Genomic DNA, 141,549 nt, shown 5'->3' with positions numbered 1-141,549 from the left:
ACTATTCCCTGTGGACACAGTTTCTGTAAGGTGTGTATTAACAAATGCTGGGATCAGGAGGATCAGACGGGAGTCTACAGCTGCCTCCAGTGCAGAGAGACGTTTGCTCCAAGGCCTGTTCTATGCAGAAACAATGTTATAGCTGAAGTGGTGGAGAAACTGAAGAAGACGGAGCTCAGAGCTGCTTCTCCTGCTCACTGTTACGCTGAACCTGGAGATGTGGAGTGTGATTTCTGCACCGGGAGGAAACACAAAGCCGTCCAGTCCTGTCTGATTTGTGTGGCATCGCTTTGTGAGTTTCACCTTAAACCTCATCTTGAAATTCCAGCCTTGATCAAGCACAAACTGGTCAAAGCCTCCCCAAAACTACAAGAGAAGATCTGCCCTCAGCACGACAAACTGATGGAGATCTACTGTCGCACCGACCAAACGTGCATCTGTTACTTGTGTACGATGCACGAACACAGAGGCCATGACACAGTGGCAGCTGTAGCAGAGAGAGCTGAGAGACAGGTGAGAGCTGCAGTCTTTCAGAATCAGTAAATATTATTGTTTAAGGATATTTCACTTTAATATTTCCACTATTGGATTAACGCTATTCAGTTCATATGAGGACATGTTACAGAAATGTTAATGGACTCTCTGTAATTAACCAGTGGAAACCTGTCAGTAAATATTTGACCAGAGATGTTCAATAAAATGTTCTCAGAGTCAGTTAAAGGAGGGGCGAGGGGAAACAGAGCAGAGAATCCAGGAGAAAGAGAAGCTGCTGCAGAAGCTGAAACAGGCTGTAAACACTCTTAAGGTGAGTAGTGAACACCCCTCAGTCACTCTCTCCTCCATTCAGATAGTGACCCAGTGGACAATAAGACGTCTAGAGACACAGTAAGAGAGCGAATGACAGTTGAGCTTTAAACAGACCTCCATCTGGTCGCTGTGTGTCTAACAGAGCTCTGCACAGACAGCGGTGGAGGACAGTGAGAGGATCTTTACTGAACTGATCCGCTCCATTGAGGAAAGACGCTCTGAGGTAACAGAGCTGATCAGAGCTCAGGAGAAGGCTGAACTGAGTCGAGCTGAAGAACACATTCAACAGCTGGAGCAGGAGATCTCTGATCTAAAGAGGAGAGACACTGAGCTGGAGCAGCTTTCACACACAGACGATCACATCCAATTCCTCCAGGTAACACTCACTGTCTGAATCACAGAGGAACTCCATCTTCTTTAATGTTCTGTGTTCCTTATGTTTCACCAGAAATGAATACGAGGGAGTTGTGTCTGTTCACAGAAGTGTGTAGTTTGTCTGTAGCACTTTATTATCATAATGTATTTCTTAAATTGATGTTGATTTGTGTAGAGTCTACAGGCTTTTTGTGTTTCTTCTGGATCTGAGGACTCCTCCAACATCTTCATCCGTCGAAGTCCCTCATTTAATGAAGTGAGCAAATCTCTCTCTGAAATGAAAAATCAACTGGAACAATTCTGTGAAGAGAAACTCAACACAGTCTCTGAACAAGGTGAGAGTGTCCTGCTGTTTGATCAGTGACAGGGTGAAATGAGTGTGTGGAGTGTTAGAGTTTCTACACTAGAGACTGACACAGAATCAGAGACACATTTCCACAGTCTGTTGTATTTAGGTTGTTTTAAAAGTCTGGATGGGGATTTTGAACTTTACAAACTCCAGTAAACTACACAAGTCCTAAACACACAAGGTCTACATGAGAAACTGTCTGCAGTGCCTCTATAGCTGGAGGATGTAGCACTCCACAGTTTAGTGTTTCAGCTTTAAATCTGTAGAGTCTGATTCACTTTCTCTAACATCTGAAAAGAACATAGTCTCTGTTTTTCTGCTGTTCATTCTTCATTGTGTTGTGTCTCCACAGCTGCAGCCGTTCAGATTTTACTCTCAGAGCCAAGAACCAGAGAAGATTTTCTTCAACGTATGTAAAGCACACACACACACACACACACACACACACACAAACAACATAGACACACACACACAGCACACGCACATAAATGTGCGCCCAAATTATTTTCATTTTGTAATGACTGTATATTAAGGTATTCTTTGTAATATTCTGTATTTTTATTTGGAAATATTTTGGATTTGAAGAAATTAAAGAGTTACCTCTGATGAATCATAATAACATCAAGTTCATTTCTTTACCTGGTAAATTCATATCAATATTATATTTCTCAAAAGGGTAAATCTTACTCCCAAGAAAATATATATCATCCAGAAATTTCAGGAGATGGGCCTTTACTCTGTTTTGGACCTCAGCCCTTCAAGATTTACAATTGGATCATTGCAGAGTTTTGTCTAAATAAAAAAAAAAATTGCACAAAATAATAAGAATAAAAAAATATATTAAAAGTTTACATTCAAATAATTAGTTTAGTCTGGGTTGGAAATAATGACATTTAATGTTATGAAAATATGAAAAACATAAAATATTACAGCCATAGAAACATAAAAGTATAAAATAAAAATAAATGCTTAAAAACATAATACTTACGTGTGCTTTATTCTTCTGTAGATTTCTGTCGATTGACTCTGGATCCAAACACAGCTCAGGAAAACCTCATTCTGTCTGAGAACAACAGCGTGGTCAGTCATTGCCAGAGTGTCCAGCCGTACTTAAAACATCTAGAGAGATTTGACTACTATTATCAGGTTCTAAGTAAGGAGAGTGTGAGTGGACGCTGTTACTGGGAGGTTGAGTTGAGCAATAACAAACGTGTTTACATAGCAGTCTCGTATAAAGGGATCAACAGGAAAGGACAAGGTAATAATGTTTGGTTTGGAGGTAATGATCATTCCTGGAGTCTGCAGTGTTCTTCCTCTCTCTCGTTCTTTCACAACAACATTAAGACTAAGATCTCAGCCCCGTCCTCCTCCAGAATAGGAGTGTATGTGGATCACGGTGCAGGAACCCTGTCCTTCTACAGCGTCTCTGACACAATGAACCTCCTTCACACCGTCCACACCACCTTCACTCAGCCGCTCTACGCTGGGTTCTGGATTCATCATACTGGCTCCACTGTGAAGTTCTGTGATCCAATATGAACATTAGTGAGAGCTTTAGTGATGGAGACTAACATCCTTCTGTTAAAGAATAGGTTCATAAACGGCTCATGGCTTTTGCATCTTGAAACACTTCTTCTTCTGTTGTAGTTCTCACCTTAATGAAACAAGTGAGGACAGTCTTTCCAAAGATCAGACTCTAAGCTTCTGTTCTAAACAACGTCTTTGTTTCTAAACAGCAAATATTTGTATGAGATTTTGATTTTGAAAACGTACAAAAAATAATATTTCAAACCTATATTTCTATTAATTTTTTTTTTGACATTCTGTGACATTATGAAGAAGGTATTGAGTTTCTGTAATTATAGTACATGTAATTAATTATGTAACTCTGTATATAATCATGTAACATTGTAATGACCTGCAAATAACTAATGTCAATCACACAGATCAAAGCAACAATGCTTCAGTCATCTAAGGGTTAACAGTGATTCTCTTCATACGTTAATAAACTAATAAATGAAACACTGCACTGTGTCTGGTTCTGATTGGATCTGTGTAGAACACAATAGTGTCTCTACAGGTGTCTGACTGTATTCAAAGTACATTCTCAGTAAAAAAGGTATGATAGAGGTACATTATTGGTTACTAAAGGTATAAACGCTGTAAATGAACATTTAAAGATACAACAGTGCTGTTAAAGTCCAGTTGTGTTCCCTAAAGGTCCACTACAGCCTCTTTCCCAAAAGGAGAGGTGAATATTGGTAAGATTTCTTTATAAAACTGTGGTAAATAAAACAACATAAAATCAGTCCTGGAGATGAAATCAGGCGAATGAAATCAACACACGTTTGAAAACTACATTTATAATAGAATAAGGATAAATTATGTTCCCTAACTAAATAAATATATGACCTTGAGGGTACCACCACAGTGAGAATTTTTCTGACAGTGTACAATGTGAGACTTCACTGCTGCTCCAGTGTTGATTTCAGAGTTTGTTGAACAGTGTTTACTCCTTCCTCTGGTGATTATGTCCAGCTTCAATGATTTGAGTCATAAGCAGATAGTTATCCAAAGCAGTTTGTACACTGACACGTATTGTGAGAATGGGCAATGTGGCTTTAAAACAGACACTCCTACTTAGTAACTCCATGTAATTTGATCCGGCTCTCTCTCTCTCTCTCTCTCTCTCTCTCTCTTCTCTCTCTCTCTCTCTCTCTCTCTCTCTCTTTCTCTCTCTCTCTCTCTCACTCTCTCTCTCTCTCTCTCTCACTCTCTCTCTCTCTCTCTCTCTTTCTCTCTCTCTCTCTCTCACTCTCTCTCTCTCTCTCACTCTCTCTCTCTCTCTCACTCTCTCTCTCTCTCTCTCTCTCTCTCTCTGAAACTCAGAATCAGGAAGCCACTCCTCCTCAGTTCAGAGGAAAACGAAACTGAACTCAGAGTGCTGCTCTCTCTCAGTCAGTGAGTGCAGGACAATGGCAGATGCCAGTATTTCAGTTGATCAGGATCAGTTTGTGTGTCCAGTCTGTTTGGATCTGCTGAAGGATCCAGTGACTGTTCCCTGTGGACACAGTTTCTGTAAGGTGTGTATTAACAACTGCTGGGATCAGGAGGATCAGACGGGAGTCTACAGCTGCCCCCAGTGCAGAGAGACCTTCACTTTGAGGCCTGTTCTACGCAGAAACAATGTTATAGCTGAAGTGGTGGAGAAACTGAAGAAGACGGAGCTCAGAGCTGCTTCTCCTGCTCACTGTTACGCTGGACCTGGAGATGTGGAGTGTGATTTCTGCACCGGGAGGAAACACAAAGCCGTCCAGTCCTGTCTGATTTGTGTGGCATCGCTTTGTGAATTTCACCTTAAACCTCATCTTGAAATTCCAGCCTTGATCAAGCACAAACTGGTCAAAGCCTCCTCAAAACTACAAGAGAAGATCTGCCCTCAGCACGACAAACTGATAGAGATCTACTGTCGCACCGATCAAACATGCATCTGTTATTTGTGTACGATGCACGAACACAGAGGCCATGACACAGTGGCAGCTGTAGCAGAGAGAGCTGAGAGACAGGTGAGAGCTGCAGTCTTTCAGAATCAGTAAATATTATTGTTTAAGGACTTTTCTCTTTAATATTTCCACTATTGGATTAACACTGTTCAGTTCACATGAGGAAATGTTACAGAAATGTATATGTATAACTCTCTGTAGTTAACCAGTGGAAACCTGTTAGTAAATGTTTGACCAGAGGTGTTCAATAAAATGTTCCCAGAGTGAGTTAAAGGAGGGGCGAGGGGAAACAGAGCAGAGAATCCAGGAGAAAGAGAAGCTGCTGCAGAAGCTGAAACAGGCTGTAAACACTCTTAAGGTGAGTAGTGAACACCCCTCAGTCACTCTCTCCTCCATTCAGACAGTGACCCAGTGGACAATAAGACGTCTAGAGACACAGTAAGAGAGCGAATGACAGTTGAGCTTTAAACTGACCTCCATCTGGTCGCTGTGTGTCTAACAGAGCTCTGCACAGACAGCGGTGGAGGACAGTGAGAGGATCTTTACTGAACTGATCCGCTCCATTGAGGAAAGACGCTCTGAGGTAACAGAGCTGATCAGAGCTCAGGAGAAGGCTGAACTGAGTCGAGCTGAAGAACACATTCAACAACTGGAGCAGGAGATCTCTGATCTAAAGAGGAGAGACACTGAGCTGGAGCAGCTTTCACACACAGACGATCACATCCAATTCCTCCAGGTAACGACCACTGTCTGAATCACAGAGGAACTCCTTTATATTAACAACAGTGATGGTGATTTTTCTTACACAATGTTTTTTTGATATATTGCTAATTATTTACACCTCAGTAGCAATCAGTCAGTCAAATGCTCTGATGGCATAAAGAAAAAGGTTATTTTCTATAAAGGCCACAGGACTGTAAAACCCCATCCGATCATTAAGCTCTAAATGAATTAAATTATTGTAAGCATTACCTGTCTACACCACCCTGCCCACATGTGCAGAGATTCCACATTCACACACAGATAGACAAACACATACCACTGAAAGCTGGATGAATGGCAGAGAAATGTACAACTGCTTGCACTGCTGAGCAAATAAAGAAAAGAATAATGGAGGTAGAAAAGTTTAACAACAAAAAGGGGCTGAAAAAATTCAGAGGGCAAATCAGACATAAAAATCAGCATAGTTTTCCAATGGTGGAGGAACCTGGGCATGGAGAAAGGCTGTTTTTCTTCTGGACCAATAATTATCTCGTTTGTATTGTATATGACAGTATATGAGTATTTACGGAGCCCCTAAAGGGACTGGGGAAAAAAAAAAAAAAGACTATTAATTTTGTGTTCCATCGCAAATACTTTGTGGGCTCCGCAGTAAAGTGCTTGCTGTTGATTATGTGCTTGCTGTGTGTGTCAGGTGAACTATGGAGCAGCTCGTTGAATTTTACTTTGGTCTTGGACTGAAATATAAAAACATAACATCTCTTCTCAGCAGAAAACATGGATGTGTCATTGGGGAGCGCCAACTGAAACGTTTGTTGCTGTGTTGTTAACTGCTATGAAGTGAGGATGAGAGAATTTAAAGTGCAAGCGCATGGACAAAGGTTACGTGAACAGTACAGAGACAATGAACACAGTTTCCAGTCAGTGGGAGAGAATGGAGAATGAACACCCGAATAAATGTGTAGCTATTGGTAGTGTATCTATCGCGAGCTCCACAGCCGTGTCTGGAGTCAGCGCACTGAGCCACATCTCTGTAAAAATCAGTCCGCAACGTGCCCTCAGATCTCTGTGCGTTGCGCCACTGCCTTACACCCTCCATCTTGTTACTGAATGACCGGAGTTTAGCGAGAGACTTTGCTTGGTAATGGTTTTACATTAAGATTCTTAGCTTGACCCCTACCCCAGTCAAAAACAATAATAATAATAAAACAAAACAGCCATCCACACTTTTACTTTCTTTCACGAAGCCGCCTACGTTTCATACAGCGGTTACTTTGGAGATACGTGCAGCTGCAGCGTTCTGACTAGCACTTTCAGGATGCTACTGAGCGTATATACATTTGTTGTTCACAACTTCCTCTGAAGTGAGGCAGTTCCTTACAGATGTATGAACAATTCGCACTGGCAACGAAAACTGTGTGTTAGTAGAGATAAATAAATACATATATAATATCTGTTTCAAGTGGCTGAATTTCCCTGGAAACTGCAGGGTCCTGATGTGTTGACTGAGCCACGAAGACAATTGTGTATCATAAAACATTTACAAAGGAGCGCAATGTATTTGCGAGGGAACGCAAAACTATTTGGGAGGGAACACAAAATCAACTGTCCTTTTTAATTTTTCCCCCAGTCCCTTTAGGGGCTCCAAAAGTATTTGATGTGTGTATTAGGTGATTTATTACATGAGAATGAGACATCAGGTAGGTGTTTGAAAATAGTGGATAGTTTGCACCTATCTCTCTCTCTCTCTCTCTCTCTCTGTCTCTCTGTCTGTCTCTCTCTCTCTCTCTCTCTCTCTCTCTTTCTCTTTCTCTCTCTGTGATTAATCAAGCAATATATGTTCATGTGTATTAGGGTAATAATAATAATAATAATAATAATAATAATAATAATAATAATAATGATGATAATAATAATATATTTCATGTATAAAGCACTGACAATATTAGGACAAAAACAAAAACAAAAATATATATCAAAAGACACGGCAATACAAAAGGGTACAAAACAGATCACACACACAAACTAAATGAAACATCTGAACTACAGGGCTACTTAAGATCGACAGTCATTGTAGCAGTTTTAGCAGCTGGTGGAAATGGACCACCATGGAACCAGCAGTAGCACACGTTGGTGAAGTTTTAAGGAAGTGTTCCCCCAGCCATCAACAGGAGCAGCACCAGAAAACCCTCCCACCACAGAGCACCGGCACAGGGACGCACTCCTCTGTCGAATCAGCAGCAGCTACCACCAATGTGAACAAACACTCCCTCTGGGACATTCAGCAGCAGCCACAGCAGGACACCAAGCCCACGCAACGGCAGCAGGCTTCTCTGTCTTCAGTCCTAGACAGTGTTAATTAAACAATAAAACGACTGAACAAACAAAAATAAAACAAGTGTCAGACACTGGCAGAAGCTGCAGTCACCAGACGGACGCCAGCGTGCTATGACCCAACATTGAAGAGTGACAGACAGACAGTAATGGATTCAGAAAGAGGGCTCAAGTAGTGGGTGGGACTTAATTTGTTCATTTGTATTTTTTACAAATAAATTTACACTTATTAGTTTCTACATAATCACCTACTCCAGCTTTAAATGTTCTGTGTTCCTTTCAGTGAGGAAGGTTTTATTTTCACCAGAAATGAATATGAGGGTCTTGTGACTCTTGCTTTTATGTGAAATCAATGTTGATTTGTGCAGAGTCTGCAGGCTCTTTGTGTCTCTTCTGGATCTGAGCACCCCCCCATCTTCATCAATCAAAATCTCTTGTTTGACGAAGTGAGCAAATCTCTCTCTGAACTGAAAAAGCAACTGGAACAATTCTGTGAAGAGAAACTCAACACAGTCTCTGAACAAGGTGAGAGTGTCCTGATGTGATGTAAATTGTTGGAAATTGAGTTTGTGCGACATTGTCCTCTGTAGCTGGAAGACATCTGTAGAATTCTGTAGAGTCTGATTCACTTTCTCTAACATCGGAACAGAACAGATTCTCTATGTTCCAGCTGTTCACTCTTTTATTGTGTTGTGACTCCACAGCTGCAACCGTTCAGATTGTACTCTCGGAACCACAAACCAGAGAACATTTTCTACAGTGTATGTAAAGCACACACACACACACACACACACATTCTTATTTTTTTGTAAGAATATTGAATATGAATTTATTTAACAATTACATCCATTCATCCATCCATTATCTGTACCGCTTATCCAATTTAGGGTCGCGGGGGGTCCAGAGCCTACCTGGAATCATCGGGCGCAAGGCGGGAATACACCCTGGAGGGGACGCCAGTCCTTCACAGGGCAACACAGACACACACACATTCACTCACACACTCACACCTACGGACACTTTCGAGTCGCCAATCCACCTGCAACGTGTGTTTTTGGACTGTGGGAGGAAACCGGAGCACCCGGAGGAAACCCACGCTGACACGGGGAGAACACACCAACTCCTCACAGACAGTCACCCGGAGTGGGAATCGAACCCCCAACCTCCAGGCCCCTGGAGCTGTGTGACTGCGACACTACCTGCTGCGCCACCGTGCCGCCTTAACAATTACAGCAGATGAATAATTATCGGGTCGTGTTGGTTTTAAAGCGTGGACAGTAATACAGCTGTCATATTTATAATATATGGGAATGTTACTCAAAGCAACACAACAGACTTAAAAAATTCAGGAAAGGGGTTTTACTGTGTTTAGGACCTTCAAGCTTTACAATCAAATCACTGCTGACTTCGGGGTCATGTTGAAAGAACAAACAAAGCATGAAATAAGAGCAAAATAATAATAAAATCTTAAAAATATGACTAAAGACACTTTGTTCTTCTGTAGATTTCTGTCGACTGACTCTGGATCCCAACACAGCTCAGAAAAACCTTGTTCTGTCTGAGGACAACAGAGAGGTCAGCTGCACTGACTCTGTCCAACCATACTCTGACCATCCAGAGAGATTTGACTACTTTTATCAGGTTCTGAGTCAGGAGAGTGTGAGTGGATGCTGTTACTTTGAGGTTGAGTTGAGTGGGACAAGCTATGATTTTGTATCAGTCTCGTATAAAAAGATCAACAGGAAAGGACATGGCAATGATGCTTGGTTTGGAGGTAATAATCAGTCCTGGAGTCTGCGGTTTTCTACCTCCCTCTCTTTCTGGCACAACAACATTGAGACTAAGATCTCAGCCCCGTCCTCCTCCAGAATAGGAGTGTATGTGGATCACGGCGCAGGAACTCTGTCCTTCTACAGCGTCTCTGACACAATGAACCTCCTTCACACCGTCCACACCACCTTCACTCAGCCGCTCTACGCTGGGATCCGTTTTTATTATAATGACTACACTGTGAAGTTCTGTGATCCAATATGAACATTAGTGAGAGCTTTAGTGATGGAGACTAACATCCTTCTGTTAAAGAATAGGTTCAAAAACGGCTCATGGCTTTTGCATCTTGAAACACTTCTTCTTCTGTTGTAGTTCTCACCTTAATGAAACAAGTGAGGACAGTTTTTCCAAAGATCAGACTCTAAGCTTCTGTTCTAAACAACTTCTTTGTTTGTAAACAGCAAATATTTTTGATTTTGAGAACTTACAAAAAAAATGTTTCAACCCTATAGTTCTGGTAATATTGTGTTTGTTTGTTTGTTTGTTTTGACATTCTGTGACATTATGAAGAAGGTATTGGGTTTCAGTAATTATAGTACATGTAATTAATTATGTAACTCTGTATATAATCATGTAACATTGTAATGACCTGCAAATAACTAATGTCAATCACACAGATCAAATCAACAATGATTCAGTCATCTAAGGGTTAAACATGTTTCAGATTTACACATCGCTCTGTGATTTTGGTGATTATTCAATAATTATTCAGCTTCTTTCAGAGGTGTCACACATTCATCAGAGTAAAACGACAGGTGGAGTCCGCTTCATTAAAGCTCTTTATCCACTACACGTCTTCACAGTGAACACAGAGAACAGCAGCTGTTCTAAAGCACCTTCTTCCTACAGACTTCCAGATCTTCCACAGTCTTCCCATGTCATGTCTTTAGGGTTGGGGTCCTGTGGTGTGTTCCAGGTCCAGTGCACATCTTAATATTTCTGCTGCTCTACCACACCTCACTGAAGAGCTTGAACACTCAGGTTCTGTATTCTATAGACTATTTATTCAGCTCCTCTGCTGTGTGCTGTTCCTAACAGAGAATGTGGGATGTATCTGTAGGACACTGATTCTCTTCATGCGTTAATAAACTAATAAATGAAACACTGCGCTGTGTCTGGTTCTGATTGGATCTGTGTACAACACAGTAGAGTCTCTACAGGTGTCTGACTGTATTCAAAGTACATTCTCAGTAAAAAAGGTATGATAGAGGTACATTATTGGTTACTAAAGGTATAAACACTGTAAATGAACATTTAAAGATACAACAGTGCTGTTAAAGTCCAGTTGTGTTCCCTAAAGGTCCACTACAGTCTCTTTCCCAAAAGGAGAGGTGAATATTGGTAAGATTTCTTTATAGAACTGTGGTAAATAAAACAACATAAAATCAGTCCTGGAGATGAAATCAGGCGAATGAAATTAACACACGTTTGAAAACTACATTTATAATAGAATAAAGATAAATTACGTTCCCTAACTAAATAAATATATGCCCTTGAGGGTACCACCACAGTGAGAGTTTTTCTGACAGTGTACAATGTGAGACTTCACTGCTGCTCCAGTGTTGATTTCAGAGTTTGCTGAACGGTGTTTACTCCCTCCTCTGGTGATTATGTCCAGCTTCAATGATTTGAGTCATAAGCAGATAGTTATCCAAAGCAGTTTGTACACTGGCACGTTTTGTGAGAATGGGCAATGTGGCTTTAAAACAGACACTCCTACTTAGTAACTCCATGTAATTTGATCCTGCTCTCTCTCTCCCTCTCTCTCTCTCTCTCTCTCTCTCTGAAACTCAGAATCAGGAAGCCACTCCTCCTCAGTTCAGAGGAAACGAAACTGAACTCAGAGTGCTGCTCTCTCTCAGTCAGTGAGTGCAGGACAATGGCAGAGGCCAGTATTTCAGTCGATCAGGATCAGTTCGTGTGTCCAGTCTGTTTGGATCTGCTGAAGGATCCAGTGACTGTTCCCTGTGGACACAGCTTCTGTAAGGTTTGTATTAACAACTGCTGGGATCAGGAGGATCAGACGGGAGTCTACAGCTGTCCCCAGTGCAGAGTGACCTTCACTACGAGGCCTGTTCTATGCAGAAACAATGTTATAGCTGACGTGGTGGAGAAACTGAAGAAGACGGAGCTCGGAGCTGCTTCTCCTGCTCACTATTACGCTGGACCTGGAGATGTGGAGTGTGATTTCTGCACCGGGAGGAAACACAAAGCCGTCCAGTCCTGTCTGATTTGTGTGGCATCACTTTGTGAATTTCACCTTAAACCTCATCTTGAAATTCCAGCCTTGATCAAGCACAAACTGATCAAAGCCTCCTCTAAACTACAAGAGAAGATCTGCCCTCAGCACGACAAACTGATGGAGATCTACTGTCGCACCGATCAAACATGCATCTGTTATTTGTGTACAATGCACGAACACAGAGGCCATGACACAGTGGCAGCTGTAGCAGAGAGAGCTGAGAGACAGGTGAGAGCTGCAGTCTTTCAGAATCAGTAAATACTATTGTTTAAGGATTTTTCTCTTTAATATTTCCACTATTGGATTAACACTATTCAGTTCACATGAGGAAATGTTACAGAAATTTATATGGACTCTCTAAATATTTGAGCAGAGATGTTCAATAAAATGTTCTCAGAGTGAGTTAAAGGAGGGGCGAGGAGAATCAGAGCAGAGAATCCAGGAGAAAGAGAAGCTGCTGCAGAAGCTGAAACAGGCTGTAAACACTCTTAAGGTGAGTAGTGAACACCCCTTAGTCACTCTCTCCTCCATTCAGACAGTGACACTGTGGACAATAAGACGTCTAGAGACACAGTAAGAGAGCGAATGACAGTTGAGCTTTAAACTGACCTCCATCTGGTCACTGTGTGTCTAACAGAGCTCTGCACAGACAGCGGTGGAGGACAGTGAGAGGATCTTTACTGAACTGATCCGCTCCATTGAGGAAAGACGCTCTGAGGTAACAGAGCTGATCAGAGCTCAGGAGAAGGCTGAACTGAGTCGAGCTGAAGAACACATTCAACAACTGGAGCAGGAGATCTCTGATCTAAAGAGGAGAGACACTGAGCTGGAGCAGCTTTCACACACAGACGATCACATCCAATTCCTCCAGGTAACGACCACTGTCTGAATCACAGAGGAACTCCATCTTCTTTAATGTTCTGTGTTCCTTATGTTTCACCAGAAATGAATAGTAAGGTAGTTGTTTCTGTTCACAGAAGAGTGTAGTTTGTCTGTAGCACTTTATTATCATTGTTTGTTTGTTAAATTGATGTTGATTTGTGTAGAGTCTACAGGCTCTTTGTGTCTCTTCTGGATCTGAGGACTCCTCCAACATCTTCATCCGTCAAAGTCCCTCATTTAATGAAGTGAGCAAATCTCTCTCTGAACTGAAAAATCAACTGGAACAATTCTGTGAAGAGAAACTCAACACAGTCTCTGAACAAGGTGAGAGTGTTCTGCTGTTTGATCAGTGACAGGGTGAAATGAGGTGTGTGTGGAGTGTTAGAGTGTCTACACTAGAGAACAGTGGCGGATGCTGGCCTTTCAAGGAGGGGAAGCTCAATTTTGGCCTACATCATAAAATGTGTCAGTTTATTTATACGTAAATTCTACCCTCTGTTTCTTTTCAAGAAAATTATCTGTGACCCTGTCGTACCAACAGGACGTCTTTTCCAGGGACTTGACTAGTGTCCTCTGAATGGCTAGCAGAGCTAGGCTGCTTAAACGGCCTTGGCCCATGTGAAGTGTGTCCGCCTGTGAGTGCTTTGTGATGGTGAAGGGGCTCAGCAGCACCCGCTGGACAGAAACTGTGATAGAAGTCAGAAAGATTGCTAGAAGTCAGTCTCCAAACACAAGCAGCTACAAACCCCCCACTAAAATAGAAGCTTGATTTGTCTCTAGTAATTTTAAACAAAGAAAATGCCTCTAAGAGGTTTAAGAAAGTCTGGTTCAACTCAGAACAGAATGAAAATTTAATGCTCCCACGGATCTTTACACCAAACGATCTCTGATTTTGCTGTCAATCAAAAAGGGATTCAGCCTCAGACAGATCATCCAATCATCTTGCAGAAGCTGAGCGTTCGGGCCAACCGAGGCCAGCCCCATGCCCCATAGACCCCCAGAGACGCTGAGCGTCCGATGGGCGGGACAAAGCCCAGCATTTATCCAATGACTCATCTCGTTTCGCTGCACTTCGCTGCTTCGCTATTGAACTCTGTGGAGGCTCAGCTTCTACACTGTTTAAAGCACTGTGAAGCTGTGGGAATGATTGAGAGGAAAGCCGCGTATTTTCCAGTGATAAGAAGCTGATTCTGAACGAAAGTTGAGCGTGTTGTAGTGCATATTTATTCAATGACATGTACACACAACAGTATATATTTGATCACTTATATTTTGACATTTTAAGGGAAGCTGAGCAATCGCCTCTGCTAGAGACTGACACAGAATCAGAGACACATTTCCCCAGTCTGTTGTATTTAGGTTGTTTTAAAAGTCTGGATGGGGATTTTGAACTTTCCAAACTCCAGCCAACTACACACGTCCTAAACACACAAGGTCTACATGAGAAACTGTCTGCAGTGCCTCTATAGCTGGAGGATATAGCACTCCACAGTTTCAGCTTTAAATCTGTAGAGTCTGATTCACTTTCTCTAACATCTGAACAGAACAGAGACTCTGTTTTTCTGCTGTTCATTCTTCAATGTGTTGTGTCTCCACAGCTGCAGCCGTTCAGATTTTACTCTCGGAACCACAAACGAGAGAAGATTTTCTACAACGTACGTAAAGCACACAAACACACACACACACACAGCACACACACACAGCACACATGCACACACACACACACACACACACTTTTGTAATAACTTTTTTCTTTGTAATATTCTGTGTTTCTGTTTGAAGGGATTGTGAATTTAAAGACATTAGAAAAGAGCAACAGCTGATGAATTGTAATGAAGTTATGTAATTTATTTACAGGGGAAAGACTTTTAAAGTAGTTTTCATACATCTCAGACTTAGACATTTTAAATGTATATATTACATCAAAGGAAATGAGGTAAAGTGGTATTAAAAGTATAAACTGAAGTCTTGTTCTTCTGTAGATTTCTGTCGACTGACTCTGGATCCCAACACAGCTCAGAAATACCTCCTTCTGTCTGAGGACAACAGAGAGGTCAGCAGCACTAAGTGTGTCCAACCGTACTCTGACCATCCAGAGAGATTTGAACACTATTATCAGGTTCTAAGTAAGGAGAGTGTGAGTGGACGCTGTTACTGGGAGGTTGAGTTGAGCAGTAAGAGCTATGTTTACATAGCAGTCTCGTATAAAGAGATCAACAGGAAAGGACAAGGAAATAATGTTTGGTTTGGAGGTAATGATCAGTCCTGGAGTCTGGAGTGTTCTACCTCTTTCTCTCTGTTTCACAACAACATTAAGACTAAGATCTCAGCCCCGTCCTCCTCCAGAATAGGAGTGTATGTGGATCACGGCGCAGGAACTCTGTCCTTCTACAGCGTCTCTGACACAATGACCCTCCTTCACACCGTCCACACCACCTTCACTCAGCCGCTCTACGCTGGGATCCTGATTTATTATACGGGCCCCTCTGTAAAGTTCTGTGATCCAATATGAACATTAGTGAGAGCTTTAGTGATGGAGACTAACATCCATCTGTTAAAGAATAGGTTCATAAACGGCTCATGGCTTTTGCATCTTGAAACACTTCTTCTTCTGTTGTAGTTCTCACCTTAATGAAACAAGTGAGGACAGTCTTTCCAAAGATCAGACTCTAAGCTTCTGTTCTAAACAACTTCTTTGTTTGTAAACAGCAAATATTTGTATGAGATTTTGATTTTGAAAAAGTACAAAAAAAATATCTTTCAACCCTATATTTCTCGTAATTTTTTGTTTGTTTGTTTGTTTTTTACATTCTGTGACATTATGAAGAAGGTATTGGGTTTCTGTAATTATAGTACATGTCATTAATTATGTAACTCTGTATATAATCATGTAACATTGTAATGACCTGTAAATAACTAATGTAAATCACACAGATCAAATCAACAATGATTCAGACATCTAAGGGTTAAACGTGTTTCAGATTTACACAACTCTCTGTGATTTTGGTGATTATTCAATAATTATTCAGCTTCTCTCAGAGGTGTCACACATTCATCAGAGTAAAACGACAGGTGGAGTCCGCTTCATTAAAGCTCTTTATCCACTACACATCTTCACAGTGAACACAGAGAACAGCAGCTGTTCTAAAGCACCTTCTTCCTACAGACTTCCAGATCTTCCACAGTCTTCCCATGTCATGTCTTTAGGGTTGGGGTCCTGTGGTGTGTTCCAGGTCCAGTGCACATCTTAATATTTCTGCTGCTCTACCACACCTCACTGAAGAGCTTGAACAATCAGATCCTGTGTTCTATAGACTATATGTACAACTCCTACTCCTTTCTACAACGTATGTAAACACATACAGACACACACACACACACACACACACACACACACACACAAATTATTTCATTCATTTTGTAATGACTGTATATTAAAGTCTTCTTTGTAATATTCTGTATTTTTACTTGGAAGAAATTTGTATTTGAAAAAATTAAAGAGTTACCGCTCTTTGATTGATGAATCATAATAACGTCAAGTTAATTTCTTTAACAGGTAAATTCAGAAAATTCAAGAAATGGGTTTTTACCATGTTTTGGACCTCAGCCCTTAAAGTTTTGTAATCAGATCATTGCAGAGTTTTGTCTGAATCCAAGAAAAATAATAAAGCCCAAAACAATAAGAATAAAGAAATATAGAAAAAGTCAAATAATTATGGAGTTTAGTGTTTGAGATAATGACATTTCATGTTATGAAAATATGAAAAACATAAAATGTTACAACCACAGAAATATAAAAAAACATAATACTTACGTGTGCTTTGTTCTTCTGTAGATTTCTGTCGACTGACTCTGGATCCCAACACAGCTCAGGAAAACCTCATTGTGTCTGAGGACTACAGCGTGGTCAGATATTGCCAGAGTGTCCAGGCGTACTCAAAACATCTGGAAAGATTTGACTACTATTATCAGGTTCTGAGAAAGAAGAGTGTGAGTGGACGCTGTTACTGGGAGGTTGAGGTGAGCAGTCAGAACAATGTTTCCATAGCCGTCTCATATAAAAAGATCAACAGGAAAGCACAAGGTAATGATGCTTGGTTTGGAGGTAATGATCATTCCTGGAGTCTGAAGTGTTCTTCCTCTCTGTCTTTCTGGCACAACAACATTAAGACTGAGATCTCAGCTCCATCCTCCTGCAAAATAGGAGTGTATGTGGATCATGGTGCAGGAACTCTGTCCTTCTACAGCGTCTCTGACACAATGACCCTTCTACACACCGTCCACACCACCTTCACTCAGCCGCTCTACGCTGGGTTCTGCCTTCCTGCTATTAAGTTCTCTTTGCAGTTGTGTGATCCAAAATGAACTTCACTGATAGACTGATGGAGACTAACATCCTTCTGTTGAAGGATAAGTTCATAAACAGCTCATGGCATTTGCATCTAGAACAAACTGATTGTGCTGTTGTTCTCAGCTTATAGAAATAAGTGAGGAGAAAATATGAAAATACGAAAATATGAAAAACATGTTACAACCACAGAAATATAAAAATATAAAATAAAAATAAACGCTTAAAAACATAATACTAACATGTGCTTTGTTCTTCTATAGATTTCTGTCGACTGACTCTGGATCCCAACACAGCTCAGAAAAACATCATTCTGTCTGAGGACTACAGCGTGGTCAGATATTGCCAGAGTGTCCAGCCGTACTCAAAATACCTGGAAATATTTGACTACTATTATCAGGTTCTGAGTCAGGAGAGTGTGATGCTGTTACTGGGAGGTTGAGGTGAGCAGTCAGAATAATGTTTACATTGCCGTCTCATATAAAGGGATCAACAGGAATGCACAAGGTAATGATGTTTGGTTTGGAGGTAATGATCAGTCATGGAGTCTGAAGTGTTCTCCCTCTCTGTGTTTCTGGCACAACAACATTAAGACTAAGATCTCAGCCCCGTCCTCCTCTAGAATAGTTGTGTATGTGGATCACGGCGCAGGAACTCTGTCCTTCTACAGCGTCTCTGACACAATGACCCTCCTTCACATCGTCCACACCACCTTCACTCAGCCGCACTACGCTGGGTTCTGCCTTCCTGCTATTAAGTTCTTTGTGAAGTTATGTGATCCAAAATGAACTTGACTGATAGATTGATGGAGATTTCTGTTGAAGGATAAGTTCGTAAACAGCCCATGACTTTTGCATCTAGAAAATCGATTGTGCTGTTGTTCTCAGCTTATAGATATTAGTGAGGGGAGGCATTCTAAATATCAGGCTCTAAGCTTCCAGTCAAAACCATGTTTGTGTTTCTAAGCAGCAACAGAGAACACTGAATATGATTCATTATCTGTAACCACTTATCCAATTCAGGGTCACGGTGGGTCCAGAGCCTACCTGGAATCATTGGGTGCAAGGCAGGAATACACCCTGGAGGGGGCGCCAGTCCTTCACAGGGCAACACAGACACACACACATTCACACCTACGGACACTTTTGAGTCGCCAATCCACCTGTTTTTGGACTGTGGGGGGAAACCGGAGCACCCGGAGGAAACCCACGCGGACACGGGGAGAACACACCAACAGTCACCCGGAGCGGGAATCGAACCCACAACCTCCAGGCCCCTGGAGCTGTGTGACTGCGACACTACCTGCTGCACCACCATGCCGCCACACTGAATATGATCTGATTTTAAAATCCTACAAAAACAATTTCAGTCGTATTATTTTGGCATTTATTTTCTTTCATATTTTAACACTCCACGCCATTGTGAAAAAGAGAATTGGGTTCCTGTAATGGTATTACATGTAAATCATTGTGTACTTTTGCATTTAATCATGTAACTGTAGTGAAATAATTATGCCCCAGGCTGCGGCGGCATAAATACTACATACCGGAGTCCATGATAATTATTATTTGATTAATTGTTAATTATTTAATTCATTTAGTTAAGCTCCAGGTTTAGGAGCCATTAAATGATATGTAGTGTCTTTACCTGTCCAATGTTAGACAATTTTAGAATTAAAATTAATTAAATATGAAATTATTATTAATTATTAGAATTAGAATTAATTATTATTAATGACTTATATTCATTGACCTGCTGTAGGTTCTTGGCTCCGAAATTGAATCTGAACTAAAAGTAATAATTCCGTACAAGAAAGGTGCAGACAGAAACAAATAACCAAAGTTTGGTTTTATCACACGAATGGTTTATTAATTGTAATATCAAATAATGAATATTGATTATACATTCATATAATGAAATAGATTACAGCGATACATGAGCGAACAGGGAGATCAATATATGAAGGAATTTCTCTATGATAATTAGCCTAAATTCGAAATGGCTATAGATTATCCCAGCAAAGCATTCAGCACCAACCTCCTGAGTTATGAAAGAAATGAAACCGTGTGACCTTACGTATCCCTGGAGATGGACTGGAGATAGCTGTAGATGTCTCTGATGCGCGGTGCTTTCCGGCGCGGATGTCCTGCAGCACTGCAGATGCAGGCCTCGTAGCATTGCAGTAGCGTTCCTCTCCTCCCTCTAGGCCAGAGACACAGCGACCACTCCATTGGAGCTGGTGGCATCCTGAACGTCTCTGTGGGAATTCTTTGTCATCACTGATCTGCCTGCTGGTGAGAAAGACGTCCTTGCAGGTCTCTCATGGGTCTTTGCTCAGAAGGTAATTCTGAGGTTGCGTGTGGCCTCCTTCTCTGTTGCTGATCCTGAAGCTCTTGTTACAACTTTGTGGGTCAGAGGTCTGAGGTCTCCTTCATGCTCTGGGTGTGGCATTGAATTTTGCTGGAGTAAGTTATAGCTCTCTTTTCTATATTTTTCTACTAGAAATAAAAATAAAACTTCTGGTTGGAAGTTCTGGGTTTGTTCTGTCTGGACCCTGCTTGAGGAGCCCAAGACAGTTTAAGGGATAGCCATAAGAAAGTCTGACACCTTAGAGATGCCTGCAGAGAGCTGGAGAGCTCTAGAGAGAGCCAGTGCTCTCCCTTAACTGACTACCCTAGCTGAGAAGCATTGCCAGCTGGAAGCAGGAGAGAGAAGTTCTTCCTACATTTTCTTTCTGTTTTTCTCCTGTCCTGTCCTGAGAGTGAGTTTGAGTGCGAGCTCTAGAGATTTCTCCCTTGTTCTAGAGTAATTTCGCACCACTGGTGTCAGGAGCGAGGGGCGGATTGAGGGAGGCGGACGCACTCGCTAAAACACAGTATATTTAATAAAGGATTATAACAACACAACGAGACTTAAACAGAATGAAAACAAACGGAGCAAAGCAGGCTAAATTAAACACGGGTAACTAGACAGGGTAAGCGTGACAGATGGACAAAAAGCGAAAACAACGACAAAGGAAAAGAGACGGGGAGAAGCTGTGGAGACAGACGGACAGACAAGAAAACACGACCGACTAGAGACATGAGAAATGTGAAAAATGTGAAATGTACGACAAACAGGACGTGAAACAAGAGGGCTTAAATACAGACACAAACGAGACACACCTGGACAGATAACAAGGACGGGTTAACACATGACACGGACGAGGAGGCGGGACGAGGGCGGAGACAAGGATATAAACAAAACATAGCCATGTGCTAAAAGCACATGGCTGGGGACAACAGACATGACAGGACGAAGGCGTGACAGATGCCCCCTCCCCATGAACGCGCAACTCCCGGGCGCGTACTCCTAAACCCCCCAAGAGCTGGCACAGGAGAGGGCAAGGAAAACAAGACAGGACAACAAACCAACGGGTGACAGGACTCAGGAAAATACGGGAACAGACACTGGAGCTGGGGACACAACAGAACCGAATATACGAGACGGGACATGGGACATGACAGGTGACTGACAAAGGGAGGTAACAAAAGACTGGAACGGACTGGACATGACGGGAGTGGACACATGAGACTTGACAGAGTTTTTGACATTGGACATGACACTGGATGGAAACAGGGACTGGACAGAAGACGGGACATGTGACAGGACTTGGTGCTGGGACTGGATGGGAGCAGAGACTGGTGACAAGACACTGGACAGGATAGGAATGTTAGACTGGACAGGGGTACGTGACTGGACAGAAGACAAGACAGGTGACATGACACTAGACTGAAACGGAGACGGGACTGGAGACTGGACAGGGGATTGAAAGGGAAACTGGACCGGAGACAAGACAGGTGACTGGACATTGGACGGATACGGGAACTGGACGTGAGATAAGACAGAGGGTTGAAACGGGGACTGGACAAGACTAACAGGGGACTGGACATGAGACAAGACAGAGGGTTGAAACGGGGACTGGACAGGAGACTGGACAGGGGATTGAAAGGGAAACTGGACCGGAGACAAGACAGGTGACTGGACATTGGACGGATACGGGAACTGGACGTGAGATAAGACAGAGGGTTGAAACGGGGACTGGACAAGACTAACAGGGGACTGGACATGAGACAAGACAGAGGGTTGAAACGGGGACTGGACAGGAGACAAGACAGGTGACTGAACACTGGATGGATACAGAGACTGGACATGACTAACGGGACTGAACATGAGACAGGACAGAGGGTTGAAACGGGGACTGGACAGGAGACGGGACTTGAGACTGGACAGGGGTTTGAAACAGAGACTGGACAGGAGTAACAGGGGACTGAACATGAGACAAGACAGGGGGTTGAAACATAGACTGGACAGGGCTGACAGGGGACTGGACAGGACTCACAGGAGACTGGACTGGACTTGGTAGGGGAACAGGGACCAAGACATTCAGGGGGACAGACACAAACACAGTGACAGAGACTGGGACAGAGACAAAAGCTGACACGGGTACTGGGACAAGGACAGAGACAGGAACCAAGACAGGGACAGACAAGGGAACCAATATAACAGGGGGGTGCCCAGGACTGGCTAATGTCTGTGGGGCAGTCTGAGGAACCAGCCTGGGCACAGTTCTGGGGATCGGCCCTGAAGTCCTTCGGGCCGACCTATGGACATGGACAGGAGCGGCCGTAGCCACAGTCACGGGGACAGGAGCGGCCGTAGCCACAGTCACCGGGACAGGAGCGGCCAAGGCCACAGTCACGGGCACAGGAGCGGCCGTAGCCACAGTCACGGGGACAGGAGCGGCCGTAGCCACAGTCACGGGGACAGGAGCGGCCGTAGCCACAGTCACGGGGACAGGAGCGGCCGTAGCCACAGTCACGGGGACAGGAGCGGCGGGTGCCGCCATCACCGAGACAGGAGCGGCGGGTGCCGCCATCACCGAGACAGGAGCGGCGGGTGCCGCCATCACCGAGACAGGAAGCCCTGCAGCGACATCCACGGAGGCAGGGGAACCTGCGACGACGTCCACGGAGGCAGGGGAACCTGCGACGCCGTCCACGGAGGCAGGGGAACCTGCGACGTCGTCCACGGAGGCAGGGAAACCTGCGACGGCGTCCACGGAGGCAGGGAAACCTGCGACGACGTCCACGGAGGCAGGGGAACCTGCGACGACGTCCACGGAGGCAGGGGAACCTGCGACGACATCCACGGAGGCAGGGGAACCTGCGACAACGTCCATGGAGACTGGAGAACGTGCGACGACGTCCACGGAGGCAGAGGAATCTGTGACGACGTCCACGGAGGCAGAGGAATCTGCGACGTCGTCCACGGAGACAGAAGAGGCGCGCGTCGCGCTCACGAAGACAGGAAAGGCGCGCGCCGCGCTCACGAAGATCGGCGCAGCTGGAGGCGCCGCGCTCTCGAGGACAGGAGTTTGTGCTGCTCGCCGGGCTCGCGCTGGAGCTGTAAAGGGTTTAGGGGGTTTCACAGGCGCACCCATTAGATCCCCTCGAGGTGCGCCCCTGTTAGCCTCACCTCCGTAGCTCTGAGGTCGGAGGCTAACAGCCCCTACCCTTAATGCCCCCCAAAAATTTCCCCGGAACTGAGGGGGTAATCCCCCAGCGAGGGGGGGACTCCAGCACGCTTCTTCCGCCAACTCTTTCGACTCCCGCTGGCGCAACTACTCGATTCACGAGTCGACTCCTCCGGTATATGAATCGGAACAGCGCCAGGCAGGAGCTGGAGCCGGCGACTCCATTCCGAGGCCGCTTTCAAAGCCTCCCCCACAGGATCTTTGGGGCCTGTGCGGAATGGAGTCCGGCGAACGGCACACCCCTTGAGGTAATAGTCCGTGCTAGCTGCGTCCTGGGGGTCGTACATTCTGTCAGGAGCGAGGGGCGGATTGAGGGAGGCGGACGCACTCGCTAAAACACAGTATATTTAATAAAGGATTATAGCAACACAACGAGACTTAAACAGAACGAAAACAAACGGAGCAAAGCAGGCTAAATTAAACACGGGTAACTAGACAGGGTAAGCGTGACAGATGGACAAAAAGCGAAAACAACGACAAAGGAAAAGAGACGGGGAGAAGCTGTGGAGACAGACGGACAGACAAGAAAACACGACCGACTAGAGACATGAGAAATGTGAAAAATGTGAAATGTACGACAAACAGGACGTGAAACAAGAGGGCTTAAATACAGACACAAATGAGACACACCTGGACAGATAACGAGGACGGGTTAACACATGACACGGACGAGGAGGCGGGACGAGGGCGGAGACAAGGATATAAACAAAACATAGCCATGTGCTAAAAGCACATGGCCGGGGACAACAGACATGACAGGACGAAGGCGTGACAACTGGGTTTTTAACCAGAATTTAGAAAACCCTCCTTGAATTCCTGATTGGTCCTCAGGGATTGAGGATTGGAACATCTCTTGCTCCTGATTGGCTGTTTCCTGTACCTTGGGAGTGACATCACATAAAATATATGACACTGAACAAGACAAAGACTTGAAGATGATCCCTGTTGAATGAATATCCCAGAATACCCATGCATCATACTTTTGCAATATAAGAGATTATATGCTAACACAAAGTAATATCATTCAGACAAACCATGTTTACATAATTCTTAGCCAAATAACACACAGAGTATGTGGGTACCTTGGTTCCTACATAAGTTCATATTTAAAAAAAGAATATTTTAAAAACATGCAAATTGATTCCACTCATTTTGATTGTTCGAATGGAATTAATTTCACACAGTTGTACCCATATACAGCGTGTTAACCAGGTGAACTTAGGAATTAAGGAATGTGTGTTTCTTTTGGTTTTAACAAATGTGTAAGAGGACATGGGATAAAGGTGGGTCTGTGTGTCTCTGCATTCTGCATTTGAGTAGAGTTGCATGACCCTCCAAGACCCTGTGTCATAAACTGTCCTTGAAAGGGCCTGTAGTGTCAGTTATATGACTCTCTGACACAGACCGTCAGGCACAAATATGGGGCCAGTTCTTGCTGGAAGGCTTATCTCAAATTCTGATGAACTTGTGTGATGAGAAGAGAGACTGAAAGTGGAGAAAGGTCTTTCTGCATATTAAGAAAACTTTCGGCATATTAAGTCACAAAAAATATAATATCTTTTATTAAAAATTAATAAAACCTATTCATCTCCACTACATATCCCCCTTTTGGTTTGATGTTTTCCTTCTGGAAGCTGCAGACCAACAATATGGAGATGAATGTAGTTAGTAACTGCGTCACCCACATTTGCAATAGTTTGTTGTGGCTTAATTCAATTAGCTGTGCATAGCAACTGATTGTGATACACCAGCTAGAATGGAATATAATGCTTATAAGTAGAAATTAGATTTTTACTTCTAGATTGATATACCACGGATTACTTTATCAGGTGGATGCAACGTGAGTACAGATGAGAGTTTGTTTGTTTTGTGTTTTTTTATATACTCAGGTGTGGAAGATGACGATTAATACCATTAAAGGTATACTGGGTGTCTGCTGCTCTTTTTGACTTAACAAGGGAGTTGTTGTTCCCTACAAGTCCCATGGGGATTTGGTGAAGTTCCACCTGGCTGTGGTGAACCCCTTTGAAGTCAGCGCTTTGCTGATCTTTATTCACTTTCCTGCATACAAGAATGATGGGGGAAAGATTTAGGACCCTGTGTGGGTCTGACCCATGTGGCAGGAGCTTATGAGCTTGTTTCTTACTTTTCATGGATTTTGGGCCTGTTTAATCAACCTGTACTTTCCACTTTTCCCCCCTTTGCAGCCTATCACAGAACACATTTTGGTCATAACCATTTGTGCATCCCATTTTTGCTCTTTTCCAGTCTCTGCTGGCTGACTGTAAATGCGGCTCTGAGGATTTTTGCAAACTGTCCCTATCCTGTTGTGTGTATGTATTTTGCTGGACTATATGATGTTTTGCTTTAGTCCCTTTTTGTCCTGCACTGTCCTGGAATTGAATGGGATTAAAATCACATTGGATGTTTTTGTGGTTACCCTGGTTTGTCAGAACTTTTTGTTTATCTCTTTCCAATTTGGCATTTGGATGGGTTTTAGGAAATGAAGCTGTTACTGTTTGGACAGTCATTTTTTTACCATGAGCTGAGATTCTCTTGCTCATGGCATCCTTTTTGTCACTGTTGGATTGTGAAAGGTGTTGATAGTCTCTGTGGGCCTGGTGTTTAGATGACAGGACTGAGCTTCAAGGTTATGTGAGTGTGAGATGGGCAGGGGTTTATGAACTTGTGCCCAAATCTTCAAGCACTTGAAATCAATCAGTGGCTCAAGCCTGTTGAGCAGGTCCTTGCCAGTAAGGAAAGGAATGTTTTCAATAGGAGACACATATACAGGGTGAACCAGACTTATAGGCCTTATTGTTATGAGCGCTCTTGCCACAGACTTTATTTTGATGCCAGTGTATGAATAATGCACAATTCGGAGGGAACAGTTTTGTAACTGCAATCTCTGTGTGGCATGGTGTGCCGCAGCCCACACTTCATCAGAGAGTGTGGATGACATCAGAGTGATGTCTGATGCAGTGTCCAAGAGAGCTTCTTGTATAAGCTTCTTTTCCAGGACTGTGGTCAGGTGTAATCTTCGAGCACCCCCTTTTTCTTTTAAATGACCCAGGAACTGTAGTGCAGAAGGATCACCTTGAACAACCATGCCATTAAGAGGAGTCTGATTTTCACCCCCTGATTAAATTGTTCAGACATGCCAGTCTGAACTGCAGGGGTCCTTGGGACATGCTCAGTTTCACCTGAGGTGTCTGAGAAGAGGTTAGCTGTCTTTACACAGTTGCAAAATCACCTGTTCAGTGGTTTCTGGAATTTCTGTGCTAATTCCAAATACGTCTGACTTATTCGCATTGTCTGAGCTTTCACACTGGTGCCAGTTCTCATCCCTGTTCTTGTTAGTTGAGTTAGGACAGGGCTTTTGTCTAGGGTTTTGTCATGTGTGTGCAAATTTTGGGGACATTCTTAGTCCACCATATTTCCTTTGGTTGCAGGATTCTCATGCCTACTGGCAGGGAATTTATTCTGATGTTGCCCTGACATTAACTGATTAACCCGGGGGTTTGAATGATGTTGGATTTCACCTGGAGTGAGGAGAAATCCTTTTGGATTGCAAAGGTTTATTATTCTCCTGATTTTCTCTAAGCCAATGAGATGGAGCAGGTTTTGGACACCACGATTCAGCCCTAGTGGCTTCTTCTAGCTCTATAGGAGAAGGCTGAGTATAACGGCTAAAATTTTGTGGCATTTCTGGCCATTGGTTTAAAGTTTGCTGGTCTTTTAATAAGCCTCTGAGTGCTAAGTCACACAGCTGTTTTCTAGACAAGGTGCGTGGACATGCTGCAACCCCTAGATAGTAACTGGTATTGGGATGGAGATTTAGGACAGTGTTTTGAAGTCCACTTCTTCTTCCATTCCTGGTTCATTTTTGGGCCCGAAATAAGCTTGTCTAAGGCGGTGATAGTACTGATTGGGTGATTCCTGTCTTTTTTGTTTAACTTGCAGTGCTGTCATCAGTCCTGCCTGTAACAGCTGATTGGAGAACTCCAAAGCGTCACAGAGCACATCATATTGTTTCCTGACATAGTTAGGTTGCCGTTCAAGGAAACTGCTGACTTCCCTGCTGGATGTCATTCTGATCAGGTAGATTCTGTCATCTACCGTGGCTCCGGGGAACCTTTGCAAAAAGAAATCTTTTAGGTGTGAATAGATTTCATTCGAGCCATCCGGCTTTGGCTTAAAGCGTGTTATGTGGTGGTGCAATTCTGTCCAGGTCCCTGTAGGAGGGAGTCTGGTGATGTGCTGAGGGCACATAGCTAAACTGAGAGAACCTATGTTCAGCGGTGTTTGGGAGGACTCTGTTAACCTCCAGTGGTGGAGCTGGTGTAGGGGCTGTTGGTGCTGGGAAAGGTGCCTCAGAAATACCTTTGCACTTTGGATTCTGCAGCTCCCTATGAATGTCAGTAGTTCACTGTTGGTTGCTAAATAGCTGTGAGCGCATCTGCTCTACCTCTGCTTTAGCAGTGTTTAGCTTGCTTTCTGTCTATGACTGCAGGTGCTGAGTTCATCTTTGACTGCAACAAGTTCTGCTGTTGTTTTTGCTTGCAGTGCCATTAACTGATCAGGCTTTTTGTGCGCATTTCTGATGTTCTCAATTTTTTGGCTCATCATTTGTGTGATCACTGCTTCTAATTCTATGTCCTGGACAATGTGTTTAAGTTTTTCTATTGCTAGTGTAGCCATTTGGCTGGCTACCTTTATTAAGGCCTCGCCTTTAGTTTCCTCCATTAAATGGAGGGCCATTAACTGCACCATGTGAGAGGGCTCAGCGCTTTGAATCATGGCTATATATTATGACTGTTGATTCTGTTAAGCTTCTGTTGAGCTTCTGTTCAGCCTTTTTTCAAAATGGCGGCGCCCTGTGTGCCTACTCTATCTCCCGTTAATGATGTGCGTTTTATGTTAAATGTACCTTTTTTTCAGACACAATGTAATTTCAGATTAGTCTACAGTCGCAGCATTTTACTTGGATTTCATAATACCAGTTAATTCCGCGACTTTAACAGCAGATTGCTGCCATTGGGCTTATAACACTCCGTGAGCTCGGGATTACGCCCGAGCAAGACCCAGCGGCCTGCACAGCAGCGGTCTTGACTACCATTACCGACTGCCTGAGGAGGCGACGCAAGCGGTGTGAGAGATTGTGCAAGCGTGGCTCCCGAGCCAGCATCAGTGTGAGTCTTAAAGTAAACCCTCACAGAACTGTGCTTCCATCCATTCTCCTGTCTAATGTCTGCTCACTGGAAAACAAAATGGACCATCTCAGACTGAAATTAACCACTCAACACAAGATGAGAGACTGTTGTGCTTTCATTTTCAGTGAAACATGGCTAAATTTAGATATCACTGATAGCGCAAATGGCATTGACGGGCTAACAGTGTTAATAATACATTTTATTCGTAATGCACTTTACATTTCAAGGAAATCTCAAAGTGCTACAGGATAATCAGAAGCAACAAAATTCTATTAAGAGCAAGTAAATAAAAACAAGATCAGAAAAAAAAATTAAAATCCTAATAAGCCTTTTTGAATAAAAAAGTTTTTAGTTGTTTTTTAAAAGACTCCATGCTCTGTGGAGCCCTCAGAGAATCTGGGAGTGAATTCCAAAGACGTGGGGCAACAGCTTGAAAAGCCCGGTCTCCCATAGTAGAAAGTGTGGTCCGGGGCTGCTGAAGGTGATTGGTATTGGCATTGGTATTGGTATTGGTGGAAAGGAGATGTCTTGAGGTATTGTGCTGGGTAAGGAGCTCTTTAAGGTACAGTGGGGCATTTCCATAGAGACATTGGTGAGTGAGAGAACAGATTTTGTACTGAATTCTGTAGTGGATGGGCAGCCAGTGATGCAGAGATTTTAGAATCAGTGTAATGTGCTCATATTTCCGCTTCCTCGTAAGGATTCTGGCAGCATAGTTCTGAATCTGCTGGAGCTTCTGCAGGCTCCTGCCAGAGATACCAATGTGGAGGGCATTGCAATAGTCCAGCCTGGAGGAGACAAAGGCATGGACCAATTTTTCAGCATTCGGTAGGGGGAGGTAAGGACGGAGTTTTGCTGTTTTTGAGATGGAGGAAAGTGACTTTGCATAGATGGCGAATGTGACTGTCAAATGATAAATGTGGGTCCAGTTTGACACCTAGATTTGTAACAGAAGAAGTGAGGGGAATGCTATGACCAGAGACAATAATATTACTGATAGAAGATGTCTTAATCTGATGTGGAGTACCAGTGAGGATGACTTCTGTTTTACTGCTGTTTAACTGAAGAAAGTTCTCAGACAACCACACCTTTGCCTCCTCCAGACATGCTGTGAGAGCTGGAGGGGTGGCTGAAGTGGAGATGGAATCTGTTCTTAAATAAAGCTGGGTGTCATCTCCATAAGAATGGAATGATATCCCATATTTCATGATGACGTTGCCCAGTAGGAGCATATAGACAGTAAACAGAGTTGGTCCAAGCACTGACCCCTGAGGAACCCCACAGGTGACAGTGTGGGGAGATGACCTCACCTCCCCCAGGGCCACATACTCAACTCTGCCGGTGAGGTATGACTGGAACCATTGGAGGATGGTCCCAAAGAGTCCAGCTGTAGTGTGGAGTCGATGCAGGAGGATGTTATGGTCCACAGTATCTTGATTCAGTAGATTGAGTGAGCATGTAGAGGACCTCATTTTCTCAATATATCCCTCCACGTCTCTATGTGTAGTATCAGTGAAGTGTATGGTCTCTGGCTCTGAAGTCTGTATCACTGATACAGGCGAGGATGGTAATGGAAAGGCAGAACGGATGGATTCTACCTAGTTAGAGAAAAATGACATAAACCGGTTACACTGTTCTTCTGTGTGGTCGCTGCATGTATGGGTTTGGGGTTTCAGGCAGTGACTTATTATAGAAAATAGCTTTCTTGAGTTTCGAGAGTGATTATTAATTTTGTATGAATAGAATTGAGACCTAGTTGTGGCCAGAGCTTTAGAATAGGCCTTTTGATGGGCACGGTAAGCCTGCTTATGGACTTCCAGTCCTGTGGTAAAATACAGTCGCTCAAGGGCACGTCCAGTTGTCTTTATTCTCCGCAGCTCATCAGTGAACCATGGGGATGATCTGAAAAAAGAAACTTTTCTTGATTTAAGTGGGGCATGGGACTCAAGAATGTTGTGAAGACCAGTATTATAAAGGTCAACAGAGTCACTAAATGATGTATAGTGTGCAGTAGTTGACAGTTCTTTCATATCCTGGCTGAGAGAAGCAGAATTTATATTTTTCAGATTTCTGAACCAGATTAGGCGTTTTGGTTTGGAGTGTAAATGTGTTACAGACATAGACATAGAGATAACCTTATGATCAGATATGCCCATATCATACACAGAGAGATTTGTTATGGGGGCAGAACCAGTGATGACCAGGTCAAGTGTATGCCCCCTGGTGTGTTTAGGCACATCAACATGCTGCTTTAGATGGGTACACTCAGGAAGCTCCAGAAACTCTGCAGTGAATTGACTTGTGGGTGAGTCTACGTGGATATTAAAATCCCCAAGGATAATTACATTGGATGATGTTGCACAAAGTGATGTCAACAAGTCCTGTATTTCTGTGATGAAGCCTGGGTTGGATTTGGGGGGGCGGACAGTTGCAGGTCTGCGTGATAAATAACTGCCAAGCCTCCTCCACGACCGGTGCCCCTGGCCTTTTTCAAATATGTATAACCTGTGGGACAGGCCTCATTCAGTGCAGAATAGGACTCTGGTATGTGCCAGGTTTCAGATAGGCACATAAGATCTATTTCCTTATCAAGAATATGGTCCTGTTTTGGTCCTGTGTTCCATGCGGACAGAAGCCACGCACTCAGTGGAAAATCACGAGGAGGTGGAGTGTGCATCTACATCAACAACAACTGGTGCACAAATGTTAAAACTGTCTCAAGCCACTGTTCACAGGATATTGAATTTCTCACAATAAAATGCAGACCTATTTACCTGCCAAGAGAGTTTACTGCTATTTGCTTCATAGCTGTTTACATCCGCACTGATGCAAACACAAAAGATGCACTAACCACACTTTACAGATCTACCAGTTTGTCCCAAAATTCCAACCCGGACTGTGTTCATATCATTGCTGGAGATTTTAACCAGGCTAAACTGAGGACTGTACTGCCACATTACTACCAAAATGTGGAATTTGCAACAAGAGGGAAAAACATACTGGACCATGTTTACTGTAACATCAAGGGTACATTCAGGGCAGTTCCATACCTGCACCTGGGGAATTCAGACCACATCTCTGTCATGTTAAGACCAGTATACAGACCCCTGCTTACTAGAAACAAACCTGTGAATCCATGAAATCCATGAAGCAGATAAGGTGCTGGTCAGAGGGAACAGTTTCAGCTTTACAGGACTGTTTTGAGTGCACAGACTGGATTATGTTTAGAGAAGATGCCACTGTCAACCAACTTATCATACTTGAAGAGTATGCTGAGTCAGTAATCGGATACATATCCAAGTGTGTGGAAGATGTGACAGTCACCAAAAACATCACCACACGGGCTAATCAGAAACCCTGGTTCAACAGTGAGGTGCACGCTCTACTGAGAGCACGAGACACTGCTTTTAAGTTTAGAGACAAAGATGCACTCCGATCTGCAAGAGCCAAACTGAATAAGGGTGTGAGAGCTGTTAAGCGTGCCTATGGACAGAAAATCCAGAGCCACTTCACTGACTCAAAAGACCCCAGACAGCTGTGGCAAGGCATCCAGTCCATCACAGACTATAAGCCATCCACTTCACTCAGCAATGCCAACATTGACTTCCTCAACAAACTCAACATATACTTCAGTAGGTTTGATGAACCTAACACCACACCAATAACAAAAGCCCCTTTGGATCTGGATGATGGAGTACTTAGATTAGACCAAGCCAAAATACGGACAGCCCTACACAGGGTCAACCAACGAAAAGCGGCTGGTCCTGATAATATATCAGGTTTTGTTTTTAGGGAATGCACTATTGTCTATAGTTGATTGTGAGTATGTCTATTTAAATTACGTATTGTCTTATTTTGCATAGCTCATTGAAGTTTAGAGAACCGGAATCTCATTTAGTTGTGCACTGCTGTGTGTTGTCTAAATGACAATAAAGTTCACTTTGATTTTGACTTTGACTTCGACTTTGAGCTTGCTAGTTCCAAATACACCTCAGTCAGGGGGTCTTACCACTGATGCTTGGTGACTGGGTTGTATGCCAGATTTAATACTAATTAATGTTTAATTAGATATGCAGTTTTATTTTATTTAACCTCAACAAATATAGATTTTATAATCAGTAATTGGTTACTTACACTTATACAAGACTGAGTAAAGGACAGAAGCAGTACATCAAAAATAACTTACAATTTACATGCCAGTTTAGTATGCCATATGAAAGACAACTGCCTTTAATCAACTTGCACTTACACAAGTCATACACAAGGGTGCACCAGAGAAACTTTAAATGCAGTAGCGCAAGTCATGCGAAAGGGGGCACTATAAATTAACTTCAGTTGCAAAGTTGCAATAGCACAAGTAAGGCACAGGGCATCTGGTGTTTCCAGGGCTGGGTCAGTGGTGACACTTTATTAACTTAACTTAACCCCTCCTCCCGGGGTAGGTTCACTGGTTTGACTTAAATGGAACCACTACAGTTCGGACACTGAAGGAGCAACACACACCTTTGCCAGTTTTAAGGAACAGGGACCTTTTGTTTTGGGCCGTTTTAGAGTTCACTATTCACATTGTTTTACAAATTCAAGGCATGAGATTCTGCATGCAATTATGAGCAAGGATTCATGGTCTCAATACTCAGGGGTTGAATCAACGCTGCTCACAAACAATTCCTGCATTTATAAACGTATTTTAACAAGCCATATCTCAGAGGTACAAAATAATAATAAAAAGTAATAATTCCGTACAAGAAAGGTGCAGGCCCAAACAAATAACCAATGATTTGTGTTTTATCACACAACTGGTTTATTAATTTTAATATCAAATAATGAATATTGATTATACATTCATATAATGAAATGGATTACAGTGATACATGAGGGAACAGGGAGATTAATATATGAGGGAATTTTTCTATGATAATTAGCCTAAATTCTACACGGCTATAGTTTATCCCAGCAAAGCGTTCAGTATCAACTTCCTGAGTTATGAAAGAAATGAAACCATGTGACCTTACGTATCCCTGGAGATGGACAGGAGATAGCTATGAGTTTGTCACTGATGCTTTCTGATACTGCACTGATTTCCTGGAGGACTGCAGACGAAGGCCTTGTAGCATTGCAATAGCGTTTTTCTCTTCCCTCTGGGCCAGAGACACAGTGACCACTCCGTCGAAGCTGGTGGCATCTTGAAGGTCTCTGTGGGAATTCTCCTTCATTGCTGATTTTCCTCCTGGTCAGAGACATGTCCATGCAGATCTCCCCTGGGCCTTTGCTCAGAAGGTAACTTTGAAGTTGTGTGTGGCCTCCTTCTCTGTCGCTGATCCTGAAGCTCTTGTCACAACTTTGAGGGTCAGAGGTCTGAGGTCTCCTTTACGCTCTGGGTGTGGCATTGAATTTTGCTGAAGTAAGCTATAGCTCTTTTTTCCAAAGTTTTCTACTAGAAATAAAAATAAAACTTCTGGTTGGAAGTTCTGGGCTTGTTCTGTCTGGACTCTGCTTGAGGAGCCTAAGAGATAGCCATAAAAGAGTCTGATGACTGAGAGATGCCTGCAGAGAGCTGGAGAGCTCTAAAGAGAGCCAGAGCCCTCCCTTAACTGACTACCCTAGCTGAGAAGTACTGCACACTGGAAGCAGTAGAAAGAAGTTCTTCCTACATTTTTTTTCTGTTCTTCTACTTTTCTGTTCTGAGAGTGTGAATAAGACTGCGGGTTCTAGAGAGTTCTCCTTTGTTCTAGAGTCATTTCGCACCACTGAGTTTTTAACCAGAATTTAGAAAACCCCCTTGAATACCGGATTGGTCCTCAGGGATTGAGGATTGGAGCATCTCTTGCTCCTGATTGGCTGTTTCCTGGACCTTGGTAGTGACATCATATAAAATATATGACACTGAACAAGACAAAGACTTGAAAACAATTCCTGTTGAATGAATATCCCAGAAAACCCATGAGTCAAACTTTTGCAATATAAGAAATCATATGTTAACACAAAGTAATATCACACAGAGTATGTGGCTACTTTGGTTCCTACCTAAGTTCATATGTAAAAAAAAATAATTTAAACACATGTAAATTAATTCCACCTATTTTGATTGTCAAAATGGAATTGTTGTACCCATATACAACGTGATCACCAGGTAAAATTAGGAATTAAGGAATGTGTGTTTCATTTGGTTTTAACAGTCTTTCAAATGTGTAAGAGGACATGGAATAAAACTGAGTCTGTGTGTCTCTCTGCATTCTGCATTTGAGAAGAGATGCATGACCCTCCAAGACCCTGTGTCGTAAACTGTCCTTGAAAGGGCCTGTAGTGTCAGGTATATGACTCTCTGACAAAGACCTTCAGGTACCAATATGAGGCCAGTTCTTGATGGAAGTTTTATCTCAAATTCTGATCTAATTGTGTGACGAGGAGAGAGACTGAGAGTGGAGAAAGGTCTATGTGCATATTAAGATAACTTTCGGCATATTAAGTCACAAAAAGTATAATATCTTTCATTAAAAATTAATAAAACCTATTCATCTCCACAGCATAACATTGTAATGACCTGCAAAAAATTATTGTGAATCACAGAGATCAAAGTAAAAATCCTTCAGACAACTAAGGGTTAAACAGTTCAGATTTACATATCTCTCTGTGATTTTGGTGATTTTGTTAAATGTTGTTCAGTTTCTCAAAAGTGTCACCCGTTAGTCTGCTTTATTAAAGCTCTGTATCCACTACACGTCTTCACAGTGAACACAGAGAACAGCAGCTGTTCTAAAGCACCTTCTTCCTACAGACTTCCAGATCTTCCACAGTCTTCCCATGTCATGTCTTTAGGGTTGGGGTCCTGTGGTGTGTTCCAGGTCCAGTGCACATCCTAATATCTCTGCTGCTCTAACACACCTGACTGAAGAGCTTGAAAAATCAGGTCCTGTGTTCTATAGAATATATATATTCAGCTCCTTTGCTGTGTGTTGTTCCTAACAGAGAATGTGGGATGTATCTGTAGGACACTGACTCTCTTCATGCGTTAATAAACTAATAAATGAAACGCTGCACTGTGTCTGGTTCTGACTGGATCTGTGTAGAACACAGTAGTGTCTCTACAGGTGTCTGACTGTATTCAAAGTACATTCTCAATAAAAAATGGTATGATAGAGGTACTTTATTGGTTACTAAAGGTATAAACACTGTAAATAAACATTTAAAGATACAACAGTGCTGTTAAAGTCCAGTTTTGTTCCCTAAAGGTCCACTGCAATCTCTTTCCCAAAAGAGAGGTGAATATTTGTAAGATTTCTTTATAGAACTGTCGTAAATAAAACAAAATAAAATCAGTCCTGGAGATGAAATCAGACGAATGAAATCAACACACGTTTGAAAACTACATTTATAATAGAATAAGGATAAATTACATTCCCTAACTAAATAAATATATGACCTTGAGTGTACCACCACAGTGACAAAGTTTTTCTGACAGTGTACAATGTGAGACTTCACTGCTGCTCCAGTGTTGATTTCAGAGTTTGTTGAAATGTGTTTACTGCCTCCTCTGGTGACAAGAGTCATAAGCAGATAGTTATCCAAAGCAGTTTGTACACTGGCACGCATTGTGAGAATGGCCAATGTGGCTTTAAATGAGACACTCCTACTTAGTAACTCCATGTAATTTGATCCTCCTCTCTCTCTCTCTCTCTCTCTCTCTCTCTCTCTCTCTGAAAAGCAGAACCAGGAAGCCACTCCTCCTCAGTTCAGAGGAAAATGAAAGTGAACTCAGAGTGCTGCTCTCTCTCAGTCTGTGAGTGCAGGACAATGGCAGAGGCCAGTATTTCAGTCGATCAGGATCAGTTCGTGTGTCCAGTCTGTCTGGATCTGCTGAAGGATCCAGTGGCTGTTCCCTGTGGACACAGTTTCTGTAAGGTGTGTATTAACAACTGCTGGGATCAGGAGGATCAGAAGGGAGTCTACAGCTGCCGACAGTGCAGAGTGACCTTCGCTCCCAGGCCTGTTCTACGCAGAAATAATGTTATAGCTGAAGTGGTGGAGAAACTGAAGAAGACAGAGCTCAGATCAACTTCTCCTGCTCACTGTTACGCTGGACCTGGAGATGTGGAGTGTGATTTCTGCACCGGGAGGAAACACAAATCTGTCCAGTCCTGTCTGATTTGTTTAGTTTCACTTTGTAAAATTCATCTTAAAGTTCACAGCAAAGTTCCTTCATGGAAAAATCACACACTGGTCAAAGCTTCCACACGACTCCGAGTGAAGATCTGCCCTCAGCACGACAAACTGATGGAGATCTACTGTCGCACCGACCAAACGTGCATCTGTTATTTGTGTACAATGCACGAACACAGAGGCCATGACACAGTGGCTGCTGTAGCAGAGAGAGCTGAGAGACAGGTGAGAGCTGCAATCTTTCAGAATCAGTCAGTATTATCATCTAAAACTGGCTTTATTTATTCTTCCACTTAAAACTGCTTCCATTCAAATCAGGAAGTTTTACAGAAATGTGCTACGATTGACTCACTGTAATAAACAAATCGAAACCTGTCAGTAAATATTTGACCAGAAAACACCCATATTCTCATAAATCACAGATGACTCAACAAAATGTCTTTGTTCTCAGAGTCAGTTGAAGGAGGTGCGAGGGGAAACAGAGCAGAGAATCCAGGAGAAAGAGAAGCTGCTTCAGAAGCTGAAACAGGCTGTAAACACTCTTAAGGTGAGTAGTGAACACCCCTCAGTCACTCTCTCCTCCATTCAGACAGTGACACTGTGGACAATAAGACGTCTGGAGACACAGTAAGAGAGCGAATGATAGTTGAGCTTTAAACAGAACTCCATCTGGTCGCTGTGTGTCTAACAGAGCTCTGCACAGACAGTGGTGGAGGACAGTGAGAGGATCTTTACTGAATTGATCCGCACTATTGAGGAAAGACGCTCTGAGGTAACAGAGCTGATCATAGCTCAGGAGAAGGCTGTACTGAGTCGAGCTGAAGAACACATTCAACAACTGGAGCAGGAGATCTCTGATCTAAAGAAGAGAGACACTGAGCTGGAGCAGCTTTCACACACAGACGATCACATCCAATTCCTCCAGGTAACGACCACTGTCTGAATCACAGAGGAACTCCATCTTCTTTAATGTTCTGTGTTTCTTATGTTTCACCTGAAATGAATACGAGGGAGTTGTGTCTGTTCACAGAAGTATGTAGTTTGTCTGTAGCACTTTATTATCATTGTTTATTTGTTAAATTGATGTTGATTTGTGTAGAGTCTACAGGCTCTTTGTGTCTCTTCTGGATCTGAGGACTCCTCCAACATCTTCATCCGTCAATGTCCCTCATTTAATGAAGTGAGCAAATCTCTCTCTGAACTGAAAAATCAACTGGAACAATTCTGTGAAGAGAAACTCAACACAGTCTCTGAACAAGGTGAGAGTGTCCTGCTGTTTGATCAGTGACAGGGTGAAATGAGGTGTGTGTGGAGTGTTAGAGTGTCTACACTAGAGACTGACACAGAATCAGGGACACATTTCCCCAGTCTGTTGTATTTAGGTTGTTTTAAAAGTCTTGATGGGGATTTTTCAACATTCCAAACTCCAGCCAACTACACACGTCATAAACAGACAAGGTCTACATGAGAAACTGTCTGCAGTGCCTCTATAGCTGGAGGATGTAGCACTCCACAGTTTAGTGTTTTAGCTTTAAATCTGTAGAGTCTGATTCACTTTCTCTAACATCTGAACAGAACAGAGTCTCTGTTTTTCTGCTGTTCATTCTTCATTGTGTTGTGTCTCCACAGCTGCAGCCGTTCAGATTTTACTCTCGGAACCAAAGACCAGAGAAGATTTTCTACAACGTATGTAAAGCACACAAACACACACACACACACACACACACACACACACACACACACACACACAACATAGACACACACACAGCACACACAGCACACACACACACACACACACACACACATAGCACACGTACACACACACACACACACACAACATAGACCCACACACACACATAATATAAGCACACACACACACACAGGCATACACACTATTTTTTAATGACAGTAAATTACAGTTTTTTTGTAATATTCTGTGTTTCTGTTTGAAGGGACTGTGAATTTAAAGACATTAGAAAAGAACAACAGCTGATGAATCATAATAAAGTCATGTAATTTATTTACAGGGAAAATACTTTCATACTTTACTTTTACAGGGAAAGTAGCTTTCATACTTATCTGACTTGGAAATTTTAAATGTGTATATTACATCAAAGGAAATGACATAAAGTGGTCTTCAAAGCATAAACTGAAGTCTTCTTCTTTGTAGATTTCTGTCGACTGACTCTGGATCCCAACACAATTCAGAAATACCTCATTCTGTCTGAGGACAACAGAGAGGTCAGCAGCACTGACTGTGTCCAACCATACTCTGACCATCCAGAGAGATTTGAATTCTGGTGTCAGGTTCTGAGTAAGGAGATTGTGAGTGGATGCTGTTACTGGGAGGTTGAGGTGAGCAGTGACAACCGTGTTTACATAGCAGTCTCATATAAAGAGATCAACAGGACAGGAGCAGGTAATGATGCTTGGTTTGGAGGTAATCATCAGTCCTGGAGTCTGGAGTGTTCTCCCTCTCTCTCTTTCTGGCACAACAGCATTAAGACTGAGATCTCAGCCCCATCCTCCTCCAGAATAGGAGTGTATGTGGATCACGGCACAGGGACTCTGTCCTTCTACAGCGTCTCTGACACAATGACCCTCCTTCACACTGTCCACACAACCTTCACTCAGCCGCTCTACGCTGGGATCCGGATTTTTTATACTGACTACACTGTGAAGTTCTGTGATTCAATATGAACATTAGTGAGAGCTTTATTAATGGAGACCAACATCCATCTGTTAAACAATAGGTTCCTAAACACTTCTTCTTCTGTTGTTGTTCTCTCCTTAATGAAACAAATGAGGACAGTCTTTCCAAAGATCAGACTATAAGCTTCTGTTCTAAACAACTTTTTTGTTTGTAAACAGCAAATATTTCTCTGAGATTTTAATTTTAAAAACGTAAAAAACAATCTTTCAACCCTATAGTCAAATTAAAATTAAATAAAATTTATTTATATAGTGCCTTTTACAATTGATGTTGTCACAAAGCAGCTTCACAGTTTCAGAACAGAACATTTAAATCAAAGCCCAATGTGAGCAAGCCGAAGGCAACAGTGGCAAGGAAAAATTCCCTCGAGGCTGGAGGAAGAAACCTTGGGAGGAACCAAGACTCACAAAGGGGACCCATCCTCCTCTGATCAAACTATAGATTAAATTTTAAATGATCGCCAATGAAGTGTCATTATGCTAAATAATAATAATAATAATAATAATAATAATAATAATAATAATAATAGTGACATCAATCTTGGGGCATAATAATAGTGTATCAGATTGGAAGAATCAGTCAGTGTTGCTAATCTGAGTCCATTTCTACTTCAGTGTAGTTGATCATGGTGAGAGCATCTGGTCTGGGCCGCAGGAGAATCCAGCAAACAATCTTCCATCAGTGGGCCACCATTTTCTCAGAAAAAGAGCATGTGAATATTTTCTTTAGTGTAGTGACGGATCTGACTGTAACAGACTGGGTGGAGGGAAACCAGAAGGAGCTCAGGCAAAGACATCCTTCCGCTCCAAACAAGAGAACTTGCACATCATTCACGTTTACCCTGATTCCCCATGTCCATGAGTTCCTGAAACGACAACCTTAAACTAGACAGAGGTTAGTTGCCAAAGGCTAAACTGAACAAGTGTGTTTTGAGCCTAGACTTAAACATAGTGACTGTGTCTGCGTCCCGAACACTAGCTAGAAGATTGTTCCAGAGCTGATGGGCTTTGTAGGAGAAAGCTTTCACCCCCGCTGAAGTCTTATGAATTCTGGGTACTAGTAAGAGGCCGGTGCCCTGAGATCTGAGTAATCTTGGTGGTTCATAGTGCATGATGAGGTCTCGCAGGTAATCAGGGGTGAGACCATGTAGGGATTTATACGTGAGTAAAAGAATTTTGTAATCAATACGAAATTTAACTGGAAGCCAGTGAAGGGCCGATAAGACTGGGCTGATATGATCAAATTTTCTAGTTTTAGTGAGGACCCTGGCTGCAGCATTTTGAATTAACTGGAGTTTACTCAAGTTTCTGCTGGAGCATCCTGATAAAAGTACATTTTAATAATTTATTCTTGATGTAATAAAAGCGTGAACTAATTTTTCCACATCTGGGAGGGATAAGGAATTTCTTAACTTAGCGAGGTTCTGAAGATGTAGGAAAGCTGTCTTTGTAATGTTACCTATATGCTGATCGAATGATAGATCTGAATCAATTATAACACCCAGATTTTTAGCTGATGAGCTAGGGAGAACAGGGAAGTCAAAATTATGTATTAAGTCTGATACCTTATTTACAGCAGGTTTTGGACCTAGAAGGAGAACATGGTTTTGTTGCTGTTAAGCAGAAGGAAATTGTATGACATCCAATGCTTCACTTCTTTAACACAGTCCTCCATTTTCTTTAGTGTTGGTTTGTCTTCTGGTTTGGCTGATATGTATAACTGTGTGTCATCTGCGTAACTGTGGAAGGTAATGCCATGCCTGCTAATAACTCTGCCCAGTGGCAGCATGTATAATATGAATAATAAAGGTCCTAAAATGGAGCCTTGGGGAATTACAAATCTCATTTTTGTATTAATAGAAAAAAACATTATTTACTCTTACAAACTGGTAGCGATCTGTGAGGTAAGACTTAAACCATGATAGGGCCGTTCCTGTTATTCCAACCATGTTTTTAATCTTTCTAGCAGAATAGTATGATCAATTGTATTAAAAGCTGCACTAAGGTCGAGTAGAACTAGCATGGATACTCAGCCTCGATCAGGCCATTTGTTATCTTAACTAAAGCCTGTTATGGTGTGGCCTAAAACCAGATTGCAATTTTTCATATATGTTATTTTTATGCAAGTATGATCTAAGTAGTTGGGCCACGGAGTCCACTTCATTAAAGCTCTTTATCTACTACACGTCTTCACAGTGAACACAGAGAACAGCAGCTGTTCTAAAGCATCTTCTTCCTACAGACTTCCAGATCTTCCACAGTCTTCCCATGTCATGTCTTTAGGATTGGGGTCCTGTGGTGTGTTCTAGGTCCAGTGCACATCTTAATATTTCTGCTGCTGTACCCTACCTCACTGAAGAGCTTGAACAATCAGGTCCTGTGTTCTATAGAATATATTTATTCAGCTCCTCTGCTGTGTGTTGTTCCTAACAGAGAATGTGGGATGTATCTGTAGGACACTGATTCTCTACATGCGTTAATAAACTAATAAATGAAACACTGCACTGTGTCTGGTTCTGACTGGATCTGTGTAGAACACAGTAGTGTCTCTACAGGTGTCTGACTGTATTCAAAGTACATTCTCAATAAAAAAGGTATGATAGAGGTACGTTATTGGTTACTAAAGGTATAAACACTGTAAATGAACATTTAAAGATACAACAGTGCTGTTAAAGTCCAGTTGTCTTCAAGTAGATATCTCTGCAGGCCGGAGGCCCGCAAGTGGGCGGAAACCAGCAAGTGGGAGGGGCGTATGTATCAAGTGGGCAATTTATGTTTTGTGGGAAGGCGAATGTTGTAAAAGCAGCCTTTGTTATTTGAAAAAAGGGCATAGTTTCTCTCCAACAGAACTAGGTACCCTCTACTAGTTATAGGTTAAAATTTGAGGTTTCAGTGAAAACGAAATACATAGTACTTCTGATATTTTAATTATATATTTTTGGTAATCTGATTATGGAGAGGGTGGCAAAGGTGGCACAGCAGGTAGTGCCGCAGTCACACAACTCCAGGAGCCTGGAGGTTGTGGGTTCGATTCCCGCTCCGGGTGACTGTCTGTGAGGAGTTTGTGTGTCTTCCCCGTGTCTGCGTGGGTTTCCTCCAGGTGCTCTGGTTTCCTCCCACAGTCCAAAAACACGTTGCAGGTGGATTGGCAACTCAGAAGTGGTTGTGAGTGAATGTGTGTGTGTGTCTGTGTTACCCTGTGAAGGACTGGCGCCCCCTCCAGGGTGTATTCCCGCCTTGCGCCCAATGATTCCAGGTAGGCTCTGGACCCACCACGACCCTGAACTGGATAAGCGGTTACAGATAATGAATGATTATGGGGTGAATTGCAAACTTATTAAATCCATTAGGTCTCTCATGTCTACAATCATTATTTTAATTTGATTACAGAACTATAGGACTGTATTATTTGTTTTAGCACAGTATTGGATTATAATCAGTTTAAATGTGTAAACCCTTAGGTAACACTATAGAAAATGGCCCACTATTCAAATAAATATTTAAAGCAGCTCCTTTCCATTAATGGACATGGGAGAAATGATGCTAATAATTTGCAAATAATCATAATATTCAGCAAACCTACCATGAGCACTCAGTCATTGTGGGTGTATATGACAGTAGAGTCAGTGCATGTAGCTACAACATTCACTGTAATGTAGTTATTGTTTAATGAATTCCAAGATAGTGGTGCAACCTTTCAGGAAATTTGGCTCAACTTAAAACTAAGAATATAAACAGACATTCAAAGTTCACTGTACGTCATCTAGTTCCTTTGCATGGTTTTAAATGATTATTTAAAGAAGCATGTCCTTGTTGTAGAGTATTATGTGTTATTCTTTGCGTTCAGATGATCACATATGCTTTGATTTGGCATCAGAACCAGGTCCTGGAACACCCTACTCACAAAATTAGTTGAATCAAGTTTGTTTGAACAGGTAGAAAAGGATCAAAGTTGGATAACACTGGCTTAGACTGTCAGAAAGCCTCCCTTTCTTCTTACCTGGATTGTGCATGTGAATTTTTAGAAGGACTATCATTCATTCATTCATTCATGACAATAGAATTGGATTCTCTGGAGTAGAGAAACATGAATCTAATGCCAGGTGAAGAATATATAGCACCCCAGCACTGAGCTGTGCTGATGAACCCATATTTACTGTCATGTCTCTTGTTAGGAAGTGAGTAGTAGCCTATATGTGAGCAAACATTATCATTCTCAATACATGTAGGTCTCAGTTAAATGGTTATTCTCTTTATTTATTGCGAGAATTTCACATATTAAGCCAACCACAAACAAGTCTGTATGTCACATAATGCTGAAAATCTACTCCATACAATGTACTCAATGTTTACAAGATACAATATTAATACTGCAAACAAAACAGTTATTACATGGTCACCAGGCACAGAGCTGTACTGCAAAATACACAATAATCTAACACAATGTCCCAAAGAACTCACTGACATTCTCTTAAACTTCCAAACAATGCTCAAACAGAGCAATTTGAGCTGCATTAGTGAGAGAAATTTGTTAGAAGAAAGAAAATAACTAGGATACCTATTTTGTGCAGGGTATTTTATGCAAAGCAGGACATCACAGTTAACCAGACAGCCTAGGTTTCTAAAAGTATCAAACTATACACTCTGTCTGAACTGTGGTGTATAAGGTGCCCTGCAGTCTAGTATCTGTGCCTTAAGAATTGAGGTGAGGGCCCTACAGTCCAGTTTCCATGCCTTAAAAATTCTGGGGTGAGGGGCATGGCGTAACCACAAACATCACATTGACCCTGAGACCCTGCTCATCAACACAAGCTTTTAGAAACAGCTCCATATCAGCCCTGTTTTCAAAAACAAATAAAAAGGGTTCTTTAGCCTCTGGGTCATCTCCAGAGCCTTTATGCCAACTACATATCTCGAAGCCAGCGACGTGCTTGAGTCGTGCTTAAAATGTTCTTCTGCGCTCACTTGGAGCTGTACGGTCCACTTGGAGTTGTACCACCCACTTGGAGGTGCCTCCAGCCTGCAGAGATACCCTTCTCGTTGTCTTCCCTGAAGGTCCATTGCAGTCTCTTTCCCAAAAGGAGAGGTAAATATTGGTAATATTTCTTTATACAACTGTGGTAATAAAACAACATAAAATCAGTCCTGGAGATGAAATCAGGCGAATGAAATCAACACACGTTTGAAAACTACATTTATAATAGAATAAGGATCAATTATGTTCCCTAACTAAATAAATATATGTCCTTGAGGGTACCACCACAGTGAGAGTATTTCTGACAGTGTACAATGTGAGACTTCACTGCAGCCCCAGTGTTGATTTCAGAGTTTGTTGAATGGTGTTTACTCCCTCCTCTGGTGCTTGTGTCCAAAATTATTTGAGTCATAAGCAGATAGTTATCCAAAGCACTTTGTACACTGACACGTTTTGTGAGAATAGGCAATGTGGCTTTAAAAGACACACTCCTACTTAGTAACTTCATGTAATTTGCTCCTGCTCTCTCTCTGAAACTCAGAATCAGGAAGCCACTCCTCCTCAGTTCAGAGGAAAACGAAACTGATCTCAGAGTGCTGCTCTCTCTCAGGGCGTGAGTGAGTGCAGGAAATCAGCTGGGATCAGGAGGATCAGACGAGAGTCTACAGCTGCCCCCAGTGCAGAGAGACCTTCAATCTGAGGCCTGTTCTACGCAGAAACAATGTTATAGCTAAAGTGATGGAGAAACTGAAGAACACAGAGCTCAGAGCTGCTTCTCCTGCTCACTGTTACGCTGGACCTGGAGATGTGGAGTGTGATTTCTACACTGGGAGGAAACACAAAGCCGCCAGTTCTGTCTGATTTGTGTGGCATCGCTTTGTGAATTTCACCTTAAACCTCATCTTGAAATTCCAGCCTTGATCAAGCACAAACTGGTCTAAGCCTCCCCAAAACTACAAGAGAAGATCTGCCCTCAGCATGAAAAACTGATGGAGATCTACTGTCGCACCGACCAATCATACATCTGTTATTTGTGTATGATGCACAAACATAGATGTGCCACAGTGCCACATGACACAGTGGCAGCTGTAGCAGAGAGAGCTGAGAGACAGGTGAGAGCTGCAGTCTTTCAGAATCAGTAAATATTGTTGTTTAAGGATTTTTCTCTTTAATATTTCCACTATTGGATTAATATTATTCAGTTCACATGAGGACATGTTACTATTCTGCCCTCACTGTACACGGATGTCCAGTTATGCAGATAGATAACAGTTCTTAAAAATAAGAGGCAACATTTTTCCACCATTGTAGCAGGGTTTATTTGACTCTCAAATGAAGGTACTGTAAAAAGGCATATATTTCCTATGCTCTGTGTGAAAAATAACTTTGAAAACAACACGTGGGCAGTTATCAGTTCAGACTCTCTCAACGTTTTCTTTTTCTACTAGAGAATCTTAGGTTAACAAGTCCACCTGCTCCTACTAGTGGGCTAGTGGTGCTACTGCACCCCAGCAGTGGCAGCACAGTTACAAAAATGTATATGGACTCTCTGTAATTAACCAGTGGAAACCGGTCATTAAATATTTGACCGGAGATGTTCAATAAAATGTTCTCAGAGTCAGCTAAATGAGGGGCGAGGGAAACTTTCTCTAACATCTGAACAGAACAGAGTGTCTGTTTTTCTGCTGTTCATTCTTCATTGTGTTGTGTCTCCACAGCTGCAGCTGTTCAGATTTTACTCTCGGAACCAAAAACCAGAGAACATTTCCTACAACGTATGTAAAGCACACACACACACACACACACACACACACACACAAACACACACACACACACAAATTATTTCATTCGTTTTGTAATGACTGTATATTACGGTCTTCCTTGTAATATTCTGTATTTTTATTTGGAAGCATTTTGGATTTGAAAAAATAAAAGAGTTACTGCTGATGAATCAAAATAACGTCAAGTTCATTCACATCAATATTATATTTCTCAAATGGGGAAATCTTACTCCCAAGAATATATATATCACTCAGAAAAATCAGGAAATTGGTCTTTACTCTGTCTTGGACCTCAGCTTTTCAAGATCAGATCATTGCAGAGTTTTGTCTGAATCCAAGAAAAAAAATAAAGCCCAAAACAATAAGAATAAAAAACATATAAAGTCAAATAATTATGGAGTTTAGTGTTTGAGATAATGACATTTCTTGTTATGAAAATATGAAAAACATAAAATGTTACAACCACAGAAATATAAAAAAAACATAATACTTACATGTGCTTTGTTCTTCTGTAGATTTCTGTCGACTGACTCTGGATCCCAACACAGCTCAGGAAAACCTCATTCTATCTGAGGACTGTCCTCAGAGTGTCCAGCCATACTCAAAACATCTGGAAAGATTTGGCTACTATTATCAGGTTCTGAGTAAGAAGAGTGTGAGTGGACGCTGTTACTGGGAGGTTGAGGTGAGCAGTCAGAACAATGTTTCCATAGCCATCTTATATAAAAGATCAACAGCAAAAGCACAAGGTAATGTTGCTTGGTTTGGAGGTAATGATCAGTCCTGCAGTCTGAAGTGTTCTTCCTCTCTGTCTTTCTGGCATAACAACATTAAGACTGAGATCTCAGCCCCATCCTCCTGCAAAATAGGAGTGTATGTGGTTTATGGTGCAGGAAGCCTGTCCTTCTACAGCGTCTCTGACACAATGACCCTCCTTCACACCGTCCACACCACCTTCACTCAGCCGCTCTACGCTGGGTTCTGCCTTCCTGCTATTAAGTTCTCTTTGCAGTTGTGTGATCCAAAATGAACTTCACTGATAGACTGATGGAGACTAACATCCTTCTGTTGAAGGATAAGTTTATAAACAGCCCATGGCATTTGCATCTAGAAAAAACTGATTGTGCTGTTGTTCTCAGCTTATAGAAATAAGTGAGGAGAGTCTTTCTAAATATCAGGCTTTAAGCTTTTGTTCGAAACCATGTTTGTGTTTCTAAATAGAAACAGAACATTGAATACGATCTGATCTTAAAAACCTACAAAAACAATTTCAGTCTTATTATTTTGGCATTCGTTTTTTTTTTTCATATTTTAACATTCTACACCATTATGAAAAAGAGAATTGGGTTCCTGTAATGGTAGTACCTGTAAATCATTATGTACATTTGTATTTAATCATGTAACTGTAGTGAAATAATTATGCCCCAGGTTGCAGCGGCATAAATACATAGCGGAGTCAATGATAATTAATTATTTAATTAACATTCAGTTATTTAATTCATTTTGTTAAGCTCCATGTTTGGGAGCCATTAAATAATATGTAGTGTCTTTACCTGTCCAATTTTAGCTTGGACATCCAGGTCATCATGTTAAATGACTTCACATATTATATGACATAATTAGTTAGAATTAAGTATTATTAATGAATTATGCTCATTGACCCGCTGTAGGTTCTTGGCTCCAAAACTGAATCTGAACTAAACGTAATAATTTCGCTCAAGAAAGGTGCACACACAAATAACCAATGATTGGTTTTATCACACAACTGGTTTATTAATTGTAATATGAAATAATGAATATTGATTATACATTCATATAATGAAATGGACTATAGCGATACATGAGGGAACAGGGAAATTAATATATGGGGGAATTTCTCTGTGATAATTAACCTAAATTCTAAACGGCTATAGTTTATCCCAGCAAAGCATTCAGCACCAACCTCCTGAGTTATGAAAGAAATGAAACCATGTGACTTTGCATATCCCTGGAGATGGACTGGAGATAGCTGTGAGTTTGTCACTGATGCACAGTGCTTTCTGGCGCGGACTTCCTGGAGCACTGCAGACGCAGGCCTCGTAGCATTGCAGTAGCGTTCCTCTCCTCCCTCTGGGCCAGAGACACAGCGACCACTCCATAGGAGCTGGTGGCATCCTGAAGGTCTCTGTGGGAATTCTCATTGCTGATCTGCCTGCTGGTGAGAAACACATCCTTGCAGATCTCTCCTTGGCCTTTGCTCAGAAGGTAATTCTGAGGTTGCGTGTGGCCTCCTTCTTCATCGCTGATCTTGAAGCTCTTGTCACAACTTTAGGGGTCAGAGGTCTGAGGTCTCCTTCATGCTCTGGGTGTGGCATTGAATTTTGCTGGAGTACATTATAGCTGTCTTTTCTATAGTTTTCTACTAGAAATAAAAATAAAACTTCTGGTTGGAAGTTCTGGGTTTATTCTGTCTGGACCCTGCTGGATGAGCCAAAGTCGGTTTAAGGCATAGCCATAAGAGAGTCTGACACCTTAGAGATGCCTGCAGAGAGCCGGAGAGCTCTCTCTTAACTGACTACCCTAGCTGAGAAGCATTGCCAGCTGGAAGCAGCAGATAGAAGTTCTTCCTACATTTTCTTTCTGTTTTTCTCCTGTTCTCTTCTGAGAGTGAGTTAGAGTGTGAGCTCTAGAGGGTTCTCCCTTGTTCTAGAGTCATTTCGCACCACTTGGTTTTTAACCAGAATTTAGAAAACCGTCCTTGAATACCTGATTGGTCCTCAGGGATTGAGGATTGGAGCATCTATTGCTCCTGATTGGCTGTTTCCTGTACCTTAGGAGTGACATCACATAAAGTTTATGACACTTGACAAGACAAAGACTTGAAGACACTCCCTGTTGAATGAATATCCCAGAATAGCCATGAATCATACGTTTGCAATATAAGAGATTATATGTTAACACAAAGTAATAGCATTCAGACAATGTTTACATAATTCTTAACCAAATAACACACACAGTATGTGGCTACCTTGGTTCCTACATAAGTTCATATGTAAAAAAATAATATTTTAAAAACATGTAAATTGATTCCACTCAATTTGATTGTCCAAATGGAATTATTTTCACACAGTTATACCCATATACAGTGTGTTAACCAGGTAAACTTTGGAATTAAGGAATGTGTATTTCCTTTGGTTTTAACAGTCTTTCAAACGTGCAAGAGGACATGGGATAAGGGACAAGTTGCATGACCCTCCAAGACCCTGTGTCATAAACTGTCCTTGAAAGGGCCTGTAGTGTCAGTTATATGACTCCCTGACACAGACCGTCAGGCACAAATATGGGGCCAGTTCTTGCTGGAAGGCTTATTTTAAATTCCGATGGACTTGTGTGATGAGAAGAGAGACTGAGAGAGGAGAAAAGTCTTTCTGCATATCAAGAAAACTCTTGGCATATTAAGTCCCAAACAATATAATATATTTTATTAAAAAATAATAAAAACCTATTCATCTCCACTACATATCCCCCTTTTGGTTTGATGTTTTCCTTCTGAAAGCTACAGACCAACAATATGGAGATGAATGTAGTTAGTAAGGTCAGTGAAGACATTCATTCATACACTCAGGGTTGATACCTTTCTGGGATCATTTACTATAAGAATAATCCTTTATTAGGGTTCCAAGCACTACTGTGCAAGGAACTCTATTGTTATTGTTCAGATTTTTTTTTATTAGTATTCTTCCGTGAAAAATTCTGCCTTAAAACAAATCGCACAGCCCAAACCGTAAGGCCTACAGACTTGATACTTGGTCAACAGATAGTAAATGCTCCCGCTACTCAGGCACAAAATATCAGCCTAATTGGCCTCAAGGGGGCGAAAGAAAACGCTTTCATTAAAGGATTTTCCACCCCGTGTGGCATAGAGACGAATTTTTTTTTCTTCATGATCCTTGGATCCTGATGAATCAAAAAGCTTGACCTCTAAGCTCTGCCTACTTAGATTTTTTGCTAATTAGCATAATTCGCAAAACCTATTCTCGCTAGTCCCTGGATTTTGATCTGATCCCCATGATCTTGGTGTAAAAACGTTTTTAGTAATTAGCTGGTCAATAATTATCAAAAAAATCCTAACATTTGGAGCAAGATGGTGGACATATGCAAATGAACATGTACCGTGAATGGCAACTTTTACTCTAACACTGTAACTCTTGTATGCTTTACTCAAATCAGATGAGCTTCCAATCAATGCTTTATGACATAATTCTGAGTTAGTATGCATTTGCTGGTGCATGAAATATTATAGGGGGCGCTATAATAGCTAATTATGTATTTTTGCCAATATATCAGCAGTTACAAGGCCTATTAAGATGCCCTTTGGTATACTGGCTCTGTGAGCAAGCCTACACTTGGATAATTAAGGATGACTTGATATGGGCACGTTTAATAATGTCATTAGCCAATCAAATTTCAGTTCTGGTTTTACATTTTTTGACAGGGTTATCAATGTCCAATCATCATGACATTTGAGTGGTATGTTCATGGACACACTTTGTACAAGCAGAAAAAAATTTCGTGTTGATAGCCACAAGGGGGCGCAATTTATGTTTTTTAACTTAAAATATGGAATATCTCTGTGAAAATTCAACATATCAACATGATATTAGGTTCATAATTTACTCTCCCTAGTGTCTCACAATATTGCATTTGCAACTATTTTTAAAAAATGTATAGTTTTCCTATATTCTCAATTCCTATATACTCGATTTTCAGGAATGTGATTATAGAATTTTTGGAACTAGTCTGTGGGTTTTGATCCTATCAACACACAGTCAGCCTCATTGCAAAGTGTATTGCCTGTAGGTAAATAATTATCAAAAAAATGTTGCGATTTGGACACGCTGTTCCTGCAATACATCAACAAACGTGAGTACGCTTAGCCCAATGCACTCTTTTAGCTATAACTCATTCAAACTTGACCCAAATCAAACCAAAATGGGTACACATGTGTAGGACATTACTCTGAAGATGTGTCCCAAATATGATCAAAATGCACATACAGGGGGCGCTAGAATTGGAAAACATACATAAAAATAGTTTTTTTATTTTTTATAGCGCCACCTAAGGATACAATACCAACAAAATGTATTGATCTGTTCTGAATGTCAGTAACGAGGGGAGAACTGACGGAGTGGACGCACATGCTAAAGCACAGATAAACTTTATTTAAAGGAAAATAACAAAACAAAGAGACTTTAACAGAAAGAACAGAAACAGGGAGCCAAGCAGGCTAAACGGGACACGGGAAGCTAAACAGGGTAAACGGGACAGACAGACTAAAGAACCAAACAACAGAGGAAATGAAACAATGACGTGGAAAACAATAACGGACGAACTTGCAGAAACAGACAGACTTGAGTACACTACTGACATGACAAAGTACAAAAGAACAATGACCAACAAACAGGAAGTGCAGGAAGGGGATTTAAATACTGAACACAGACACGATACACCTGGACAGCTAACGAGGGGGCAGGTTAACAAATAACACAGATGAGGAGGTGGAACAAAGGCGGGACAAGGGCAGAGACAAGGACAATAACAGACAAAGCCATGTGCAGATAAAGCACATGGCGGGGACAACAGACCTGACAGGACGAGAGCGTGACAGATGCCCCCCCCGAACGCGCAACTCCTGGGGCGCGTACACCTAAACCCCCCAGGAGCTGGCACAGGAGAGGGCACGAAAAACAAGACAAAACATCTAACCAACGGGTGACAGGACTCAGGACAAGACGGGAACAGACACTGGAGCTGGGGACATGACAGGAGACCGAACAAGAGACTGGACAGGTGATTTACAAAATGGAACAGGAGACGAGACTAGGGACTGGAACAGACTAGACAGGACGGGAGTGGAAACACAAGGCTTGACAAGAGACTGGGGTTGCACTTTGGACATGACACTGGATGGGAACGGGGACTGGACAGAAGATGGGACAGGTGACAGGACAGAGGGTTGAAACAGGGACTGGACAGGAGATGGGACTTGAGACAAGAAAGGTGACAAGACTGGGTGCTGGGAATGGATGGGAGCAGAGACTGGTGACGAGACAGGGGACAAGACACTGGACAGGATAGGAACAGAAACATTAGACTGGACAGGGGTATGTGACTGGACAGAGGCTGGGTGCTGGGACTGGACAAAAGACCGGACAGAGGGTTGAAAAGGGGCCTGGACAGGACTAACTGGGGACTGGACAGGACTAGGCAGGGGAACAGGGACCAAGACATTTACAGGAACAGACACAAACACAGTGACAGGGACTGGGATAGAAACAAAGGTAGACATAGGTACTGGAACGAAGACAGAGACAGGGACCAGGACAGGGACAGACAGGGGAACCAAAATAACATGGGGGTGCCCAGAACTGGCAAATGTCTGTGGGACAGTCTGAAGGAACAAGCCTGGGCACAGTTCTGGGGATCGGCCCCGAAGTCCTTGGGGCCGTCCCACGGACACGACCAGGAGCGGCCGGGGCCACAGTCACGGGTGCCGAAACGGCCGAAGCCATAGTCACGGGTCCAGAGATGGCCGAAGCCATAGTCGCGGGAGCAGAGGTGGCCAGACTTGAGTACACGACTGACATGACAAAGTACAAAAGAACAAATGACCAACAAACAGGAAGTGCAGGAAGGGGACTTAAATACTGAACACAGACAGGATACACCTGGACAGCTAACGAGGGGGCAGGTTAACAAATAACACAGACGAGGAGGCGGAACAAAGGCGGGACAAGGGCGGAGACAAGGACAATAACAGACAAAGCCATGTGCAGATAAAGCACATGGCGGGGACAACAGACCTGACAGGACGAGAGTGTGACACTGAAGCACATATGAAAGCAGGTTCTGTTTTTTCATAACATTTAGCAAAAGAATTTTTGACTTACAGCTGTTTATGTGTCATGTTTAGAATGCAATTTTACATGCCAGTGTTTAGCAGAGCCTGGATGCTACGCAGTAATGAAATGTCAAAATTTTCATTAATCACAGACCAGTTCGCGGGGAAACATATGTGAGTTATTCTCAGCAACGCATTCAAAGCAGTGGCGGATGCTGGTCTTTCAAGGAGGGGAAGCTCAATTTCGGCCTACATCATAAAATGTGTCGGTTTATTTATACGTAAATTCTCCCCTTTGTTCCTTTTTAAGAAAATGCTTTTTGACTCTGTCGTACCAACAAGGCGTCTTTTCCAGGGACTTGACTAGTGTCCTCTTAATGGCCAGCAGTGCTAGGCTGCTTAAAAGGCCTTGGCCCATGTGAAGTGTGTCCGCCTGTGCTCCCACAGATCTTTACACCAAAGGATCGCTGATTCGCTCATTTCACTGTCAATCAAAAAGGGATTCAGCCTCAGTTAGATCATCCAATCATCATGCAGAAGCTGAGCGTCCGGGCCAGCCGAGGCCAGCCCACTGCCCCATAGACCCCCAGAGATGCTGAGCGTCCAATGGGCAGGACAAAAGCCCAGCATTTATCCAATGACTCGTCTCGTTTCGCTGTATTTCGCTGCCTCGGTATTGAACTCTGTGGACGCTCAGCGTCCTCACTGTTTAAAGCACTGTGAAACTGCGGGAATGATTGAGAGGAAAGCTGCGTCTTTACCAGTGATAAGAAGCTGATTCTGAACAAAAGTTGAGCGCGTTGTAGTGCATATTTATTCAATGACATGTACACACAACAGTATATATTTGATCACTTATTGTTTGACATTTTAGGGGAAGCTGAGCTTCCCTTGCAGTCTTAGAGCAATCGCCACTGATTCACTGATTCAAAGGCATTATTGAAGAATCCCCCTTACCCACCTCCCTCCTATTCCTTCTCACATGCTCTCTGCCTATTTCTCTCTCTCTCTCTCTCTCTCTCTCTCTCTCTCTCTCTCTCTCTCTCTCTCTCCCTCTCTCTCTCACACAGATTCAAATAGCTTTACTTTAGTAGTGAATAATAAAAATATTTAAAATAGATATTTTGGCAGCATTTACAAAATGATATAACATATGTAAATATACGCATATAACATATGTTTATATATGCATATCCAAGCTTTACATGTGTACCTGTATAGCATTTACATACTTATTTATTTATTATAGTGTAAATGTTGTCAGTAGTGAAGCATGGGTTATGCTGAGGTGAATGTTACCCACTGTCTCTCGGGCTGTGACAGGCTGATACACACTGTGCAGCGACATGGAATGTGAGCACCCAGGATTATCTCTAATTTCTCTAGGTCTGTGAGTGTTTGGTAATTTGGGATCAGGTGTTTAAACCAGTCTGTCAACTGTTCTGTATTTTTCAAAGTGAGGGAGGAAGCACATCTCTGCCTCCACCTCTCTGCTCTCACAATGATCACACATTCTCTCCTCTCTCGGCAGGCACAACTGTTTATACCTGCCCTTCTTAATGGCCAGGCTGTGGTCAATGAGCTGGTACATGGTCAGGATATGTCTCTGCTATGGGACTCTAATGCTCTTTCTCTGTCTGTCTCTCTCTCTCTCTCTCTCTCTCTCTCTCTCTCTCTCTTACACTGTCTGTAGACTGAGTTATAAAGAATTACCATAAATCATAACATAACATAATATCACACCATTATGAACACCTCCATGTTTTTGCATTCACTCTCCAATAACTCAGCTCCACTGACCATATGAGCACTTTGTAGTTTTACAGTTACAGACTGGAGTCCACCTCCTGCTCTCTGCATACCTTCATTGCAACCTTTTACCCTGTTCATTAATGGTCAGTAACTCCAAAGAGCATGTATGATTTGGGTAACCCTCTCTTTTTGCATCTGCCTACACATAGACTGAGAGGCCCACAGAGCTAAAAATAATTGTTAACGTATTTTGCGGCCCTCTCTGCTTCTCAACAAATGATGACTGAGAGGCCCACAGACAGATCAAACTCAGAAATTCTTTTATTGTAAAGCTAGCAAATGCCTCTGCAATGTTGTAAATGACTTCAAATTCACAAAAGTAAGCGCATTTTAGGCAAAAAAAGCGAGGAAGTCGTAAATCGCTGCTTGCGGCTATATTTGGACTTACTTTAAATACATTTAAAAAGTATTGTCATTAAAGGAAATTTTCAGGGGTAGTTACCCACGCAAATACTTTCCAATAATATCTGCCTTAGTGATAATTACTTGAGAAGCAGAGTGTTCCTCTATAGCTGAGCTAACTACTGAGAACACTGAATTAAAATACCTAGTGGGTATAAACCTGTTCTGCATTGAATGTGAGCGTTGTCACCTTAGATTACTGAAGAAACAGAGAAAAATAAATTTTCCAGTAAAAAAAAATCTTTAAAGCAGTACTCTGTGCGCTGACTGCGTCACCCACATTTACAATAGTTTGTCGTGGCTTAATTGAATTAGCTGTGCATAGCAACTGCTTGTGATACACAACCTAGAATGGAATAAAATGCTTAAAGTAGAAATTAGAATTTTACTTCTAGATTGATATACAACGGACTACTTTATCAGGCGGATACAACGTGAGTACAGATGAGAGTTTGTTTGTTTTCTGTTTTTTTATATACTCAGGTGTGGAAGATGACGATTAATACCATTAAAGGTATACTGGGTGTCTGCTGCTCTTTTTGACTTAACAAGGGAGTTGTTGTTCCCTACAAGTCCCATTGGGGATTTGGTGAGGTTCCACCTGACTGTGGTGAACTCCTTTGAAGTCAGCGCTTTGCTGATATTTATTCAATTTCCTGCATACAAGATGAATAATGGGGGAACGATTTAGGACCCTGTGTGGGTCTAACCCATGTGGCATGAGCTTATGAGATTGTTTCTTACTTTTCATGGATTTTGGGCCAGTTTAATCAAGCTGTACTTGCAACTTTCCCCCCTTTGCAGCCTATCACAGAACACATTTGGGTCATAACAATTTGGGCATCCACTTTTTGCTCTTTTCCAGTCTCTGCTGGCTGACTGTAAATGCGGCTCTGAGGCATTTTGCAAACTGTCCCTATCCTGTTGTGTGTATGTATATTGCTGGACTATATGATGTTTTGCTTTAGTCCCTTTTTGTCCGGCACTTGGGAATTGAATGGGCAAAATCACATTGGATGTTTTTGTGGTTACACTGGTTTGTCAGAACTTTTTGTTTATCTCTTTCCAGAGGCCATTTGGCATTTGGATGGGTTTTAGGAAATGGAGCTGTTACTGTTTGGACAGTCATTTTTTTCACCATGAGCTGAGATTCACTGGCTCATGGCATCCTTTGTCACTGTTGGAGTGTGAAAGGTTTTGATAGTCTCTGTGGGCCTGGTGTTTAGATGACAGGATTGAGCTTCAAGGTTATGTGAGTGTGAGATGGGCAGGGGTTTGTGAACTTGTGCCCAAATCTTCAAGCACTTGAAATTAATCAGTGGCTCAAGCCTGTTGAGCAGGTTCTTGCCAATATGAAAATAATTGTTTTCAAAAGGAGACACATATACAGGGTGAACAAGACTTATGGGTCCTATTGTTATGAGCACTCTTGCCACAGACTTTATTTTGATGCCAGTGTATGAATAATACACAATTCGGAGGGAACAGTTTTGTAACTGCAATCTCTGTGTGACATGGTGTGCCGCAGCCCACGCTTCATCAAATAGCGTGAATGACATCAGAGTGATGTCTGATGCAGTGTCCAAGAGAGCTTCTTGTGTAAGCTTCTTTTCCAGGACTGTGGTCAGGTGTAATCTTTGAGCACCCCCCTTTTCTTTTAAATGGCCCAGGAACTGTAGTGCAGAAGGATTACCTTGAACCATGCCATTAAGAGGAGTCTGATTAAATTGGTCAGACATGCCAGTCTGAACAGCAGGGGTCCTTGGGACATGCTCAATTTCACCTGAGATGTCTGAGAAGAGGTTAGCTGTCTGATGCTCCTCTTTACACAGTTGCACCTGTTCAGTGGTTTCTGGAATTTCTGTGCTAATTCAAAACACGTCTGATTTATTCGCATTGTCTGAACTTTCACACTGGTGCCAGTTCTCATCCCTGTTCTCATTAGTTGACTGAGGACAGGGGCTTTTGTCTAGGGTTTCGTCACGTGTGTGCGAGTTTTGAGAACATTCGTGGTCCACCATATTTCCCTTGGTTGCTGGATTCTCATGCCTACTGGCTGGGATTGCAAAGGTTTATGAGTCTCCTGATTTTCTCTAAGCCAATGAGATGGAGCAGGATTTGGACACCACGATTCAGCCCTAGTGGCTTCTTCTAGCTCCATCGGGAAAGGCTGAGTATAACGGCTAAAATTTTGTGGCAATTCTGGCCATTGGTTTAAAGTTTGCTGGTCTTTTAAAAAGCCTCTGAGTGCTAAGTCACACACTGTTTGCTAGACAAGGTGCGTGGACATGCTGCAACCCCTAGATAGTAACTGGCGTTGGGATGGAGATTTAGGACAAACAGTGTTTTCTCGTCCACTTCCTATTCCATTCCAGGTTCATTTTGGGACCCGAAATGAGCTTGTCTAAGGTGGTGATAGTACTGATGCGGTGACTCCTGTTTTTTTTTTTTTGTTTAACTTGCAGTGCTGTCATCAGTCTCACCTGTAACAGCTGACTGGAGAACTCCTTCTCCAAAGCATCACAGAGCACATCATATTGTTTCCTGACATAGTTAGGTTGCCGTTCAAGGAAACTGCTGACTTCTCTGCTGGATGTCATTCTGATCAGGTAGATTCTGTCATCTACCATGGCTCCAGGGAGCCTTTGCAAAAAGAAATCTATATATTTCAGCTATGAATAGATTTAATTTGAGCCATCCAGCTTTGGCTCGAAGCACATTATTTGGAATGCAATTCTGTCCAGGTTCCTGTATGAGGGAGTCTGGTGATGTGCTGAGGGCACATAGCTAAACTGAGAGAACATATGTTCAGCTGTGTTTGGGAGGACACTGTTAACCTCCAGTGGTGGAACTTGTGTAGGGGCTGTTGCTGCTGGGAAAGGGACTCAGGGATACCTTTGGACTTGGATTCTGCAGAAAAAAAATAACAATTACATAAAAAGAGTAAAATGATTAAATGATTAAAACAATTTAAAATGATACAATAAAAGAAAAGAAATAAAATGCCATTACAGAAATAAATGTGCTGAATATTGTAAACTAAGCTGTAAGCCTGCCCAAACAGGAATGTTTAAAGTCTTGATTTAAAAGTGTCTAGAGTTGGATCTCTTATAATATTCTCAGTCAGCTGGTTCCATTTAAAAGCAGCATAGTAGTTAAATGCTGACTCTCCAATGTTTAGTTTTGACCTGAGGCAGGACTAACTGACTAGTTCCTAAAGATCTGAGAGCTCTGTTTGGCTCATATCTCTGTAGCAGATCTGATAAATATGCTGGTCCTACCCCATTTAAATATTTATAGACCAGTAATAACACCTTAAAGTCTATTCTGTAACAGACTGGTCTCCAGTGTAAAGATTTGAGGATGAGAGGGTGATGTGATCTCTTCTTTTGCTCCTAGTGAGAACTCTGGCAGCTGCATTTTGAATCAGCTGAAGCTGTTTAATGGTCTTTTTTGGTTGTCCAGCTAAGAGACGATTACAGTAACCAATCCTGCTAGAAATAAAGGCATGAATACGTTTCTCCAGGTCTGGTTTAGTCAGAAAATCTCTGATCTTACTGATGTTCTTAAAATACTGATCTAGTAACTGCTTTAATATGACTGCTAAAACTGAGATCTGAGTCCATTAATACACCAAGGTTGTGAACCAGTTCTTTAGATTTGAGGGCCCTCGAGTCCAGATACATTTCCAATCTTTCTGCTAGTCTCTCATTGCTGTTCCCAAATAGTATAATCTCAGTTTTATCTTCATTCAGCTGCAAAAAGTTGTGTCCCATCCAGTTTGTGATGTGTTCAAGTCACTTGCTTAATGAGTCAAATGGACCAGAGTCGTTAGGGGACAGGGCAATGTAAATATGAGTATCATCTGCATAGCTGCGATAGGACAGCTCATAGTCTTGTAGAATCTGGCCAAGAGGAAGCATATATAAATTAAATAAAAGTGGACCAAGAATAGAGCCTTGTGGGACACCACATGTCACTGGCGTGTTCTCTGAAATATTATTTTCTATATCTACAAAGTAGTTCCTGCCTTCCAGGTAAGAAACAAACCACTTCAGGACTGTTCTTGAGAGTCCAACCCAGTTTGCGAGTCTATCTATAAGAATATTATGGTCAATGGTATCAAAGGCAGGACTAAGGGCAAGAAGTAATAGAAGAGATACCTTTCCAGCCTTCATATTTAAGTGAATGTCATTAATGATCTTGATTAGAGCAGTCTCAGTGCTGTGATTAGACTGGAACCTGGACTGGAATTTGTCTAGGCTACTATTTATGGACAAGAAACTAGTGATTTGCCTGAAAACTCTTTTCTGAATGATTTTGCCAGTGAACAGTAAATTAGAAATTGGTCTGTAGTTACTTATCTGAGATGATTCTAAATTAATATTTTTTAGAAGACGCTTTGCAACTGCAGTTTTTAGTGAGCCTGGAAAGACCCCCGACATGAGTGAGGTGTTTACAATGTGGAGTATGTCTGGTGCTATAGTGTGAAACACACTCTTTAAAAATTTGGTTGGTAGTGTGTCAAGACTGCAAGTGGATGGTTTGAGATGATTAACTGTGTACAACAGGATTTTGCTGTTGTTAATGGTATTGTTGATGATGCTAGAGAAATAGGATTTTTGTGTTTTGCATATTATCATGTTGTATTCACGTAGCCTATCTTTGTAGATTTCTTTGTGAATATGAAGACTTGTTTTTACGCCATCTGCGTTCTGCCTTGAAACATTCCCTCTTTTGGATTTGAACAACAGAAGCATTTCTGGTGGTGGTTTGCAAGTGGTTTGTCTAGTGGTTTCTGTTTGCAAGACAAAGCCTTCACTTTAACTAGCACAATCTCATCCATAACACTGATCATTTTTAAATTAAAACAATTCAGCAGATCAGGATTGGCGACTCAAAAGTGTCCATGAAAAGTGTAGCTGTGCAGTCCTTTTCTTGACACAAACCCTTCTGTCCCAGATGACTGGTGAGGCCCACATATCAAAGAACACACAGTAGTGATCTGACAACGTGACATCCTTCACAGTCATTGATATGTTGAGACTCTTTGAGATAAAAATATCCAGCGTGTGACCATCACAATGCGTACTCCCTGTAACATGCTGTGAAAGACCAAAAGAGTCCAATATTGCATGTAGTTCCTTGACAAAACAGTCCTTGGGATTGTCGATATGTATGTTAAAGTCACCAGCAAATAACAAAATGGGCAAAGTCAGAAATAAAAGACAGCATTTCTGTAAATTCATCAGTAAAATTAGCACTGTACTTCGGAGGCCTGTAGACAGTTACTAGTAATATCTGTGGTGTCCCTTTCAGAATTACACAGAGGTAAACATACGTTATGAAATCACTGTTTAGCTTGCTTTCTGTCTCTGACTGCAGGTGCTGAGTTAATCTTTAACTGCAACGAGATCTGCTGATGTTTTCGCTTGCAGTGCCATTATCTGATCAGGCTCTTTGTGAGCATTTCTGATGTTCTCCACTTTTGGGCTCAACATTTGTTTGTTTACTGCTTCTAATTCTATGTGCTGGAAAATGTGTTTAAGTTTTTCTATTGCTAGTGTAGCCATTTGGCTGGCTACCTTTATTAAGGCCTTGCCTTTAGGTTCCTCCATTAAATGGAGGGCCATTAATTGCGACATGTGAGAGGCTCAGCACTGTGGGTCATGGCCATATATTCTGACTGTGGCTTCTGTTGAGCTTGCTAGTTCCAAATACACCTCAGTCTCAGATTTTACCACTGATGCTTGGTGACTAGGTTGTGTGCCAGATTTAATACTAATTAATGTTTAATTAGATATGCAGTTTTATTTTATTTCACCTCACCCAATATAGATTTTATAATCAGTATTTGGTTACTTCCACTTATAGAAGACTGGGTAAAGGACTGAAGCAGTACATAAAAAATTACTTTCATTTTACATGCCAGTTTAGTATGCCACATGAAAGACAACTGCCTTTAATCAATTGCACTTACACAAGTCATACACAAGAGTGCACCAGAAAAACTTTAAATGCAGTAGCGCAAGTCATGCGAAAGGGGGCACTCTAAATTGACTTCAGCCAATCAGGCTGGGTCAGTGGTGACACTTTATTAACATAACTTAAACCCTTCTATTGTGGTAGGTTCACTGGTTTGGCTTAAATGAAACCATTAAAGTTTGAACACTGAAGGGGCAACACACCATTGCCAGTTTTAAAGAACAGGGGCCTTTTGTTTGGAGCCAAGATAGAGTGAGTTCACTATTCATGTTGTTTTACAAATTCAAGGCACAAGATTCTGCGTGCTATAATGAGCTGGGATTCACTGTCTCAATACTCAGGATACTCATGGGTTGAATAGATGCTGCCCAGAAACAATTCCTGCATTTATAAATGTATTTTAAAAAGCCGTATCTCAGAGGTACAAAATTTGCCGATCAAATGCTAGAAATCGCAGACTTTTGGGAGATTCAGAACATACACACACACAGAGATTCACACACAGTGATTTCTTTAACCTCTCACCGCTGTGTCATACACTTTCATGCATGCAAACATTAACAGTGTTACATAAACAGTGATACAGCACAGCTGACGACCCACAGTATTATTTCAAAATTAGGCACATGGCGGCAGCCTAATAGTTTCACAAATAAAAACCACGTTCACACTAATCTTTAACAATGAATTTACAATCCTCGCTCACATTCAAAGCTTAACTTAGGAACAGGTCCTAGTTAGGAATTAATTAGAGGGGAGGAATGTGTAAAAACAGTTGCAAAGCCAGCGTTGCTTAAACAGTCCACTCTTAACACTGAAGCACAAGGCTTGTGCTTAACTAATTGGTGTACGATTTTACTGCACAGGAATCATACTTCTGATCAAGATTATGTTCAGAGCCCCACATTGGGTGCCATTAAATATATGTAGTGAAATAATTATGTCACACGTTGCGGTGGCATAAATACTACATAGTGGAGTCAATGATAATTAATTATTATTTGATTAATAGTTAATTCTTTAATTCATTTTGTTAAGCTCCATGTTTGGGAGCCATTAAATAATATTTAGTGTCTTTACTTGTTCAATTTTAGCTTGGACATGTAGGTCATCATGTTGGATGACTTTACATATTATATAGCAGAATTAGTTAGAATTAATTATTATTAATGAATTATGCTCATTGACCCACTGTAGGTTCTTGGCTCCGAAATTGAATCTGAACTAAAAGTAATAATTCTGTACAAGAAAGGTTCAGACACAAACAAATAACCAAAGATTGGTTTTATCGCACCACTGGTTTATTAACTGTAATATCAAATAATGAATATTGATTATACATTCCTCTAATGAAATGGATTACAGCGATACATGATAATTAACCTAAATTCTAAACGTCTATATTTTATCCCAGCAAAGCGTTCAGGACCAACCTCCTGAGTTATGAAAGAAATGAAACCATGGGATCTTTCGTATCCCTGGATATGGACTGGAGATAGCTGTGAGTATGTCACTGATGTGCAGTGCTTTCTGGCGCCGACTTCCTGGAGCACTGCAGACACAGGCCTCGTAGCATTGCAGTAGCGTTCCACTCCGTCAGAGCTGGTGGCATCCTGAAGGTTGCTGTGGGAATACTCTGTCATCGCTCATCTGCCTCCTGGTGAGAGATGTTCATGCAGGTCCCTCCTGGGCCTTTGCTCAGGAGAGCAATTTGTAATTCTGAGGTTGCGTGTGGCCACCTTCTCTGTTGCTGATTCTGAAGCTTTGAGAAGACTTGCATGACCCTCCAAGACCCTGTGATGTAAACTGTCCTTGTAAGGGCCTGTAGTGTCAGTTTTATGACTCTCTGACACAGACCGTCAGGCACCAATATGGGGCCAGTTCTTGCTGGAAGGGTTATCTCAAACAGTGATCTACTTGTGTGATGAGAAGAGAGACTGAGAGTGGAGAAAGGTCTTTCGGCATATTTAGATAACTTTCGGCATATTAAGTCAAAAAAAGTATAATAGCTGTTATTAAAAATTAATGAAACCTATTCATCTCCACTACATAACATCGTAATGATCTGCAAATAATAATTGTGAATCACAGAGATCAACTTCAGAGAAATAAGAGTTAAACGGTTCAGATTTACATATCGCTCTGTGATTTTGGTGATTTTGCTAAATGTTGTTCAGCTTCTCAAAAGTGTCACCTGTTAGTTCGCTTCATTAAAGCTCTTTATCCACTACACATCTTCACAGTGAACACAGAGAATAGTAGCTGTCCTAAAGTACCTTCTTCCTACAGACTTCCAGGTCTTCCCATGTCATGTGTTTAGGGCTGGGGTCCTGTGGTGTGTTCCAGGTCTTTATTCCAACATCTTCATCGGTCAATGTCCCTCATTTAATGAAGTTAGCAAATCTCTCTTTGAACTGAAAAATCAACTGGAACAATTCTGTGAAGAGATACTCAACACAGTCTTTGAGCAAGGTAATAGTGACCTGCTGTTCGAGCAGTGTTAGGGTGAAATGAGGTGTGTGTGGAGTGTTAGAGTTTCTACACTAGAGACTGACACAGAATCCGAGACACATTTCCCCAGTCTGTTGTATTTAGGTTGTTTTAAAAGTCTGGATGGGGATTTTGAACTCTCCAAACTCCAGCCAACTACACACATCCTAAACAGTCAAACTGACTGCAGTGCCTCTATAGCTGCAGGATATAGCACTCCACAGTTTAGTGTTTCAGCTTTAAATCTGTAGAGTCTGATTCACTTTCTCTAACATCTGAACAGAACAGAGTCTCTGTTTTTCTGCTGTTCATTCTTCAATGTGTTGTGTCTCCACAGCTGCAGCCATTCAGATTTTACTCTCGGAGCCAAAAACCAGAGAAGATTTTCAACAACGTATGTAAAGCAGACACACACACACACAGACACACACATTTTTGTAATAACAGTAAATTATGGTTCTCTTTGTAATATTCTGTGTTTCTGTTTGAAGGGATTGTGAATTTAAAGACATTAGAAAAAAACAGCTGATGAATCATAATAAAGTCATGTAATTTCTTCACAGGCAAAAGACATTTAACGTAGCTTTCATACGTCTCAGACTGGGAAATTTTAAATGTGTATATTACATCAAAGGAAATGACGTAAAGTGGTATTAAAAGCATAAACTGAAGTCTTGTTCTTCTGTAGATTTCTGTCGACTGACTCTGGATCCCCACACAGCTCACAAAAAGCCAATTCTGTCTGAGGACAACAGAGAGGTCAGCAGCACTAAGTGTATCCAACCATACTCTGACCATCCAGAGAGATTTGACTTCTGGGATCAGGTCCTAAGTAAAGAGAGTGTGAGTGGACGCTGTTACTGGGAGGTTGAGTTGAGCAGTGATGACGGTGTTTACATAGCCGTCTCGTATAAAGAGATCAACAGGAAAGTACACGGTAATGATGTTAGGTTTGGAGGTAATGATCAGTCCTGGAGTCTGCAGTGTTCTCCCTCTCTCTGTCTGTTTCACAACAACATTAAGACTTAGATCTCAGCTGCGACCTCCTCCAGAATAGGAGTGTATGTGGATCACGGTACAGGAACTATGTCCTTCTACAACGTCTCTGACACAACAGAGTTTGTTGAACGGTGTTTACTGCCTCCTCTGGTGATTAAGTCCAACTTCAATGATTCGAGTCATAAGCAGATAGTTATCCAAAGCAAATTGTACACTGGCATGTATTGTGAGAATGGGCAATGTGGCTTTAACAGAGACACTCTTACTTAGTAACTCCATGTAATTTGATCCTTCTCTCGTTCTCTCTCTCTCTCTCTCTCTCTGAAGCTCAGAATCAGGAAGCCACTCCTCCCCAGTTCAGAGGAAAACGAAACTGAACTCAGAGTGCTGCTCTCTCTCAGTCTGTGAGTGCAGGACAATGGCAGAGGCCAGTATTTCAGTCGATCAGGATCAGTTTGTGTGTCCAGTCTGTTTGGATCTGCTGAAGGATCCAGTGACTGTTCCCTGTGGACACAGTTTCTGTAAGGTGTGTATTAACAACTGCTGGGACCAGGAGGATCAGACGGGAGTCTACAGCTGCCCCCAGTGCAGAGAGACCTTCACTACGAGGCCTGTTCTATGCAGAAACAATGTTATAGCTGAAGTGGTGGAGAAACTGAAGAAGACAGAGCTTGGAGCTACTTCTCCTGCTCACTGTTACGCTGGACCTGGAGATGTGGAGTGTGATTTCTGCACCGGGAGAAAACACAAAGCCGTCCAGTCCTGTCTGATTTGTTTAGTTTCACTTTGTGAAATTCATCTTAAAATTCACAGCGAAGTTCTTTCCTGGAAAAATCACACACTGGTGAAAGCTTCTACACGACTCCGAGAGAAGATCTGCCCTCAGCACGACAAACTGATGGAGATCTACTGTCGCACCGACCAAACGTGCATCTGTTATTTGTGTACGATGCACGAACACAGAGGCCATGACACAGTGGCAGCTGTAGCAGAGAGAGCTGAGAGACAGGTGAGAGCTGCAGTCTTTCAGAATCAGTAAATATTATTGTTTAAGGATTTTTCTCTTTAATATTTCCACTATTGGATCAACACTGTTCAGTTCATATGAGGAAATGTTACAGAAATGTATATGGACTCTCTGTAATTAACCAGTGGAAACCTGTCACTAAGTGTTTGACCAGAAATGTTCAATAAAATGTTCTCAGAGTCAGTTAAAGGAGGAGCGAGGGGAAACAGAGCAGAGAATCCAGGAGAAAGAGAAGCTGCTGCAGAAGCTGAAACAGGCTGTAAACACTCTTAAGGTGAGTAGTGAACACCCCTCAGTCACTCTCTCCTCCATTCAGACAGTGACACTGTGGACAATAAGACGTCTAGAGACACAGTAAGAGAGCGAATGACAGTTGAGCTTTAAACTGACCTCCATCTGGTCGCTGTGTGTCTAACAGAGCTCTGCACAGACAGCGGTGGAGGACAGTGAGAGGATCTTTACTGAACTGATCCGCTCCATTGAGGAAAGACGCTCTGAGGTAACAGAGCTGATCAGAGCTCAGGAGAAGGCTGAACTGAGTCGAGCTGAAGAACACATTCAACAACTGGAGCAGGAGATCTCTGATCTAAAGAGGAGAGACACTGAGCTGGAGCAGCTTTCACACACAGATGATCACATCCAATTCCTCCAGGTAACACTCACTGTCTGAATCACAGAGGAACTCCATCTTCTTTAATGTTCTGTGTTCCTTATGTTTCACCAGAAATGAATACGAGGGAGTTGTGTCTGTTCACAGAAGAGTGTAGTTTGTCTGTAGCACTTTATTATCATTGTTTATTTGTTAAATTGATGTTGATTTCTGTAGAGTCTACAGGCTTTTTGTGTCTCCTCTGGATCTGAGGACTCCTCCAACATCTTCATCCGTCAAAGTCCCTTATTTAATGAAGTGAGGAAATCTCTCTCTGAACTGAAAAATCAACTGGAACAATTCTGTGAAGAGAAACTCAACACAGTCTCTGAACAAGGTGAGAGTGTCCTGCTGTTTGATCAGTGACAGGGTGAAATGAGGTGTGTGTGGAGTGTTGGAGTGTCTACACTAGAGACTGACACAGAATCAGAGACACATTTCCACAGTCTGTTGTATTTAGGTTGTTTTAAAAGTCTTGATGGGGATTTTTCAACATTCCAAACTCCAGCCAACTACACACATCCTAAACAGACAAGGTCTACATGAGAAACTGTCTGCAGTGCCTCTATAGCTGGAGGATATAGCACTCCACAGTTTAGTGTTTCAGCTTTAAATCTGTAGAGTCTGATTCACTTTCTCTAACATCTGAACAGAACAGAGTCTCTGTTTTTCTGCTGTTCATTCTTCATTGTGTTGTGTCTCCACAGCTGCAGCCGTTCAGATTTTACTCTCGGAACCAAAGACCAGAGAAGATTTTCTACAACGTATGTAAAGCACACAAACACACACACACACACACACACACACACACAACATAGACACACACACAGCACACACAGCACACACACACACACACACACACACACATAGCACATGTACACACACACACACATACACAACATAGACCCACACACACAGCACACACACACACACACATACACACACACACACACACACACACAGACACACACACACACACACACATTTTTGTAATAACTGTTTTCTTTGTAATATTCTGTGTTTCTGTTTGAAGGGATTGTGAATTTAAAGACATTAGAGAAGAACAACAGCTGATGAATCATAATAAAAATCATGTAATTTCTTTACAGAGGAAAGACTTTTAAAGTAGCTTTCATACTTCTCAGACTTAGACAATTTTAAATATGTATGTTACATCAAAGAAACTGATGTAAAGTGGTATTAAAAGCATAAACTGAAGTCTTGTTCTTCTGTAGATTTTTGTCGACTGACTCTGGATCCCAACACAGCTCACAAAAAGCTAATTCTGTCTGAGGACAACAGAGAGGTCAGCAGCACTGACTCTGTCCAACCATACTCTGACCATCCAGAGAGATTTGAACACTATGTTCAGGTGCTGAGTCAGGAGAGTGTGAGTGGACGCTGTTACTGGGAGGTTGAGGTGAGCAGTGATGACCGTGTTTACATAGCCGTCTCGTATAAAGAGATCAACAGGAAAGGATCAGGCCATGATGTTAGGTTTGGAGGTAATGATCAGTCGTGGAGTCTGGAGTGTTCTCCCTCTCTCTCTTTCTGGCACAACAGCATTAAGACTGAGATCTCAGCCCCATCCTCCTCCAGAATAGGAGTGTATGTGGATCACGGCGCAGGAACTCTGTCCTTCTACAGCGTCTCTGACACAATGACCCTCCTTCACACCGTCCACACCACCTTCACTCAGCCGCTCTACGCTGGGGTCCGGTTTTATTATACTGACTGCACTGTGAAGTTCTGTGATCCAATATGAACATTAGTGAGAGCTTTAGTGATGGAGACTAACATCCTTCTGTTAAAGAAAAGGTTCAAAAACGGCTCATGGCTTTTGCATCTTGAAACAGTTCTTCTTCTGTTGTAGTTCTCACCTTAATGAAACAAGTGAGGACAGTCTTTCCAAAGATCAGACTCTAAGCTTCTGTTCTAAACAACTTCTTTGTTTGTAAACAGCAAATATTTGTATGAGATTTTGATTTTGAAAACGTACAAAAAAATGTTTCAAACCTATAGTTCTGGTAATATTGTGTTTGTTTGTTTATTTTTTTTGACATTCTGTGACATTATGAAGAAGGTATTGAGTTTCTGTAATTATAGTACATGTAATTAATTATGTAACTCTGTATATAATCATGTAACATTGTAATGACCTGCAAATAACTAATGTCAATCACACAGATCAAAGCAACAATGCTTCAGTCATCTAAGGGTTAAACGTGTTTCAGATTTACACATCGCTCTGTGATTTTGGTGATTATTCAATAATTATTCAGCTTCTCTCAGAGGTGTCACACATTCATCAGAGTAAAACAACAGGTGGAGTCCGCTTCATTAAAGCTCTTTATCCACTACACGTCTTCACAGTGAACACAGAGAACAGCAGCTGTTCTAAAGCACCTTCTTCCTACAGACTTCCAGATCTTCCACAGTCTTCCCATGTCATGTCTTTAGGGTTGGGGTCCTGTGGTGTGTTCCAGGTCCAGTGCACATCTTAATATTTCTGCTGCTGTACCACACCTCACTGAAGAGCTTGAACAATCAGGTCCTGTGTTCTATAGACTATTTATTCAGCTCCTCTGCTGTGTGCTGTTCCTAACAGAGAATGTGGGATGTATCTGTAGGACACTGATTCTCTTCATTCGTTAATAAACTAATAAATGAAACACTGCACTGTGTCTGGTTCTGACTGGATCTGTGTAGAACACAGTAGTGTCTCTACAGGTGTCTGACTGTATTCAAAGTACATTCTCAGTAAAAAAGGTATGATAGAGGTACATTATTGGTTACTAAAGGTATAAACACTGTAAATGAACATTTAAAGATACAACAGTGCTGTTAAAGTCCAGTTGTGTTCCCTAAAGGTCCACTACAGCCTCTTTCCCAAAAGGAGAGGTGAATATTGGTAAGATTTCTTTATAGAACTGTGGTAAATAAAACAACATAAAATCAGTCCTGGAGATGAAATCAGGCGAATGAAATCAACACACGTTTGAAAACTACATTTATAATAGAATAAGGATAAATTACGTTCCCTAACTAAATAAATATATGCCCTTGAGGGTACCACCACAGTGAGAGTTTTTCTGACAGTGTACAATGTGAGACTTCACTGCTGCTCCAGTGTTGATTTCAGAGTTTGTTGAACAGTGTTTACTCCCTCCTCTTACACCTCAGGTCTTGTGTTTTTGTGTCAGAGTGTGTGTCCTCCCACAGTCCAAAAACATATGTTGGTAGGTGGATTGGCTACTTAAAATTGTCCATAGGTGTGAGTGAGAATGTGTGTTGCCTTGTGATGTACTGGCACCAGGTTCTGGGTGTGTTCCAGAGATTCTGGGTAGGCTCTGAACCCACTGCAATCCTGAACAGGAAGTGGTTACCGACAATGAATGAATAAGCCATGTTTTGAATTAATTTATTTCTGTTATAATAAATCGGGAACATTTTTATTTTGATTTCATTGAGAAGGACACAATTAATAAATCATTTATTCATTACAAATAAGACCTTACTTAATAAAATGTTAACATAAGATTAACCCACTTAACATCTCTCTCTCTCTCTCTCTCTCTCTCTTTCTCTCTCTCTCTCTGTCTCTCTCTCTCTCTCTCTGAAAAGCCAGAGTCAAGAAGCCACACCTCAGTTCAGAGTACAGAAAACTGACCTCTAAATTCTGCTCACTCTCTCTCTCTCAGTCTGTGAGTGCAGGACAATGGCAGAGGCCAGTATTTCGGTCGATCAGGATCAGTTCGTGTGTCCAGTCTGTTTGGATCTGCTGAAGGATCCAGTGGCTGTTCCCTGTGGACACTGTTTCTGTAAGGTGTGTATTAACAACTGCTGGGATCAGGAGGATCAGACGGGAGTCTACAGCTGTCCCCAGTGCAGAGAGACCTTCGCTCCGAGGCCTGTTCTATGCAGAAACAACATGCTGGCTGATGAAGGAGTAAAGGAGACAGAGCTCAGAGATGCCTCTCAGGCTCACTGCTACTCTGCACCTGAAGATGTGGAGTGTGATTTCTGCATTGGGAGAAAACAAAAAGCCATCCAGTCCTGTTTGATTTGTTTAGTATCCTTTTGTGAATTTCACATTAGACCTCATTTTCAGCTTCCTGCTTTGAAAAATCACACACTGGTCAAAGCTTCCATACGACTCCGAGAGAAGATCTGCCCTCAGCACGACAAACTGATGGAGATCTACTGTTGCACCGAACAAACATAATCTGTTTTATTTTTTCCACTGTTGATTAAAACCTCCTTCAGTTCATATCAGGAAATGTTACATAAATGTATTTGGACCGACTCTCTAGAAGATGTCGAAACAAGTCCGTAAATATTTGACCAGGCAACACCCGTCTTCCCGTGATTCAGCAACGTTTGAATACCTTTGTCCTCAGAGTCAGGTAAAAGAGGTGCGGGAGAAATCAGAGCAGAGAATCCAGGAGAAAAAGAAGCTGCTGCAGGAGCTGAAACAGGCTGTAAACACTCTTAAGGTGAGTAGTGAACACCCCTCAGTCAGTCTCTCCTCCATTCAGACAGTGACACTGTGGACAATAAGACGTCTAGAGACACAGTAAGAGAGCGAATGACAGTTGAGCTTTAAACTGACCTCCATCTGGTCGCTGTGTGTCTAACAGAGCTCTGCACAGACAGTGGTGGAGGACAGTGAGAGGATCTTTACTGAACTGATCCGCTCCATTGAGGAAAGACGCTCTGAGGTAACAGAGCTGATCAGAGCTCAGGAGAAGGCTGAACTGAGTCGAGCTGAAGAACACATTCAACAACTGGAGCAGGAGATCTCTGATCTAAAGAGGAGAGACACTGAGCTGGAGCAGCTTTCACACACAGACGATCACATCCAATTCCTCCAGGTAACGACCACTGTCTGAATCACAGAGGAACTCCTTTATATTAACAACAGTGAAGGTGATTTTTCTTACAATATGTTTTTTTGATATATTGCTAATTATTTACACCTCAGTAGCAATCAGTCAGTCAAATGCTCTGATGGCATAAAGTAAAAGTGTCACGACTAGACAGAAGGCAGACACAAGCGGCGAGCAGTATAAAGAGTTTATTAGCAACAATCCACAAGGAGTTAACAATAACTAGCACAGGTCGAATATCAGGAACAAACAGTACCTCAGAGATAAACCAGCAGAGTAGTCGAAAAGCCAGACAGAAGGGTCGAACACCGGGAACAAACAATACATCCGAGATAATCATAAAGAGTAGTCGAAAAGCCAGGCAGAGTTCATAAACCAAAGAGCAAACAAATCCAAATGGGCAAGACAGGGACGATAACCGAAAGACGAGCATAAGGTAAGTAACTGGAAATCAAGACAGACTGGAAAATAGAGAACGCTTTGTATTCGGAGATAATTCACGCAATACTCGGCAATGACTGGTGAGTGAGTGAAGCTTAAATAGAGAGATAGGCAGGTGTTCCAAATCAGAACTCTGGTGATTGAGAACGGTGTGATGTCATGTGACTGTCTAATGAATTCTGGGATCTGGAGTTCAGAGAGCTCTGCGTGACATTACCCCCCCCCCGAAGGCATAGGAGGCGGCCTGGAGCGAGGACGACCACGACGACGACCACCACTTTGACCAGTAGTATCCGACCTAGGGGCTTTAGCTTGTGCTGGGATCCTAGACCGCCGCTGACTTCTTGACCTAGACGTAGAACGAGGTAGAGTAGGATTAGATGAAGAACTTCTGGGGCGACCCCTTGGACGCGGAGCAGGCTTCTCGGGATGGCGTGAGTGAAACGCTAACACGAGGCCCGAGTCATAAACATCCTTAGCGGGTACCCATGAATGTTCCTCAGGGCCATAACCCTCCCAGTCAATGAGATATTGTAGAACCCCTCCACGTCTACGCGAGTCCAGAATCTCACGCACAGCATAAATAGATGAATCCTCGTTCTCCATGGCCGTGGATGGTACATCGTCGGGCAGTTCCTTGTTCAAGGGTCCGGAAACTACTGGTTTGAGATGAGAAACATGAAAAGAGTTATGGATTTGATATTGGGCAGGAAGCTCTAACTTATACGTAACATTGTTGACTTTGGCAGAAATACGAAAGGGTCCAATAAACTTGGATTGTAGTTTCCTACAGCCTCCCTCCAACCTGATATTTTTTGTTGACAGCCAAACCCGATCTCCAATCTGGTAGGAGGGAGTAGATGACGGTACCTATCTGCCCTCTCTTTATATCTAGATAGAATCTCTGAAATGTGTTGATGGGTTTCTTCCCAAACTTCCTCACTGCGTTGCATCCATTCATCCACTGCTGGTATTCCTGAAAGAGCAGCAGTCCAAGGAGCTAACAGAGGTTGATAGCCTAGGACACACTGAAACGGAGTAAGCCCGGTGGTAGAATTGACAAGAGAATTCTGAGCCATTTCGGCCCATACTAAGTACTGTGACCAGTCCTGTGGATACTTATGACAGTAAGAACGTAAGTACTTTCCCAGTTCCTGATTCATACGCTCGCATTGACCATTGCTCTGGGGATGATACCCGGACGTAAGACTAATGTTAGCCCCAAGATGCTCAAAAAATGCTTTCCATACCCGTGATGTGAATTGTGGCCCTCGGTCTGATAAAACATCTTCTGGAATACCAAAATTTCGGAAAATATGATTATATATAGCTTTAGCCGTGTCGAAAGCTGTGGGGAGTGAGGGAAACGGTATAAATTTTACGCTTCTAGAAAACCGATCAATCACTGTCAGCACAGTGGTATAGCCATCAGATATTGGTAGATCAGTGACAAAGTCTAGAGCCAAGTGAGACCAGGGACGTTCAGGAACTGGTAGGGGCATAAGTTTACCTGCGGGAAGTGTCTTGGGAGTTTTTGACTGGGCACAGACGGAACATGATGCTATAAACTTATGTACATCAGCCCTAACCGATTCCCACCAATACCGAGCTAGGATGAGTTGAGTAGTGCGTGTCTCACCCGGATGGCCAGATGACAGGGATGAATGTGCCCACGTGATTAACTTGTCTCGGAGGGAGGCCTGTACATACTTTTTCCCTTCTGGACATTCCCTAGGCACCTCGTTAGATTGGTTTTCATTGTCAATTTGATCATCAAGTTCCCATCTAATGACTGACACTGATACCGATGACGGTAAAATGAAGTCACTGTCCCCCCTCTCCTTAAGGTCTCCCTGATATAAGCGGGATAGAGCGTCTGCTTTAACATTTTTACTGCCTGGACGAAATGTTATAGAAAAATGAAAGCGTGAAAAGAACAATGACCACCTGGCCTGACGAGAATTCATTCGCTTTGCAGTTTTAAGATATTCTAGATTTTTATGATCCGTTATCACCAAAAAAGGGTGTAAAGAACCCTCCAACCAATGCCTCCATTCTTCTAGAGCTAATTTTACTGCCAGCAGTTCTTTATCCCCAATACCATAGTTGCGCTCCGCGGGAGATAGTTTATGTGAGTAGAAAGCGATTGGGTACAGCTTTGAGGAATCCCCTTTTCGCTGAGATAAGATAGCTCCTACCCCTGTTTCAGAAGCGTCTACCTCGACCACAAAGGGATGCTCCGGGTCCGGATGTTTGAGAATGGGGGCAGTAGAAAAGGCTCTTTTAAGACGCTCAAACGCCATTTGTGCTTGAGGGGACCAATATAGACGTTGTGAATTTCCCTTAAGTAAGGCTGTGAGGGGAGCAGCAATGGAACTGAAGTTCCTAATGAATCGTCTATAAAAATTGGCAAAGCCTAAAAAACGTTGAAGTTCCTTAATATTGTTCGGGACGGGCCAGTTAACTACAGCTTCCACTTTGTGATCGTCCATGATTATACCTGACACACTTATGACATACCCTAAAAACGACACCGTCTGTTGGTGAAATTCACACTTTTCCCCCTTGACATAGAGATTGTTCTCTTTGAGACGTTGAAGTACCTTATTAACATGGATAATATGTGTGTTGAAATCAGGAGAATAAATCAAGATATCGTCAATATAAGCGATCACAAACTGTCCTAACATATCCCGGAATATGTCATCCATAAAGGACTGAAATACAGACGGGGCATTAGCTAACCCATAACTCATCACCTGATATTCATAGTGTCCCTTAGTGGTGCTAAATGCCGTCTTCCATTCGTCTCCCTCCTTTATACGGATAAGATTATAAGCACTACGAAGATCTAATTTCGAAAAAATTGTAGCACCTCTAAGTTGTTCTAATGCTACCGGAATAAGTGGTAGAGGATATGTGTATTTCTTCGTAATATCATTAAGAGCACGGTAGTCTATACAGGGTCTCAAACCACCATCCTTTTTTTTCACAAAAAAGAATCCAGAAGCTACCGGAGACTTAGATGGGCGAATAAACCCCTGATCTAAGGCTTCTTTCACATATTCTTCCATTGCTCGTTCTTCCTCTAAATTAAGTGGGTATATACGCGATTTGGGTAAAGAAGCTCCTTCTATAAGTTCAATGGCACAGTCATAGGGTCTATGTGGAGGTAATTTTGTGGCTTTGACCTTACTAAACACTTCTAAGTTCCTAGCATACTCTGAGGGAATTTGGACGTGTACAGGAGAATTAGGACTTTCTACAGAAGTAGAGTGGACAGAAAGTTGATCTAGTGCCAAACAATGGTATTTACAATAAGTGAACCAGGACCTGATCTCACGAGGATTCCATGAAATTACTGGGTTATGTGTCTCTAACCAGGGTAATCCTAAAATAATCTGATCTGAAAATAGTCTGATTTAGGGAGCACCAAAAAGGAAATCCACTCAAGATGCAAACAACTGGTTTGAAGTCGAACTGGAACAGTCTCTTGTGAGATGGGGTCTCCTCCAATTGGAAGACCATCTAGGGCACGGACCAGGACTCGTCTGCACAGAGGTTCCGTCGGGATGTGTAACTTGTTGACGATGGATTGATGAAGGAAGTTTCCCTCGGCTCCAGAGTCAATCAATGCTGGAACAACAAGAGAATTTTCTTGGCAGTACACAGTGACGGGTATTACAAAAGATCTTGAAATTACTCTAGCTGTGGGTACACTCATCGTATGGATGTGTGAAGCCCTTCCTTGAGGATGTGTACTCCGTGGACGTTTGAGACAGTCTCGTCGGAAATGATCAGAACCTCCACAATATAAACACAGTCCATTATGCAGGCGTCGTCGGTGTTCCTCTTGAGACAGTCTCAAAGTATCACACTGCAGAGGCTCCGTTGAAGAGTTAGGACCGGGAACCACACTCGAGTGCACCTTCTGTTTCTCTGAACCAGGAAAGGAATGACCCCGTGGGGTAAGATGTCCCTGACCCGTGTTCTTGGGTCTTTTCTTTAGAAGTTGATCCAGACGAATGGACATGGAAATGAGTTGATCCAGAGATGTTCCTTCATCCCTACAGGCTAATTCCGTTAGTATATCCGAGTTAAGTCCATTTCGAAAAACATTCATGAGTGCTGGCTCATTCCACCCACTCCCTGCAGCAATAGTTCTGAATTCCAGAGCATAGGCAGCTGCGGTGCGAGCGCCCTGTTTAAGAGTCAGAAGAATCTCCCCATTGGATTGGCCCTCATTAGCGTGATCAAACACTTCTCTAAACATAGTCAAAAACTCAGGATACGTTTTGTCCATTATATTATTCCATACCGCAGTGGCCCATTCAAGTGCTTTTCCCGTGAGACGTGACATCAGAAAAGTTATTTTGGATTTCTCCGAACCTGGAAGTGTATTCTCAAAGAATATCGAACATTGTAACAAAAATCCACTACATTTAGCTGGATTACCATCAAATACTTCTGGCTTACTGACAGGATAATGCGAGGAAACATTAACCGGGACTGAAAGGGGATTAGTGTTACGACTACTGTCAGAAAAAGCAAGTTGTTAGTACTTTAACGCTCGCTACCACCTGCGAAAGTTGTAGTTGGTGTTGGTGAGCGAGAGATTCAATAGCGTGAGTCACACTAGCCAACGTTTGCTGGTGTTGACCTAGCAGTTGGCTTTGAGTGCTTAGAGCCGTAATCACGGCTTCAGAACCCGCTGTCTGCATGTTATGGCCGAGTATTCTGTCACGACTAGACAGAAGGCAGACACAAGCGGCGAGCAGTATAAAGAGTTTATTAGCAACAATCCACAAGGAGTTAACAATAACTAGCACAGGTCGAATATCAGGAACAAACAGTACCTCAGAGATAAACCAGCAGAGTAGTCGAAAAGCCAGACAGAAGGGTCGAACACCGGGAACAAACAATACATCCGAGATAATCATAAAGAGTAGTCGAAAAGCCAGGCAGAGTTCATAAACCAAAGAGCAAACAAATCCAAATGGGCAAGACAGGGACGATAACCGAAAGACGAGCATAAGGTAAGTAACTGGAAATCAAGACAGACTGGAAAATAGAGAACGCTTTGTATTCGGAGATAATTCACGCAATACTCGGCAATGACTGGTGAGTGAGTGAAGCTTAAATAGAGAGATAGGCAGGTGTTCCAAATCAGAACTCTGGTGATTGAGAACGGTGTGATGTCATGTGACTGTCTAATGAATTCTGGGATCTGGAGTTCAGAGAGCTCTGCGTGACAAAAAGGTTATTTTCTATAAAGGCCACAGGACTGTAAAACCCCATCCGATCATTAAGCTCTAAATGAATTAAATTATTGTAAGCATTACCTATCTACACCACTCTTCCCACATGTGCAGAGATTCCACATTCACACACAGATAGACAAACACATACCACTGAAAGCTGGGTGAATGGCAGAGAAATATACAACTGCTTGCACTGCTGAGCAAATAAAGAAAAGAATGATGGAGGTAGAAAAGTTTAACAACAAAAACAGGCTGAAAAATTCCAGAGGGCAAATCAGACATAAAAATCGGCATAGTTTTCCAATGGTGAAGGAACCTGGGCATGGAGAAAGGCTGTTTTTCTTCTGGACCAATAATTACCTCGTTTGTATTTGTTTATATGACAGTATATTAGTAGCTGCTGTGTGTATTGGGTGATTTATTACATGAGAATGAGACATCAGGTAGGTGGATAGTGTTTGAAAATAGTGGATAGTTTGCACCTCTCTCTCTCTCTCTCTCTCTCTCTCTGTGACTAATCAAGCAATATATGTTCATGTGCATTAGGGTAGTAGTAATAATAATAATAATAATAATAATAATATATTTCATGTATAAAGCACTGACAATATTAGGACAAAAACAAAAATATATATCAAAAGACACGGCAATACAAAAGGGTACAAAACAGATCACACACACAAACTAAATGAAAAATCTGAACTACAGGGCTACTTAAGATCGACAGTCATTGTAGCAGTTTTAGCAGCTGGTGGAAATGGACCACCATGGAACCAGCAGTAGCACACCTTGGTGAAGTTTTAAGGAAGTGTTCCCCCAGCCATCAACAGGAGCAGCACCAGAAAACCCTCCCACCACAGAGCACCAGCACAGTGACCCACTCCTCTGTCGAATCAGCAGCAGCTACCACCAATGTGAACAAACACTCCCTCTGGGACATTCAGCAGCAGCCACAGCAGGACACCAAGCCCAGGCAATGGCAGCAGGCTTCTCTGTCTTCAGTCCTAGACAGTGTTAATTAAACAAAAAAAAAAACCACGACTGAACAAACAAAAATAAAACAAGTGTCAGACACGGGTAGAAGCTGCAGTCACCAGACGGACGCCAGCGTGCTATGACCCAACATTGAAGACTGACAGACAGACAGTAATGGATTCAGAAAGAGGGCTCAAGTAGTGGGTGGGACTTAATTTGTTCATTTGTATTTTTTACAAATAAATGTACACTTATTAGTTTCTACATAATCACCTACTCCAGCTTTAAATGTTCTGTGTTCCTTTCAGTGAGGAAGGTTTTATTTTCACCAGAAATGACTATGAGGGTCTTGTGACTCTTGCTTTTATGTGAAATCAATGTTGATTTGTGCAGAGTCTGCAGGCTCTTTGTGTCTCTTCTGGATCTGAGCACCCCCCCATCTTCATCAGTCAAAATCTCTTGTTTGACGAAGTGAGCAAATCTCTCTCTGAACTGAAAAAGCAACTGGAACAATTCTGTGAAGAGAAACTCAACACAGTCTCTGAACAAGATGAGAGTGTCCTGATGTGATGTACTATGTTGGAAATTGAGTTTGTGCACCATTGTCCTCTGTAGCTGGAAGACATCTGTAGAAATCTGTAGAGTCTGATTCACTTTCTCTAACATCTGAACAGAACAAATTCTCTATGTTCCAGCTGTTCACTCTTTTATTGTGTTGTGACTCCACAGCTGCAGCCGTTCAGATTTTACTCTCGGAACCAAAAACCAGAGAACATTTTCTGCAATGTAAGTAAGAAACACACACACACACACACACACACACACACACACACACAGACTTATTCTTATTTTTTGTAAGAATATTGAATATGAAGTTATTTAACAATTACAGCAGATGAATAATTATCGGGTCGTGTTGGTTTTAAAGCGTGGACAGTAATACAGCTGTCATATTTATAATATATGGGAATGTTACTCAAAGCAACACAACAGACTTAAAAAATTCAGGAAAGGGGTTTTACTGTGTTTAGGACCTTCAAGCTTTACAATCAAATCACTGCTGACTTCGGGGTCATGTTGAAAGAACAAACAAAGCATTAAACAAGAGTAGAATAATAATAAAATCCTAAAAACATAACTAAAGACACTTTGTTCTTCTGTAGATTTCTGTCGACTGACTCTGGACCCCAACACAGCTCAGAAAAACCTCATTCTGTCTGAGAACAACAGAGAGGTCAGAAGAACTAATATTGTCCATCTGTACTCTGACCATCCAGAGAGATTTGAACACTATCATCAGGTTCTGAGTCAGGAGAGTGTGAGTGGACGCTGTTACTTCGAGGTTGACTTGAGCAGGATAATCTATGATTTTGTATCAGTCTCATATAAAGAGATCAACAGGAAAGGAAAAGGCAATGATGCTTGGTTTGGAGGTAATGATCAGTCCTGGAGTCTGCAGTGTTCTACCTCCTTCACTTTCTGGCACAACAACATTGAGACTAAGATCTCAGCCCCACCCTCCTCCAGAATAGGAGTGTATGTGGATCACGGCGCAGGAACTCTGTCCTTCTACAGCGTCTCTGACACAATGACCCTCCTTCACACCGTCCACACCACCTTCACTCAGCCGCTCTACGCTGGGTTCTGGATTCATTATACTGGCTCCACTGTGAAGTTCTGTGATCCAATATGAACATTAGTGAGAGCTTTAGTGATGGAGACTAACATCCATCTGTTAAAGAATAGGTTCAAAAACGGCTCATGGCTTTTGCATCTTGAAACAGTTCTTCTTCTGTTGTAATTCTCACCTTAATGAAACAAGTGAGGACAGTTTCTCCAAAGATCAGACTCTAAGCTTCTGTTCTAAACAACTTCTTTGCTTGTAAACAGCAAATATTTGTCTGAGATTTTGATTTTGAAAACGTACAAAAAATATATATATCTTTCAACCCTATATTTCTGGTAATTTTTTGTTTGTTTGTTTGACATTCTGTGACATTATGAAGAAGGTATTGGGTGTCTGTAATTATAGTACATGTAATTAATTATGTAACTCTGTATATAATCATGTAACATTGTAATGACCTGCAAATAATTAATGTCAATCACACAGATCAAAGCAACAATGCTTCAGACATCTAAGGGTTAAACGTGATTCTATACATGCATTAATAAACTAATAAATGAAACACTGCACTGTGTCTGGTTCTGATTGGATCTGTGTAGAACACAGTAGTGTCTCTACAGGTGTCTGACTGTATTCAACGTACATTCTCAGTAAAAAAGGTATGATAGAGGTACGTTATTGGTTACTAAAGGTATAAACACTGTAAATGAACATTTAAAGATACAACAGTGCTGTTAAAGTCCAGTTGTGTTCCCTAAAGGTCCACTACAGTCTCTTTCCCAAAAGGAGAGGTGAATATTGGTAAGATTTCTTTATAGAACTGTGGTAAATAAAACAACATAAAATCAGTCCTGGAGATGAAATCAGGCGAATGAAATCAACACACGTTTGAAAACTACATTTATAATAGAATAAGGATAAATTACATTCCCTAACTAAATAAATATATGACCTTGAGGGTACCACCACAGTGAGAGTTTTTCTGACAGTGTACAATGTGAGACTTCACTGCTGCTCCAGTGTTGATTTCAGAGTTTGTTGAACAGTGCTTACTCCCTCCTCTGGTGATTAAGTCCAGCTTCAATGATTCGAGTCATAAGCAGATAGTTATCCAAAGCAGTTTGTACACTGGCACGTTTTGTGAGAATGGGCAATGTGGCTTTAAAAGAGACACTCCTACTTAGTAACTCTATGTAATTTGATCCTGCTCTCTCTCTCTCTCTCTCTCTCTCTCTCTCTCTCTCTCTCTCTCTCTCTCTCTCTCTCTCTCTCTCTCTCTCTCTCTCTCTCGCTCTGAAACTCAGAATCAGGAAGCCACTCCTCCTCAGTTCAGAGGAAAACGAAACTGAACTCAGAGTGCTGCTCTCTCTCAGTCAGTGAGTGCAGGACAATGGCAGAGGCCAGTATTTCAGTTGATCAGGATCAGTTCGTGTGTCCAGTCTGTTTGGATCTGCTGAAGGATCCAGTGACGGTTCCCTGTGGACACAGCTTCTGTAAGGTGTGTATTAACAACTGCTGGGATCAGGAAGATCAGACGGGAGTCTACAGCTGCCCCCAGTGCAGAGAGACCTTCACTTTGAGGCCTGTTCTACGCAGAAACAATGTTATAGCTGAAGTGGTGGAGAAACTGAAGAAGACGGAGCTCAGAGCTGCTTCTCCTGCTCACTGTTATGCTGGACCTGGAGATGTGGAGTGTGATTTCTGCACCGGGAGGAAACACAAAGCCGTCCAGTCCTGTCTGATTTGTGTGGCTTCGCTTTGTGAATTTCACCTTAAACCTCATCTTGAAATTCCAGCCTTGATCAAGCACAAACTGGTCAAAGCCTCCTCAAAACTACAAGAGAAGATCTGCCCTCAGCACGACAAACTGATGGAGATCTACTGTCGCACCGATCAAACATGCATCTGTTATTTGTGTACGATGCACGAACACAGAGGCCATGACACAGTGGCAGCTGTAGCAGAGAGAGCTGAGAGACAGGTGAGAGCTGCAGTCTTTCAGAATCAGTAAATATTATTGTTTAAGGAGTTTTCCCTTTAATATTTCCACTATTGGATTAACACTATTCAGTTCACATGAGGAAATGTTACAGAAATGTATATGGACTCTCTGTAATTAACCAGTGGAAACTGTCAGTAAATGTTTGACCAGAGATGTTCAATAAAATGTTCCCAGAGTCAGTTAAAGGAGGGGCGAGGGGAAACAGAGCAGAGAATCCAGGAGAAAGAGAAGCTGCTGCAGGAGCTGAAACAGGCTGTAAACACTCTTAAGGTGAGTAGTGAGCACCCCTCAGTCACTCTCTCCTCCATTCAGATAGTGACACTGTGGACAATAAGACGTCTAGAGACACAGTAAGAGAGCGAATGACAGTTGAGCTTTAAACTGACCTCCATCTGGTCACTGTGTGTCTAACAGAGCTCTGCACAGACAGCGGTGGAGGACAGTGAGAGGATCTTTACTGAACTGATCCGCTCCATTGAGGAAAGACGCTCTGAGGTAACAGAGCTGATCAGAGCTCAGGAGAAGGCTGTACTGAGTCGAGCTGAAGAACACATTCAACAGCTGGAGCAGGAGATCTCTGATCTAAAGAGGAGAGACACTGAGCTGGAGCAGCTTTCACACACAGACGATCACATCCAATTCCTCCAGGTAACGACCACTGTCTGAATCACAGAGGAACTCCATCTTCTTTAATGTTCTGTGTTCCTTATGTTTCACCAGAAATGAATACGAGGGAGTTGCGTCTGTTCACAGAAGTGTGTAGTTTGTCTGTAGCTCTTTGTTATCAATGTTTATTTGTTAAATTGATGCTGATTTGTGTAGAGTCTGCAGGCTCTTTGTGTCTCTTTTGGATCTGAGGACTCTCCCATCACCATCAGTCAAAGTCCCTCATTTAATGAAGTGAGCAAATCTCTCTCTGAACTGAAAAATCAACTGGAACAATTCTGTGAAGAGAAACTCAACACAGTCTCTGAACAAGGTGAGAGTGTCCTGCTGTTTGATCAGTGACAGGGTGAAATGAGGTGTGTGTGGAGTGTTAGAGTGTCTACACTAGAGACTGACACAGAATCAGAGACACATTTCCACAGTCTGTTGTATTTAGGTTGTTTTAAAGTCTGGATGGGGATTTTGAACTTTCCAAACTCCAGCCAACTACACACGTCCTAAACACACAAGGTCTACATGAGAAACTGTCTGCAGTGCCTCTATAGCTGGAGGATATAGCACTCCACAGTTTAGTGTTTCAGCTTTAAATCTGTAGAGTCTGATTCACTTTCTCTAACATCTGAACAGAACAGAGTCTCTGTTTTTCTGCTGTTCATTCTTCATTGTGTTGTGACTCCACAGCTGCAGCTGTTCAGATTTTACTCTCGGAACCAAAGACCAGAGAAGACTTTCTACAACGTATGTAAAGCACACACACACACACACACACACACACACAGAGAGATTTTTGTAATAACAGTAAATTAATGTTTTCTTTGTAATATTCTGTGTTTCTGTTTGAAGGGACTGTGAATTTAAAGACATTAGAAAAGAACAACAGCTGATGAATGATAATAAAATCATGTAATTTATTTACAGGGGAAAGACTTTTAAAGTAGCTTTCATACTTCTCAGACTTCGAAATTGTAAATATGTATATTACATCAAAGGAAATGAGGTCAAGTGGTATTAAAAGCATAAACTGAAGTCATCTTCTTCTGTAGATTTCTTTCGACTGACTCTGGATCCCAACACAGCTCAGAAAAACCTCATTCTGTCTGAGGACAACAGAGAGGTCAGCAGCATTAAGTGTGTCCAACCATACTCTGACCATCCAGAGAGATTTGAAAACTGGCGTCAGGTTCTGAGTCAGGAGAGTGTGAGTGGACGCTGTTACTGGGAGGTTGAGTTGAGCAGTAAGAGCTATGTTTACATAGCCGTCTCGTATAAAGAGATCAACAGGAAAGGAAATGGTAATGATGTTAGGTTTGGAGGTAATGATCATTCCTGGTGTCTGAAGTGTTCTCCCTCTCTCTCTTTCTGGCACAACAACATTGAGACTAAGATCTCAGCCCCGTCCTCCTCCAGAATAGGAGTGTATGTGGATCACGGCGCAGGAACTCTATCCTTCTACAGCGTCTCTGACACAATGACCCTCCTTCACACCGTCCACACCACCTTCACTCAGCCGCTCTACGCTGGGATCCGGATTCATTATACGGGCCCCTCTGTGAAGTTTTGTGATCCAATATGAACATTAGTGAGAGCTTTAGTGATGGAGACTAACATCCTTCTGTTAAAGAATAGGTTCAAAAACGGCTCATGGCTTTTGCATCTTGAAACAGTTCTTCTTCTGTTGTAGTTCTCACCTTAATGAAACAAGTGAGGACAGTCTTTCCAAAGATCAGACTCTAAGCTTCCGGTCTAAACAACTTCTTTGTTTCTAAACAGCAAATATTTGTATAAGATTTTGATTTTGAAAAAGTACAAAAAAAAATCGTTCAACCCTATAGTTCTGGTAATTTTTTGTTTTTGTTTTTTTACATTTTGTGACATTATGATATTGGGTGTCTGTAATTATAGTAAATGTAATTAATTATGTAACTCTGTATATAATTATGTAACATTGTAATGACCTGCAAATAACTAATGTCAATCACACAGATCAAAGCAACAATGATTCAGACATCTAAGGGTTAAACGTGTTTCAGATTTACACGTCACTCTGTGATTTTGGTGATTATTCAATACATTATTCAGCTTCTCTCAGAGGTGTCACACATTCATCAGAGTAAAACGACAGGTGGAGTCCACTTCATTAAAGCTCTTTATCCACTACACGTCTTCACAGTGAACACAGAGAACAGCAGCTGTTCTAAAGCACCTTCTTCCTACAGACTTCCAGATCTTCCACAGTCTTCCCATGTCATGTCTTTAGGGTTGGGGTCCTGTGGTGTGTTCCAGGTCCAGTGCACATCTTAATATTTCTGCTGCTGTACCACACCTCACTGAAGAGCTTGAACAATCAGGTCCTGTGTTCTATAGACTATTTATTCAGCTCCTCTGCTGTGTGTTGTTCCTAACAGAGAATGTGGGATGTATCTGTAGGACACTGATTCTCTTCATGCGTTAATAAACTAATAAATGAAACACTGCACTGTGTCTGGTTCTGATTGGATCTGTGTAGAACACAGTAGTGTCTCTGCAGGTGTCTGACTGTATTCAAAGTACATTCTCAGTAAAAAAGGTATGATAGAGGTACGTTATTGGTTACTAAAGGTATAAACACTGTAAATAAACATTTAAAGATACAACAGTGCTGTTAAAGTCCAGTTGTGATCCCCAAACTGATGGAGATCTACTGTCGCACCGACCAAACGTGCATCTGTTATTTGTGTACGATGCGTGAACACAGAGGCCATGACACAGTTGAAGCTGTAGCAGAGAGAGCTGAGAGACAGGTGAGAGCTGGAGTCTTTCAGAATCTAAAAGTAGAATCTGTTTTATTTTTTCCACTGTTGATTAAAACCTCCTTCAGTTCATATCAGGAAATGTTACATAAATGTATTTGGACCGACTCTCTAGAAGATGTCGAAACAAGTCCGTAAATATTTGACCAGACAACACCCGTCTTCCCGTGATTCAGCAACGTTTGAATACCTTTGTCCTCAGAGTCAGGTAAAAGAGGTGCGGGAGAAATCAGAGCAGAGAATCCAGGAGAAAAAGAAGCTGCTGCAGAAGCTGAAACAGGCTGTAAACACTTTTAAGGTGAGTAGTTGTAACGTCTCAAAAAACACAGAGAAAGTCAAGGATCCAATTGCAGGAATTTTATTTAAAGCTAGGACTAAGTGAATCGTAGAGACGTGAACGGTCCAGACGGGTTTATTCCAGTAAGTGTAGTCAGGGAAAGCGTGGGTCACACCGGGGAGGCAGAGTCCAGAGATTATCCGAGGGGCTAGGCGATAGACGGGTCCTGAGGGGAAAAACAGAGGTTGAAACACCAGAGGGCAAAGAAGACAAATTGACAGGTTAGTGAATCTCATGGAAGGGGCTTCAAAAGGAAGAGAGAGGAGAGAGGAAACTTAAAGGCTGCAAATGGGATGTGGCTGATGAGGTGCAGGTGTAACTAAGTAATACTCAGGAGAGTTGGAGCGCGAGTGGTTCGTAACAGTAGTGAACACCCCTCAGTCACTCTCTCCTCCATTCAGACAGTGACACTGTGGACAATAAGACGTCTAGAGACACAGTAAGAGAGCGAATGACAGTTGAGCTTTAAACTGACCTCCATCTGGTCGCTGTGTGTCTAACAGAGCTCTGCACAGACAGCGGTGGAGGACAGTGAGAGGATCTTTACTGAACTGATCCGCTCCATTGAGGAAAGACGCTCTGAGGTAACAGAGCTGATCAGAGCTCAGGAGAAGGCTGAACTGAGTCGAGCTGAAGAACACATTCAACAACTGGAGCAGGAGATCTCTGATCTAAAGAGGAGAGACACTGAGCTGGAGCAGCTTTCACACACAGACGATCACATCCAATTCCTCCAGGTAACACTCACTGTCTGAATCACAGAGGAACACCTTTATATTAATTAAACAAACAAACAAACAAAAAAAAAAACAACTGAACAAACAAAAATAAAACAAGTGTCAGACACGGGCAGAAGCTGCAGTCACCAGACGGACGCCAGCGTGCTATGACCCAACATTGAAGAGTGACAGACAGACAGTAATGGATTCAGAAAGAGGGCTCAAGTAGTGGGTGGGACTTAATTTCTTCATTTGTATTTTTTACAAATAAATGTACACTTATTAGTTTCTACATAATCACCTACTCCAGCTTTAAATGTTCTGTGTTCCTTTCAGTGAGGAAGGTTTTATTTTCACCAGAAATGAATATGAGGGTCTTGTGACTCTTGCTTTTATGTGAAATCAATGTTGATTTGTGCAGAGTCTGCAGGCTCTTTGTGTCTCTTCTGGATCTGAGCACCCCCCCATCTTCATCAGTCAAAATCTCTTGTTTGACGAAGTGAGCAAATCTCTCTCTGAACTGAAAAAGCAACTGGAACAATTCTGTGAAGAGAAACTCAACACAGTCTCTGAACAAGGTGAGAGTGTCCTGATGTGATGTACTATGTTGGAAATTGAGTTTGTGCACCATTGCCCTCTGTAGCTGGAAGACATCTGTAGAATTCTGTAGAGTCTGATTCACTTTCTCTAACATCTGGACAGAACAGATTCTCTATGTTCCAGCTGTTCACTCTTTTATTGTGTTGTGTCTCCACAGCTGCAGCCGTTCAGATTTTACTCTCGGAACCAAAAACCAGAGAACATTTTCTACAATGTAAGTAAAGCACACACACACACACACTCACACACACACACACACACACACACAGACTTATTCTTATTTTTTGTAAGAATATTGAATATGAAGTTATTTAACAATTACAGCAGATGAATAATTATCGGGTCGTGTTGGTTTTAAAGCGTGGACAGTAATACAGCATCAGACTTAAAAAAAATTCAGGAAAGGGGTTTTACTGTGTTTAGGACCTTCAAGCTTTACAATCAAATCACTGCTGACTTCGGGGTCATGTTGAAAGAACAAACAAAGCATGAAATAAGAGCAAAATAATAATAAAATCTTAAAAATATGACTAAAGACACTTTGTTCTTCTGTAGATTTCTGTCGACTGACTCTGGATCCCAACACAGCTCAGAAAAACCTCATTCTGTCTGAGGACAACAGAGCAGTCAGCAGCACTAATTGTGTCCAACCATACTCTGACCATCCAGAGAGATTTGAACACTATACTCAGGTTCTGAGTCAGGAGAGTGTGAGTGGACGCTGTTACTTTGAGGTTGACTTGAGCAGGACAATCTGTGATTTTGTATCAGTCTCGTATAAAGAGATTAACAGGAAAGGAAATGGTAATGATGTTTGGTTTGGAGGTAATGATCAGTCCTGGAGTCTGCGAGGTTATCCCCCTATCTCTCTGTTTCACAACAACATTGAGACTAACATTTCAGCCCAGTCCTCCTCCAGAATAGGAGTGTATGTGGATCACGGCGCAGGAACTCTGTCCTTCTACAGCGTCTCTGACACAATGACCCTCCTACACACCGTTCACACCACCTTCACTCAGCCGCTCTACGCTGGATTCTGGCTTTTTAATAATGATGCCACTGTGAAGTTCTGTGATCCAATATGAACATTAGTGAGAGCTTTAGTGATGGAGACTAACATCCTTCTGTTAAAGAATAGGTTCAAAAACGGCTCATGGCTTTTGCATCTTGAAACACTTCTTCTTCTGTTGTAGTTCTCACCTTAATGAAACAAGTGAGGACAGTCTTTCCAAAGATCAGACTCTAAGCTTCCGGTCTAAACAACTTCTTTGTTTGTAAACAGCAAATATTTGTATGAGATTTTGATTTTGAAAAAGTACAAAAAAAAAATCGTTCAACCCTATAGTTCTGGTAATTTTTTGTTTGTTTGTTTTTTTGACATTCTGTGACATTATGAAGAAGGTATTGGGTTTCAGTAATTATAGTACATGTAATTAATTATGTAACTCTGTATATAATCATGTAACATTGTAATGACCTGCAAATAACTAATGTCAATCACACAGATCAAAGCAACAATGCTTCAGACATCTAAGGGTTAAACGTGTTTCAGATTTACACGTCACTCTGTGATTTTGGTGATTATTCAATACATTATTCAGCTTCTCTCAGAGGTGTCACACATTCATCAGAGTAAAACGACAGGTGGAGTCCGCTTCATTAAAGCTCTTTATCCACTACACATCTTCACAGTGAACACAGAGAACAGCAGTTGTTCTAAAGCGCCTTCTTCCTACAGACTTCCAGATCTTCCACAGTCTTCCCATGTCATGTCTTTAGGGTTGGGGTCCTGTGGTGTGTTCCAGGTCCAGTGCATATCTTAATATTTCTGCTGCTCTACCACACCTCACTGAAGAGCTTGAACAATCAGGTCCTGTGTTCTGTAGACTATATATTCAGCTCCTCTGCTGTGTGCTGTTCCTAACAGAGAATGTGTGATGTATCTGTAGGACACTGATTCTCTTCATACGTTAATAAACTAATAAATGAAACACTGCACTGTGTCTGGTTCTGATTGGATCTGTGTAGAACACAGTAGTGTCTCTGCAGGTGTCTGACTGTATTCAAAGTACATTCTCAGTAAAAAAGGTATGATAGAGGTACGTTATTGGTTACTAAAGGTATAAACACTGTAAATGAACATTTAAAGATACAACAGTGCTGTTAAAGTCCAGTTGTGTTCCCTAAAGGTCCACTACAGCCTCTTTCCCAAAAGGAGAGGTGAATATTTGTAAGATTTCTTTATAGAACTGTGGTAAATAAAACAACATAAAATCAGTCCTGGAGATGAAATCATGCGAATGAAATCAACACACGTTTGAAAACTACATTTATAATAGAATAAGGATAAATTACGTTCCCTAACTAAATAAATATATGACCTTGAGGGTACCACCACAGTGAGAGTTTTTCTGAAAGTGTACAATGTGAGACTTCACTGCTGCTCCAGTGTTGATTTCAGAGTTTGTTGAACAGTGCTTACTCCCTCCTCTGGTGATTATGTCCAGCTTCAATGATTTGAGTCATAAGCAGATAGTTATCCAAAGCAGTTTGTACACTGGCACGTATTGTGAGAATGGGCAATGTGGCTTTAACAGAGACACTCCTACTTAGTAACTCTATGTAATTTGATCCTGCTCTCTCTCTCTCTCTCTCTCTCTCTCTCTCTCTCTCTCTCTCTCTCTCTCTCTCTGAAACTCAGAATCAGGAAGCCACTCCTCCTCAGTTCAGAGGAAAACGAAACTGACTCAGAGTGCTGCTCTCTCTCAGTCTGTGAGTGCAGGACAATGGCAGAGGCCAGTATTTCAGTCGATCAGGATCAGTTCGTGTGTCCAGTCTGTTTGGATCTGCTGAAGGATCCAGTGACTGTTCCCTGTGGACACAGTTTTTGTAAGGTGTGTATTAACAACTGCTGGGATCAAGAGGATCAGACGGGAGTCTACAGCTGCCCCCAGTGCAGAGAGACCTTCGCTCCGAGGCCTGTTCTACGCAGAAACAATGTTATAGCTCAAGTGGTGGAGAAACTGAAGAAGACAGAGCTCAGATCAACTTCTCCTGCTCACTGTTACGCTGGACCTGGAGATGTGGAGTGTGATTTCTGCACCGGGAGGAAACACAAAGCCGTCCAGTCCTGTCTGATTTGTTTAGTTTCTCTTTGTGAAATTCACATTAAACCTCATCTGGAGCTTCCTGCTTTGAAAAATCACAAATTGGTCAAAGCTACTACACGACTCCAAGAGAAGATCTGCCCTCAGCACGACAAACTGATGGAGATCTACTGTCGCACCGACCAAACGTGCATCTGTTATTTGTGTACGATGCACGAACACAGAGGCCATGACACAGTGGCAGCTGTAGCAGAGAGAGCTGAGAGACAGGTGATAACTGCAGTGTTTCAGAAACTTTACAACTTTATTTAAGTTTGTAAATATAAACATACTCCTAAAAAGTAGATAGAGGCCGTGTTTTCCTCTGTGTTACATACTATTTTCTTTAAATTACACTATTTAATCATTTAGAAGCTGAGGATACTTGCTGTTAAAATTTTGCAATGAATTTCTTGCTTGATACAAGATTCCAGATATCCAGCAATTCATGGTCACCGTTGCCAGAGCTGTTTCTTCATGTTATGCCATAGGAAAGAGATCTGCATCTGCGCTCTGTGTCCAAAAAGCTATGTTTTTGTATGAGCCCTGGCATTGTCATGCTGAAATAACCATGAACTTCCCAGAATACTTTGAAAGCATATATCTCTATAAGTTCAATATTTGCCTCAGTGTGAATAGAAATTTATCAACCATGCTGAGGTGTTAAGTCACAACAGTTGTTGAAGTTCTTCCAATATATATTTATCACTAGTCATAACAGTTTCTCATGCAGTGCCATCTGAGGGCTCAGAGGTCACACTTATTCAATACTGGTGTCCAGCCTTACACTAGATTAAGCACAGTAGATGGAAAATGACCTAAATTCTTTGCAGTTCTGCATTGAAAAATGTATTTAATAATTATTTGATAAAGTTTGGCATGATCTCAATGGCCTATTTTTGCTTTCAACATCTGATCTTTTGGTGGATGCACCTTTTATACTTTTTACATTCACCTGCTTTTAGTGTAATGTTTCAAAACAGTGTGATGTGAATTTTCTGTTAAAGTTTTACTTTTATTTATTACTATTTTGCTCCCAAATGTTTTGGTGTGTGTTGCAGGCATACACTTCAGAATCTGTTTATATTTTGAATTTGTTCAAAATATTTACAGAATTTGTAAATATTTAAACATTTTCTGTGTACTTTGGTCAGTTAGGTGAAGCTGGAAGAAAACATTTAAAACAACAGATTGTTTTTTTTATTTCATTTAACAAAATGTCCCAGATTTTCTGGAAATAGGGTTTGTATTTGAACCTCTCAGTGAATATTTGAGTAGGCAATGCCCATCTTCTCATAAATCACAGACTTTTGAATGGAATTCCTTTATCCTCAGAGTCAGTTAAAGGAGGTGCGAGGGGAAACAGAGCAGAGAATCCAGGAGAAAGAGAAGCTGCTGCAGGAGCTGAAACAGGCTGTAAACACTCTTAAGGTGAGTAGTGAACACCCCTCAGTCACTCTCTCCTCCATTCAGACAGTGACACTGTGGACAATAAGACATTTAGAGACACAGTAAGAGAGCGAATGACAGTTGAGCTTTAAACTGACCTCCATCTGGTCACTGTGTGTCTAACAGAGCTCTGCACAGACAGTGGTGGAGGACAGTGAGAGGATCTTTACTGAACTGATCCGCTCCATTGAGGAAAGACGCTCTGAGGTAACAGAGCTGATCAGAGCTCAGGAGAAGGCTGAACTGAGTCGAGCTGAAGAACACATTCAACAACTGGAGCAGGAGATCTCTGATGTAAAGAGGAGAGACACTGAGCTGGAGGAACTTTCACACACAGACGATCACATCCAATTCCTCCAGGTAACGACCACTGTCTGAATCACAGAGGAACTCCATCTTCTTTAATGTTCTGTGTTCCTTATGCTCAAAAATGTCTTATTTTCACCAGAAATTAATACAAAGTTCTGCTGTCTGTTCACAGAAGAGTGTAGTTTGTCTGTAGCACTTTATTATCATTGTTTATGTTTTAAATTGCTGTTGATTTCTGTAGAGTCTGCAGGCTCTTTGTGTCTCTTCTGAATCTAAGGACGCCACCATCAGTCAATGTCTCTCATTTAATGAAGTGAGCAAATCTCTCTCTGAACTGAAAAGGCAACTGGAACAATTCTGTGAAGACGAACTCAACACCGTCTCTAAACAAGGTGAGAGTGTCCTGTTCCGAAATACAATGCTGGAAATCTGTGTTTGGTCAGTGACAGGGTGTAATGAGGTCTGTGTTGAGTGTTATAGAGTCTACACACTAGAGACTGACACAGCGTGAGAAACAGTTCCCCACTGCTTTGTATTTGGATGTATTTTTATTAGAATTGTTGATGGTGATTATAACCTTTCCCAACTCCGCCAACGATACAGCCATGAACACACCTCCTAGACGGACAATGTGTGGATTTCTATGTGTCTGCACTCTGCTTCTTTTGCATTTTCTAGTGTATAACCACCCTTATCCTGTACAGCTCGAGGACATAGCACTCCACATTTTAGAGTTTCAGAGTTAACTCCTCACAGACTGATGCACATCCTTTATTATCTGGACAGAAAAGTCTTTGTGTTCCAGCTGTTCATTCTTTATTGTGTTGTGTCTCCACAGTTTCATCTGTTCAGATCATACGACCTGAACCAAAAAACACTGATGTTGTTTTGCAAGGAAAGGGAAAGTTAAGGTACTTTCTTGAGGTAACAAGTCCTAATGCCGTCACTTTTACTGCTCCTCGTTATGGTGTCCAACCTAAAAACACACGGAGATATAAGTACAGTGGTTTTATGGAATAGGAGTGTATGTGGACCTCTGTCCTTCTACAGCATCTCTGACACAATGACCCTCCTACATACCGTCCACACCATCTTCACTCAGCTGCTCGGCTCGGGATTCTGGCTGCCTGCTGTTCACTGCAAGGCTATTTGATGCAAATAGTAATAATAAAATAAATAAATAGCCATCAGTGATGGATTTATTATTGGAGATTTTTTTTTTGAAGAATAGGTTCATAAATGGCCCATGGCTTCTGCTGTAGATCTCAGCTTATTGAAACAAGTGAGGAGAGTCAAAACCATGTTTGTCTTTGTAAACAGGCGATGGGACATTTTTATAATTTTGATTTTAAAAAACATATACAATTCGCATTGATTTTTCACATTTTTGATGTTGTGTGACATTACAAAGTAATGAGTGCCTGTAATTGTGGTACATGTAATTCATTATGTAACTGTGCATGCAATCATGTGAACTTGTAATGACCTGCAGACAACTAACGTGAATTAAAAAGATCAAAGCAACAATCCTTCAGACATCTAAGGGTTAAAAGTGTTTCAGATTTACACATCGCTCTGTGATTTCGGTGAGCTTTTCCCAAATGTTGTTCAGCTTCTCTGAGAAGTTTCACCTATTCATCTGTACAATGACAGCTGGTGATCCTCTTCATGCGTTAATAAACTAATAAATGAAACACTGCACTGTGTCTGGTTCTGACTGGATCTGTGTAAAACACAGAGGTGTCTCTACAGGCGTCTGACTGTATTCAAAATGCCAAGTACTACAACTTCACTCCTGCTCCTGTGTTGACTTCAGAGGTCATTTACAGGTCTTTACTCACTATTCTGGTGATTAAGTCCAATGTCAACAATTTGAAATGTGAAAAGCAGCTTGTTCACTTGCACATTCTAAAGCTCTAAAGGAAGTTTTTTGTTTTATGGTTTATGCTGCTTCTCAGGGGCATCTTTAGAGTATCACCAACCGCCGATGTCCCGCTCCCCAAGAAGAAATATGCACCAATGAATGCTGTCTATTTGCTGCGACTGCAGTAGTGATTAAGTGCATCATAAATCTATTCATGAGCCATATCTTCAAGAACATATTGGATAAATTTAACCCGCTCTAATTCAATGTTCAGTGTAATCAAGTGTTTATGGCAATTACATTTTAGGATCTTAAATCTTCATTTAATGACATATAACTAGCTAATGTTCAAGTTCAAGTTCAAGAGTTCAAGAAGTTTATTGTCATTTCAGCAGTATACAGTGTTTACAGTACACAGTGAAACGAAATAGCGTTCCTCCAGGACCAAGGTGCTACATAAGACAATACACAACATTAAAGTGCGACTAGTGTAAAGTTAGTGCAACATGAAACAGTGCACACGCATTAAAGTGCAAAGGACATAGAACACAAAACAATACACAACATTAAAGTGCAACTAGTACAAATCTAGTGCAACATAAAACAGTGCATACACATTAAAGTGCAAAAGATATGGCTAAGAAAAATACAAAACAATGTCTCTACAGTACAATACAGTACGATACAATACAATGTAATGTGAGACACTGCAATTTAAAGTGTATTTGTGCTGTAAACGGTAACTGGATATAAACATGATGTAAACCGGATATGTGTAAACATATGTCAGTAGGCACATTCAGTTATAGCCTATTTCTTTCTGAGTAATGGCATCGCACTCCTCTCTCTCTCTCTCTCTCACTCTCACTCTCTCTTTTTTTCTCTGAAACTCAGAATCAGGAAGCCACTCCTCCTCAGTTCAGAGGAAATGAAACTGAACTCAGAGTGCTGCTCTCTCTCAGTCTGTGAGTGCAGGACAATGGCAGAGGCCAGTATTTCAGTCGATCAGGATCAGTTCATGTGTCCATTCTGTTTGGATCTGCTGATGGATCCAGTGGCTGTTCCCTGTGGACACAGTTTCTGTAAGGTGTGTATAAACAACTGCTGGGATCAGGAGGATCAGACGGGAGTCTACAGCTGCCCCCAGTGCAGAGAGACTTTCACTCCGAGGCCTGTTCTGGACAGAAACAACACACTGTCTGATGAGGTGAGCAACAAAAAAGAGACAGAGCTCCGAGCTGCCTCTCCTGCTTATTCTGGACCTGGAGATGTGGAGTGTGATTTCTGCACAGAGGAAAAACACAAAGCCGTCCAGTCCTGTCTGATTTGTTTAGTTTCTCTTTGTGAAATTCATATTAAACCTCATCTGGAGCTTCCTGCTTTGAAAAATCACAAGCTGGAAAAACCTTCTACACGACTCAGAGAGAAGATCTGCCCTCAGCACGACAAACTGATCGAGATCTACTGTCGCACCGACCAAACATGCATCTGTTATTTGTGTACGATGCACGAACACAGAGGCCATGACACAGTTGCCACTGTAGCAGAGAGAGCTGAGAGACAGGTGAGAGCTGCAGTCTTTCAGAATCAGTCAGTATTATCATCTAAAACTGGTGTTATTTATGCTTCCTCTGGTGGATTAAAGCTGCTTCAGTTCAGATCAGGAAGTTTTACAGAAATGTTTTACGACTGACTCACTGTAACGAACAAGTCGAAACCTGTCAGGATTAACAGACGTCTGAATAAAATACCTTTGTTCTCAGAGTCAGTTAAAGGAGGTGCGAGGGGAAACAGAGCAGAGAATCCAGGAGAAAGAGAAGCTGCTGCAGGAGCTGAAACAGGCTGTAAACACTCTTAAGGTGAGTAGTGAACACCCCTCAGTCACTCTCTCCTCCATTCAGACAGTGACACTGTGGACAATAAGACGTCTAGAGACACAGTAAGAGAGCGAATGACAGTTGAGCTTTAAACAGACCTCCATCTGGTCGCTGTGTGTCTAACAGAGCTCTGCACAGACAGCGGTGGAGGACAGTGAGAGGATCTTTACTGAACTGATCCGCTCCATTGAGGAAAGACGCTCTGAGGTAACAGAGCTGATCAGAGCTCAGGAGAAGTCTGAACTGAGTCGAGCTGAAGAACACATTCAACAACTGGAGCAGGAGATCTCTGATCTAAAGAGGAGAGACACTGAGCTGGAGCAGCTTTCACACACAGACGATCACATCCAATTCCTCCAGGTAACGACCACTGTCTGAATCACAGAGGAACTTTATCATCATGTTCAACAAGCATTTATTTCTATGAGTAATAAGCAAGAGGGTCTTGTGTCTGTTCACTGACGTGTTTATTTAATCTGTAGCACTTTATATACCCAATGTAGTTATTGGTTACATTTTAAATTGATTTGGATTTGTGTAGAGTTTCCAGGGTCTATTTGACTTTTCTGAAATTGAGGACAACTCCAACATCACCATCAGTCGACCTCTCTCGTTTGACGGAGTGAAGAAATATCTCTCTGGTCTGAAATACCAAGTGGAGGAATTCTGTAAAGAGAGTCTTAACAGTGTCTCTGAACATGGTAAGAGTGTCCTGATGTGGAATGTACTGTTGGAAATGTGTGTTTTATCATTGGCAGGGTGAAATGAGGTGTGTAAAATGTAATCCTCTTTAGCTTGAGGACACAGCACTCCACCTTTTAGTGTTTCAGCTTTAAATCTTCGGAGTCTGAAACACAATCTGCAAGATCTCTCAGAGAAATGTACACATCACAGCCACACAGAAACACACACAGAGAGAGAGAGAGAGAGAGAGAGAGAGAGAGAGAGAGAGAGAGAGATTTCCACCTGAATGGGTTAACCTCTAAACTGTATTATCACATAATTATACTGCTGTTATATTTATATTACTTTTTACTACATTTCATGTTTTGTCTCCACAGCTGAATCTATTCAGATTGTATTCACTGGACCAAATACCAGAGAAGATCTTCTTCAGTGTATGTGAAACACACACACACACACACACACACACACAAATGAAAATTTCATTCTAAAAAAACTGTATTGCGATTTTAATCATTTTGTATTTGAAGTCATTAGACAGTCCCACTTTTGAATGGTTTAAAATCTGTTAATTAATAGTCATTAATTATGTTATTAATACATTGAAAGTAAGTTGTAATAGACAGAAATGGTAACGGTGAAGTTGTCTGCCAAAAACTGAACCCACATCCGTCTACAGTTAAACCTCAGATCTTGCTGAATACTGACCTTATGGACTGCCCCCATCAGTTGACATTAACCCCGTCAGCTGTTGTTAATAGGTTTAACCATTTAATGAATTAATCACCAAGAAAACTAGTGTTTTTTTTTTATGTTTTAATGATAATATGGTGTACTTTATCATGTGAAATGACTAAATTCACATCCTCAGGTTTTGGCTTATTATTTACACTGACATTTTTAGTAAGTTTTCTAACACCTTCAGTGTTAGACAAAAAAGAGGCAACTGTTGCACTTCCTACAATTTTTAAAGTGTTTACAACATAATTAATAAGCATGTAATAAACCGGCTTTTAAACAATTTATAAACCTTTATGAGTGTAGTCTTATTTTAAAGTGGTACTAAAAAGACTAATTTTCATTAAAAAAAATTAAATAAAAAAAAATCATGGGGGCATCTACATGAGATATTTTCATTGAAATACAGCATTCCTCACTTCTCATCTATGAAATCTGTAATCCCTGCAACAAACACAATAACAAATTAAATTCAGAATTTTTTTTTTTCTGGGTTTAGGGCCTGGGTGCTTTAAGCTTTACAATCAAATCACGATCTAAGTTTTGTCTGTGTTTGGAATAGTTACTAGATGTATAGCCACAACAGAGCATAAAATAAAAAGAATAAAATAATAATTAAGTAATATAAAACTGCACTCTACTTGTTGTTTTTGTAGATTTCCGTCGTCTGTCTCTGGATCCCAACACAGCTCATCAGTTTATCAGGCTGTCAGAGAACAACACAGTGGCCAGGTGTGAGCGGAGTTCCCAGTCCTACCCTGATCATACAGATAGATTTCAGAGCTTGTGGCAGGTTCTGAGTAAGCAGAGTGTCAGAGGACGCTGTTACTGGGAGGTTAGTTGGAGCAGTCAGGGTTGTATTTACATTTCAGTCTCCTATAAAAGTATCTACAGGGCAGGAAGAGACAAGGATGCTTGGTTTGGAGGTAATGATCAGTCCTGGAGTCTGCAGTGTTCTTCCTCTTTCTCTTTCTTGCACAACAACATTGCGATTGAGATCTCAGCCCCATCCTGCTCCAGAATAGGAGTGTATGTGGATCACGATGAAGGAACACTGGCCTTCTACAGCGTCTCTGACACCGTGACCCTCCTACACACCGTCCACACCACCTTCACTCAGCCGCTCTACGCTGGGTTCGGTTTTCATCGTTATTATTCCACAGCAAAGTTTTGGGATCCATAATAAACACAGAGAGTTTTAGTGATGGAGACTAACATCCATCTTTTGAAGACTTTTTTCATAAATGGTCCATGGATTTTACATCTTTAAACATCTTCTGCTGTAGTTCTTTTGGTTCAGATTATTGAAACATGTGAGGAGAGTCTTTCCAAAGATCAGACTCTAAGCTTCTAGTCAAAATGATGTTTGTGTTTGTAAACAGCAGATGAGAAGTATTAATTACATTCTGATTTTTAAATATTTGACAGTTTGTGACATTATAAAACAATTAGAGTGTCTGTAATACATATAATCCATTCTTTTCTGACTCCATTCACATTACAATAAGAAACTGTAACTTCACTTCTGGTCCAGTTTTTACCTTCAGATGTCATTTAAAGATCCTTTCTCCTTCTGCTTATTATTCACCATCAGTTTGTCTTTGGATCCCCACACTTCACACTGAGAGCACTCAGCTGCTCTTGCTGGGATCTGACTTGCTTATTGATTGTAATGTTATTGATCTGAAGTAAATTGTTGTTGCATAACAGAGACAACGTGACTCTTGGTTTCTTTCATTCCACATTTTAATATTAATTTACCATTTGTTTAAAATCATTGTGGTATGTTAGTTGTTATTCCTTTTTGAAAAGATGAATTTAATGACAAATGCTTACCTTATATTGACGACTCAAATGTGTCCGTAGGTGTGAGTGAATGTGTGTGTGTTGCCCTGTGAAGGACTGGCGCCCCCGCCAGGGTGTATTCCCGCCTTGCGCCCAATGATTTCAGGTAGGCTCTGGACCCACCGCGACCCTGAGCTGGATAAGCGCTTACAGATAATGAATGAATGAATGAATGCTTACTTTTTGTACCTACCTTGTACTTTTATCCACTGCATGTAGTCTAGACTTTACCCCATTCATTACTGATCAGATTCTGACCATGGGGTCACTGGTGACAAAAACACTAAAATGAATCACTTCGAAGCATTGTTTCCCAGACATTTCAATGCTTATACATGTTCAAAGGAAGATTTATATATATATACAAAGGGGTGGTGTCTTTAAACAGGTAGCACCAAAAAATATGTGGAAACTAGTGCAACACAAATAGGACATTTGGTGATATACAAAATGGGAGGGTTCATCTACTACAATGGTATAGAATCATATACATACATGTATCTTTCACATTGTAAAGAAACAATTAAGCATGTCAGTGTATTCTGAGTGCAAAAGTGTGTTCATATAGAGCCACTGTCTTAACTGAAGAACACTTACACCAGTGCAGCTGAGCAAATGAAGTGCAAAAACAGGTGTGACATGAAAACCGATGGAGTACAAAAAATGGTGTGACATTAAAACAAATAGAGTATAAAAACAGATGTGACAAAAAACGGGAGGAGTAAACGAATGGGTGGAATATGTAAATGGGTGGTGCTTTAAAACAGGTGGCACCTCAAAAACGGTGTTGCTGCAAAAAGGGGTGGAAAGCAGGTGTGACCTGAAAACTGGTGTGAGAGGAAAAAGGGTGGAGTATGAAAATGGGCAGAACTTTGAAATGACTGGCAGCTAAAAAGGGTGGAGCCTTAAAAAACGTGGTGCTGCAAAACGGGTGGAAAACAAATGTGGCATTTAAACTGGTGCGAAAGGAAAATGGGTGGAGTATGGAAATGGGTGAAGCCTTGAAGAGGTGTGTGCCTTAAAATGGGTGGAGCCTTAAAATATTTGGCACTGCAAAATGGGGGAGGGGGGGGGGTCTGAAATCATTTGTAGCTTTTTTAAGGCTCCACCCATTTTCCTCTCACACTACTTTAAATGCCACACCTGTTTTCCACCTGTTTGAAGCTCCACGCATTTTAAGGCACAAGCCATTTTTATACGCCATCAATTTCCATACTCCCACCGTTTTCCTCTTGTACCAGTTTAAATGCCACACCTGTTTCCACCACTTTTTTGGCACCACCCCTTTTTTCTTCTCCATCCGTTTTGAGACTCCACATCTGTTTGAGGCTCCACATTTTTTCAAACACCACCAGTTTTGAGGCACCACACCAGTTTAAGTCTTGACCCGTTTTGCGGTGCCACATGTTTTAAGGCTCCACCCATTTTCAGGCACAAGACAATTCAAGGCTTCACCCATTTTCATACTCCAACCATTTTTGTCTCAAACCAGTTTTAATGTCACACACGTTTGAAGCTCCACCCATTTTAAGATGCCAGCCGTTTCATTGCTCCAGCTATTTTCATACTCCATGTGACTGCTGTTTCCACACCTTTTTGTGGCACCACCGTTTTTAATTCTCCATCCATTTTGAGGCACCACCCCTGTTTTAAGACTTCACAGATTTTCTAGTACCACATGTTATACGGCTCCACCTATTTTCAGGCACAAGCCACTTCAAGGCTTCATTTTCATACTCCACATGTTTTAAGGCAAAATCTATTTCATGGTTTCACCCATTGTCATACCCCATCCATATGTATGCCTCAAAATGGGTGGTATATGAAAAAATATGGAGCATCAAATATGTGTGGAGTCTCAAAACGGATGTAGAAGGAAAAAGGTTGGTGCCACAAAAAGGTGTGGAAACAGGTGTGACATGAAAACGGGTCAGAGTGGAGTGTGAAAATAGCCTTGAAACTGCTGGCACCTTAAAATGGGTGGAGTCTTAAAACATGTGGCACTGTAAAACGGGTGAAGCCTTAAACCAGGGTGGTGCCTCAAAACTGGTGGCATTTTAAAAGATGTGGTGCCTCAAACACATGTGGAGTCTCAAAACGGATGGAGAAGAAAAAAAGGTGGTGCCACAAAAAAGGGTGGAAACAGGTGTGACATGAAAAAGGGCCCGAGTGGAGTATAACAATGGGTGAAACCTTGAAATGTCTTGTGCCTTAAAATGGGTGGAGCTTCAAACAGGTGGAAAACAGGTGTGATATGAAAGTTTGTTGTGAGAGACAAATTTTTGAATTATGAAAATGGGTGGAGCCTTAATATGGCTGGCATCTTAAAATGCGTGGAATCTCAAAATGGATGGAAAAGGAAAAAGGGTGGTGCCAAAAAAAGTTGTATAAACAGGTGTGGCATGAAAACGGGTCAGAGTAGAGTATGGAAATGGGTTTGAAACTCCACCCATTTTAAGGTGCCAGCAGTTTCAAGGATCCACCGATTTTCATACTCCACTTGGACTCATTTTCATGTCACACCTGTTTCCACCCCTTTTTGTGGCACCACCCATTTTCCTTCTCCATCCGTTTTGAGACACATCGTTTTGAGACTTCACATGGGTTTGAGGCTCTGCTTTTTTTCAAACACCACCAGTTTTTTGTTCTACATCCATTTTGATGCACCACACTTGTTTTAAGACTTCATCCATTTTGCAGTGCCACATGTTTTAAGGCTCCACCCATTTTCAGGCACAAGACACTTCAAGGCTTAATTTGCATACTCCACCCATTTTAAGGCACAATCCATTTCAAAGCTCCACTCATTTTCATACTCCACCCAAATTTTCTCACACCAGTTTTCATGCCACAGCTGTTTCCACACCTTCTTGTGGCACCACCGTTTTTTGTTCTACATCCGTTTTGAGACTCCACCCATTTTCAGGCACAAGCCACTTCAAGGCTTCATCCATTTCCATACTCCACCCATTTTCATACACCATCCATTTTCATACACCATCCATTTTCACACACCATCCATTTCCATACTCCATCCATTTTCCTCTCGCACCAGTTTAAATGCCACATTTGTTTTCCGCCCTATTTTGCAGCAACATCATTTTTGAGTTATCACCCATTTTCAGACTTCAACCATTTTCAGCCTCCACACATTTTGCAGCGTCACAGGTTTTTAGGCTCCACCCATTTCAGGGTGCCAGCCATTTCAAGGCTCCACCGATTTTCATACTCAACCCAGGTTTTTCCTCATACCAGTTTTTCATCACCCCATTTTAAAACTTCACCCAATTTTCAGTGCCACATGTTTTAAGCTTCCACTGATTTTCATGTACAAGGCATTTCAAGGCCTCATATTCCACCCATTTTAAATCACAATCCATTTAGAAGCTTCACCTTTTTCCATACTTCATCAATTTTCCTCTTGCACCAGTTTAAATGCCACATCTGTTTTCCACTTCTTTTTGCAGCAACATCATTTTTGAGGCAACACCCTTTTTCAGTCTCCGCCTGTTTTGCAGCACCATATGTTTTAAGGCTCCTCCCATTTTCATATTTCACACATTTTTATCTCACACCAGTTTTCACATCACACCTGTTTTCGACATGTTTGAAGCTCCACCAATTTTAAGGTACCAGAAGTTTCAAGGATCCACCCATTTTCATACTTTACTGGGAATTGTTTTCATGTCACACCTGTCTCCACACCTTTTTTTTGGCACTACCCATATTAAGACTCCACATAATTGTTATGCTCCATATGTTTTCATACCTCAACCATTTTGAGGAAACACCCCATTTTTAGACCCTTTTTCCAGTGCCATATCTTTTAAGGCTTCACACATTTTCAGTCTCAAGCCACTTCAAGGCTTCACCCATTTCCATACTCCACCCATTTTAAGACACAATCTATTTCAAGGCTTCACCCATTTTCATACTCCACCCATTTTAAGACACAATCTATTTCAAGGCTTCACCCATTTCCATACTCCACCCATTTTAAGACACAATCTATTTCAAGGCTTCACCCATTTCCATACGCCACCCATTTTCACACATCATCCAATTTCATTCTCCACCCATTTTAATACTCCAACAATTTTCCTCTCGCATGAGTAGTGAAAACGGGTGGAGCCTCAAAACGGGTGGAGCCTCAAAACAGGTGGAGTACAAAATCAGGTGGAGCCTCACAATGAAATGGCTGGTAACTTAAAAATTGAAAATTGGCGGTGCCTCTAAAATGATGTTGCTGCAACAAAAGGGCTGATAAACAGGTGTGGCATTTAAACTGGTGCAAGAGGAAGATGGGTGGAGTATGAAAATGGATGAAGACTTGTGCCTTAAAATTGGTGGAGCCTTAAAACATGTGGCACTGCAAATTGGGTGAAGTCTTAAAACGGGGGTGGTGCCTCAAAATGGGTGGGGTATGAAAAAGGGTAGTGCCACAAAATGGGTGGAAACTGTTGTGACATAAAAACGGGTCAGAGTGGAGTATGAAAAAAAAGTTTTAAGGCTTCACCCGTTTTGCAGTGCCACATGTTTTAAGGCTCCACCTATTGTAAGGTGCCAGCCATTTCAAGGCTCTGCCAACTTTCATACTGCACTCCATCCAACTTTTTTGTGCGCAAGGAAAACGGATGGAGAACGGAAAACGGGTGTGCCACAAAAAAGGTGGAAACAGATGTGACATGAAAACGGGTCCGAGTGTAAAATAGGTGGAGCCTTAAAACAGATTGCGTTGCTAACCGGGTAAAGACTGAAAACCAGTGATGTCTGAAAACAGGTGGTCCGAGTGTAAAATAGGTGGAGCCTTGAAACAGGTGGAGCCTATTTAACCTGTCCTGTCAGAGTAAGCTGTCCGTTATGTACTGCGACAGCCAATGGAGTCTCAGTCCCGCCTACAGTGGGTTGTTGGAGAAGCCTCTCGCTGCAGCCTGTAGGAAGGCGGAGTTCATCATCCAACCCCGCCCACATCCAATCCCGCCCTCTCACCACGTCAGAAGCCCCCCCCCCGTGCCCAGTGACTTTTCTGTGTCCCAAATGGTGCTCTAGTCACTATATACCACACTATTTTAAGGTAGTGTCCGAAATCGTTCCCTACGCTCGTGAATTCGAACACAGCTCACGCTCGCGCCCAAAAAACTCTCAAACTGTATTTTTTAACGGAAAAAGTAACAGCGCACGTTGTGTCGGTGAGTAAAAAACATTTAGTCTGTAAGTATAATTACAAAGCTCGTTGTTGTCAGTGTTTTTGCTAGATACACGAACACGTTATAAATTCGTTATTTCAGTATGTACTAGTAAGGTCGTAGATAAATACACGAATATTCAGCTGCGGCACGCGTGTTTTTAGCCAAACAAGTAACAGAGTTAGTGATACTTAATTACACCCAGAAAAAACATGCTTATAATATTGCCTCCGTGTAAGCAACAATACTTTTGACCACGGTAAAGTTAGTTTTCTTTTCGATATTCGGTTTTCCGGCGTCAATAACTTTTCAAAATAAGGTTATATCTGACAGAGGGTTACATATTCCGAATGGTACGGACACGGAGAACAATGCACACTGTTTTTATGGACGCTCCGGTGCATTTGATATATGCTCCTTTTCCTTTCAATAGCTAAAAAAACAGACAGTTTTTGACATCGCAACAAAGTGCATTCGTTTCTAGACTCTGTCTACAGCAATGCACACCATCGTCTTTCAGCCTAATTTGCTTAAATACGATTAAATACGTACTTTCCTGTCGCCGCTAACAACAGGTGACAATCTTCAATAGCTTCGTTTTCACTGTGTTTATAAACATCAGATTGGCCGTGTTAGATACTTGGAGTGATGGGGAAGAATGCACACCAAATGTGTTTTCATACTGACCTCTCATTAACAGTTAAATTCAGAATTTAGGTCTCTCTCTCTCCCTCTCTCTCTCTCTCTCTCTCTCTCTCACTCACACACACACACACACTCTCACTCACTCACTCACTCAGTCTGTCTCACTCTCAGTCTGTCTCTCACTCTGTTTGTCTGTCTGATCTGATTCACCCAGGAGGGGTCAGGTAGTGAGGACTGTGGACACAGTGAAGAATACCAGACTGTGAGAAGTAGTGAAGCAGAAAGCTTTATTTAAAGAGAATGTTAAAGTTCTAACTGTAATTCTGTTTTTGGAATTTGTTCTTTTAAATGTTAAGCCTTTATTTTTTTTAATATAAAGTGTACATTGTGTTTGATATCATGCACATGATTTATTTTATCAATAAAATGATTGATGGATAGAAAAATCTTTTTTTTAATGAATTTTTAAATTTATTTTTTAATAACTTTTCAACCAAGTTACATAAGACTTTAAATACAGCTGTGTATTGTAGACATTAATCACACTAACCATGCACACCCTTTGGTTTGTCTGTAAAATTAAATTCTTATTTTTTATTGAATTTTTTAAAATTGAATTTTCAATAACTTTTCAACCAAGTTACATAAGACTTTAAATACAGCTGTGCATTGTAGACATTAATCACACTAATCATGAACACCCTTTGGTTTGTCTGTAAAATTAAATTCTTATATTTTTATAGAATTTTTTAAATTTTAATTTTCAATAACTTTTCAACCAAGTTAAATAAGACTTTAAATTAAACTGTGCATTGCAGACATTAATCACACTAACCATGCACACCCTTTGGTTTGTCTATAAAATTAAATTCTTGATTTTTATTGAATTTTTTTAAATTGAATTTTCAATTACTTTTCAGTCAAGTTATATAAGACTTTAAATTCAACTGTGCCTTGTAGACATTAATCACACTAATCATGCACACCCTTTGGTTTGTCTATAAAATTAAATTCTTATTTTTTATTGAATTTTTTAAAATTGAATTTTCAATAACTTTTCAAAAAAGTTATATAAGACTTTAAATTCAACTGTGCATTGTAGACATTAATCACACTAACCATGCACACACTTTGGTTTGTCTGTAAAATTAAATTCTTGGTTTGTATTGAATTTTTTAATTTTTAATTTTATATAACTTTTTAACCAAGTTATATAAGACTTTAAATTCAACTGTGCATTGTAGACATTAATCACACTAACCATGCACACCCTTTGTTTTTTCTGTAAAATTAAAATCTTATTTTTTATTGAATTTTTTAAAATTGAATTTTCAATAACTTTTCAAAAAAGTTATATAAGACTTTAAATTCAACTGTGCATTGTAGACATTAATCACACTAACCATGCACACCCTTTGGTTTGTCTATAAAATTAAATTCTTGGTTTTTATTGAATTTTTTAATTTTTAATTTTCAATAACTTTTCAAAAAAAGTTATATAAGACTTTAAAGTCAACTGTGCATTGTAGACATTAATCACACTAACCATGCACACCCTTTGTTTTTTCTGTAAAATTAAATTCTTGGTTTTTATTGAATTTTTTAAAATTGAATTTTCAATAACTTTTCAACCAAGTTACATAAGACTATAAATTCAACTATGCATTGTAAACATTAATCACACTAACCATGCACACGCTTTGGTTTGTCTATAAAATTAAATTCTTGGTTTTTATTGAATTTTTTAATTTTTAATTTTCAATAACTTTTCAAAAAAGTTATATAAGACTTTAAATTCAACTGTGCATTGTAGACATTAATCACACAAACCATGCACACCCTTTGTTTTTTCTGTAAAATTAAAATATTATTTTTTATTGAATTTTTTAAAATTGAATTTTCAATAACTTTTCAACCAAGTTACATAAGACTATAAATTCAACTGTGCATTGTAAACATTAATCACACTAACCATGCACACCCTTTGGTTTGTCTATAAAATTAAATTCTTGGTTTTTATTGAATTTTTTAAAATTGAATTTTCAATAACTTTTCAACCAAGTTACTTACAAGTTTAAAATCAGCTGTGCAGTGTAGACATTAATCACACTAATCATGCACACCCTTTGGTTTGTCTATAAAATTAAATTCTTGATTTTTGTTACATTTTTTAAAAATTTTAAATCAAGAAAGCTATAACAATTTGCTTAAAATATGAAAAAAATGTACAAAAATTGTTATCATTCGAGAACATGAGTCTCAGACTAGTAATTTTCACATTCTCTGCTTCATAACTTTTTTATTTTTTAAATATTTGCTTTAAGATATATATATATATATATATATATATATATATATATATATATATATATATATATATATATATTATTTTTAAATAAGGATTGCACATGATTTGCTTGAGGCAGACTTCTCATTATTTGTCTTTATGTTTACATAAATTAAATACTCATGCAAATATCTTAAGAAAATAAAAAAAGCTATCATCTCTGCTGAACCACTGGTGGTTTCAGACTAGTAATTTTCACATTCTCTGCGTCATAACTTTTTTTATTTTTTTAAGATATTTGCATGAGTATTTAATTTATGTAAACATAAAGACAAATAATGAGAAATCTGCCTCAAGCAAATCATGTGCAATCCTTATATATATATATATATATATATATATATATATATATATATATATATATATATATATATATATATATATCTTAAAGCAAATATTTTAAAAAATAAAAAAGTTATGAAGCAGAGAATGTGAAAATTACTAGTCTGAGACTCATGTTCTCGAATGATAACAATTTTTGTACATTTTTTTCATATTTTAAGCAAATTGTTATAGCTTTCTTGATTTAAAATTTTTAAAAAATGTAACAAAAATCAAGAATTTAATTTTATAGACAAACCAAAGGGTGTGCATGATTAGTGTGATTAATGTCTACACTGCACAGCTGATTTAAAACTTGTAAGTAACTTGGTTGAAAAGTTATTGAAAATTCAATTTTAAAAAATTCAATAAAAACCAAGAATTTAATTTTATAGACAAACCAAAGGGTGTGCATGGTTAGTGTGATTAATGTTTACAATGCACAGTTGAATTTATAGTCTTGTGTAACTTGGTTGAAAAGTTATTGAAAATTCAGTTTTAAAAATTTCAATAAAAAATAAGATTTTAATTTTACAAAAAAAACAAAGGGTGTGCATGGTTAGTGTGATTAATGTCTACAATGCACAGTTGAATTTATAGTCTTATGTAACTTGGTTGAAAAGTAATTGAAAATTTAATTTAAAAAAATTCAATAAAAACCAAGAATTTAATTTTACAGACAAACCAAAGGGTGTGCATGGTTAGTGTGATTAATGTCTACAATGCACAGCTGTATTTTATGTCATATATAACTTTGTTGAAAAGTTATTGAACATTTAATTTTAAAAAATTCAATAAAAACCAAGAATTTAATTTTATAGACAAACCAAAGGGTGTGCATGGTTAGTGTGATTAATGTCTATAATGCACAGCTGTATTTAAAGTCTTATGTAACTTTTTTGAAAAGTTATTGAAAATTAAAAATTAAAAAATTCAATAAAAACCAAGAATTTAATTTTATAGACAAACCAAAGGGTGTGCATGGTTAGTGTGATTAATGTTTACAATGCACAGTTGAATTTATAGTCTTATGTAACTTGGTTGAAAAGTTATTGAAAATTCAATTTTAAAAAATTCAATAAAAAATAAGATTTTAATTTTACAGAAAAAACAAAGGGTGTGCATGGTTTGTGTGGTTAATGTCTACAATGCACAGTTGAATTTAAAGTCTTATATAACTTTTTTGAAAAGTTATTGAAAATTAAAAATTAAAAAATTCAATAAAAACCAAGAATTTAATTTTATAGACAAACCAAAGGGTGTGCATGGTTAGTGTGATTAATGTTTACAATGCACAGTTGAATTTATAGTCTTGTGTAACTTGGTTGAAAAGTTATTGAGAATTCAGTTTTAAAAATTTCAATAAAAAATAAGATTTTAATTTTACAAAAAAAACAAAGGGTGTGCATGGTTAGTGTGATTAATGTCTACAATGCACAGTTGAATTTATAGTCTTATGTAACTTGGTTGAAAAGTAATTGAAAATTTAATTTAAAAAAATTCAATAAAAACCAAGAATTTAATTTTACAGACAAACCAAAGGGTGTGCATGGTTAGTGTGATTAATGTCTACAATGCACAGCTGTATTTTATGTCATATATAACTTTGTTGAAAAGTTATTGAACATTTAATTTTAAAAAATTCAATAAAAACCAAGAATTTAATTTTATAGACAAACCAAAGGGTGTGCATGGTTAGTGTGATTAATGTCTATAATGCACAGCTGTATTTAAAGTCTTATGTAACTTTTTTGAAAAGTTATTGAAAATTAAAAATTAAAAAATTCAATAAAAACCAAGAATTTAGTTTTATAGACAAACCAAAGGGTGTGCATGGTTAGTGTGATTAATGTTTACAATGCACAGTTGAATTTATAGTCTTATGTAACTTGGTTGAAAAGTTATTGAAAATTCAATTTTAAAAAATTCAATAAAAAATAAGATTTTAATTTTACAGAAAAAACAAAGGGTGTGCATGGTTTGTGTGATTAATGTTTACAATGCACAGTTGAATTTATAGTCTTATGTAACTTGGTTGAAAAGTTATTGAAAATTCAATTTTAAAAAATTCAATAAAAAATAAGATTTTAATTTTACAGAAAAAACAAAGGGTGTGCATGGTTTGTGTGGTTAATGTCTACAATGCACAGTTGAATTTAAAGTCTTATATAACTTTTTTGAAAAGTTATTGAAAATTAAAAATTAAAAAATTCAATAAAAACCAAGAATTTAATTTTATAGACAAACCAAAGGGTGTGCATGGTTAGTGTGATTAATGTTTACAATGCACAGTTGAATTTATAGTCTTGTGTAACTTGGTTGAAAAGTTATTGAAAATTCAGTTTTAAAAATTTCAATAAAAAATAAGATTTTAATTTTACAAAAAAAACAAAGGGTGTGCATGGTTAGTGTGATTAATGTCTACAATGCACAGTTGAATTTATAGTCTTATGTAACTTGGTTGAAAAGTAATTGAAAATTTAATTTAAAAAAATTCAATAAAAACCAAGAATTTAATTTTACAGACAAACCAAAGGGTGTGCATGGTTAGTGTGATTAATGTCTACAATGCACAGCTGTATTTTATGTCATATATAACTTTGTTGAAAAGTTATTGAACATTTAATTTAAAAAAATTCAATAAAAACCAAGAATTTAATTTTATAGACAAACCAAAGGGTGTGCATGGTTAGTGTGATTAATGTCTATAATGCACAGCTGTATTTAAAGTCTTATGTAACTTTTTTGAAAAGTTATTGAAAATTAAAAATTAAAAAATTCAATAAAAACCAAGAATTTAATTTTATAGACAAACCAAAGGGTGTGCATGGTTAGTGTGATTAATGTTTACAATGCACAGTTGAATTTATAGTCTTATGTAACTTGGTTGAAAAGTTATTGAAAATTCAATTTTAAAAAATTCAATAAAAAATAAGATTTTAATTTTACAGAAAAAACAAAGGGTGTGCATGGTTTGTGTGGTTAATGTCTACAATGCACAGTTGAATTTAAAGTCTTATATAACTTTTTTGAAAAGTTATTGAAAATTAAAAATTAAAAAATTCAATAAAAACCAAGAATTTAATTTTATAGACAAACCAAAGGGTGTGCATGGTTAGTGTGATTAATGTTTACAATGCACAGTTGATTTTATAGTCTTATGTAACTTGGTTGAAAAGTTATTGAAAATTCAGTTTTAAAAATTTCAATAAAAAATAAGATTTTAATTTTACAGAAAAAACAAAGGGTGTGCATGGTTAGTGTGATTAATGTCTACAATGCACAGTTGACTTTAAAGTCTTATATAACTTTTTTTGAAAAGTTATTGAAAATTAAAAATTAAAAAATTCAATAAAAACCAAGAATTTAATTTTACAGACAAACCAAAGGGTGTGCATGGTTAGTGTGATTAATGTCTACAATGCACAGTTGAATTTAAAGTCTTATATAACTTGGTTGAAAAGTTATTGAAAATTAAAAATTAAAAAATTCTATAAAAACCAAGAATTTAATTTTACAGACAAACCAAAGGGTGTGCATGGTTAGTGTGATTAATGTCTACAATGCACAGTTGAATTTAAAGTCTTATATAACTTTTTTGAAAAGTTATTGAAAATTCAATTTTAAAAAATTCAATAAAAAATAAGATTTTAATTTTACAGAAAAAACAAAGGGTGTGCATGGTTAGTGTGATTAATGTCTACAATGCACAGTTGAATTTAAAGTCTTATATAACTTGGTTAAAAAGTTATATAAAATTAAAAATTAAAAAATTCAATACAAACCAAGAATTTAATTTTACAGACAAACCAAAGTGTGTGCATGGTTAGTGTGATTAATGTCTACAATGCACAGTTGAATTTAAAGTCTTATATAACTTTTTTGAAAAGTTATTGAAAATTCAATTTTAAAAAATTCAATAAAAAATAAGAATTTAATTTTATAGACAAACCAAAGGGTGTGCATGATTAGTGTGATTAATGTCTACAAGGCACAGTTGAATTTAAAGTCTTATATAACTTGACTGAAAAGTAATTGAAAATTCAATTTAAAAAAATTCAATAAAAATCAAGAATTTAATTTTATAGACAAACCAAAGGGTGTGCATGGTTAGTGTGATTAATGTCTGCAATGCACAGTTTAATTTAAAGTCTTATTTAACTTGGTTGAAAAGTTATTGAAAATTAAAATTTAAAAAATTCTATAAAAATATAAGAATTTAATTTTACAGACAAACCAAAGGGTGTTCATGATTAGTGTGATTAATGTCTACAATGCACAGCTGTATTTAAAGTCTTATGTAACTTGGTTGAAAAGTTATTGAAAATTCAATTTTAAAAAATTCAATAAAAAATAAGAATTTAATTTTACAGACAAACCAAAGGGTGTGCATGGTTAGTGTGATTAATGTCTACAATACACAGCTGTATTTAAAGTCTTATGTAACTTGGTTGAAAAGTTATTAAAAAATAAATTTAAAAATTCATTAAAAAAAAGATTTTTCTATCCATCAATCATTTTATTGATAAAATAAATCATGTGCATGATATCAAACACAATGTACACTTTATATTTAAAAAAATAAAGGCTTAACATTTAAAAGAACAAATTCCAAAAACAGAATTACACAGTTAGAACTTTAACATTCTCTTTAAATAAAGCTTTCTGCTTCACTACTTCTCACAGTCTCTGGTATTCTTCACTGTGTCCACAGTCCTCACTACCTGACCCCTCCTGGGTGAATCAGATCAGACAGACAAACAGAGTGAGAGACAGACTGAGAGTGAGACAGACTGAGTGAGTGAGTGAGTGAGAGTGTGTGTGTGTGTGTGAGTGAGAGAGAGACAGAGAGAGAGAGAGAGGGAGAGAGAGAGACCTAAATTCTGAATGTAACTGTTAATGAGAGGTCAGTATGAAAACACATTTGCTGTGCATTCTTCCCCATCACTCCAAGTATCTAACACGGCCAATCTGATGTTTATAAACACAGTGAAAACGAAGCTATTGAAGATTGTCACCTGTTGTTAGCGGCGACAGGAAAGTACGTATTTAATCGTATTTAAGCTAATTAGGCTGAAAGACGATGGTGTGCATTGCTGTAGACAGAGTCTAGAAACGAATGCACTTTGTTGCGATGTCAAAAACTGTCATTTGTCCGTTAGAGTCACACCCCACAGCTCCGTAGATGGTGGTGCCGGTTACTTTTAGGGAGCATGTCACCTGCAGGGTTTATACATCTGTTACTCAAACAAAAATATTTACACACACATGCAGCTTTCTCTTCAGACACATTGTACATTGTACTGTGATGGTGTGCATTTTGGAGAGACCACTTGTTAAAGTCGTTGTATTGAGTTATTTACATTGTTTTTGTTTCATTAACAGAAGAAGGGAAAGACTGAGGAGCGTTCAGGGTCTGGTGGTTTATTTGAATTTATAAGGGCACATGTCAGTGTGTAACTAGTCTGACTTAAAACCAGTTATTTATAGCCTCTGATGAGCTCAAATTAGACATGGTCCATTGTTAAATAGTATTTATATTAATTTCAGTCTGGATTTCACCTTGTTTTTTTCTGTCAACAGTAAAGGAGATAGAATGTTTACCGTCTCCATTGAGCAGGTGTTTATTATGTGTCTGTTCTTGAAGCTGAACTGAGCATTTCAACTTTCATTTTGCTTCATGTGCAATAGCCTTCACAAATGAGAAAACTGGGGTTTGTTTTAAAAAAATGAATTGGAATGTAGGTTCTGTGGTAAATTTACATTTATCTTTTTTGTTTCACTAAATTTAAATAAACTGTAAAGCAATGTCTGCACTCTTCTATAACGTCTTTAACAGATGCCCTCACGGTCCTGGAGCAGATTCTATTAGAGGTCGTCCTGGAAGAGGGTGACCAAGCTTTTTTAAAGCTCTCCCTGGTGTGTCGCCTCTTCCAGGACACTGTTGGAAGACAGTCATTCCAGGCCCAAGCACATTTTCAGAGGCTTGACAGTGAGTATAAAGTGCATTGTTGTGTTTCAGTAAACTTTATTTTAAGATGTTTGTATTCCTCATAAGATGAGGCGGTAATCTGATTATTAATTCTCAAATTCGACACGTACAGCTGTTGTGACTTGGAAACTCTACAGCACTGAATACAAACAACAGTTTCACACAGTGTATGGACTGGAGCGCTGCCTGTGCTGTAGAGAGACGTATAAAGACTGTTTACTGGGTTTGTGAACTGCGTATGAAGTTTGAGAATTGTTTCTTTTGCCAGTGGTTGCAAAAAAGTTGACAAATAAATGTTTTATGATCAGGAGATTTTGTTGGAATTTTGCAGTCAAAAGCAGTGTTGCTGGCTTTGATGATAATAATATTATTATTATTAATAATAATAATAATAATAATATAATAAATAAATTTTAATTATACAGCATTTTTCAAGGACTCAGAGCATTGTGCATGCGTTACGATACAGAGTACAAAGAACATCAAAAGACAGACAAGATAAAGAAGTAAAATAAGAGAACATATTAAAAGTATGCTTCTGTTTATTATTTGTTGTCCACAGGCTGCTTTGGGCATGGGAGACGTGGGGAACTTGTGGGGTAGTACAGCGAGGACATGCATCCTGGGTTCTGCAGCCCATTCTGCCAACAAGTTTATGAAGATTTGGGTGTGTGAGTGAGCCAATGTTTGTGTGGGGTGTGTGTGTGTGTGTATATATAGATATATATATAAAATGTTGTAAAGACTTAAAAATAAAAAAATAAAACTACTGTGCCAGTTTTTCCTTGTCTTTAATACAGACTGCACACGCGTGACTTAACCACATTTTAGAGTTCTAAAGGCCAGTGCCTATAAGGATATCCTATTTGACTATATTTCAAGCGACCGCGACTGTAGGGAGTTGTGAATGGAGTGCTAAGTTGTGTAATGTGTTTCTCTTTCTTCTTATTGAAACCAATCCTGCACAACTGGACATCTGAACATGTGTTATATATTTTACTGCAGCATTTTCTTCACTTGGACATTTGGAATATTGTCATTAGCATCATTATCTCTTTAGTCTTTACCTTTATTTCACAACCTGGCTAATTTCCCTTAGACATCTCTAACCACTCACAGGTAGTAATTATTATTCATTCATTCATTCATTCATTATCTGTAACCGCTTATCCAAATTCATGGTCACGGTGGGTCCAGAGCCTACTTGGAATCATTGAGCGCAAGACAGGAATACACCCTGGAGGGGGCGCCAGTCCTTCACAGGGCAACACACACAGTCACACATTCACTCACATGCAGACACAGGGAGAACACACCACACTCCTCACAGACAGTCACCCGGAGGAAACCCACACAGACACAGAGAGAACAGACCACACTCCTCACAGACAGTCACCCGGAGGAAACCCACACAGACACAGGGAGAACACACCACACTCCTCACAGACAGTCACCCGGAGGAAACCCACGCAGACACAGGGAGAACACACCACACTCCTCACAGACAGTCACCCGGAGGAAACCCACGCAGACACAGGGAGAACAGACCACACTCCTCACAGACAGTCACCCGGAGGAAACCCACGCAGACACAGAGAGAACACACCACACTCCTCACAGACAGTCACCCGGAGGAAACCCACGCAGACACAGGGAGAACACACCACACTCCTCACAGACAGTCACCCGGAGGAAACCCACGCAGACACAGGGAGAACACACCACACTCCTCACAGACAGTCACCCGGAGGAAACCCACGCAGACACAGAGAAAACTCACCACACTCCTCACAGACAGTCACCCGAAGGAACCCACGCAGACACAGAGAGAACACACCACACTCCTCACAGACAGTCACCTGGAGGAAACCCACGCAGACACAGAGAGAACACACCACACTCCTCACAGACAATCACCCGGAGGAAACCCACACAGACACAGGGAGAACACACCACACTCCTCACAGACAGTCACCTGGAGGAAACCCACGCAGACACAGAGAGAACACACCACACTCCTCACAGACAATCACCCGGAGGAAACCCACACAGACACAGGGAGAACACACCACACTCCTCACAGACAGTCACCTGGAGGAAACCCACGCAGACACAGAGAGAACACACCACACTCCTCACAGACAATCACCCGGAGGAAACCCACACAGACACAGGGAGAACACACCACACTCCTCACAGACAGTCACCCGGAGGAAACCCACGCAGACACAGAGAGAACACACCACACTCCTCACAGACAGTCACCCGGAGGAAACCCACGCAGACACAGAGAGAACACACCACACTCCTCACAGACAGTCACCCGGAGGAAACCCACGCAGACACAGAGAGAACACACCACACTCCTCACAGACAATCACCCGGAGGAAACCCACACAGACACAGGGAGAACACACCACACTCCTCACAGACAGTCACCTGGAGGAAACCCACGCAGACACAGAGAGAACACACCACACTCCTCACAGACAATCACCCGGAGGAAACCCACACAGACACAGGGAGAACACACCACACTCCTCACAGACAGTCACCTGGAGGAAACCCACGCAGACACAGAGAGAACACACCACACTCCTCACAGACAATCACCCGGAGGAAACCCACACAGACACAGGGAGAACACACCACACTCCTCACAGACAGTCACCCGGAGGAAACCCACGCAGACACAGAGAGAACACACCACACTCCTCACAGACAGTCACCCGGAGGAAACCCACGCAGACACAGAGAGAACACACCACACTCCTCACAGACAGTCACCCGGAGGAAACCCACGCAGACACAGAGAGAACACACCACACTCCTCACAGACAATCACCCGGAGGAAACCCACACAGACACAGGGAGAACACACCACACTCCTCACAGACAGTCACCTGGAGCAGGAATCGAACCCACAACCTCCAGGTCCCTGGAGCTGTGTGACTGCCACACTACCTGCTGTGCCAAATAATTGCCCTAATAATTATTAGTCATTATGAAATAAGTGGTACCTTTAATATGTGTGAATACTTATTTTCTGAACCTCAAAAGACAGACGTTTAAATTCATATGAAAATGGTATAAGCTTCTAATAAATTGTATGTAGACAAACAGCATCACCTATGGAAATCTGTGTGTTCTTAAAATGAGAAGATGTTCATGACCAGGCAGGGATGCTTATTTTTTCAAGGCACTCTACACTTAATAGCACTGGATTTTATTATTGTTTTGCAGTCAGCTGTGCACTACATACACTACATAACAATCCATCATGTCATAGTTGGCATAACATCAACACTTGTTGTGACTGAGAATAACCATTACGAATAACAAAATTAACGATTTTTGGGACAAGATATTAACTGAAGAACAATATTTGAATGAATCCTGAACGACACCATTCACAATAATAGTCTGCCAAGCATTGACAACAACGACAAAAGTTAAATCAGATCAGGTATAAATCAGGTAATGTTTTTAACAGATGCCCTCAGTGGAAAAACAATAAAGCACCTGAACAGTATAATAATGAATAAAAGACGTATATGCGTATTTAATGTGCTACTCAGTGTCTCTAAACATGTCTGCGTTCAAGTGCCACACAGTGCTTCTTGAACACGTCAGTATTAGAAGGCGTGGCTTGATGTGGGAGGAGTTGGATGTGGGCGGAGTTGGATGTGGGCGGAGTTGGATGTGGGAGGAGTTGGATGTGGGCGGAGTTGGATGTGGGAGGAGTTAGATGTGGGAGGAGTTGGATGTGGGCGGAGTTGGATGTGGGCGGAGTTGGATGTGGGAGGAGTTAGATGTGGGAGGAGTTGGATGTGGGAGGAGTTGGATGTGGGAGGAGTTGGATGTGGGAGGAGTTTGATGTGGGAGGAGTTGGATGTCCAACTCCGCCTTCCTACAGGCTGCAGCGAGACATACTTGTGTTGTTTGGCTGCGGCCTGCGAGCAACAGGTTAGTCCTGAAACAATGGGGAAAACAACAGTGCCACCTTGTGATAGCTTTTCACCTGCTGGCCGCATTTCTGGATCAGGCTGCGTTTGTATTTGGATCAGATGGAATGCGAAAGAAAAGAAGAGATGAAATGAAGAAAAACACGTCACAGAAAACACGAGTGACTTGATCCACAAAAGCAGATTCAACAATTTATAAATTCATTTTAAATTCGACACTTTGACTTCAAACAAATGTATTTATTTTCGCATAAAATGATGATATATCTATGAAAACCAAAAGCATGTATTTGTGAATTTAACTGTATTTGTACAAATTGCAGACCGAAAACTGGCAGGAGAGGAAAATAGATGGAGTACGAAAATACGACTGGCGCCTTAAAATGGTGGAATACAAAAACGGGACATACATGTATCTTTTACGACGCTAAGAAACCTCCGTCCTTTTTATATGAGTTTAATAAGCAACCGAGCTTTTTGCCACACAGTACCACTGAAGGGGCGTGTCCCGGCAGGAAAGTGACATCAATGCATACCTTCCTCGTGTAATCCGATAAGTCCCACCCCCCTGCCATAGGATTGGGTAGAAATCCCGTCCTTCCGCGTTTTGCTCGCTGATTGGGTGAAAAGGCTCCTTTCCTGCGATCTGAGTGGCTAATACGGTTGAGGCAGCTGCAATAGGGTGGGAGCTGTGCTAATACGAGTGGAAACAAAAACCCAAAACCACCGTAGTTTAAGCATGTAGCGAGCTCAGCGTCGAAAACAAAATAAAAAGCTGTGCGTGTTTAAAGTCGGCCGCAATGTCGTCGAGTTGGAGAATATTCTCTACCGTCGTGTCTCTGACCGTCGTCTTTATTTCGACGTTTACGGAGACGCGGCAGCTGAGTACGGTAGGTGTTTTTGAGATAAATAACGGTCGTCAGTAACGGTCTGATTGTCTAGCTCTGTTATCAGCTACTGTATGTAACACTGAGCTTGTTTGTCTCTGTGTTCGTCATGTTGAGTTACTTTGCTTTGCCCCTGGTGTAAAGGCAGTACATAATCGACGGTCTTGGTGTAGTTAAGGTTTTAATGGTCATTTAACCAGGCTGCTAACCAGAGAAACCAGAGCCAAGTTTGGCCCAGTTTCACAACAGCGTCGCAGCGGATCTGAAAGGGGAACTCCACCATTTTTCCAAATTTCTTCGCAATTCAGACACGTGACTAAGTTTTAATAGGGTAAAACCGTGTGATATTCTTATTAGAATAACACTCTCAGTTCTGGGTTTAAGTTTCAGTATCTGGCTAAATGAGAAACACACAAGTCCAAACCTACAGCTTGAAATGATTGGTTCCTTGGGTGTATGACGTCACAAATCCCTTACTCTCTTAATCCATTTTTCAGTCTGTTTTTGGGAAGATTGCTCTTTCAAAGTGGAAATGATTAGCCATGGCGTTGTCTGCTTATTTCCGTCAGTAGTCTTTTAGCGCCTAAAGACAGCCACATGGACGTAGTAACAAACCAAGACACTTACTTTTCACGGCAGGGGGTCACAATGACTACAACATTAACACCAGCTTCTTGTTACATATCACCAGACAGAACGGTCTTCTGTGAGGATTATTTTGCCCTGTAATGAACTGCATACTTCTCTGTGGTGATGACTGTATATTTAATAATGTATATGTATCTTCAGTCACCAGGGGAGCTTTAAGAGGCATTACACTCTTTCTGGGAAATAACTTGAGCTCCCATTGCAAGAATTCTGCTGCCGTTAGAACTGAAATATTAATGGACACTGCAGCTTTAAAAAGTGTAGAGAAGGATGTGTTATGAAATGTTTCCTGTAAGAGCTGATTATCTAGAGTTGATGGAAGCAGTTCGGTGGCTTGTTAGTTAACTTCATCTTGATCAGAATTTGTGTTTTTCCACAGGAAAGTGTGTTCAATGTGACAGCCGTTAGCGAAAACAAAGAGTCATCTTACAATGTACAGGTAAGTTATCAGTGTTTCATGTTGTTGTTATTACGTTTGTCTCTCTTCTGGTGTGACCAGTGCATTTTTACTAACGTTGTCTAAGCAGAACAACAACTGTTTACTAGAGCTATGCAGTTTTGTTTCGTCACGATCATCGTGATGTGGGCACTCACAGCAGTCACAGGACGCGGGATGTGCAGTGTAAGGGAAATGGAATCAATCAAAACATGCTACATCTTGACTTCTGCTTGATACAAAAGGAGAACTCTCGCAGGTCTCATATTCCACAACTGATCTACAAGAGAAGCCTGTCTGATAGAATGACGTTAACTGCAATTTAGGGGGTTCTTGGATTCACAGAGTTGGTTGCAGTTGAGTGAGATGTGAAGGCTCTGCACCCACAGCTCGCCAGCAGTCATAATCTTTCCTCATCAGTCGACTTTAACTTGGATTGAAAGAGCAGTGTTATTAATTATGAATACAGTGCTGCCATGGAAAGTTGACCAGTGTATTCATTTCCCTGAGGTCCCCCACCAGCATCGCTTCAGACGAGCAGTCGCAGCACTCACCTGCTTTTAAAACAGATTATATATTAATAAAAATAAGTTTTAAATCAGTTGGGTCATTGTAAAAGCTCAGGTTTATTATTAAACTATGCTTATGTATTTATTTTGCCATTTCACAATATAATAATATGGCAGTGTCTAATATTTGTATGTATTTTTTTTTTTTGTACAATATGATGCAATCCGGCGGCACGGTGGTGCAGCAGGTAGTGTCGCAGTCACACAGCTCCAGGGGCCTGGAGGTTGTGCGTTCGATTCCCGCTCCGGGTGACTGTCTGTGAGGAGTTGGTGTGTTCTCTCTGTGTCTGCGTGGGTTTCCTCCGGGTGACTGTCTGTGAGGAGTGTGGTGTGTTCTCTCTGTGTCTGCGTGGGTTTCCTCCGGGTGACTGTCTGTGAGGAGTGTGGTGTGTTCTCTCTGTGTCTGCGTGGGTTTCCTCCGGGTGACTGTCTGTGAGGAGTGTGGTGTGATCTCTCTGTGTCTGCGTGGGTTTCCTCCGGGTGACTGTCTGTGAGGAGTGTGGTGTGTTCTCTCTGTGTCTGCGTGGGTATCCTCCGGGTGACTGTCTGTGAGGAGTGTGGTGTGTTCTCTCTGTGTCTGCGTGGGTTTCCTCCGGGTGACTGTCTGTGAGGAGTGTGGTGTGTTCTCTCTGTGTCTGCGTGGGTTTCCTCAGGGTGACTGTCTGTGAGGAGTGTGGTGTGTTCTCTCTGTGTCTGCGTGGGTTTCCTCCGGGTGATTGTCTGTGAGGAGTGTGGTGTGTTCTCTCTGTGTCTGCGTGGGTTTCCTCCGGGTGACTGTCTGTGAGGAGTGTGGTGTGTTCTCTCTGTGTCTGCGTGGGTTTCCTCCGGGTGACTGTCTGTGAGGAGTGTGGTGAGTTCTCTCTGTGTCTGCGTGGGTTTCCTCCGGGTGACTGTCTGTGAGGAGTGTGGTGAGTTCTCTCTGTGTCTGCGTGGGTTTCCTCCGGGTGACTGTCTGTGAGGAGTGTGGTGTGTTCTCTCTGTGTCTGCGTGGGTTTCCTCCGGGTGACTGTCTGTGAGGAGTGTGGTGTGTTCTCTCTGTGTCTGCGTGGGTTTCCTCCGGGTGACTGTCTGTGAGGAGTGTGGTGAGTTCTCTCTGTGTCTGCGTGGGTTTCCTCTGGGTGCTCCGGTTTCCTCCCACAGTCCAAAAACACATGCTGGTAGGTGGATTTGCGACTCAAAAGTGTCCATAGGTGTGAATGTGTGTGTCTGTGTTGCCCTGTGAAGGACTGGCACCCCCTCCAGGGTGTGTTCCCGCCTTGCGCCCAATGATTCCAGGTAGGCTCTGGACCCCCCGCGACCCTGAACTGGATAAGGGTTACAGATAATGAATGAATGAATGATGCAATCCTAGTTTAAACAGTAAACACCACAAGCTTGTTTCTACAGACTCTGAGGCATAGAACAGGACTTAAACGACCAATTCTGTTGCTCAATGTTGGCCGATTGTTTTCCAGATAAACCTGAGTGTGGCCATGATGGACAACCAGACCATGGTCAATGGAGTTCAACTCAAGCCCTCGGAAGTGACAAGGATGACCTGCCAGGCTTTGCTGTGTGAGTACGCCTTAAAAGAAACATGAATCCCTACTTAACTGTACAGTGTTTTTGATACTGTTCTTACATATGATGTGATCTAGGACTAAACCTTTCTATAGATAAGTGATAGGCAGCCACCTCAGCACCCAGGGATCAGGGGCCAATCAGCTGTGGGTTTGAAGCAGGAGGAATGAGCCATTCCTTCACTCCGTTGCTTGCGATATTTCTTCGCAGTGAAGGGACAATCTTTGAGTCCCAAGAATGCTTCTATTACCTTTAGGCCACAGCTACTTCATATTAATTCTCTTTAGATTCAGATGAATTTCCAAATATATTTTACTTGTATGAGATGCTCTTTTACATATTTCAGTTTTGTGTGTTATCGCAGTAGATGACAGTAATGCTACCTTCAGCGATGAGGATGGAGAGCTGGTCGACAGTGTGCTGAGACTGATGCTGGATCAGTCGTTTATGCAGAGTGAAGCAGGAGAAGAGGTGCTGCTGCTGACTTTGGGGCAGGAGATGATCCAGCTGGGCGAAGAAAAGGTAACTCATTTTAATTAGGTTATTATTTTATTGTTCAGAAGTATTTCTAGACACCCAAGGACACTTTTTACAATCATCATTTCATCCACTTGGAGAACTGAGTTAGGCAATAGTGGGGTTCCCCCAGGATAGAGTGTCAATCCATATCTGTGCATACACACCCATTCACTTACACTTACACCAGGATATTTTTTTTTAAGAGTAGCCAAAGAAAACGGAGACACCAGAGGAAACCCATGCACACACAGGGAGAACATGGAAACTCCACATAGACACAGACCACAGAGCACATGTTTATTTTGTTAAAGGATCTGACATTGAGAGGCATTCCCCTGTTGTATCTCCCAGTGTTGTAACTGAGAGAGGGGTGATACGTTTTGTAATTAAAATCACTGTATAGTTTTGTAAATATTGTAAGCACAATAAATAGTTAATTCTGTTTTGTCTATACAGTGTGTGCTAGTGCTGGGCGATATGAGCACACATCGATATCATGATTAATTGTACATTTTACCACGATTACGATTAATGAACGATTGTTTTGTTTTTGTATTTTTGATGATCTTTTTGACGAGGCTTGTGCTGTAAATATGCTCCAGTTTTAAAGCTGGGATATGTTTTCTAATGTTGCTGGGAGCTTGTTCCTCTCATTTTCTGAGTTCAGTTTGGTGTGTGGTTGCGATTGGTCGCTGAAACACAGCTGCTTGAGTCTCTTGGTCGGCCTCAGCTTTTAGGCTGCTTCCATGTGGCAGATAGGGGGCAGAAACATGTGACTACAGCTTGGTAGCGTGGTTTTAAAGGGACAGTACATGAACACACTGGGGACACAACAGAATACAAATAATCGATATAGACAATATGATGTCAATTAGAAGTTCTCAATGTCGATTTCGATTAATTGCCCAGCCCTAGTGTGTGCTAAGATATTGTCTTGTTTATTCACATTGTGCTCTGATTTTGAACCTGCAGGTGTGGCAGCCAGATGTGTGGGAGATGAAGATGCTATTGAACCAGAACTCTGAGGAGGTGACCAAGGTGCACGACATCTTCCCCATGTCGAAGAGCAAGATCTCAGCCATGCCGAGAGAAAACGACATCATTCTGAGTGATGAATCCATCTCTAAAACAGGTTTATCACAAGTTGTGATCTTAGTTTGTGAAACAAGTTTAATATGAGTCCTAGTAATGAAGAACAAAAGAAGGACATTTCATAACCACACTCACTCTTCTCATCTCCAGCTGAGGACCTGGTCCTGCACACTACCAGCCATTACCCTCTGAAACAGGCAGAAACAACCCAGGAGGAGATCGCTGCTCCTGGGAAACTGCCTGAGACACCCCTGCGTATGGACCCCAGCACTCTGTACGAGTCTGCACAGGAAGAAACAGTTAATCCAGACGACCTGCTGCCTGAGGTTCCTCTGAGGCAGTCCCCCTCCTCTTATAATGTGAGTGAGCAACACACACACACACACACGTCGACACCTTCCTCGTCCATTCCACCATGATTTTGAGCGTAAATAAGATGTTAAAACCAGAATATAAGTGAAATACTTCATATTCAATTGTTTAAATAAACAAAAGTGAGCTCGAAAGAATAACGTGGGATAAAAACGAGTGTATGCATCACTCGCTACAAACGACAGTGAGAGGGAGAGAGGAGGAAGAGGGCTGAGAGGCAAACCAGACGACAATTATCATTGCAAAACCTCTAAACACTACAGGTCCCATAATACAATCCAACAGCTTAAGGTTTCCAGGTGGCAGTACCCTATTAGTAAGAAGGAGAATTGTGGGCGGCACGGTGGTGCACCAGGTAGTGTCGCAGTCACACAGCTCCAGGGGCCTGGAGGTTGTGGGTTCGATTCCCGCTCCGGGTGACTGTCTGTGAGGAGTTGGTGTGTTTTTCCCGTGTCCGCGTGGGTTTCCTCCGGTTTCCTCCCACAGTTCAAAAACACACACGTTGCAGGTGGATTGGCGACTCAAAAGTGTCCGTAGGTGTGAATGTGTGTGTGTCTGTGTTGCCCTGTGAAGGACTGGCGTCCCCTCCAGGGTGTATTCCCGCCTTGCGCCCAATGATTCCAGGTAGGCTCTGGACCCCCCGCGACCCTGAATTGGATAAGCGGTTACAGATAATGGATGGATGGAGAATACATTGTATTTGCATTGAACTATGATCCCAACCCATACTGTGACGGATCAATAGGAATATGGGCATTGTTACAGTCCTTTGGAACAGTCTCTTTGCTCTTCTTCCTCTCCATTCATCTCCAACGCCGGGCTAAAATCCCTATCCGCTCTCAGAATGCTTTCATTCTCTTTTTATTTATTTAATTGAATTGAATTTGAATTGTCGACACGGTGGCACAGCAGGTTAGTGTCGCAGTCACACAGCTCCAGGGACCTGGAGGTTGTGGGTTCGATTCCCGCTCCGGGTGACTGTCTGTGAGGAGTTGGTGTGTTCTCCCCGTGTCTGCGTGGGTTTCCTCCGGGTGCTCCGGTATCCTCCCACAGTCCAAAAACACATGTTGGTAGGTGGATTGGCGACTCAAAAGTGTCCGTAGGTGTGAGTTTGTGAGTGAATGTGTGTGTCTGTGTTGCCCTGTGAAGGACTGGCGCCCCCTCCAGGGTGTATTCCCGCCTTGCGCCCACTGATAGGTAGGCTCTGGACCCACTGTGACCCTGAATTGGATAAGCGCTTACAGAGAATGAATTAATGAATGAATTTGAATTGTAGAGCGTGTTAAAAGTGCTATATAAGCACCCCTAATAACTACTCCCTTCTGTCTGTCACTGTGCAGGTGGTGTGTCGATGGGTGGAAGAGCTGAGGGATAGACTGAGGCGCTTCTGCTCCGAGTCCCTGCCTCTCTTCTTCCTCATCATGTGGGTGGTGGTTGTGGGGGTCGTGGGCTCCGCCGTCATCATCAAGATCCTGGACCTCTTGTTTCCAACTTGTGAACACAAGTATGACCGCTCTCCAGATTTGAGGTCCTCGTTAACAGATTGTAGAACTGCGGTTGTAACCTTGCTTTTGTTTTCCTTCACCAGGGGATTCTTTCACCTGAACCCTGAGACCCTGATGCCTGAAGAGGAGAAGCAGAGTCTGGTGGAGAATGTGGAGATAGAGGTGGAGATGGAGACAGAGGAGAAGAGCAGCGTGAGGGAAGACTTGTACTGATCTTTCTTTTATCTGTGGCATTTCACTTTAGAGGGATGCTATCAAAGTTTTTTTTTTTTTTTTTTTTTTGTCCCTTTCCAAATGTAGCACTTTATAAAATCAGTTTGATTTCTTGGAATTTCTTTGTTTATTGATGTTCGGTTTCAGTGAGGCATCACTTAATATTTACCTTGAACAACTCTCTGGGGCCTGTTTCATGTGGAGAAGGTTCCTCACCTGTTAATTTTGAAGTCATACTGATTAAAGAAAGCAGTTTCAAGGCATTAATTATCCTCGCATTAAAGCATGCGAAAAAGTGCTGTATATTACCAGACAGTCTTGTGAATCAAGAGGATAGCAATCGCCGATGGGTCCAAAATATTCAGAAGTCCTGAAAGTAACCAGCCATGGAGTGAGTGGGTTAGCAGTTCAGCATTAGTTTAAGCCACGATATAGTCTGCTACACTTGTGGGACAGAACATACAGGGTTAAATTAATATTATCTGGCTAAGTTCGAGATCCTGCTTTGTTTGGCAGGGCCTTGATTTCTTATTTGTATTTACAGTGCTACTGCGTTGTGCCTATGGACAAATATATTGTTGTACATGATGTGAACGTTATGTAATACAAAATCGGATGTGGTGTAATTCTGGGACACCGTTCTTATTTCTATCAAAATCAATCAAGATGTTTTTCCATGATTAAGATTATTAACGTACACCTCCAAAGAGGCCACTGTCCACAAGCATTTCTAGTTACAGTTGGTGTAAGAGAAAAAAAAATAGTTTGTGAATTTTCTGATAAAGCCTCACAAAGATACAGGCACCTTTTGAAACACAGAACGTTTTGCTGTTTTGTTTAAATGCTGGTGGGTGGCTCTGTGTGCGCTTCTCTGACCGTGGGTGGGTGGGATTTAAACGGGGTTGCACTCTAATGTGACTCGTGGCACAGAGTTGTTGGAGTAATGTTAAATTTAGGTTTGGTCGGCTCGCTAACCAGTTAATTCAGCTTTGTATTATAATGTCCAAGGACACTGTCAGACCTGTCCGTGAAACTAAAGAGGAAAATTAATTTATACCTCACTTACGTTCACATGCTATTTATATTTCACAGAGAAATGAAATGTGTTTTTTGCTCTTGATCAGATGTTAGCATTATGGTAGTACGAGGTTATCAACAGCATGTAAACCAAGATTGCAATGCGTCATGTGCTTGCATCAAGTTTAATAAAATGAAATGTTGTACGTGTGGTCTGATCAATACAGTAATATTGTCCAGTATAAATTTCCCTTACAGAACACGTGAACAATCTTTCAGTTCAGAAATAAGAAACAGCAGCACTTCATGTTAATATTTTATTCTATTATAAAAATCTTTATTATGTCGAAATAATTATATCACAAAACAACAGACAGTGAACATAAAGGAAAAAGTCAAAAACGTGTCTTAGTTTTTGGTCATCGATGTTTCGGAAAGAGATCCTATGCTTCAAAACGTGGCCTCAGTCGGTATAAAAATGTACAAATCAATAAAGCAAACTGCTTGCATAGTTTAATCACTACAGAAGGCCACTGATCTGCAGCAGCGTAAAGAAATAAACCTGAAAGTAAGTGACACCTCGGATCATTGGCATTGTAATTTCAAAACATTCCGATAGTCAACAGAAGTACAACTGATTTGGTATATCAAGAAAATCACAACCAATCATCGCTCTAAAAGACTTGCTACTCAATTGCTTTAAATGAAACAACCTTTAAAGGGTAACTACACCCCCCCCAGATTCAGCCAACTCTCCCTCTGTTTGAATACGCCAAAATGGTAGGGGCTGGGTACTGTGTGGTGTTCCTTTAGCTTCCGTAATCAGAAACACCCCACATTGAAGAAATGAAAATGGCCACTACCCTCCACATCTACAGCATCATCAGCTGACAGGTACAGTGGCTTACTTTGTCATCATCTACACCAAAGGGGGGCAGTGTAGAGGCAGATCTGACCACAACAACAATGTTTGGTAACATTTTAAAATTTAAGAGAGTTCTATAAATTTCATTACTCCAAACAACACAACTGTTCTTAGGGGGTGTAGTTGCCCTTTACTTTAAGAAGGAAAGACATTTTCAGGTAAGGCAGTTGAAATAGTTCCCCAAATCCCTTCAGATCTGAAAAAGCACTCCTCTGTTTCATCTCTGAAGTAAAAGTGCTGAAAGACCACACATGGGTTCTTAGTGTTCATAACCCTATAAATAAGACATTGTGATTGTAAATGTGATTCCACAGCACCACTGTTTCCCCAGAACGCATTTTATGTCCAGGTCCTGGACTACAACGGACCCCTAGGGGGTGAATTTTTGACCTAGCTAAATTGGGACATCAGCACCTAAGCTAGTCACAGATCACGGCAACTCCAGTAAAGCCACAGTAATTGGACCCTAGTAGGCTGTTATAATTGAAATGATCATCTACAGAACTTTAATACTGCCCCCAGGGGGTCAGCAGGAGCCAAACTCCGCGATCCACTTATCGTATTTCTCCAAATCAGCAGCGGAGACCGACTTGGATACTTTCTTCAGAGCAGTCTCAAAGTCCTCCATGGTTGTGGGCATGTGCATCTCATCTTTGGAAATGTTGCGGATCTCCTCAGGGGTCAGTCCCTCGATCCTCCGCCTCATTGCCATCAAAGACGCATCCCTGGCGACACACGCACTGTTAATTTCTTTTAAAAAGCTGTATAGCAACTTTTTTGAAAGTAGGGACTAAGATAGATGACAATTGTGGGAAAATCAAATGTGGCCCATACCTGCAAACGTTAGTGATGTCTGCCCCTGAATACCCCTCCATCTGCTCCGCAATCTTGTCCAGATCCACATCATTAGCCAGCTCCAGCTCTTTTAGATTGATCTTCAGCAGGTCAACACGACCTTTACCTTCAGGTCAAGTACACAAACACACACTTTAAAACATTAATAGCTCATAGTAATACTACCAATACTTTAAAGCATTAATCAGTATCATCCTCATTCATTTTTTAGCAGATTAACTTTTATAGAAACCATTCTAGTGTCCCAAGCGATGCCCATTCACTACAATACAGGGGACTATTGTGGAGTTACAACATTTTGTATAGTTTTGTGCATAATTTACATTGCAGTTAACCAATTACACAATACATCGCCATATGTAGAGTACTACTGATATACTCTAGCAGATAGAGGATACTCATAATACATTGTGATGTTTGCTAAACACCCACACGAGATTGTGTCTAAAATAATCACTATTCAGCTCATTATAATAGTGCACTATGTAGTGAAGAATGTAGGGAATAGTGTGTAAGGAGTCAAATCAAAAGTAACATTTAGTTAGAGTTTATTTCAGTTATACACAATAAATACTTTTAATTAGAAGAGAAAAAAAATGTATATATAAAATAAAATAAAATAATAATAATAGTAACCAAAAAGTTGCAGGCTGAAGCTTTTGCTACCCTTTTTAACTATGATACCTTTCTTTTAAGTTCTGTTCTTAACAATAGAGAGTCATGTTCACTGAAAGGAAAACATTTTATATCATACATAAAAAAATAATAATTTCTCATTTTTATAAGCGTCTACTGCCTTATTTCCATTTTTTTTTTTATTTGTTAATTTACCACGCACTGTACTTGGGCCAATGCAAAGGATGCTGGGTACTGTAGTGCTTAAAGGTATTGGATCACATTGGGTTTTGCCAAATATTTAACTAATGCAGTTTGGGATGAGAATCTAATCTGACGCCATTGTCAGTGAACATATTCTTCAATTCTACGTTCAGTTATTTCAAGGATGGGGTTTAGTCTTCTGGCAATAAAACAAACTGCCCATGGCTCGGATTATTAATGCTTAGTAGTCTTCTAAGACCACCTAATGACATTTCCCTTGGTCTTACAAGATGCACAGGGTATATTCAATGTCGTGTCCAAATCTATTTTGACAATCTTTGAGCCAACATGTTAAGGGTGGGTCGGAAAAGATACTACAGTCCCAGTGGGTTAAGCCAGTTCTTTGTGCTATAAGAATCCGGTCGCAGAACATCAGCTCAAGTTCTCAGAGCTCTTTCCCCTCCTGCAGTCTTACAGCCCTTACACAACAGCCAAGTGTTAAACAAGTGGTCACAACAAATTGCTGCATTCTGACTACAGTGGTACCTGAGGGAAGTGGGATGTAGATCCTTTTCTCCAGTCGGCGTCTCAGAGCTTCATCAATGTCCCAGGGGAAGTTGGTGGCGGCCAGGACCATCACCATTTTAGACGGGTCGTTTTCGGACGTTCCTCCAACACCTGCATGGACCAATCGGTAAATAAAACATTAATCAATTGCTATTTTACATATTTTACACAACATTAGCAGTCTGTAGGAGTCTTTTGGGCCCAAGTGTGATTTACTGCACAAATATGATTGTTTTGTGAAGTCAATCGTATTGTCTTTTTAATGCTGTTTGTATCTGACACAAGTTCAGAGAGCACTCACTCCAGAACTGAGCCAATTTCTCGAATCAGAACTGAACATGTCTGATTAAGTGTTTTCTTGCTGTTCACATCCCCATACCAAAGACCAGATTTAGGCCATATTTACCTCTAAATTAGCCTTGGAAACTCTATAGCTTTATAATGGGTTTCTACTTCTGAGTTCGTCACGTTCAACTGCATACGTACCATCCATCTGCACCAGTAGTTCAGCTTTGACCCGCCTGCTAGCCTCATGCTCCTCTGAAGTTCCTCTGCGGCTGCACATTGAGTCGATCTCATCGATGAAGATGGTTGTTGGAGCATAAAACCGTGCCTTTAGACCCACAACAGAGACACCAAACACGTTTAAGCAGAGCGCATTTGACAGTTCGCATTCCACATTATAACGTTATAAAGAAAATTCTTCAGTAAAATGTGTATTCACCATTTCAAACAGCAGCCGCACAAGTTTCTCAGACTCCCCTCTGTATTTGGAGGTGAGGGTGGAGGACGAAACATTAAAGAAGGTGGTCCTGCACTCTGTTGCTACTGCCTTCGCCAGCAGGGTCTTTCCAGTGCCTGGCGGTCCCACCATCAGCACGCCCTGAAACACAAAAACAACGTTAATGGCTTAGCATTCCCTGCACTAAAAGGCACAGTTTGAACAAGCAGGCTAATGTTGGGAGGTCTCAACCCCATCGAACTTCATCTGTACCTTCCACGGTCGTCTGATTCCCTTAAAGAACTCCGGCATCCACATGGGGAGGACCACCGCCTCCTTCAGAAGCTTCTTTGCCTCCTCCAGGTCTGCAATGTCATCCCTGGGGGGGGTGGAGTTTCAGTAAACATCATGATCTAGTGGCACGCACATGCTAATATTTACACAAAGGCACAAGACCATGTTGTAATGACAAAATGGAAACGTCGAGCATGTTGTGTTGGTAGATCACTGTTTTATGAGTAGCTGAGTCTATTGGTCTTTTTTGTTTGACCGAGGCAGGTATGGCTTTTGTAAATGAACACACACCCAACAGAGATCATATTTCACTTAAACAGACGTAGTTGGAGTCTATATGATCTTCTCAAAAGAAATAAGAACAATCAAAAAGGAGCAATATTGAGGTTTTGGTTCAAGACTCGCTTGTTTTTTTAATCTAATTTTAATAATCTCTTGTAAGAGCTAAGATTTCACACGTAAGGCCCTTTGACGCCTCAGTGAACCCAAATCTGTGGTTTATTCAAGTAGGTTAATCTGGCTCTTGTAACAAACAATACACATGTACAAAGCTCCCTGAGAATTGCACTCCAGTGACCACTGAACGGCCCACAGCTTCCGCTGTATTTCCCCCTTTTTTGTGTAAACAATGCAGGCTCATTTTTACATGATATTCCCAGAGATGATGATTTGGGCAAATCTACTTACACACAGTGAAACTAGCATCGACAAAGATCAGATAAATCTATGAATCTCTCGAGCAAACATTATATTGACCACATGAGGTATGTCTGTTTTGCAAATAATGATTTAAAGCAATGGAAGCTCTCTGGTGTTGTCCAAACAAGCACATGCTAACTGCTCAGGAGCTCAGTGTGGGTTTTTCTATTATTGTTTGGTTGCGTATTTCTTTATAAACGGTGTGAGAATAAAGTGAGAGGAAATAAGAACTCAAGGAGAGGAACACACCACTTCACGTTGGGGTTCTGGGAGATGATGTCTCGCTCCAGTGTCTCGATCAGGTCTTTGTCCTCCCCTCCTCTGTCAAACCTCTTCACCTCTGTCTCTGAGACTTCAGGTTTGTTCTGTGGATGAAGGAGGAGGGAGAATGTTAGAGCACTGATGGCGAGTCAAAGCAACTATAAGAATGTAAAAAAAAATGTTAAAAAGTCAGCTCAACTCCGACTGATTCACGAAGAGAGTAAAGTGAAAAAGTAAACCAAACCAAATCACATACATGCAATAAAAACAACAACAAGGTGCTAAATAAGCCTGGGTTTAGACTGTAGATGTGATATTTAGCACATGTTTAATCTCTCTGGCATCTGCCTGCATTTGCTGAGATGGAGGAAACCGGTACCACAGGCTGGGGTTTCTGTCAATACAGCTAAACGCGCTCGCTAAAGTGTGAAGTTACAGTGAGTATGAGACACAGAGCATGGGAGAGCTTATTAAAACACACAGAAGAACTTGGTAATTTCAGGCCGTTTACACTCCTCCAACCTTACCTTGTCCTCTTTCTGTCTCGGCACATTCTCTCTCTTCTCTTTGCCCTTTGGAGGTTTTGCTCGATCACCGTTGGGGACACGTGGTGACTGTCGGTGCTGGGGACGAGGACCAACACTCAGTCTGTTGCCGTGAGGTTTACCTTCTTTGTACGGTGCTGGAGCCCTTCGTACTGCACCAGGAGATGGCCTGAAAACAGCAACACGCACATTTGCATTCTAGTTATAATCAGCTTATAGGGGATTGATATGACAAAAATATAAATATCACAGTACTTCCAAAATTGTATCTGTACAGACAACAACTTTGCTCTTACACCCAATGGAGCTATGACCTAGACGTCCTACAAACATCTTTAAGCAAACCCTATAAATGTTGTTAAAACATTAATTTGTTCAAAAATTCAACATTTGTACGTTTCAACATACTGTCTTTTTAAAATCTGTTTGATGTTCTCAATAAACCTGAGCTGAAAGTTGGAGGAAACAAGTTGAGCGTACTCTGTTTTAATATTATTTTGCTGACCGACGTAAAGCTGCATAATCTGATGTTAGTCTAACTTTAGTTGCCCTCATTTTTATTAAAAAAAGCTGTGGTAAAGTAGAAAATAACCAAAGCTGAATTGACATTAAAGGAGCTGTATCATGGATGCTTATAATCAAGCTTCTCAGGAGAAGACTTCTCTTACGACCAAACCATTTAAAGGCTAAGCAGCAGCAATATGAAAGTGTCAAACAAATAAATACAGTGGAATTTGAGTTCCTAACTTGTGTTTATTGATAGTCAGAAAACATGTTATTTCTTACTAATTGAAGGAATAAGGTTTAAAAGACCATTGTTTTAGTTGGTGTTAGTTAACGTTAGCTTGACTCGCTAAACTCGGTGGCTCAGATTATACTCGGCTACGTAGCTGCATTACGGAGGTTTATAGTGTCGGATGAATTCGAGTTCGACTTCGATCACATTTACAAGAATAACGGTACCTCTACATTTGAGTTTAGCTTATTGCTAGGCTATTGTCATGAATAATGTTGGTTATTTAGCTAGATACTGTCATAACAGTCAGTCATAACGGTGTTTTACCGCGGCGTTGTTCAGCTGTTGTCCACCAGTGACGTCACGGTCGCGTTCAAGAATTTCCGTAGGGAGCTCGGGTTTTTCCGTCAATTTAATAAAATTGTCAGTTTTAAAGCAAATTAAGCTGCTATTTTCATTTTAATTCATACTTATATCTGTCAGTAACTAAAATAATGTGAAATATTCATGGAGGTCCATTAAGTGGTGCCTAGCCTTTAAGGAAGTTAAAACCTGAGCAGTTCTGAAATGGCTTCCTTGTTATTCTCATTCAAACATTTTTTAAATCAGAGGAGATTAAATTACCCATGGGATTTAAATAACCTTAAATGGAAGAACAAAAGAAGGCACAAGTCCAACTGAATGTGTGTAGGCCAACTTCTGCCACATGAAAATTAATCCACTTCACATGACAGCTGTGCTGGAGGTCCTAGCCCTCAGTATAAACACTCAGCAAAGCCCACTGTGCCCGAGTAGCAAAACACAGCGTGAAAAAAATAAGGGAAAACTTCCTTCGCAGCAGCAAAGGACTTTTAACTAATGTTGAAATAGGTTAAAAAAAACTAACAAACGTTATAAATCAAATTTGAGTGCAGTTTAACAAGCAATTATTTGCCAACCTTCAATCATAAACACTATCAAAACTATCTGATTACTAACTCAACAGACAGGAACATCCTCAAACTCAACAAATGGGGCTGGAATACCTATGCTCCACCTGAACAGGCATAATGTCGTTTTCTTGGCTGAAACTGCTCGGCTTGGCCGGAGCAGCCTCCAGCTGGAAACTCTCCAGCGTCCTCATGATGTCCCTCACATGCTTGCTTTCCTCGCTGATCTCCTGCCAGACCTGAACAGGACACACAAGAGATCACAACAATGATTTCTGTTTGCACACCAAACCACTGAGCCTCACCTGCAGCCTTTTGTTTGCTGAAGTGCATCATGAGGGCAGATCAAACAGAAACCACTGCCTTTGGGAAGGAAACAATGTCCAGTGTCTCCGATGTTAGCATGAAAGTGCCCAGGAAGGCCAAACACTTACCTGTTGCCATTTCTGTTGCACAGACGATTCCCGTACTGAATACAAATATTTCTTAATCTGCTCCAACACTCCTTCATAACAAACCACCGCTGAGCTGTAGTTCCCCAGCAGCGCATACTCTCTGGCCAGTTTTACATTCTCACTGATCTCCAACAGACTCATTCTAAAAGAAGACTGTGACAGACAGACAGACAGAGAGAGAGAGAGAGAGAGAGACATAGAAATAGAGAGAGAGAGAAAAAGAGAGAGAGAAAAGAGAGACAGAAATAGAGAGAAAGAAAGAGAGAGAGAGAGAAAAGAGACAGAAATAGAGAGAAAGAAAGAGAGAAAAAGAGAGAGAGGAAAGAGAGAGCGAGAGGAGAGAGAGAGAGAGAGAGAGAGAGAGAGGAAAGAGAGAGAGAAAAGAGAGAGAGAGAGGAAATAGAGAGCGAGAGGAGAGAGAGAGAGAGAGAGAGAGAGAGGAAAGAGAGAGAGAAAAGAGAGAGAAATAGAGAGAGAGAAAAAGAGAGAGGAAAGAGAGAAAATCAACAAATACATAAATAAAAAGTATAATATTTCACTGACTGATTTACTGGTAGAATTCAATTGTTCTCACGGTAGTAAACACTTATTTACACATGTTTAAATATTTTTTACATATATTTCCATAAGGAATAATATATTTACAGACTATAAAACAGTTCAACATCATGTAACATTTATTTATACTTGAGTTAAACTGATTATATTGACGTTAATGCTACAAAAAGTGCTAATTTAGCAGCTTTAATATTAAAACATTATAAGAAAACAAGCTACAAATGAATTTAACAAAAGTTGGCTTATTTGAACTTTCCGCTCCACCTTAAACGGCGCAGGAGTTCTATTGCTATTTAAGGTGGAACGATGAATTCAAGAGAACAAGCCGAGTAAAACTGACTGCTGTTGTGCGAGGAAAGTTAGAAAGTCTTACTTGCTGCAGCGCTGCGGAGGAGAAACATTTACAGGCTGTGAGAAGAAGCGTCGGGCAGAGACAGCGAACCGCCAATAACTTTATTAAGAGTTTAATTTAAGCTCTTTTAGGTAAAGCCGCTGCTTTAGGAAAAAAGACAGAGAGCAGCTTCAACTCACACCTACACCAGCAACCGCCGTCTGACTGCACTACATAATAAAAGTCCCTTATAAACGGTCGACTGAAGCGCTGAAAAGGTTTTATTTGTGTGTCGAGTGTGTCAACGTCTTAATGTACTCCATAAATAATATGGAGTCTTGCGGGGACATCCCTTAACAAATGTTAACAGGGGTTTGAACAATTTAATAAATGCCTGGGAATGAGTCTGGAGTCTGTCTCTCAGCCACTTGTCTGACACCCCTTGATATTGTTAATAAATACAGGCGTTTAACTTGTGATAATGACTTACTTTCTCCAAATAATGACATTTTCTTAATAATCTAAATAGAGCCATATTTTCTAGAAATATTGGCATAATATTTTCAAATAGGTATGTGCTTTCTCAAATTATTCATTCATTCATCTATTATCTGTAACCCTTATCCAGTTCAGGGTCACGGTGGGTCCAGAGCCTCCCTGGAATCATGAGAAGGGTATCTCTGCAGGCCGGAGGCAGCTCCAAGTGGGAGGTACAGCTCCAATTGGGCCGTAAATCTCCAAGTGAGCGCGGAAGAACATTTTAAGCACGACTCAAGCATGCTGGCTTCGAGATATGTAGTTGTCGTAAAGGCTCTGGAGACGACCCAGAGGCTAAAGAACCTTTTTTATTTGTTTTTAAAAACAGGGCTGATATGGAGCTGTTTCTATGAGCTTGGAGCTTGTGTTGATGAGCAGGGTCTCAGGGTCAATGCGATGTTTGTGGTTACGCCATGCCCCTCACCCCAGAATTTTTAAGACATGGAAACTGGACTCTAGGGCCCTCACCTCAATTCTTAAGGCACAGATACTAGACTGCAGGGCACCTTATACACCACAGTTCAGACAGTGTGTATAGTTTGATACTTTTAAAAACCTAGGCTGTCTGGTTAACTGTGACGTCCTGCTTTGTGTAAAATGCCCTGCAACAAAATAGGTATTCTAGTTATTTTCGTTCTTCTAACAAATTTCTATAACTAATGCAGCTCAAATTGCTCTGTTTGAGCATTGTTTGGAAGTTTAAGAGAATGTCAGTGAGTTCTTTGGGATACTGTGTTAGATTATTGTGTATTTTGCAGTACAGCTCTGTGCCTGGTGACCATGTAATAACTGTTTTGTTTTCAGTATTAATATTGTATCTTGTAAACATTGAGTACATTGTATGGAGTACATTTTCAGCATTATGTGACATACAGGCTTGTTTGTGGTTGGCTTAATATGTGAAATTCTCGCAATAAATAAAGAGAATAACCATTTAACTGAGACCTACATGTATTGAGAATGATAATGTTTGCTTACATATAGGCTACTACTCACTTCCTAACAAGAGACATGACAGTAAATATGGGTTCATCAGCACAGCTCAGTGCTGGGGTGCTATATATTCTTCGCCTGGCATTAGGTTCATGTTTCTTTACTCCAAAGAATCCAATTCTATTGTCAGTGTTTCTCTACAGGGATTAGAGAGGCAGTGTGTGCACATCTGTGTTAGTAACGGTTGCAACTTAATGTAGAATATATTCAATACAAATTTGTCCTCAAATATTTGTACATATGGTGTATTTCTGAAATAAATTAAACTGAATAAATGAACTATATTAAAATAAATTGATAGCCCTTCGGGCGGCGCGGTGGTGCAGCAGGTAGTGTTGCAGTCACACAGCTCCAGGTTGTGGGTTTGAGCCACACTCCATGTGACGGTATGTGAGGAGTTGAATTAGATAAGCAGTTTCAGACAATTTCCTGAAAGATTGCACCACTATCTTGGAATTCATTAAACCATAACTACATTACAGTGAATTTCCATCTTATTAAGTTCACCTTGTTGCTACATGCACTGACTCTATTGTCATTTACACCCACTATGACTGATTATTTGCAAATTATTAGCATCATTTCTCCCACGTCCATTAATGGAAAGGAGCTGCTTTAAATATTTATTTGAATAGTGGGCCATAAGTGTTACTTAAGGGTTTACACATTTAAACTGATTATAATCCAATACTGTGCTGAGTACAAAACAAATAATACAGTCCTATAGTTCTGTAATCAAATTAAAATAATGATTGTAGACATGAGAGACCTAATGGATTTCATAAGTTTGCAGTTCACCCCATAATCAGATTACCACAAATATATAATTAAAATATCAGAAGTGCTATGTATTTCGTTTTCACTGAAATGTAATATTTTAAACTACAACTAGTAGAGGGTACCTAGTTCTGTTGGAGATAAACTATGCCTTTTTTTCAAAACATAAAGGCTGCATTTACTACATTTGCCTTCCCACAAAACATCTAGATCCCCCACTTTCTGGTTTCTACCCACTTGCTGCGTACGCCCCTCCCACTTGCTGGTTTCCGCCCACTTGCGGGCCTCCGATATGTACTTGGGAATCATTGGGCGCAAGGTGGGAATACACCCTGGAGGGGGCACCAGTCCTTCACAGGGCAACACAGACACATACACACTCACACCTACGGACACTTTTGAGTCGCCAATCCACCTACCAACGTGTGTTTTTGGACTGTGGGAGAAAACCGGAGCACCCGGAGGAAACCCACGCAGACACACGAAGAACACACCACACTCCTCACAGTAAGTCACCCGGAGGAAACCCACGCAGACACAGGGAGAACACACCACACTCCTCACAGTAAGTCACCCGGAGGAAACCCACGCAGACACAGGGAGAACACACCACACTCCTCACAGTAAGTCACCCGGAGGAAACCCACGCAGACACAGAGAGAACACACCACACTCCTCACAGTAAGTCACCCGGAGGAAACCCACGCAGACACAGGGAGAACACACCACACTCCTCACAGTAAGTCACCCGGAGGAAACCCACGCAGACACAGGGAGAACACACCACACTCCTCACAGTAAGTCACCCGGAGGAAACCCACGCAGACACACTAAGAACACACCACACTCCTCACAGACGCCATCTCTGTTGCAAGTATAGCAAAAATATTTATCTTAAAATGAAAACTGAACCTAATTTTTAGGTCTATCTATCCTATGATAACATTAATATGGTTGGTACTTACAATAATTTTATGTAAAAAACTACCACCTAGTTCCCATCATCCCCACTGTGTCTCAGAGCATTTCACATAAAAATGTAAGACATAAACAAAATCATTAACTGTGTGTGTGTGTGTGTGTGTGTGTGTGCACCTTGTTTAAAAACAATTGAGGTGTTCCATTTTAAAGCATAAAAGCTCAAAACATGACAGTAGTTTACAGGATATTTCCACTATTTATTCTTTTGATACAGTTTTTAAAAAGTATTGGCCAAATATGAAAAATTGACTTCATTTTTTTTTACAATAGCTTACAACTCCTTGTTTGTGTTTATTCGTTTGTTTAAACAGAACATGACCAAAACGAGCACTGGCCAGCACTAGCAGTCACTTTCACAGGGCTTTCCCTTCATAGATATCCAACATGAACAACAGAACGTCTTTGGAAAGACCAAAAATGTCTTTTATTATTATCATCATTTTCCCCATTGAAGTAATGTGTTGAAGATGGCTCAAGACTCAAGACATATACCAAGTTATGGGGCTGAAACCTTGTCTACGCAGAGAATCCTTTAGTGTGTGTGTGTGTTTATTGAGGCTACCAGCTTGAACATAGAATGCACATACTAAACAGAAACAGTATCTCCTAGAAGTATTTGAATAAAAATGATGTCAAACAAAAGGTATTTGAAGTTGATATTCTTGGTAAGAGCTGTGTGAGAGTAGCTGAAATGTATCTGTACCTTGTAAGTCTCTGCAGGCCAAGGAAGGCCAGACTCTAGGAGTTTTGGTGACTCTCCAACTGCAGTGCACAGACTAAACCTGATAGTAAAGAGGTGGGTTGAATCAGGTATGTTTGAAAATGGAAATACCAAACGATCATAGACCAAGGCCCTCCAGGGACCACAGCTGAGCTGCAGTAGTCATAGTAAGCGCTGCAGTACGTATGACCAAACATCTCCCCTAGCAGCACTTTCAGGCGTGTGGGACATTATGGCCTGATACAGTAGTCACAATCCTAAAAAATGTGCACGGGTGTTGCGTTTTCCCCACGCGTACAGTCCAAGTGATGCACTCCGAGTAAAGATAAGGAAGCGAGGGTCTTAGAAAAGGCACATTTCCGCTGGATTTCTTCAAATGTGTTCGGACGAGGATATCCGCGTGCGCTTTGCTCTTCTTTATCTGGCACATTGATCAGGTTCAGAGGAGCACTGGCGGGTGCCGTTTGCGTTCGGACTGCGTTTCACATTTTGAAACTGGACATGTACAGGGACCACGAGTCCACGTTCACAGAATTCCAACTAGTTCAATCGGAACGGAAGAGGATCACATTTTCTTTCACTTCCAAAAACAAAACGGAAAAAACAAAGGCGTGCAAAAACTGACCCGATGGTTACGAGGAGAACGCAAGAGAGAGAAAACATTTTCATGAACCATAACACTTCAAAATTCCTAGTCAACGTGAGGAACAGTAATAGCAGCCACTGCTGCAACTACGATTCAATAAAATAATATCAAAATAAAAAAAAAAGGCACATGTACAGCAGCCAGTCCAATGTGTGTGCATGTTTGTGTCTGTGTGTGCGCGCATCTGTCCGTGTCCCCGTGTCCAGGGAGGGCTAGCAGCACCGGGTATTTGTGCAGATGCATGGCCCCTGCTGAGCAGCTCCTGTGAGGTCAGTTAATGGTCAGTGGCGGTGACGAGTTCGAACCACTGCCTCAGTGCGTCGCTCAGAGTCTCGGGCAGGGCATTAACATCCCGCAGGATCACATAGAAGGGGAAGGGGAACTCCTCCATGTACGAGCGGATCTCCGGCAGCTCCCCCGGCCCCTTGAAGATGGGAACTTTGATGTCCAATATGGAGTCCTGTCACAAAGAGAAGTAGGAGTTGATGTAATGTAGGGCATAGCTCACAACATTGAATATACAATGTCTGCCCTTAAATAAAAACAGTCGACCAGTTGTTTTTAAAGGCATAACCGACAAAATGGTCCTTTAATGAACAATAATTTGTATGATTCCAAACCTTGGAAAAGTAGTGCACAATTACTATATTTATGAAACAATTTATAACAAAGCGTAAACAAACAGCCACATTTAGAGTAACTTTTTTTTATATAAAAAATAAATAAATAAATTGTATTATTTCCATGTATTGTTCTGAAAATGATGTTTACCCTGGAGTTGGGGTTGTCCAGCACCACAAATATGACGAAGACGTTGGCACTGCGGGCAGTTTGGACCGCAGTGGCGACTCTTTCCTTCCCTTCTAAAAATAGACCTCTACCATCAGACACGATCAGCAACAACTGAGCCGTCTCTGCACACAGAAACAAAGAAAGAGAGAGGAATAAATAATAAACATCAAAACACCTGATAATTCAGTGCTGGAAGTAATTTAAAGGCTAAGCACCACTTATTGGACCTCCATGAATATTCCACATTATTGTAGTTACTGACAGATATAAGTATGAATTAAAATGAAAATAGCAGCTTAATTTGCTTTAAAACTGACAATTTTATTAAATTGACGGAAAAACCCGAGCTCCCTACGGAAATTCTTGAACGCGACCGTGACGTCACTGGTGGACAACAGCTGAACAACGCCGCGGTAAAACACCGTTATGACTGACTGTTATGACAGTATCTAGCTAAATAACCAACATTATTCATGACAATAGCCTAGAAATAAGCTAAACTCAAATGTAGAGGTACCGTTATTCTTGTAAATGTGATCGAAGTCGAACTCGAATTCATCCGACACTATAAACCTCCGTAATGCAGCTACGTAGCCGAGTATAATCTGAGACACCGAGTTTAGCGAGTCAAGCTAACGTTAACTAACACCAACTAAAACAGGCGAAGTGAGTGTCCTTACCCTGTTTACCTCCATGTTACAGAGGCTCTTGAACACCTTTCGTTGGTGTCCTTACATGCCCATATTGTTGGAAAAGCGCCAGTGAAATGAGCTACAGATAACGGAGTGAGCGGAGGGTCCTTTCCAAAGTGCCCGTTTAAAGTGGACAAATTTAGTCCATTTTCTGGATATTTTGGGATCTTTGGGTCATTTGTTCACAGATGTCCCACTGTACATTGAATGATTGCAGTCAAAAACAACACACCTTTTCGTCATTTTGCATTAAATTAAGTGCAGCTTCTAGAGTGTTGTCCACCATCTACGTCACAGGCAAGACGCCTATTAGAGTTTCCCAACACCGTTGGGGGGGGGGGGGTCTTTTAAACCTTATTCCTTCAATTAGTAAGAAATAACATGTTTTCTGACTATCAATAAACACAAGTTAGGAACTCAAACTCCACTGTATTTATTTGTTTGACACTTTCATAGAGCTGCTGCTTAGCCTTTAAATGTTTTAACATGTAAAAAACATGACCCGTTTTTACCTGTATTAGCAGAGCCAGTGCTGTGTTGTTTAGCTGCCACAAACATGTTGGTGGAAGACTCCAAAAACTAGAAACAAATTAAATCAAAGAGGAAATACTCAGGTCAGATTCACAGTTGCAGGGATGGGCCCAGAGAATCAGTGCACATTCACAACCAAACTGTGGGGAGAAGGTCTGATTCACCACACACACTACACTGAAGACTCTCATAGACAAGTCCGTCCACTCTTGGATACATTTTTAAACACTATTGAGCAGTTATTTCCATTCTAACACTCCCAGGCTCTTTGAATGAGGAGAGATCTATGAACCCAGGACTAAAAGGTCACAGTAACTTTCAAAACCATTTTAAATCAATGGTGAAATATATATATATTTTTCTCTCTTCAGTTTCTTCTGAACACACTTACTACTACTGAACATTAGCTGATCTCCCATTGTGTGTGTGTGAGTGGCTGTACCAAGAAGCTGGTTGGCCTGTTATCTTGAAGAATGTCCAATAATTTCCCTAATATACAGACAGTGTGTTTTTGAGAGTTGACTAAGAATAGCAGCAAATCTTGTCTCACTCCACAGCAGTGGACCAGTCCGAAGTGATGTATTTATCCAGTAAATTAGTAAGCTATTAGATACTAATGTTTAAAACAGTGAACTGAATTGTAGG

The 141,549-nt window shown here is 41.0% G+C and overlaps 12 protein-coding genes and 1 pseudogene across 17 annotated transcripts in view; 11 read left to right on the top strand and 2 right to left on the bottom strand.

Moving 5' to 3' along the window:
* LOC136702093 (E3 ubiquitin/ISG15 ligase TRIM25-like) overlaps positions 1-3,368 on the top strand; it is a 10,282-nt gene extending 6,914 nt beyond the window's left edge. The window contains exons 2-7 of the mRNA XM_066676972.1: positions 1-513; positions 710-805; positions 950-1,183; positions 1,358-1,517; positions 1,884-1,940; positions 2,541-3,368. The exon at positions 1-513 is cut by the window's left edge and continues 164 nt beyond it. Of these exons, the coding sequence (XP_066533069.1) occupies positions 1-513; positions 710-805; positions 950-1,183; positions 1,358-1,517; positions 1,884-1,940; positions 2,541-3,070 (1,590 nt within the window). The 3' untranslated portion in view covers positions 3,071-3,368. The remainder of the gene's footprint in view (positions 514-709; positions 806-949; positions 1,184-1,357; positions 1,518-1,883; positions 1,941-2,540) is intronic.
* Positions 3,369-4,485: 1,117 nt separating this feature from the next.
* LOC136702393 (E3 ubiquitin/ISG15 ligase TRIM25-like) lies at positions 4,486-10,993 on the top strand. Its single transcript, XM_066677436.1, has 6 exons — positions 4,486-5,097; positions 5,297-5,392; positions 5,537-5,770; positions 8,457-8,613; positions 8,793-8,849; positions 9,593-10,993. Exons 1-6 carry the CDS (start codon positions 4,507-4,509, stop codon positions 10,120-10,122), a joined length of 1,665 nt encoding a protein of 554 aa, XP_066533533.1. The 5' UTR covers positions 4,486-4,506; the 3' UTR covers positions 10,123-10,993.
* A 783-nt stretch (positions 10,994-11,776) lies between these two features.
* LOC136702392 (tripartite motif-containing protein 16-like) lies at positions 11,777-16,964 on the top strand. 3 transcript variants are annotated; one of them, XM_066677435.1, is made up of 7 exons: positions 11,777-12,388; positions 12,558-12,653; positions 12,798-13,031; positions 13,207-13,366; positions 14,641-14,697; positions 15,025-16,389; positions 16,878-16,964. In XM_066677435.1, the coding sequence occupies exons 1-6, from the start codon at positions 11,798-11,800 to the stop codon at positions 15,552-15,554; spliced, it is 1,668 nt and encodes a 555-aa protein (XP_066533532.1). In that variant the 5' UTR covers positions 11,777-11,797; the 3' UTR covers positions 15,555-16,389; positions 16,878-16,964. The 3 variants fall into 3 exon arrangements, with proteins under 3 accessions (XP_066533532.1, XP_066533530.1, XP_066533531.1); XM_066677433.1 differs by having other exon boundaries at positions 11,782-12,388; positions 12,534-12,653; XM_066677434.1 differs by lacking the exon at positions 16,878-16,964 and having other exon boundaries at positions 11,782-12,388; positions 12,534-12,653; positions 15,025-16,634.
* An 18,984-nt stretch (positions 16,965-35,948) lies between these two features.
* On the top strand, positions 35,949-41,447 carry LOC136701527 (tripartite motif-containing protein 16-like). Its single transcript, XM_066676096.1, has 6 exons — positions 35,949-36,560; positions 36,787-36,882; positions 37,027-37,260; positions 37,435-37,594; positions 37,965-38,021; positions 38,506-41,447. The coding sequence occupies exons 1-6, from the start codon at positions 35,970-35,972 to the stop codon at positions 39,033-39,035; spliced, it is 1,668 nt and encodes a 555-aa protein (XP_066532193.1). The 5' UTR covers positions 35,949-35,969; the 3' UTR covers positions 39,036-41,447.
* A 3,225-nt stretch (positions 41,448-44,672) lies between these two features.
* LOC136701526 (tripartite motif-containing protein 16-like protein) lies at positions 44,673-68,686 on the top strand. Of its 3 annotated transcripts, none has more exons than XM_066676094.1 (11): positions 44,673-45,134; positions 45,741-45,797; positions 46,319-46,488; positions 63,710-63,766; positions 64,061-64,131; positions 64,699-65,380; positions 65,577-65,672; positions 65,817-66,050; positions 66,225-66,384; positions 66,755-66,811; positions 67,283-68,686. In XM_066676094.1, exons 6-11 carry the CDS (start codon positions 64,790-64,792, stop codon positions 67,810-67,812), a joined length of 1,668 nt encoding a protein of 555 aa, XP_066532191.1. In that variant the 5' UTR covers positions 44,673-45,134; positions 45,741-45,797; positions 46,319-46,488; positions 63,710-63,766; positions 64,061-64,131; positions 64,699-64,789; the 3' UTR covers positions 67,813-68,686. The 3 variants fall into 3 exon arrangements, with proteins under 3 accessions (XP_066532191.1, XP_066532190.1, XP_066532192.1); XM_066676093.1 differs by having other exon boundaries at positions 64,061-64,215; XM_066676095.1 differs by lacking the exon at positions 64,061-64,131.
* Positions 68,687-69,765: 1,079 nt separating this feature from the next.
* LOC136702745 (tripartite motif-containing protein 16-like protein) lies at positions 69,766-79,306 on the top strand (annotated as a pseudogene).
* A 1,303-nt stretch (positions 79,307-80,609) lies between these two features.
* LOC136701909 (E3 ubiquitin/ISG15 ligase TRIM25-like) lies at positions 80,610-84,375 on the top strand. Its single transcript, XM_066676694.1, has 6 exons — positions 80,610-81,221; positions 81,417-81,512; positions 81,657-81,890; positions 82,065-82,221; positions 82,590-82,646; positions 82,952-84,375. The coding sequence occupies exons 1-6, from the start codon at positions 80,631-80,633 to the stop codon at positions 83,479-83,481; spliced, it is 1,665 nt and encodes a 554-aa protein (XP_066532791.1). The 5' UTR covers positions 80,610-80,630; the 3' UTR covers positions 83,482-84,375.
* A 238-nt stretch (positions 84,376-84,613) lies between these two features.
* LOC136702744 (tripartite motif-containing protein 16-like) lies at positions 84,614-87,438 on the top strand. Its single transcript, XM_066677887.1, has 6 exons — positions 84,614-84,688; positions 84,900-84,995; positions 85,538-85,771; positions 86,175-86,331; positions 86,511-86,567; positions 86,909-87,438. Exons 1-6 carry the CDS (start codon positions 84,629-84,631, stop codon positions 87,436-87,438), a joined length of 1,134 nt encoding a protein of 377 aa, XP_066533984.1. The 5' UTR covers positions 84,614-84,628.
* Positions 87,439-89,129: 1,691 nt separating this feature from the next.
* On the top strand, positions 89,130-92,948 carry LOC136701568 (E3 ubiquitin-protein ligase TRIM47-like). Its single transcript, XM_066676163.1, has 5 exons — positions 89,130-89,730; positions 90,835-90,930; positions 91,075-91,308; positions 91,499-91,649; positions 92,096-92,948. The coding sequence occupies exons 1-5, from the start codon at positions 89,140-89,142 to the stop codon at positions 92,275-92,277; spliced, it is 1,254 nt and encodes a 417-aa protein (XP_066532260.1). The 5' UTR covers positions 89,130-89,139; the 3' UTR covers positions 92,278-92,948.
* A 1,131-nt stretch (positions 92,949-94,079) lies between these two features.
* LOC136701567 (E3 ubiquitin-protein ligase TRIM16-like) lies at positions 94,080-98,126 on the top strand. The gene is made up of 6 exons (XM_066676162.1): positions 94,080-94,685; positions 94,885-94,980; positions 95,125-95,358; positions 95,540-95,699; positions 96,060-96,116; positions 97,077-98,126. The coding sequence occupies exons 1-6, from the start codon at positions 94,101-94,103 to the stop codon at positions 97,601-97,603; spliced, it is 1,659 nt and encodes a 552-aa protein (XP_066532259.1). The 5' UTR covers positions 94,080-94,100; the 3' UTR covers positions 97,604-98,126.
* Positions 98,127-117,413: 19,287 nt separating this feature from the next.
* ginm1 (glycoprotein integral membrane 1) lies at positions 117,414-125,762 on the top strand. 2 transcript variants are annotated; one of them, XM_066677096.1, is made up of 8 exons: positions 117,414-117,611; positions 118,636-118,695; positions 120,716-120,815; positions 121,189-121,343; positions 122,313-122,472; positions 122,583-122,791; positions 124,145-124,308; positions 124,393-125,762. In XM_066677096.1, the coding sequence occupies exons 1-8, from the start codon at positions 117,522-117,524 to the stop codon at positions 124,520-124,522; spliced, it is 1,068 nt and encodes a 355-aa protein (XP_066533193.1). In that variant the 5' UTR covers positions 117,414-117,521; the 3' UTR covers positions 124,523-125,762. The 2 variants fall into 2 exon arrangements, with proteins under 2 accessions (XP_066533193.1, XP_066533192.1); XM_066677095.1 differs by having other exon boundaries at positions 117,415-117,611; positions 121,186-121,343; positions 124,393-125,760.
* A 70-nt stretch (positions 125,763-125,832) lies between these two features.
* katna1 (katanin p60 (ATPase containing) subunit A 1) lies at positions 125,833-134,440 on the bottom strand. The gene is made up of 11 exons (XM_066677094.1): positions 134,277-134,440; positions 133,325-133,498; positions 132,987-133,129; positions 131,208-131,394; positions 130,669-130,784; positions 129,700-129,805; positions 129,430-129,588; positions 129,192-129,318; positions 128,685-128,816; positions 127,299-127,425; positions 125,833-127,189 (listed from the first exon to the last, which is right to left on the bottom strand). The coding sequence occupies exons 2-11, from the start codon at positions 133,484-133,486 to the stop codon at positions 126,991-126,993; spliced, it is 1,458 nt and encodes a 485-aa protein (XP_066533191.1). The 5' UTR covers positions 133,487-133,498; positions 134,277-134,440; the 3' UTR covers positions 125,833-126,990.
* Positions 134,441-137,718: 3,278 nt separating this feature from the next.
* The window catches only part of mdn1 (midasin AAA ATPase 1), a 50,834-nt gene continuing 47,003 nt past the window's right edge, over positions 137,719-141,549 (bottom strand). The window contains exons 100-102 of the mRNA XM_066676153.1: positions 140,886-140,952; positions 139,661-139,803; positions 137,719-139,349 (exon numbers count right to left, since the gene is read on the bottom strand). Coding sequence (XP_066532250.1) covers positions 139,164-139,349; positions 139,661-139,803; positions 140,886-140,952 — 396 coding nt within the window. The 3' untranslated portion in view covers positions 137,719-139,163. The remainder of the gene's footprint in view (positions 139,350-139,660; positions 139,804-140,885; positions 140,953-141,549) is intronic.

The sequence above is a fragment of the Hoplias malabaricus genome, chromosome 7 (genome assembly GCF_029633855.1).
Source record: "Hoplias malabaricus isolate fHopMal1 chromosome 7, fHopMal1.hap1, whole genome shotgun sequence".
NCBI classification, from domain to species: domain Eukaryota; kingdom Metazoa; phylum Chordata; class Actinopteri; order Characiformes; family Erythrinidae; genus Hoplias; species Hoplias malabaricus.
The sequence above is the reverse complement of the archived record's forward strand: the minus strand, read 5'-3'. Positions and strand labels throughout refer to the sequence as shown.

Bases quoted from the DNA above. Each gene is read 5' to 3' on its own strand.
- LOC136701568 (XM_066676163.1), top strand. From the start codon at position 89,140: ATGGCAGAGGCCAGTATTTCAGTCGATCAGGATCAGTTCGTGTGTCCA. The intron at 90,931-91,074 runs GTGAGTAGTGAA...TGTGTCTAACAG, and splicing joins AGGCTGTAAACACTCTTAAG to AGCTCTGCACAGACAGTGGT. The intron at 91,309-91,498 runs GTAACGACCACT...TGATTTCTGTAG, and splicing joins ATCACATCCAATTCCTCCAG to AGTCTGCAGGCTCTTTGTGT.
- LOC136702392 (XM_066677433.1), top strand. From the start codon at position 11,798: ATGGCAGAGGCCAGTATTTCAGTCGATCAGGATCAGTTCGTGTGTCCA. The intron at 12,389-12,533 runs GTGAGAGCTGCA...ATATTTGAGCAG, and splicing joins CAGAGAGAGCTGAGAGACAG to AGATGTTCAATAAAATGTTC. The intron at 13,367-14,640 runs GTGAGAGTGTTC...GTGTCTCCACAG, and splicing joins CAACACAGTCTCTGAACAAG to CTGCAGCCGTTCAGATTTTA.
- LOC136701567 (XM_066676162.1), top strand. From the start codon at position 94,101: ATGGCAGAGGCCAGTATTTCAGTCGATCAGGATCAGTTCATGTGTCCA. The intron at 94,686-94,884 runs GTGAGAGCTGCA...CTTTGTTCTCAG, and splicing joins CAGAGAGAGCTGAGAGACAG to AGTCAGTTAAAGGAGGTGCG. The intron at 96,117-97,076 runs GTATGTGAAACA...TTGTTTTTGTAG, and splicing joins CAGAGAAGATCTTCTTCAGT to ATTTCCGTCGTCTGTCTCTG.
- LOC136702744 (XM_066677887.1), top strand. From the start codon at position 84,629: ATGCGTGAACACAGAGGCCATGACACAGTTGAAGCTGTAGCAGAGAGA. The intron at 84,689-84,899 runs GTGAGAGCTGGA...CTTTGTCCTCAG, and splicing joins CAGAGAGAGCTGAGAGACAG to AGTCAGGTAAAAGAGGTGCG. The intron at 86,332-86,510 runs GTGAGAGTGTCC...GTGTCTCCACAG, and splicing joins CAACACAGTCTCTGAACAAG to CTGCAGCCGTTCAGATTTTA.
- LOC136701527 (XM_066676096.1), top strand. From the start codon at position 35,970: ATGGCAGAGGCCAGTATTTCAGTCGATCAGGATCAGTTCGTGTGTCCA. The intron at 36,883-37,026 runs GTGAGTAGTGAA...TGTGTCTAACAG, and splicing joins AGGCTGTAAACACTCTTAAG to AGCTCTGCACAGACAGTGGT. The intron at 37,261-37,434 runs GTAACGACCACT...TGATTTGTGTAG, and splicing joins ATCACATCCAATTCCTCCAG to AGTCTACAGGCTCTTTGTGT.
- katna1 (XM_066677094.1), bottom strand. From the start codon at position 133,486: ATGAGTCTGTTGGAGATCAGTGAGAATGTAAAACTGGCCAGAGAGTAT. The intron at 133,130-133,324 runs GTAAGTGTTTGG...TGTCCTGTTCAG, and splicing joins TGCAACAGAAATGGCAACAG to GTCTGGCAGGAGATCAGCGA. The intron at 129,589-129,699 runs GTACAGATGAAG...TTTGTGTTTCAG, and splicing joins GAATCAGACGACCGTGGAAG to GGCGTGCTGATGGTGGGACC.
- LOC136701526 (XM_066676095.1), top strand. From the start codon at position 64,790: ATGGCAGAGGCCAGTATTTCAGTCGATCAGGATCAGTTTGTGTGTCCA. The intron at 65,673-65,816 runs GTGAGTAGTGAA...TGTGTCTAACAG, and splicing joins AGGCTGTAAACACTCTTAAG to AGCTCTGCACAGACAGCGGT. The intron at 66,051-66,224 runs GTAACACTCACT...TGATTTCTGTAG, and splicing joins ATCACATCCAATTCCTCCAG to AGTCTACAGGCTTTTTGTGT.
- LOC136701909 (XM_066676694.1), top strand. From the start codon at position 80,631: ATGGCAGAGGCCAGTATTTCAGTTGATCAGGATCAGTTCGTGTGTCCA. The intron at 81,513-81,656 runs GTGAGTAGTGAG...TGTGTCTAACAG, and splicing joins AGGCTGTAAACACTCTTAAG to AGCTCTGCACAGACAGCGGT. The intron at 82,647-82,951 runs GTATGTAAAGCA...CTTCTTCTGTAG, and splicing joins CAGAGAAGACTTTCTACAAC to ATTTCTTTCGACTGACTCTG.
- ginm1 (XM_066677095.1), top strand. From the start codon at position 117,522: ATGTCGTCGAGTTGGAGAATATTCTCTACCGTCGTGTCTCTGACCGTC. The intron at 117,612-118,635 runs GTAGGTGTTTTT...GTTTTTCCACAG, and splicing joins AGACGCGGCAGCTGAGTACG to GAAAGTGTGTTCAATGTGAC. The intron at 122,473-122,582 runs GTTTATCACAAG...TCTCATCTCCAG, and splicing joins TGAATCCATCTCTAAAACAG to CTGAGGACCTGGTCCTGCAC.
- LOC136702393 (XM_066677436.1), top strand. From the start codon at position 4,507: ATGGCAGATGCCAGTATTTCAGTTGATCAGGATCAGTTTGTGTGTCCA. The intron at 5,098-5,296 runs GTGAGAGCTGCA...AAATGTTCCCAG, and splicing joins CAGAGAGAGCTGAGAGACAG to AGTGAGTTAAAGGAGGGGCG. The intron at 8,850-9,592 runs GTATGTAAAGCA...GTTCTTCTGTAG, and splicing joins CAGAGAACATTTTCTACAGT to ATTTCTGTCGACTGACTCTG.